Source organism: Theobroma cacao, chromosome 4, assembly GCF_000208745.1.
Source record: "Theobroma cacao cultivar B97-61/B2 chromosome 4, Criollo_cocoa_genome_V2, whole genome shotgun sequence".
Taxonomy (NCBI): Eukaryota; Viridiplantae; Streptophyta; class Magnoliopsida; order Malvales; family Malvaceae; genus Theobroma; species Theobroma cacao.
Window position 1 is genome coordinate 30,136,147 of NC_030853.1, and position 134,790 is coordinate 30,270,936.

Below are 134,790 nucleotides of genomic sequence, written 5' to 3' on the forward strand. Positions count from 1 at the left end.
TTCAATCAGTCATAGACAAACTTTCGCTCAAGGATATCGCATCTGCTCTTATCAAGGGCAATCTGCGTGAACAGCAAATCAGCTTAAATATTCTAAATATGGCTATGCTTGGAAGCCATATGTTCACAAATATTGGACGGTACCTTCTACCATTGGTGGAGGACAAGAATCTGGTGCCTAGTCTTGCGTCTCTTATTGAGCAAGGAAGTGAAGTTTTGCGGGGCAAAGCACTTGTTTTTGTGGCTCTTCTGTGTAAGAACGGTAGGAGGTGGTTACCACAATTCTTTTGCAATGCAAGGTTACTCCCCACAGTGGACAGATTGGCAAAAGAGAAGGATAACTATCTACAGCAGTGTCTAGATTCATTTCTCCATGTCGTGGCATCTACCGTGCCTGCCTTACTGGATGGTATAACTGGAGATATTCAGCAAATGATGGGAGGAAGGCGACATGGGCAGATCGCTGCCCTTACCAGTCGTGCTGCTCCAAAGAACAATATTCATTTGTTTCCCGTCATTCTTCATCTTCTTGGGAGCTCATCTTTTAGAAACAGAGTGGTGACTCATCAGGTCTTGCGGCAGTTGGCAAATCTCATCCAAGTTGTGGAGACACCGTTTCAAGTAAGTAGTTGCATCTAAGCCATCCTTTGTTGTGTATCATCTCTGATTTAAACTTTTGACAACATATCTTCGTTTTTCTTTACTGAGTCAAGATATGGTTTATGTCAGTAACTAGAAACTATCGAAACAAGTTGGGCTAGTTCTCCTAGTTGACTGTGACTTTTTTGAATGACATGTCACTATGCCAGATGCCTAAGTACCTTGTCTTGGCTAACATGAAAAAAGAAAAAAAGAAGGGTGATGGGTTGGAAAAATGTCTGTTGCAGGTAGTATTCAATGCCCATACGGCAAACGTTGTGTGAAATTTTTTGTAAAGATAGGCCTCTAAAGGAGTATGCAATTGATATGTTTTGCTAGAAGTTTCTACCCAGCTGTTTCAACAGTGAAATGCTTTTGTTACCTTGTTTGTTAAGTGCTTCAATTTCTTGGCCCGATAATTGACTTCTTACCATTTTGAGGCGGACAGAATGGGTTCTGTGCTCTCTTTTGCCAAAAAAATGTAAGATAAATAATCATCACAAATACTGATACAGGCTATCTTTTTGATTGACCAGGGGCGGGACGATTTCCAAATAACATTGTTACGAGTTCTGGAATCTATCCCTGAAGAGTCTCCGGTAATTCTTGAAAGCCCAAATGTTTTTATCCGTGGAATTCTCCCTAGCCTTGCTGTTCTTTACAAGGGCAATAAAGATGGTAATGCCAGATTTTTGTGCCTGAAAATTATGTTTGATGTGATGGTCATCTTCTTGAATGAACCTTCATTAAACGATCAAAGGTCAGAGGATCTGAAATTGATAGCTAATTCTCATTTTCTTCCTCTTTACCCCGCCTTGATTGAGGATGAAGATCCCATTCCCATGTATGCACAGAAGCTTCTAGTGATGCTCATTGAGTTTGATTATATTAAAATCTCTGACATTTTGGATCTGAAAATGGTCTCAAAATGTTTTGAATTTTTGCTTGGTGATCTGACCAATGCAAATGTAAACAATGTCAAACTGTGTCTGGCTTTGGCATCTGCTCCAGAGATGGATTCCAAGTTACTTTCGCAGCTAAAGGTAGTTAGGAAGATTGGAAATCTTTTGGAGTTCGTATACGCAAAGGATATGGAAGATTTTCTGGAACCAACCCTTTGCTTGTGTAGGGCTTTTCTTCTGCGCTCTGTAGGCAGTAGAAAAGATTTTGTTTATACAAAAGAACCCACACTTTTAGGTGATGGTTCTTCTGAGTCAAGTGGTCCAGTTGATCAGCAGCAATACATAAGAGATATAATTGATTTTGGCAGCAATGTTGGAGTGTTGCTAGAGTTAAGTGCATCTCGTGAAGCAAACGTTGCAGACATAGCCTCGGAATGCGTTGTGTTGTTGCTCAAGGCGGCTCCAAGGGAAGCCACAATTGGATTCCTAACTAATCTTCCGAAGGCAGGTTCAATCCTGGAGGCCTGGCGCAAGGGCATCTCTCACTTGCTCTTGCAGCGGATACTTCATGCTGTTGGTTATTCCTGTAGACAATACCTGTCACATGCCATGATACTATCCATTTCTAAACCTGAAATTACACGGATTGAAGGCATCGTTGCTGATCTGAAAAGCTCAAGTATACCTGGATTAGCCAATGTTGCTTCGATTGTAATCTCGGAATTGCAGCGGCTGCCGCGTTGCATCTAAAGTTCTTGAGGTTGTCCGACTTTCCTTCTTTATTTTTTTTCACGTTTACTTTCATAGAGTAATAGATTCTCAGATTTACTTATGTGCTCTTGTTACAGGCACTGTGGAGTAACTGATTTTTTCAAAAGGACATGCTCAACATGTTTATGGGGTTCTGGACTAGGGTGGTCAAAATGAACCATGTTTGAGGTGAGTTACATTTTATTATTCAGTCCTCCTCTGGGCCTGTAACTATAAAGTCCATGTATACTTCGTATCATCATTGATATATTCAATTTAAGCCTTTTTCTTTCTTTCTTTCAAGAATTTGCTTGAAAGCAACTGCTGTACATTTATGCATTTCCTTTCGTTATTTGTCAATCTTTATTTAGTTGATGCAAGTTTGATACAAAGAGGGATGGACCAATTCTATTGTCCAACCTTAGACCTATATTTCTTTGTTCAGAGCACACCCAAACCTGCCCTTTGACATCAGAATTCAGGTTCCGAAACTTGTTACGAGAATAGTTTACACTACCAGAGCCAATTTAGGTTTGTCGCGCTGTTCAACAGTGCTATGCATTTTGTTTGTGGGACACTGCCCCCTCCAACCTGTACTCATACACTTCGAAATGAATTTTAACAACTGCCCCATCTCATTTGGTTCTTCAAGGAACGTCAGGATAATTAAATTCTTTTTGTTGAAAAATTAATAATACTTATTTAGAATCCATGAATTCCTCCAGCTAATATAATCGACCTGTTCCTCTTGTGGACTATGAAGGAACAGCAAACTAACAGATATTCTTTGCCATTGAACTTGGTAATTAAAAGATTTTTCTCTTTTTATTTTGTTAGAATGGGGGGAGGGGTGGTTAGAAATCAAAAGTTCTCTTAAATCAGTTTGGTGAATGACAGTTCGCTTCAACTGCCTTGAGCATCAGAAATTTAGTTTGATCCAAAGTTTGTTGCTTTTAGTTACATTAAAAGTCGAAAAACAAAAAACCAGACGTCCTTTCACTTCCACTCCTGTGCACGAGAGGGGTTGTTCATGTTTCTAGCCTATTGTCTTCTCTTCGGTTAAACTTAAACCCCGTAATTTCCGGAAACTAAACTTTTCTGTAGAAGACCAACTTGTTTTTCTCTATTTACATCTTTGCCCCCATGATATGCTTGCTTAATCTTTCCTCAAAGTAGAAATCCCATCCCAATAAGACCTTGAGGTTCCTTCCAGGTTTTGGTAAAACTCACTCCATCAAACATAACAAACAAACAAACAAAAATTAAACACAGTAGATTGAGTTGAGATTGATTAACCGAAAAATAGGGCATTTGGCCAAATTCACGGGGTGTGAAGGAATCATCAGCTAACAAACACATCACAACAAAACTTCACTAATCTTTTGTCTCTTTTTCTACACTGCCAACCTGTATTTAATCATCACTGGCCCATTGTGGTTTGCCATGTGGCAGTTGGCCCCACTGAGATCCCCTATGGTCATACCTTTATAAGGGACTCCATGATCACTTCTACCTAAAGGCTCACACCCTTTCTCCACTTCCTTTTGCTTTTTTGCTTTGCTTTTCTTTTCTTTTCTTATTTTTTTCACTAGAAAGATTGATCATTACCAGATATATATAACGTTTTACGCTCTCCAATAAGTGTGACATTGATTTCTTTATCATTAGAATGGCCTCCTTTTGGTTTCTCTTACTACACATCATGTTTTTCATGGCCTCACCTTTGCTATCTTTAGCTTCTTCTCAGCTGAGTTCAGATATTCCTACTGTCTCAGCTTCACCAGTATCTATGTCAGATCCTCCCCTGGCCCCTTTCCAAGAATTATCACCCGACATTGCTCCCTTATTCCCATCTCCAGGTGGAGTGGTTCCTACCACCGGTTCCTCCATGCCCACCATTCCTTCCAGTCCAAGCCCGCCGAATCCCGATGACGTGATGGCGGCGGGTCCCGACTCTGCAGCATTTCCTCCATTCGGATCATTGCCGGGTTTCTCCACTTCTCATAGGATTTCAGTTGGGTCTTTAAACTTAGCAGCTTTTCCAGTTGTGGCAGCATATTGCTTAATTCAGCTCGTTAGAGTACTGTAAATTTATTTTTGTTGGTTAGAAGAAAACTCTATTTATTGTTGTAGGTTTCAGCGCCAGGCTATACCCTCTGCTCATCTTCTTCATTTCTCCTTTTTCACCTGGCACAGTACATGATGATAATGTATCTAGCTAGCTACTCCTTAATACGGTTGTTTGCTTTTGCAGCTCCTCTTAAGGAGTTGTATTAATTGAAATAAACATGGAGTTGTTGTCCGCACAGAAGTTGCATTTGATGTAATTTTGTGAACTAGTTTGACAATTTGATTGATAATCATCTGTTCTTCACAAATTGAAGCCTTCATGGCTTCTTTTAGATCCTTAATGACATTGGGGTTTTTCCCCTGCTTCAAATAGCTGATGAACAAATAAGGTGGTACATGGTATTTGTGTCTGTAAAAAAACCATGTGGGCATGTGAGACACACCAAAACGACCAGAATTTTGGTGTCTCTTTGATTATTGAAGAATCCAATCACATGTTGGTTGATCATGCTTAATATAATACTGGGCTTTAGGTGAACCTGTTTTGTCTCTTTTGACTGCCATCTTCCTTATGAGGCCTTTTTCTTTCTTTTCTTTTCTTTTATTTTTCCCCTTTCTACTTTAGAAGTCCCATGCTGCACTCAGAGACCACCTTCTCTGCTTTACCATCAGCTCATTTCCTTCTGTTCAAGGAAATGGTAAAAGAGAAAAAAGAATTAAAAAGAAAGGAGGAGATGAGAAGTAGATAAGCCTCGATGTTTGTACTACAATTTTACTAACCACCTCTTATTCCTTTTGCCTAATCTAACTTTGGGTTCTAAATTTTAAATTTTGAATTTTAATTTCTTTTGTTTTTTTTGCATGCATAAAAATGATTACTAGTACTAGGTAATGGTCCATCTGTAACATAATTACAAGGTTGTCGTTTCTTACCTCATAGCTCAATCCCTTTCCTCGAAATTTGAAAATGAAATTTCTAATTTGAAGTTTAAATCCAAAATGATTAAAATGTCTCCTTCAAAACTCTTTCCTCTTAAACAAGCAATACCGTCCAAGATCAGCAGCTTGTACCTAGATAAAATTTTATTTACCAAAGGACAAAAATAGTCTTTTGATACAAGTGGAAGGGGGTATTTAATTGTTAATTTTAAAATATTCAGATTTGAATCTGATTAAAGTTCAATTATTATATTTTATTTGAATTTAATTAAAAATTAACATTTAATATCAATATTTGTATAAAACTCGAACTTTGAAAACAAATTAAATTTAAAATAAATTTTATGTATGTTATTAATGAAAATTAAATTTATTATTTAAAATAAATTAATAAATTTAAATATTAAAAATTATAGTTTAGAAATAAATTTAAATAATAAATAATATTTTAAATCACTTTCAGAACTCGTATTCAATGTTTTAATCTTATTTAATAAAATTAAATAATGCTATAACTCTTATTTAATAAAATTAAATAATATGGAGTATCCGATTTTACCCTCCACTGTCCTACCTTCAGAAATGATTTATGTTTCTTCTTTTAAGTTCACAAATTTCTTTTTTTTTTTTACAATTGAAGAAAAAAAATTCGATTTTACTTTTTAGATAAAAAATCATACATCAACTAATGAATCAAATCGTTCTTTTATTAAATGAAATGAGCAGGAAACAACTGGCTCCTAATCGTCCTATGTGAATCATGACGAGTCATACAGGAAGTGATTTCAAATCCTAGCAATCCACCTTAAAAATGGCCGAACAGTACACACTCTGGCATGTTCATACGGCCAGACTAACTTTACTTTTACCTTAGCTGACTTTGAGAAAACTTTTGTGTCAAATTGCTAACGTTTTCTTTCTCAAGATCATGATAATGGGGGGAACAAAATGGAAATCATTTAGATGACAGGTTGTTTCTTAGGATTCAAAGGGCACCTTTTTCAAACAATCAAGCATTGCAGCTGGAAAAAAAAATTGACTTAAGGTAAATGATCTTTCTCTACTTTACTAAGCAGTTTCAGAGTTGGATCATCACCGAATGTTTGTTGGAGCTTGGAAAGGATCCCCACGTGCACCAAGTTACCTCGTCATGTCAATTAAGCAGGCTTACAGGGTTGGATTAAGCAATGTTTTTATTGTTTGTTCCCGTTCTTCTTATTAGGTTGGGAGGTGAATTCGAACTTGAACTCCAACCCAACATGAAAAAGGAAAAGAAAGGGTGTGGCCTGCTCACAGATTTCGGGTCAAGTCGGGTTTCTCGGGTTATCATCCTAAGCCCAACCCCATTTCCCTCTGTGGAAAATGAGCAATGCAAGTAAAGTAGTAAGCAGCATAATTCATAGATTTTCCAGGTGGAAACATGCTCTATGGCCTTGAGCAATGTATTTTATGATAACATAATGAAACAAATGCCTACGGACAACAGGGAAATGAGACATTGGAGTTCTACATAAGCTGTAAGGATAAAGGTAAACAGCCAAACTTCGGGTGGATTCATCAGGTAAGATACTATATTAGGTTTTAAACGTTCCATAAGCAACAAAACAAAGCCAACGGTATGCCCACATAGGAGGGGCAAAAAAGGGGTTCATAAGTGACTTGTCTTGGGCTGTTTGCAATTTAAGCACAGTTCTTATCCATGAGCTTCTCAATCAGGTCAGCTGCATCCTGAACGGTGCTAATACTCTGGGCGCTTTCTTCTTCCACACTGATTCCGAACTCCTCCTCGAGTCCCATCACAATCTCGACCTGAAACAGGAGAAATCGGAAGTATTGGATGTCAAAATTTTGATTCGAATCAAAAGCATAATAGACCTACTCATACACAAAATATAAAGACAGAATAAAGGACAGATCAGTCCATAGTCAAAGAGAGATTTTCATTATAGAACAATATCACAAGAAGATTTTGACACAAACGTCCATACTTAGAATACTATGACATAACTTGTGAAAATGTTATCCACCAAGAAACAGATAAATAACCCACATAACACTAATTCCAGGTGTTAAAACATAAAGGTTAAGAATTACAGTAAAAAAACTGATTATTTCTACATCCTAACGAAATAGGATAGTTAAAACAGGACAGATATTTGGTTACCGTGTCAAGGGAATCAGCTCCAAGTGTAGAAAACTTTGACTCCCCGGTGACGGAAGAATCATCAGGTAGTGCCAGTTGCTTCCTCACTATTTCACAAACTTTGTTCACTGTCTCTGGTTTGGCCTGAACATGTTAATATCTCATAGCTGGTTAAGCACTTTTATCATGATGGGGGAAATCAGAAATGCATGTATAGGCTTCATATCACTACAAATACAAGCAGACAAATGCAGAATGTACTTAACATGTTGTAACTAGTCAAGATTATATAAAGGGCATTGCATCTCTTCATATTGATAAATGTTCCTAGAAACATCTGTCATGGGCCATGCAGCCATGGCTAATGGTCCTTTCTTTGTACGTTTCACATATGAACATATTTTGAGTTTAGATTGTCTCAATGATCTTATTGTAGGCTCTCTTTTTTGGCACTAAATGTAACTGCATAGCTAAATGTATACCCCGTTTGATGCAGAGAGGAGACCAAGATCCAATTAATCAAGCAAAAAAACACACAGCAGATGAAAAGAAAAACATACCGCGCAGGAAACGCGGAAGCGCAATGACCCTGGTCGCATTCTAAGAGATGGGAAGCTGACTGAGTTGACATTGGAGACCCCACGAAGAGGAACCTGCTCAAACATTCAATCAAAGAACTGAATAAATCCATGAAACACTCTGTATGAAAGCATAACATTCAGACAGAACCAGTAAGTCATATGATACAAGAAAGACAGAACATGAAAACAGATGCGATTGCATGTTTGACAGGGAATCACATTGAACCACCTTCAAAAACACATTAAAAAAGAACGCAGTACTCTTTAGATCTCAAATCCAACCTTACCAAAGCCAAGTTGAGATCTTGAAGTATGCTTTTTTGAGCTTAGACTTGGGTGTCTTTACACAAAGCAGATTGACAATCAGGTCGATTGAGTTAGTTTGAGAAGAAAGCTAAGACAACTTTCATTTAAATGATAAAACAATCATGCAAAAACTGATCCATAGCATGAAGCTCTATTGTTTGAAATCTCAAGAGGCCTTTAAAGTCTATAACTTTATTAGAAAATTCATGCAACAAAAGATCAAAGATAGTATCTTTCAACTGTTCACATGATTGCATTCGTTAGCATATTTAAATTTCACCATCAAATCCCAAAACGCATCCAGGAAAATCAACTCAAAAATCAAATCAAATCAAACCCACCATAAACTCTGTTACACTACCTAAAAACAGAAAAGAAAGAAACGAAAAACAGAGCACCAACATCAACGTTTCTAACCAAACCCAACTTAAAACCATAAGAAAAAAAAAGGTCCAATAAGCTAAAGACAACAATCAGAAGACAAAAATCAGATCCTAAAACAACACAACATAAAAAGGGAGCAAGATGGGAAAGTAACCTGTGTCTGCTTGAAAGAAGATGAAAGGGAAGTGAATTTCAATGAAGCACCAGTTGTAGAAGCCATTAGAATCGATTACGATAGATTCAAGGAAAGAGGAAGAGAGATCTGAGAGAAAGACAGAAGAGGCGGAGAGCACGAAGAAGGAGGAGAACGAGGAGAGCGTGTGTTTGTTTTAAGTAAAAGAAGACCACGACGTTTTTATAGATGCTGTGTTGTTCGCTTCTTAGTGTTTAGGTTGTTGGGATTTGTTGACAGTTGCCATATTTTTTTCTCTTTCCTTGTTTTCATCGAAAAATAAAAATAAAAATAAAATAAAACGTTTCGCCCACGAGCCCCCATTTTTTTTTTATTTAATTTTTTTAAAAGAGAAATTAACATTTATTTGTGAGGGAAAATTATTCAAGTATTTTTTTTAAGTTGGTATTTTATAATGTTTTAATATGTATTCATGTGAATAACTACAAAGAAACTTATAAAAATTATTAATTAATAATATGAAATAATGCTACAAATCAAATTTAATTGAAAACATCCACCTTTCAAATGTAATAATAATTACTATTTTTTTCTCTTTTCATTGTTTTCATCAAAAAAACTTTTGGGACATTAATGTCCACGAGTTCTTTTTTTATTCCCATTTTTTCCTTTATTTATTTTTTTAAGAAAATAGCAATTATTGTAAGGGAAAAATGATTTAAGCTCTTTTAATTTGGTAATTAAATGGATAGTACAATGCATACTCATGCGAATATCATTATTAAGATAATTAAATAAATTATTTAACTAAAATTGTAATATAATACTATTATCTAATTAGATTATAATATCTAATTAAGAGTTATATTACAATATATATATATATATATATATATCATTTAATTCTGTAATAATATATTTTTTATAATACAAAATTTCTATTCATTATTAAAGTTAAGGTAATAAGGTTGCTAGCTTTTTTATTTTCTGAATTTTAATTGTTTGATGGATTAATGCTATAAATTGAATTATAATTTTACCACTTTAGGAAAGAATTTAAACAAAAATATATTATTAAATTAAATTTGAATTGTTAAGTTTATTTTGACGTAGAATAAAAAAATAATTTCAAGTAATGTTGAAGTATTTTTTAAAAGTAAAGTATAAAAAAATTTTAATATATATTTTTATAAATTTAAGTTAATAAAACGAGTTTGTTCACGCATTGAGGGCATTAAAAATGCCTATGATGAGAAGAGCTGGTCTTGACCCACACGATTGAGTTGAGAGTAACGGCTGGCAAAAGTTGCTCGTACATAGCCTAAAAGCATGAATTGCACGTTTTGCATTTTAGGCGTTTAGGTAGCTGCCCGCAACTAAACACGTTGTCTCAAATCGTGAACCATCGTCTTTGCTTTGGAATTAATTTAAAAACACCATTAATTAATTAGATTAAACAGCCATAATTTAACAGATTGTGTTCAATTTTCTTTTATTATAACAGATCATGTTCGATTTCTTTTTATTATTTTTTAATTTTTAATACGTTAATGCGACTTGAAACATGATATGCATGAGTGTAGGTCTATTTGATTCATGTCCCATTGTTTTTATTATTCAAGTGGCCAAAAAGTCAAGAGTATTTTATTCTAAGAGCCCCTCTTTCTTTAATTTTTTAATTTAACTTAATTACTTCTCTTTTTCGACTTTTTATTTGTCACTTTAATTTAACCGGTCATTTTTTTTCTCTCAACAGTCTAATTACCTTTTTATAATGTTAATTATTTTTATACAATTTAAAAAAAAGAATTTGAATTTAATTTTTTAAGTCAGATGCATATACATATGATTATTATTAAATTAAATATTCAAATATATGTAAGACTATTTATAAAAGTCTCTAATTGTGATTGAAACCCATCCTTGGTTATGAGAAAATTAGTAATTAGGTGAACAAATAATGGGTTAAACCATCACTTGGAACCTTTTTTTTTTTTTTGTGAATTCTTATAATCTTATCATACACACTATGAAAGCCTTTCTCTTTAATGTCCCAACCCCCAACTTGTTACATTGATTAGATTGCCTATCAAAATTTGTCTACTTTTTGTTAGATAGCCTAACTTATCCTCTTTATAATAATAATAATAATAATAATTACAATCAATTATAAATAAACAAATTAAAAAAAGGGTAACCCAAACTCTGCATACCCTTTGCCGCATGCATAAAATTTTATTTCCTTTTTACATTTTTTTTGGGTTGAAAAGTTTTTCTTTTATGTCATTATTATTCAACCCCAAAGGCAAAATTGACTCCAAAAAAGACATATTTTTTTGTCTTTTAATTATCTTTTATACTTTGTTTTACTATTTTATTTATTTGTTTTCTTTTATGGAGAACATGATGGAAAAAGTACTTGTAAAGGAAAATTCATTGTATTTTGGCCTTTTTCTCTTTTTACTTTCGGTGAGTATTATTTCATGGTTATCTTCCCAACCTCCAAGCTTTTAGTGGGTAAAAAAAGAAGGTTCAAATTTTAAAAAGCTGTGCACGTGATTGGCCCTTGCTTGGCTCGATTAGCCAGCTTGTCGAAATGGCTCGGGTCGTGGCTAATGTCTTACGGCCCACATTCGGATCAAAATGGGCCTAACAATATGTATTAAATGCAAAAATAAGGAAAAATATTAATTAAAAAAATTATGCACAAAAAGCCAATTACTATCATACATTCACACATAAAAAAAATTTAATCTTATAATATAAATTACAATTCAATTACATTTTATAAAAATAATAGTATTTACTTGTATATTTAAAAATGATACAAAAAAAGGGTTGGAAAAGGGCAAAGCCGGCTAAAGGTTAAACCTGAAGCTGCTAGTTGAAAAGGGGAAAGTGAAGCGAAAAGAAAGGGGAGGGAGAGCTGGTACAACCGCTACTAGGAGGGAAAGAACAAAGCACAGAAGGGAGAAAGAGAGACCCACCCACGTAACCAACGCCACACTCTCCAATGCAAACTAAAAACAAAGACATGACCTTTCTTTGCTTTCACTCTCTCTCTCTCTCTCTCATTCGGTGTGATTCAAGCCTTTTTTAGATCACCAACTGCACCTCAATCTTCCTCCTCCATTTCCATCTCCAGAATAATGTAAAGTCAAGCTTTGAAATCTTCTTAGCTTTAGAAAGATCAAGGCTTTAACGTTTGGGTTTTTGTTGTCATCTTTGCAGAGACCATGGCTGCAGAGCTTTTGGAAATTCACCCTCAAGAACTCAAATTTACTTGTATGTTTCCTTTCTTTTCTTAAATTTTTCTTCAGAGAAGTTGGTACGAGGTTTTTTTGCAGGAGTCTGTTTGATTCATTCTTTTCATTTCTCTCTTACTGAAGTTGAGTTGAAGAAGCAGAGTTCGTGCTTAATCCAATTAACCAACAAGACTGATCAATATGTAGCCTTTAAGGTAGGTACCCTTTCGTTGGATTACTTTAAAAAAATACATATCCAATTTTAATTTCTGGGTCTTTTTTATTTTCCCATTTTCTGATCTGCTTTGAATTGAATTCTCGACTTAGATTCATTCAACTTCAATTGATTTCAGGTGAAGACTACTTCTCCTAAGAAATACTGTGTCAGGCCCAACACTGGCATTGTTAAGCCCAAATCAACATCTGATTTCACAGGTACCTTAATTGTAAAGTTAGTAATCTGTTGTTCTTAAGTTATATGGAATCAGGCCTTGCTTGACTCAGCGGTGTAATCATTAATGTTTCGATTCTGGTACATTTATTTTGTTAATATTTAATTCTAGCCAATTTTTAAGCTGGTTTGTTTGTGATCGATGGGTGTTGGTTGCTTGCTATAGTTTTAGATTGAGTGGCTCTTTTTGAGGCTAAATTAGTTTGAAATTATAAGGTTTAGTTGAGATGTCCTTCTACTTATGTGTTGCCTAACATTTTTAATGAAATTAATTGTGTTTGTGTAAGTTATGGGTTTGTTATGGAATGTATGTAAATAGGTTATTACCATATCTAATATGGTTTCAACTAAGATAGGATGCCAAGCCAAAATAATAGCAATTATTATCAAATAGCTGTTTAGTTAACTGCTTACAACTATAAGTCTATATCAGATACAATGATTTTGACCTCTTTTGGCTGGTGTAGTTACTATGCAAGCTCAGCGTGTTGCTCCGCCTGACTTGATGTGCAAAGATAAGTTCCTGATTCAAAGTACAATAGTTCCTTTTGGGACAGCCGAGGAAGATATTACGTCTGACATGGTAAGAATTTACTGATGCAATGACTGTTCTTCTTGTTCCTGTGATTTCTTATTGTTTCCTATTTGCAGTTTTCTAAAGATAGTGGCAAACACATTGACGAGAAGAAGCTAAAAGTATTCCTTACTAGCCCACCACAGTCACCTGTTTTGGCTCCAATTAATGGAGAGTTGAAGCAAGATTCAGGTCATGAAACTTCATCCCCAAAAGATAGAGCATCAAGTGGAGTTGAAAACATACCTCCACCTCAGAGGGTAAGTGCATTTTCATGTTGTAGCTGTTTCTATCTTTATATATTAAATTGCCCTTCTAGCTAGGTATACCAGTTGTGATAAGGACCTTTTCTCTTGTGCCAGGTAGCTGAGGATGTGGTGGGGTTTGAGACTTCTAAGGATGCAGTTGAGTTAATAACAACTAAGGATGTTTTAAGGTTTGATACTTCCAAGGACGACACAGCTGAGCTAAGAGCAGCTGATGGTGTGCAGTCAGGTCCTGCAAAGGATGTGGAGGAATTGAAACCTGCAAAAGGCATGGTGGAATTAAAGTCGGGTGATGATTTTGAGGAGTTAAAGTCAAAGCTAAGTTTTATGGATTCAAAGCTTAAAGAGGTTAGTTTTTATTTTTTCATCTTGGATATAAGTTTGTAAAATGATGCTGTTATGTCTACAGAGGAAGTATTTCAGGGTTTATGGATGCTCTTTGAAGGACTGATTGAAAAAATACCTGAAATAATTTCTTATGCATCATCTTTGCTTGGGAGTTGGACTAAAGAGTATTCTTGTAAAAGGCTATATTTTCTAATTTAGAGTTGGTTTTATGTTAACCTTATACTTTGGTTTTTAAAATGACTACTTCTTCCTCAGAGTTTTTCAATTTCTTTGGGGGTGGGCTAAGGGAGGGGGATTCATTTAGTTTTATGAAAGATTAATAAGGCTATTATGCATGATTATGCTCTTATTTCTCAGTTGAAAAATGACAACTAAAGTTTGGTGTGTTTTCAAGACTGAGTACCTTAATTTTACATGGAATTCATCTCTAGGCTGAGCGTAGCATCATGAAGCTGACAGAAGAGAGAAGCATAGCTACTCGAGAGAAGGACAAGCTTAAGGGTGAACTAGTGAGTGACATTTCTGTTGCCTTTTCAACTGCATTTCTTATTGTTGTTGTCATCATTTTATATAAACTTCAGGGAAAAAGCTCTCAACTGTCACTAGCCTTTCAAATTGACACACGAAGACACAGTGAGAGAAAGTTGCTAAGACATAAATTTATCTAACCAGCAGAAATAGTCTTTGAAAACAAAATCAGGGAACATTATTAGTTTGACTTCTAATGTTAAATCAAGGAGGGAGGGTTGGTTCTTTTCTTAGTGAACAGCTACGAGGGGAGCATCCCGAATTCTGCAGGTAGCCACTCAGTTCACTTCTCAACTCTATTTGACTTTATGATATTTATTTTTCCTGTTTGTAGGAATTGTTGAAGAGGAAGTCTGATGTCAGAACAATTCAGGTGGGATTTCCCTTCCTCTATGTTTGTATGGTGGCTCTCGTCAGCCTGGCCGTCGGATACTTTAGCCATCTTTAGGAGGGAGTTTCTTCACATGAAACTGGATTTCTCGGGGGAGAGAGAACAAATGAGTTATATTGTGATTATTGTTTATGGAGGATCCTGTTATCTTGGTTAATATGAAGTTCTAACGCCAAAAGTATAGCCATTTTGTATGTTGTATGCAAGTAGCAACCTCTCATTGTTTTGTAAGTAAACTGAACAAATCTTATGTACGAGAATAAAGTTAGCAATCGGGAGTTGATTGTATGGAAGTATATGTCTTGCATAAAACAGCTCAATTTAATGAGAATGTTACAGTGGAACTTTTGTGAGCCATTTTATCAACTTACAATAATTCTAAGTTAGATCTTAAAACATAATGTAAAATATAAAGAACTAAAGAATTTGAAAAACAATCTCCTATTCTCATGAGGTTTAATTGAAAATACACCTACTCTCCAAAAAACATTGGTTTTACCTCAGAAAAAATATTGGTATTGGTTACTGAAGTTAACTTAAAATGTAAAGATAAATATACTTTTTATTATTTATTTATTTATTTATTACATATATTTTAATTTACTCAAAATAATTTATCAAAAACAAATCCTCACCAACAAGAATTTATGAGTTCCTCGAAAAAAAACTCAGTATTTACGAGAATTTAAAATATAAATTATTAATTACATTACAATAGTAATTAGTTACAGTTAAAATATGAATAGGATTAGGTTTAACTTATATATATGTATATATACATACACTTTATCTGTTTAATACATAAATTTTTCTCACTCTTCTTCTCGTAACACCTCAATTCCCAATATTTCATCGTTCAAAAGAATGGCCGCGGTAGTGTGCGGGAGTAAGAGATCGTTCTTTGAGGATACCTCGTCGCCAGCAGCTTCTGTCTCTAAGAAGCTCCGGCGTTGCTCGCCTTCATCTCCTTCGTCTGCTCGTTTCTCTTCGCCATCGTCTTCTCTCGCTCACCTCGAAGTCCTTTTCCCTCATATGGACCCCGAGCTTCTGGAGAGAGCACTGCTAGAATGTGGCAAAGATGTAGACATTGCCATCAAGAGGCTGCAGGAACTTTGCTTGGGAGCCGCAGGGGCTACAGAGGAAAAGGCAGGTCCTGTTGAAGAAGAGGGCTTAACTGCACAGCTGGGAACATTGACCAATGATGGGGAAGCTGCTGCCGCTGCTACTGTGGCTGTTCAGAATCCAGCAGCCCCTGAGAATGTGCCTGTTGATGGTGCAGAATGGGTGGACTTGTTTTTGAGGGAGATGACGAGTTGTACCAGTATGGATGATGCCAAAGCCCGTGCCTCTAGGCTTTTGGAGGTTGTGGAGAAGTCCATTAGTAGATCGGCAGCACAAAGTTTTGAGAAAGAAAATATCATGTTAAGAGAAGAAAATACAGTCCTCAAACGAGCGGTGGTAATGCAGCATGAGCGTCAGAAGGAGTATCAAGACAAAGTGCATGAATTGCAACATCTGAGACACCAACTGTCTCAGTATCAGGAGCAGTTGCGAAATTTAGAGGTAAATAACTACGCCTTAACCATGCATTTGAGACAGGCACAGCAAAATAGCTCCATTCCAGGGCGTTTCCACCCAGACGTCTTCTAACATAATACAAGTGTCTATTAAATTAATAATTGTTGATTTAGCTTAGATGGATGTACAGCAAACTCCAATAATAAAATGTATTTTTGTCATAATTCAGACTGATTGTGACTCCATCATTTTTTCTTTTTTCACTTAATGATTTCTGTAACTTTTTTTTTTAAAATTAGGAGAAGAGAATTCGAATTTTATTTTTTATTTTTTAAATAAAAAATTATATATTAATAAATAAATTAAATATTTAAATGTAAATAATTGCTTTTATCTTTTTACTAAAATTAATTGAAACAGCACCACCAAATTGTAACCTGCAAAACATCTCAGGCCCACTGGAAGTACAAGTCAGAATGGTTTGAAACTCATATTTGCAGTTTGAACCCAATTTGCTCATCCCATATTAGATATTAAAACGTGAGACTTTTTCGAGGTTTAGTTGAAAATAGACCCTTTTGATCTTAATAATTTGAAAAATACCTTTTCACTTCCAAACATTTCTCATATGATAAATTTGTAAATTTACAAATCTTAAAATAAATATTATGATAAAAAAAATTATGACAAAGAGGTTATACATCTTTATCATAAAATAAATACAATGTCACTAATTTCTCAACAAAATTTATTAAATAAATTCAAAAAAACTTAAAAAATTTCTGTTTTATCGGATTTAATCAATTCAAAGTTAACTTTTGAAGGGATCAATTAAGTCAATTAATGGTATTTCTTGCTTAAATTAACAGTTTTAAGTCAAATGCTCACATTTAATCTTTAGTGATCGTTGATGACCGACAAGCTTTTTAAACATCAAGAACTACCCATGAGATCGTATCCAAATAAGAGAGAATTAAATTAAACTCTTCGTTAAAACAGGTTAGCTTCATTGGTACTTAAGCAACTGCATTTATATATGGATATCAACAAATCTAAATCACTGAGAGGTGTTGACCGCCATGATACAATCGTACTTGTTAAAGCCTTAATAGCTCTGACACCATAAAAGATAAAATTAATATCTATTTGTATTTCAATGAATGATTTGTATAGTAAATGTTCAGATGCTGGGTTTATTTTATTTTTTTTTCTTTAATTTATTCATAGAGTTGACATCATGTGTATTTTACAAGATATTTATTCATAAAGTATATGTATAGCCATTTTGTATGCTGTATGCAAGTAAGAAGCTCTCATTGTTTTGTAATTGAATTGAACAAATCTTATGTACGAGAATAAAGTTAGCTACAGTTGATTGTATGGAAGTCTATGTCTTTGCACTGAACACCTCAGTTTATCAACTATGTTAATCCCAAGTTAGATCTCAAAGCCTAACGTAAAATATAAAAAAATATATTTACTCCTAAGAATTTGAAAAACAATCTCGAGGTTTAAATGAAAATACACCTACTCTCAAAAAAATTATTAATTTTATCTCGAAAAAAATATTGATGTTAATTACTGCAGTTAATATAAATATACTTTTTATTATTTTATTTACTGTATATATTTTTTTAATTTACTCAAAATAATTTACCCAAAGTAATCCTATCGACAAGAATCTCTTATTAAAATAATTATTTAATTAAAATTATTATATAATTTAGTTCGAATATGATTACGATTAGGATTAACTTTATATATATATATACCTTTATCTATTTAACCTATCCTCAATGCATTATTTGATTTAAATTTCTCTGTGAAGAATATATATTCTTGTCTGTGGCAGAGATCGTTCATTGAGGATATCTCGTCCCCATCGGCTTCTGTCTCTAAAAAGCTCCGGCGCTGCTGTTAGTTTCTCTTCGCCAGCACCGTCTTTTCTCGCTTACCCTTTTCTCTCACATGGACCCCGACCTTCTGGAGAGAGCACTGCTAGAATGTGGCAATGATGTAGACATTGCCACCAAGAGGCTGCAGGAACTTTGCTTGGGAGCTGCAGAGGCCACAGGGGAAAAGTCAGGTCCTGTTGAAGAAGTGGGCACTGCACAGCTAGGAACGTTGGCCAGTGATGGGGAAGCTGCTGCTACTGTGGCTGTTCAGAATCCAGTAGCCCCTGAGAATGTGGCTGTTGATGGTGCAGGATGGGTGGACTTGTTTTTAAGGGAGATGATGAGTTGTACCAGTATGGATGATGCCAAAGCCCGTGCCTCTAGACTTTTGGAGGTTCTGCAGAAGTCCATTAGTAGATCTGCTGCTGAAGAGGCAGCACAAAGTTTTCACAAAGAAAATATCATGTTAAAGGAACAGATTGAAGTGTTGATTCATGAAAATACAGTCCTCAAACGAGCTGTGGTAATCCAGCATGAACGTCAAAAGGATCTTGATGATAAAAACCATGAGTTGCAACATCTGAGGCAGTTGGTGTCTCAATATCAGGAGCAGTTGCGAACTTTAGAGGTAAATAACTATGGCTTGATGATGCATTTGAGACAGGCACAGCAAAACAACTCCTCCATACCAGGGTGTTTCCATCCAGACGTCTTCTAATAAAAGTATATCTCTCCATGTCAGGGAGTTTCCACTTAAACGTCTCCTAATAGAAGTGTGTCTATCTTAGTTGTGTAATTTAAGTTAATAATTGTTGATTTAACTTAGTTGGGCTGATTTTGATTCTATCCTTTTCTCTTTCTTGACTAACGGCGTGTCTCGTCTTTGTGTTGTAAAAACCTATAGAAACCAGTTGAATCTTATAAGCAAGTGCCATTGAAACAGCACCACGCATACCGTAATATGAACGCATCAATCCATAAGGCCCACGGGGAGTACAAGTCAGAATGGTTTGAAATTCATATGAAACTTTTGTGAGACACATTTTATGAACCTGCTAAACGCAAGGCTTTCCTCAGGTTTAGTTCAAAATACATTTGAAAAACACCCTTTTACTCTCTATGATTTAGTTGAAAATACACTTATTTTTTCTCAACAAATATTGATATTAATTACTGATTTTGACTTAAATTGAAAAGATAAATAAACCCTTTGTTATTTTTCTATTTGTTTTTTTGTCTTTTATTTTACCCCAGACTTTTTTTTAATAAATTTTTTTTGAGATTTTGGTTTTTTTTTTTTAAATAGCTACCTATCCATGGAGATTTAGTTATTTGTGAGGTTTAATTAATTTTTAAAATCAGGAAAAGGAGAAAAAGCAAAATAATAAATAAAATAAACTAAGCTATTTTTAATATTTAAAGCAAACTTTGAAGAAATAATAATTTCACTAATGGAATCTTAATATCAAATCAGCTATCGGGAGTTAATTGTATGGAAGCCTATATATGTCTTGCATAGAACAGCTCAATTTACTGAGTATGTTACGGTGGAACTTTAATTTTGTGGGACACATTTTTTTATCAACCTACATTAATCTCAAGTTAGATCTTAAAACATAATGTAAAATATAAAGAATATGTATACTCCTAAGAATTTGAAAAACAATCTCTTATTGTCGTGAGGTTTAATTTAGGGGCGGAGTTAGAGTATTTTCAAAGGGGACAAAAAAAAACTATAAATAGTTAAAGAGAATTTTGTATATAATTTAATTATCACTCATTTAAAAAATTAAATAAAATTCTAAAAAAATAGATATATAAAAAATATATTAATAATAATAATGACATCATTTATATATATATGACTGAATGAAACTATAAAAAGAGTTTCTCTCACTCTTTACGCACAAGAGTGGAAGAAAAAACAAATTTTCAAACTCAAATGAATTGCCTCTTTACTTTATTGTTTTAACTCTCTGCTTATTTTCTATTTATCTCTTAAATTGCTAATTAATATATTGAGTTATTGGATTGAATTATTAAAATATAATATATTATGAGAGTCTATTAGGTTATACTGTTAAAGATATAACATGTTATGATAGACTTAGATTTATATTAAAACTTAATGGGTTTGAATTAATAGACTCACTTTTATTTTTTTAAAATTTGATAGGCTTAACATATTAATTTAAAATTTATTTGTTGGGCTTAACTAGTAATATGCTAATCATAATGACTCTAATTTTATCAAACAGTTTGAAGAATAAAACTAATTATTAAATAAAAAATTATTTTGAAAGCCATTAAAAATATATAAAATAAATAAAATTGTATTGAAACTAATTATTAAACAAAAAATTATTTTGAAACCATTAAAAATATATAAAATAAATAAAATTGTATTGAAACTAATTATTAAACAAAAAATTATTTTGAAAGCCATTAAAAATATATATAATAAATAAAATTGTATTGAAAGAAATATAATTATTTCATTCTATTAATTTATATGTATATTTTTGTTACTTAAAGTTTGCAACATACATGTTAGAATGAATTGGTTATTCTGAATAAAAAATAATATATTGATGAAATTCTAAGTAACAGTGCAACACTGTAACTTATATTTGAAAATTACATAATAATTTATTTAGTTTTAAAGATTAAAATCATAAAAAATAAAATCCACATAATAGAAAAAAGAAAAATATGATAAGTAGAATATAGAATTTGCACATGACATAATAAAAAAGAAAGAAAAAAAATATGATTGATGCATGGTTCATAGAAATTTATGAAAGAAAATGTATATAGATTTAGAATATATGAATAAAGAAAATAGAAATAAATAAATATAAATAATAATAATATAAATTAAAAGAAAAAATTAAAAAAAACTTTAAAACTGAATCAAGTATATAAAATTATTTTATTATTCTTTATTTGTATTAATTATTAAATAAAAAATTATTTTGATGGGGCCATTAAGAAAATTTATAAAAAATTTAAAAAATTTGATATAATATGTAAATTTTTTTTTTAATTTTGGGGGCCATGACCCCCCATTCGGAGGCTCTGCCTCTGGTTTAATTGAAAATACACTTATTCTTGAAAAAATATCGGTTTTACCTTAAAAAAAGTATTGGTGTTAATTATTGAAGTTAACTTAAAAGCAAAAGATAAACATATTTTTTATTTTTTTATTTATTTTATATCTGTAATTTACCTAAAATTTTTAATAAAAATTTATGATATTTAGTTATTTGTTAGATTTAATTAGTTTGTAAAATCAAATTTATAGAAAATTTAATGATGAAAAAGTCCTAATCTTGACATAAATCTTTTACCATTTGAAAAAGGTAAAAGATTCATGCTAATTGCTATGTGCTCCATAGAAAGTTAGCTGATGGAAATGAGAAGGTTTCAGACTGCTATTGTCAAGCAGTAGAATGTTCTCTATGTGTTTCATAGAGAGTTAGCAAATGGAGAATAGAAGGTTCCAAACTGCCATTGTCAGCTACTACCAAAAATCTACTGTTTTGACCTTTAGCTTGGAGAAAAAGATTGTTCCAAGAGGGTTGTTTTTTGAAGATTGTTGTTGTTAAAAGGTTATGTCAAAAACTTTATTTTAGATTCTTTATTTCTAATTTTAGAGAAAGTTTTCTTTAATAGATTTGTTTACTGGTACAGGATAAAAACTTTTGAGCTACTAAAGCTGTAAAAAGAATAAATGGTTTTAGCATATTTAACAAGTTATTTGTAAAATTTGATTCTTTTGATTAATGTACAATATTTGCACGATATTAAGAAAATCTATTTTTAATTTTTTTAATTATTTATCTTTGTGCATAATTAATATCTATTTTCACAATCTTTGCCTTCCTACTCTTGACATTAAGTAATAAATTTAATTTTTAAAATAATTAAATTAGTTAATGTATTAATAATTTATATAAATAGTTTAATTGATTAAATAAAATTTAATTCAATAAATAATATTATTTAATTTTAAAAGTTTAAATTAATTAATTACTAATAAATTTATTAAATAGTGTAATTAATCAAATAAAATAATATGTTAGTCAACAATTAATTAAATAAGTAATAATATTTAATTTAAAAATAATTAAATTAGTTATGTATTAATAATTATCTAAATAATTTAATTAATTAAATAAAATTTAATTAAATAAGTAATATTATTTACTTTTAAACAATCAAATTAATTTGTGTACTAATAACTTAATTAAATAGTACAATTAATAAAATAAATTAATGTATTAATTAATAATTAATTAATTAAGTAATAATATTTAATTTAAAAAATAATTTAATTAATAAAAGTAAATACATTTATATTAAAAATGTATATAATAGTAATTTTATTCCTTTATAATATGATATGATATTTATATTATTTGAACATAATTAATAATTTAATAATTTATTTATTTATATATATATATATTAATATCATCACATTAATAATTTAATTAACTATATTTTTAATATATTTGTCAACATTTAAGAAAAAAAATTGTTTGTCAAGATGTTATAGTTTTTGGGTGCTTTCCTTCCTTACTTAGGTTCAAATCACATTAGCAACAAAGTTTATTTAAATAGGTATTATAATCCGGGTTTGAGGCAATTAAAATAATCAGATTCCGGTAACGGGTATCTAAAGAGTGATACTCGAATCCGTTTATTGAGTATCTTAATTCGGTATAACCCGGTCGAGTACCCGTGAGTACTTTATAATAGGACATCCGTTAGTTAAAAGGTTATATCAAAAATTGTATTTTATATTCTTTATTTCTAATTTTAGAGATTTACTGTTATGGGATAGAAGCTTTTGATCTATTAAAGCTGTAGAAAGAAAAAATGGTTTTAACCATTAAAGGCAAATATTAAACAAGTTATTTGTAAAATTTAATTGTTTTGATGAATGTACGATATTTGCATGATATTAAGAAAATCTATCTTCAATTTTTTTTTCTAATTATTTATCTTTGTGCATAATCAATATCTATTTGCATAATATTTGCTTTTGCTAGTCTTGACATTAAGTAATAAATTTAATTTTAAAAATAATTAAATTAGTTAATGTATTAATAATTTATATATTAGTTAATGTATTAATAATTTATTTAAATAATTTAAATAATTAAATAAAATTTAATTAAATAAGTAATACTGTTTACTTTTAAACAATTAAATTAATTTATGTACTAATAATTTAATTAAATAGTACGATTAATAAAATAAATTATTATATTAATTAATAAATAGTTAAGTAATAATATTTAATTTAAAAAATAATTTAATTATTTAATGTATTAACAACTTATTTAAATAGTTTATTACTTGAATAAAATTTAATTAAATGAGTAACATTATTTAGTTTACAAAAAATTAAACTAATAAATGTATTAATGAATTAATTAACATTAGCAACGAGATAAAGAGTATGAAGGCCTTCTAATATATTTTGCAACCTCACAACAATGAGATATTTAACATTTTCTAAAAATTCTATAGATAAAAGTAGGAGATATTTATAATCATGGTATTGAAGAAGAAATAAGTACAGATGGAAGTGAAAAAAAGTACGAGCGCTTCGTCTTGAAAATAAAAAGCAGCCCTATTATTCAACTTCAATAAAATTATAATACAACTCTCGTTGGTGCTACTGCAAACAACTTCAACCTTATGCATAAAAATGAATTTGTCCAATATTTACTACCAGATTACCCCTTTCTTCATGGCATGATGCTATGAATATAAATAAAAACTTGGTTCTTTTTATTTGATTACTTGAGCAACAATTGTTTTGTACACTTAAGGCCTCTCAGCCCTCACTAAGTAAGTAGCATCAAATGCAAGACCTTCTCATTCTTCAGATCCATCATACTGGGTTAGAGTTTTGGGCGACCTGAATTGGCCGTCGGATGGAGCTGCAAAGACATCGAAATGCCTCAATCACAATTTCGGGCCATATATATAAAAAATCAGTAACCTATAATCAAAAGTTTTTGAGAGCGAACTACTCCGACACTGTCTCATGGGTGTTGATTTGGCAAACCCTGTATATAAATAGCCACATTCAGTCAAAGAAAATCCAAAAATCCACAATTTAGTTTGAGGACCGATAAGAGAATGGCAGACCAAAATGAAAAACGACTTGAGGAACAAACCCTTTCGTCCTCTTCTTTTGTCTCGCAGTCCGGCGCTTATATAATGCAACAGTTTGGGCTAACGTCTTTTTATTTTTTTCTTTTCTTTCAAAATTTCTGTTTTCCGTGAATTAAATTAAATTTTTTTTTACAGAAGATGAAGATAAAGAATTCTGCTATTAACGAAGTAAAATAATTAAAATTTTATATTGTATTTTTATTATAAGTTACATGATTCATTTTCATATAGAATAATTACATTAAAATGGGTATTGCATTTAAGGTATTTGATTTTCTTAATCACAATGGATTTTGTATTTTTGTCATTTATTCTTGTTATTTCTTTATAGAAAAAATTATTTTATTCTTTGACCTAAAAACAAAAAGCAAGCTTTTAGAGTATCTCTTTGAACTTTCGATATATTGTTCTAAAAATTAATAGAAGAATTTATATTTTTGCATTGTCGGTGTAGATGAACTCAAACGTATTGTTCGTTACATAAGAAATGAAATTCTCAACTATTAACTAGTACTATATATATATATATATATATATATTACTTTGGTTGCAGAAATATTGTACACCATACATGAAAAATGGGGTGATGTATATTGTCTTCCTCTGCCCTTGTGGAGGAGTGGTCTCTTATGCATGTTCAAAGGTACCATTGTTCTCTCATTTTCAAGGATTTTAACTCAAAATCCATATGCTTAGAGACTGGCTTTTATTCGTCTTTAGTTCATTTTTCTCTCCCTTACGATGGGCAGGGTTAAGCCCATAATTAGGGAAATGAAAATAAATAAATCAAGTTTGGAGCCTCAGAAGGGAAGGGAAGCCATTACATCACATTATATTTAGACTTTTTTAGGATGTGGTGATACTATTTATTTCAAGTAACTTATATTATGTTATATTCAACATCTTCTTGCCGCTGATAGTTTAAATTATGCGCTGTTGTGAAAAAAAAAAATACAAGAATATAATACAATCAATATATAACCTTTTACACACAAAAAAAAAAAAAAAACCAGATAGGATGTCGGGAATACAATTTCATTGAGACAACAAGCAAAATAGGAATGAAATCAAATAAGAAGCAGCTAAAGCTGGACAAAATTGCTGTTATAATCAACCTCAATTCCCTCTCTTTTATACTATTAACAAACTTCACACTGAAAGCCCGCTTCATGCCCTACCTACAATTTCCATGCGTTACTAATGTTTAGTACTGCTACTATATCGTTGCTGCTACTTCAGTTCCTTCTCATTGCCATTGATGACCATTTTGTTCGGTGGGCGATCCGGGAACAAAGGGTACGAAACCTCTTCCACCAAACACAGGTCGCATGAAGGCATCGTCAAATTTTCTCCAATAATAGTGCACGGTGTGGGAAGGAGTGCTCAAGAGCATTCTTAAGCTTGTTGGCCGGGTTACATTTCGGTTGCTTTGGTCACCCTCTGTTTCGTGCCCATTGCCAAGAAGTGGCACAATGAATGACTTAGGAGTAGATGGTTCAGAAGAGATCATTCTCATGAGTTGTTTTGGTGAAGGAAGCAAGATTCTCACTAGCGGTTTAGTCATCAATCCGAAAACCTGCATGGTTCAAGGGAACATAATTACATAGGAATCATGTGCTTTGATCAGAAAAAGGGGGAAAAGAACTTCATTGATTGCTATGATATTTTTCATGCTGGCAAAAGGGAAACATAAACGAAAAGCGGAATGGAGTGCTGCAGTTTAAGCAGCTTTTAAGTGCTATGCTGCAATTTGAAAACAGTGATGTTTGGGTAAGATTTAAAAGTATGAGAGGAAAGGTAAAGAGACTATGATCAAGGTTCAAAGACAAAGAAAGGGATGACTTGTGTCTTACCACTGTGCTGAAAAGAACAACTGTGATTGTGCTGGTTATCATCATTGCATTCCCTCGCAACTGAGTATGACCTAAGCTGGTGAACTGCAAAAGATGAATAATTAAGCTCATGAGTACACATTCTTTTTCTTACACCAAGAAGCGAAGAAAGCAAAAGACATGCAAAGGCTATACAAGTGTTCTGCATTTCCACTGTCAAAATCTTCTTGACCTGGCATAATAAATCAAGGGAATATGCAACCCTTGATCAGAACCTTTAAATAGATATCAAAATATTAATCGGAACCTATCAATTTCAGCAGCCTGGCCATTTGCCTATGGACTTAGTAAGTTGTAACCCAGGCATTAGGTAGCTTGCAGGAGGAGCATTAACTGCTTGCATTGTTGTTCTGAGGCATGGTTAATTGGAGAACTATTGTCTCAAGCTAAAGGCTATACCACAAGTGATGCTGCTATTTTTAGCACTTTGTGTTAAGAGCGTCCAAGCATCCTACTAATCCAAAATTTATCTAGTATCAAGAAGAAACTAGTTGAATCTTATACCTGATTATAAGCAAGTGCCATTGAAACAGCACCACGCATAAGACCAGCCCACCAAATTGTAACCTGCAAAATAGATGTCCACGGAGAGGTATCAATCATCAATCCATCTCAGACTCACAAGAAGTCAAAGTCAGAATGGTTTGAAACTCATACTTGCTGTTTGAAGCCAATTTTCTCATATGATGCTTTCTTAGTCAAGTTGGATATGAAGGATAAGGGGAAAACAAAGGCTGCCCTTCCAACAAGAATCAAGCCCAAGAGAATTGCACTCACGCCAACTGATTTTCCAGGGCTGAGGAGAAAAAAGTTATACCAACCTCACATTTGATAATAGCCAAAACCGCATTTATCTGTAAGATCTGAAAACAGTTTATTATTGACCTCACCTATCTCTTATTACAACTCTCCACTTCTCAATGTCCAAAGCATCCATACCAACATAGAGGAAGATAAAGATCTCAGCAACAAATGACAGAGTGGCAAAAGCGTGCCTGCAATAATCAATTGGGAGTGATGAAATATCAGTAACATGACAGGTGGTTTTCTTCAAAGTCAAAAGCAAAAAAAGGTGGAAAATTAATTCAACTTTTCTAAGTAACAAATTTTGGATGTTGAACATACTTGGTTGTCACTCTTGAACTTTCAGTGACATTATGCCATGTGTAATGAGACATAACAATCCCACAAAAGAATACAGTGAGAATCGCACTTAAATAGAAAAGCTGTAAGACAATAGCGCCAACATGGTGATTAGACTACCTTGCAGTATAAGAAAGAAAAAAGTCACTGAGAGGTGCACTACAAGTTCTGGGAAACCTTACCTCAGCCAGCATATATGAGAGGTAAGCCATGAGCATCATAAGAGCAACCTCACGATCAGTAGAGTGCCTGTTTTGCAAGAACGGGAAAGATACAAGGACACTATCTTATAAGAACTGGAATTCCTTGTTTCATTCATTACGTAAAACTGAACTAGTGCTTAGGCAGAGATAAAATCTTATTGTGTTCAACTGAGCCTGTTGTTGGTAAAAGTTCAACTATTCTACATTTTGTATCCCATGAAATTATCTGATTACTCAATTTACCCTCACCTAGTTAAATGAGGCAAACTTATGAAAACTGAGCTTGTATACAAACCTTCCAAAATAGAGCTTTTTAATAATGTAAGCACTAAGCAGTCCAGCCTGCATGAGACAAATAACAATGATCATGAGGAATGTATAATCACAATCAAGGATATTCAAACTGAGAAGAGACCTAAAGCCTCACCAGAACCCCCAGCAAAGTACTCAAAATAAACAGATACAAAAAGTTTCCAACAAATTGCAAAGCAATGGTAGAGTTGATGTGAGAAAGGTCAAAGCTCTGGATTGCATTGAAAAGAACCACCGATGTGGCATCATTGACAACTCCCTCCCCAAAAACCAGACTGTACAATAACGGTGTCTCATCCTGATTAAGCACCTGAAACAAGGAGAGAATAAATAGGTCAGTGGAATTGCCCTTTAAAAGTTGTAACAGGAATCCAGATCTCAAGCATACATACTTGCAAAGTGCAAACAGAATCTGTTGCAGAAAATATTGCCCCAATTGCTGCAATTAAGAGATTGAGAGATTTAATAAAAGACTAAAATATAAAATAAAACAATATATTGGAAGAGAGATAGTAGCATGAATATTACCAAGATAATCCCCTATCTGGAGAGTACCAATATTCATTTTCTTGAAAAATTGTATGGCACCTAGGTCACAATAAAGGAAGAAAAAATTAACAGATAGTAGGATCAAAATTAGGACTAAGCAGTTATTAACTTAAATACCCAAAAGGGGAATATACAAGTATTTCATTATCATCTGTACAACCTTCTAACGAGAGAAAGAACATCTCACTCTCTAAGATATGGCCAATTTCATTTGTATGTATGCCTATTAATGAGCAGATGTGCATGTTTGTGAGGTCAACAGTGTGTATGATCACTCATTTAGAACCTTAAGTTAGAGCATCTTTTCTAAATTTTCACAAATAATTTAGAAAACAAAGGATTTCATAAACCGTCCACCCTCAACTATGAGGTAAAGTTGTTTATGATAACACATGCAGTGTCCAGCCTTGTAACTTCTGCACCCAATAGTAAGATGAAACATATTAAAGGTTATCAAACCATTACACATACCTAAAGATATGATGCCAAAGGATATTAAAGTACCAACTGCACCAAACAGCATGATAGTCATAAAGTTGCGGAAAAATTGCTTCTTCTTCACCTGGAATCTAGTACAAACAAAAATATTAATCATTGTCAATGTCTAGCTGCTTCCATTAAAGCAGCCCACAATTATCCCAGTATTACAATCCAAAACTAAATTGAAATTAAAAATCCACATTCAAAATAACCATAAAAATACCATCAATGCACTTTACATCAGAACAACCAAAATTAATCATGTTACTAATAAAGTAAGTGCGGTATAAAACTAAAGTTTAAATGCAAGCATCAAGAACTCACCCCGCATTAAAAATAATAGGTGGAAGCAAATAAATAAAGAACAAATCTTCACTGAAAACTAAAAGATGAGAGCTTTTTCCTCCTGTTGTAAGCAAAATTACAATTCCAGTGCACAGCCCCTGCCATTTAAGAAAAAACCAAAATTAGGAAAATCAATGGCTTCTTTTTTTTTTCAAAAGAAAGAAAGAAAGAAAGAAAGAACGATATTTGCTCTCTGCAAAACTAAAACTTACTATGGCAAGGGCAGTAATGGACTCGTTCATCCATCGGCTTTCCTCTAGCAAATGACCGATCACAATACACGCGCAAAGAAGCGCCACGAATAAGTTCATTGAAACTACTGAGCTGTGATCAGAGGCTAAAATCGTCCCTGATTTTGCTAAAAGAGAGCTCATTATCCCAATAGCCATGGTTTCAACAATAAAAAATTAAATGATTTAAATACGAATAATAACTTTAAGCCCGATTTTATAATTCAAATTTCCCTTAAATATTTGATTTTGGATCTGAAAACTCCCATTCCAGAGACTTCCAGCTGATAGCTCCGCTGAAAATCTGTTGAAAAACAAACAAGAAAAATTAATCACGGTGTTGAGGCTTGGATCAGTCAATTAAAGATAGCTCAGTTTCTTGACGTTTCTAGTTTGACTACAGAGAAACAGGAAATGAAAGTGAGAGAAAACAAGATACAGAATCCATAGTTTTCACCTTCGAACGAAAAGGAAAATGAAAATAAAAAAACCGCGGAATAATTCAAACTTAAAAAAAAAAATCAACTCAAGGGAACGAAAACCTTTTAAAAGTGAAAGTGAAAAAAAAAAAAGAAGAAAAGGTTTAAAACAGAAAATCAAGTTATCTAATTTTCCATTTATTTTTCCTCCAATTTTTCTAGCCGGCCAAACAGAGTCACGTCGACTTCAAAGCTTCAGATAATATAGAAGCAGACAGAAAGAAGTGTTTATTAAAAAAAGTCAGCAGAAGAAAAGCTGAGTCAGAATCCAGCTCACCTCGACTCGAGTTCTGCAGCTCAAAACTGTGAGCTGAGAGTAAAACGATTCGTTTTGATCACAAAAATCCAACTGGAACCTGAAACTTAAGCAAAGAAATGCTGGTTTGAATCAAAAAAGAATCAGCAGAGAAAAATAAAAGAAAAAATCTGAAGAACCTCAGAGAGAGAGAGACACAGTGTTACGGTTCAGACAGTGACAGAGAGAGGAAAGGGACGAGATGAGAAAATAAGAGTCCGCCAAAGAGATGAATTTATACACCTCTTAAGAAATGTGCGTTCAAATTGTTTAAAAACGATTTCAACCGTTGATGATAATTACTTTGAGTAAGTATGATGAGTGTATGGTTGTGATGGAGTTGTGGTAGTGGTGTCGGGTGCATGGGATGGGAGGGGAATGGGGGGAGGAAAGAAGAGAGGAAAGGAAAACGAAGGTCCACATGGTATGATTTTGTCGTCTAATGGAATCTATTGATCAAAGGAAGCTCCTTTTATAATTGTTTTTTAGACTTTTTAAAAAATTAATTCAATTTTGAGGAAATAAATATAATTTAGATATTTTTCTCTTACCTATCTCGTCCCATCAATTTAATTGGTTTATTTTTTCGAATACCATATTAGTTAAAATTTAGGATTATATTTTTAAGCTGAAGATATCGAATTCAAATCTTAAATTGATAAAGAGAACAAAATTATTTCTTATATTAGAAAGTAATATTATGTAGAAAAAACACAATTTACCTACTATATATAAAAATTGAAATATAATAAATATAAATATATTTGTAATGTTGTATATTTTGATAGACAAGTATGAATATCATGTAAGGACGAAATTAGAACATAAAACATTTAAACAAAATCTATTGAATTTTAAGGAAATAAATCTGACTTTCATATTTTTCTTTTTCGAGCTTCTTTATATCCATTTAATCGATCGAATACCATATCTATTAGAGTACAAAATTATATTTATAAATTGAATATCTCGAGTTTGAATCTTAAAATTATTAAGATAAGTAGAAATTATATTTTATTTTGTATTTAAAAAATAACTTACTTTTATACGAAAAAAGTTACTTTTTTCTTTTCCTCTATATCATGGTAAAAAAAAAATATCAATTTGAAAAATAGAACACGTGTCTTAAATATGCCGTGAGCTCATTAACACTATAGTTTTGTCACACCTTTTGTGGTCCAAAGCCCATAGCTGGAAGCCACGACAGATTCCAAATTTAGTCATCACTCCATCTCTCTAATTGAACATGATTTAATTTAAATTAAAAAATGAAAGAAATTGAAAGAATGTCCCTTCATTAGAAAATATACCATAAAAATGTCAAAAAATACCTTGAACAGTAAATTATTTTAGAAAAAAAGGAAAAGACATTATATCTAAAAAATTTAAATTATTTAAAAAATAAATATTTTTGTTAATTTTTATTATATTAAATTAAAATTTTTATATTTTTATTTTTAATATAAATTTTTATGATTAACGATTGATTAATCATCATTAATTAAAAAATTACTTATCATTTTTATTTCATCTATTGTTAATGTAGTATGTTAATATTTACAATGAATAATAACAAAAAATATTTGTAAGGTAATAAAATCATTTTGATATTTTAATTTTTTATGTATACATCACGTCAATATCATATAAATATAAAATTTATAAGTAATATTTTAACAAAAGACAAACAATCAATTGTTTAATTAAAATAAAAATTTATTTGATTAAAATAAAAATATAAAAATTTAAGTAAATATATAAAAAATAAAATTTAGTTAAATTAAAAAAAATATTTTAGGGATAAGAAAGATTGAGATTTATGTGTTTCTTTCTTCGGTCGTGGGGCTTTTTCTGTCGCTTTCCTGTCTGAAACTAACAAAGCTTGCCCGAATAGCAGATGAACTGGCGACCGAGTCGAACGTGTTTACGTATGTGCAACCGTAACCCAGTTCCTTTAACAATTTAAACCAATACCAATCCTAATCAAAGGGCGTATTTATTTTTAAACAAAAGGGACCCACGTCTGCTGCCTCCACCATATTTAAATTTGTACGGCTGTGATGGTAATCCATCGGGAGGACAATATTAATGGAACACACTTTAACGACAAACAGTACGGATGCTGGTGGCTCACTGACTCGATAGATAGTTAAAGGCAACATGGTGAGTTAAAGGCAACATGGTGATGATTCCAGGCAGAGTTAATGCCGACAAGCACTGTTTAAGAACTTTTTAATCACGATGGGGAGATCATATGATGAATCTCACGGTCCACATGATTGCCACGTGGACTCTGAACTGGCTGAGGTACTCAATTTTGGGGGTTTCTTTTGTCTGCTACGCCACTCGCTTGGGGGGCGTGGATTGAAGCGGCATGATCATGTCGATTAGGTTGACTTTTTTTTCTGATGGTTTTGATCTTGTTGATTAATTATTAATGTCGTTTCTTTGGTTTATGTCATGATGAAGTTAAAAAACAGAATGTCATGGGATTCGAAGTGGGAATTAGTTTTGCCTTGTAATTGGAACCTAGTATTGTTCCTTTTAGGACATTGTCCTAATGAGTAGACGACCAAGAATCTCCATTCCTACTGTTAAATTTTCTATGTTTTTTTTCTTTTTTTAAATTTTTTGAGAGCTCAAATTTTTGAAATTATTTTTTGCATTATACAATAAAAAATGAATATACATGCATATAAAAAATAAAAGAAGTTCTTAATATTTTATTAATGCTAATATTATCATAGTTTGGATCAAAGATAATTTTTTATTACTTATCAGCAAAATATCAACATCTCACATGCTTTATAATCTTCATTTTCATTTTCTTTCATTTTCTTTCATTGAATCAAGTTCAATGACATATAAATTTTTGATATTTGCTAGATACTTCAAAATATTTTTAACCTAACAAAGAAGAAAGTGAAATAGATAAAATTAAAATATATAAATACTTGAGTAAAGATGAAAGAACCTAAGTAGACAAGGAAATTGAAAAATAAGAATCTAATTCGAGCTTGGATTTCATTGGTTTTGTAACGGGAACTTTATATTTGAGTTGAAAGATACATATCTATTTTGACTTCCCAACATATGGTGGATTCGAGAAGGTTTGATTTGAATTGAAAGATCAAATTTTTCAAACAAGGGTTTCATGGGTTTTAATATATAAACCTGATAACTCGTAAAATTTTTTTAAAATGATACGTCAACAATGACGTGATAGGAAAAATTAAATATAATTTATATTTTAAAGTATTATTTTCCAATTTTAAAGTTTGTTAAGTTGAGAAAAATTTTTATTGTAATTTATAGATGCTCATGTTAGATTCCACTAATCTGTAAACATATATATATATATATATATATATATATTACTTATTTAAACTAATTAAATAGAATTTATAAAATATATATGAACAAGCATAGGATATGGCTAGACTATATGGATAAAAGCATATTCAGATATTCAAGAAATGATATTTGCACTCTATCTAACCTTATATGTGTTACAAACTTTGCATCTACACTTGGGCTAAATACAAATATAAAGTACTTGAACCTTGTGTAATCGAGTCAAATAAATTTCCGTATTCCAAAATCCAATACCCATTGCTAGCTTTGATTAGTAGAAGTTGGAGGAGAACAAACACCTAATGTTGAAAATTTAATGAGTATACTTTTGTTGAAATCTTCTTGAGAAAGTTCGGCAACAATTCTGATGACGTTTTGACAATGCATATGGATGAGTATTTACTCTTCTAATTGTACTATTTAGTATTACTATTACTAATCAAAGTCATGTTTTATCTCGATAGTCAATTGGTTAATAACGCAGATCTTATGCACTAATTTGACAGTTCATAGTTAACACAGTTCTTGGTTAGCCCAAAAATCTAATAGTAGTTCCAACTTCAGTTATTTGTTGCATCATATTTTCTTGTTACGGATCAAGCCAGTTGAACTTGGAAGGTGCAAAGAAACATCCTATTTTTATTTTGTTTTCCCTATAAATTTCAGTTGAATCCCAATATATGTAGGAATGAGAGAAAAAATGGTTGTGAGATATGTATCAAGTTTCACTTTCTTGCTTTTGCTAACTATCAGACTAGCATTTTCAGCTTCCATAGCCAAAAATGGTTGCAAGGACCGATGTGGAAATGTAAGTATACCCTACCCTTTTGGAATTGGAGCCAAATGTTCCTTGAATCCATGGTTTGAAGTCTCTTGCAATGACACTTCAAGCCCTCCTACAATTTCATTGACAAGCATAAAAATGGAGGTCTTGGAATTTCGTTTGGGTCGCGATGAATACCTTCGTGTCAAGAGTCCAATAATTTCAAAGAATTGTTCTGGTAGGGAAACTAGCAGACGAGTGAATATCACAGGCAGTCCTTTCTGCTTTTCAGAGAGCATGAACAAATTCATAGCTGCAGGTTGCAACAACGAAGCCTTCATGACAGGGATTGAGCCTACGATTGTTGGCTGTGAATCAGCTTGTATTGGCAACAGACTTTTTGGTCCTAATCCTAATGCCACTTGCGATGGTTCTACATGCTGTGAGACTGTGATACCGTCGCGTCTCCATGTATTTAATGCTACATTTCAGAGCAAAGAATCAGAGTCAGAAGGGTGCAAGTTAGCCTTCCTGGTAGAAGAAGAATGGTTCTACAACAATATAACAGACAAGTCCTCTGCTTTTCAGAATGTGGACTATGTTCCAGCTTTACTTGATTGGGCAATTCCGGATGAGGCTTTTGAATTACCGACGAAACGTGGAAGAGATTATTATTGCAACGGGTACCGTTATATGGATACAGAGCCTTATTACCTCAACTCCAGTCGATGTTATTGTTATGGTGGTTATGAAGGAAACGCTTATCTTCCTAATGGATGCCAAGGTGAAAAATTCTGCTCTCTGCAAAATGATGCTGCTTTCGTTTTTTAAGTTTACTAGAATTCAAGCTTATCTTCTCTTCCTGATGTATGAAATCCTATGCTACAATTACATTACTTTTTGTTTTATGTCACCCTTTATTTTGGCTCTTTTTTAAATTTGTTTAATGGTATTAGATATTGATGAATGCCTGGACGGCCCTCACAAGAGATGTGGGAATGCGACTTGTGTCAACAGACCAGGGCATTATGAATGTGAAAGGAAAAAAACCTGGATTATTATTTTAGGTAATTAAGTCCCTTTTGCCTTCAAACTTTCTTTATTCATAATGCCACATTATATTTTTATTGCCATTTTTCTTTTGCAACATGAACTACTACATGTTTCCAGGTAGCCTTGACTAGCTGATGACTCAAGAAAAATCAAGTATTAGGAATGCATCAAATAGGATAAATTAGACAGACCACAACATAAAGAGAAATTTAAATTAGAGAAATATACTTATTTTTTTATAAGATATGTAAAGAAAAAACGTTTAAATTATATTTTAATCGAATTCATTGATTTAACTCAATGTACACACTTAGAGAAAACTTTTAATTTAACATCTGATATCAGGAATTCGATAATAGTCGCCGGTATATATATAAAGTCATGAATTTTTTGATTTTCTTGTTGTTTTTGCAGGCATTAGCTTAGGCTTTGGAGTATTGTGTTTAGCCATTGCCGGATGGTGGTTGTACAAATTTTTAAAGAAGAGAAGGAATATCAAGCTCAAAAAAAAGTTTTTTAAACGAAATGGCGGCTTATTGTTACAACAACAAATGTCTTCAAGCGAAGGCAGTATAGAGAAAACCAAGATATTTACTTCCAAGGAGTTGGATAAGGCAACTGATTATTTCAACAAGAACAGAGTACTGGGCCAAGGTGGTCAAGGCACTGTTTACAAAGGAATGCTGGTTGATGGAAGGATCGTTGCAGTTAAAAAATCCAAAGTAGTGGATGCAGAGAAAGTTGAAGAGTTCATCAACGAAGTTGTCATCCTTTCTCAAATCAATCATAGAAATGTGGTTAAACTACTAGGATGTTGCTTGGAGACTGAAGTTCCATTACTGGTTTATGAATTCATACCAAATGGGACACTTTTTCAATATCTACATGATCAAAGTGAGGAATTTCCATTATCATGGGACACAAGACTGAGAATTGCCAAGGAAATTGCGGAAGCTCTTTCTTATTTGCATTCAGCTGCCTCCATTCCAATTTATCATCGAGATATAAAGTCCTCAAACATTTTGTTAGATGAAAAGTACAGGGCGAAAGTTTCAGATTTTGGAACATCTAGATCAATTTCTATTGATCAAACTCACTTAACTACACATGTGCAAGGTACATTTGGATACTTGGATCCAGAGTACTTTCAATCAAGTCAATTTACAGAAAAAAGTGATGTTTATAGCTTTGGGGTAGTCCTTGTAGAGTTACTAACAAGTGAAAAGCCAATTTCTTTAGAAAGGGCTGAAGAAGGTAGAAGTTTAGCCACACATTTCATTCTTTCGATGGAAGAGAACCAACTCTTTGACATTGTTGATGCTAGAGTTACGAAGCAGGCTAAAGATGGAGAGGTAGTTATGGTTGCTAAACTAGCCTACAGATGCTTGAGCTTGTGTGGAAGGAAAAGGCCGACAATGAAAGAAGTTGCTATGGAGTTAGAGCGGATTCTGTCGTTGCAAAACGATTCAAATGTTCAACATGATCAGGAAGAGATTGAATACGTTAGAATTGATGTAACTTGTCCTCGGGATGGCGTTTCTACTTCAACAGGTTCAGTTTGTGACAATAGAAATGCATTTTCCATAGAATCAGAGCCACTTATTTGTAGCAAAACAAAGTGACTTTAGTATGTGTGATGTTATAGCCTATATTTGCCTATTTTGTGTTTGAATTACTTTGTTCTTTTCTCTATTTGTCTTAATATCTTCTAAATTGAAGCTAAGTTTCTCCATTGATGTTATTCGATGATTTATTTATAGTAGAGAACATTTATGATCTTTAGGATTCAGATGAAACCTTGTATTTGCATTTAAATTAAATCTTTTTTATGTCTTAAATTGAATCTTTCAAAACATTATTAGCGAAATTTGAAGAACAAAACCAATAAAAAACTATTGGATACATTATTACACACCCCTGAATAAGTAAGTAGGAACTTGAGGAGCATTTTGTCCGTGAAAGAAACCAAAAAATTCGGGCACCTAGCTCACCTAAACTCAAATTATCACCTCACCTTCATGAATATCATCAGAATCCTCATTATAAGTACCATCCGTAGATGTCCAATTTTGATTAACTATTATTTTTGAACTGTTGTGTTATAAAAAAATTACATTATGGGTGTTTTAAGTGTAGAAACGACTAAGGGTGTTCCAAGCATGAAAGCTCCTAGGAGAGTTTCAAGTGCGAAAACACCCACGAACAAGTATGAAACAACTATTTGTATGGGAAAGTGAAAGTAACTCATAATAAGCAGAAGGGTTTATGAGTTACTTTCACATTTAAAATATTCTAGAGAGCTTGGCTTGGTGGTTCAAATATGAAAATAGTTAAGAAGACTTCTTCTTAACCTTTTCTTCAAATACATGTGCTTTAGCCCTTTTTTCTTTCTTAGCTCCTTAAGAATACACGTAATGTGCTATCAAGTGTCATTACTCTATTACCCAACTATATGATCATTCTTTTAATATTTTATAAACCGTTCTTTAATTACGTTTCCATGACAAACACGTTCTTCCATGATTGAATGTGTTCTCCTAATTACTCTTAAGAATGTGTTCCTATTCAGTATAAATATAAGGATCTTAAAAGCTAGGAGGTAATGAGAAATCATTAGAAACCTAATAGAGATTATCCTAAAAGCTCTCTCGAGACTCCTCAAACATTCTCTATATTCAGGCCTTCTATTCGCCATAATCCGTCGCTTCCTCCACCTTTTCATATCCTTCACCACCTATCACCAAAGTACTTACGATTCAAGGAATGCTCTAATTTTCTTCTTTATCGTCTTTAGCATATTCCAAGTCACTTATTACAACATATCCTTTTTCCCTACTAAAAAAAGCCTCTACACTACCTTCATCCTTTTTCCCTATTGATGACTGACTCATCAAATAAACCTCTTTCCTTTTTCCAATATATTAATGGAAAAATCTAAATCTAACTTAAAAATAAATAAAATAACAGTACGAATAAAATAATCAAGAAAAAGAAAACATAGAAAACTACCCAAAAGCAAAAAATAAACATACGAATAAAAAAAAACATAAATAAATAAAATCAAGAAAAAAAAAATTTTGTTTTTGCTCAATCAAATGAAATTTGTATTAAAGTCACTGAAATTGCGGTGTAAAGATCAGCTTATATATGGGGATCAAGTTAAGGACATACAATTAAGGTACAAGCTTAGTGGTACTCAGTACCATTAAACAAGATTCGCCTAATAGTGCTTAGTACTTTAAGATAATGCAAAAATCATAAGAAAAAGAAACCTACTGAACAAAAAACAAGAAATAAATATTATAATGTAAAGAATCATTAAAATCAAGAAAGTAAAGAAAAAAATGAAAATGAAAGAGAGAATTAACTCACCGCAAGATTCATTTCTGGACTTCTTTGGATAGAATAGACTTCTGTGGAAAGACTGGACTCCTATGGATGAGGTTCTCTAAGAAAATTTTTGCAACGCAAAAAACAAGAGGGAAAACAACGTCTCCTATCAGTTTCTTATATAGAGTGCTAGTAGCACTTGCCTATCGATGCATGCTTGAGCTTGAGTGGAAGGAAGAGGCCAACAATGAAAGAAGTTGGTATGGAGTTGAAGCGGATTCTTTTGTTGCAAAAGGATTCAAATGTTCAACATGATCAGGAAGAGATTGATTGTGTTAAAAATGATGTAAGCTGTCCCTTGAATGTTGCTTCTGATTCAACAAGTTTAATTTGTGACTTTGGAAATGCTTTTCCTATAGAATTGAAGCCACTTATTTTCTAGCAAAACAAAGTGATTTTCGTTTTGAGGAAACAATGTGATTTTAGTCTGTGGAATGTTATAACCTGTATTTACCTATTTTGTGTTTGAATTATTTTTTCTCCATTTGTCTGAATTTCTTCTAAATTAAAGCTAAATTTCTCTATTGATTTCATTTGATGATTTCTCCGTAGTAGAGAACACCTATGAACTTTTAGATTAGAACAAAACTTTGTTTTGTATTTAAGTAAAAACTTTCTAAACATAATTCGCGAAATTGAAGAATAAAAATAATAAAAAATTATTAGATATATCTTTGCTATTACATGAATCATTAACTTGATATATAAATTAAAATATGATCGTGCTTTAAGATTATCACCGTGATTATTTATGGATCCACTAAAATGATGAAAAAGAACTGTTTAATAGTTTTTCTAGAACAATTCAACTCTAAAAAGGAAAATTATCTGCCAACCCGATCTCAAAAAATATGAAAGATTTTACACTTGTAATATTTTTTACGTATTTGTTTCTTAATTCCCTCTTCTTTTTTGCCAATATTTTTCCCTCTAAGAAACTTCATCCAATTATTTCCTTAAATTCAATAGTAGAAATTATTTCTCTCGATTTTTTTTTTTGAAAATTAAAGCTTTATTCATCCATTGCCAAAATGCCACAACAAGTCTTTAGCTTGTTTTGCAGAAGACTTTGTTTGGCATGGGAAAGGAACCTGTACATTTACAAAATCATGATACTGCTCAAAAAGGATTGGCAGCAAGCAGGACTCTAAAGTTTGTTGATCCTACATCAAAAGCCAACAAGCAGATCATCTCAAACACCAAGTGTGGAACGGAGACCTAACAAAAGCATGTCCATTTAGAAATCCAGGCCAGATGAAAGGAGCAAACATAGCAAAATCTTAAGGAAAGCAGAAATACATCCAACCACCAAAAACAAAGGACAAACCGATGGCCAGAACCTAGGAATTCAGAAGCCGAAAGCGCTCACGGAACCTGGGTAAAGGAAGCTCCTTGCCACACACCAAATGCACCAGAATCACAAATGACACTGTTGATGCCAACCTCAAAAACAAAGAAGTAGAAGAACCGCAATCTCAGAAAGGAGGAAAACTAAGCGCAAAGCTGTAGACGCAACTCAGAGCAACACACTGTCGATGATCTCGAAAACAAAGTCACGCATAAGAGCATTCCATACAAAATCTGAAGGCATAGATCGAGGGGGGGGGGGGGGTGGTCAAGAAAAGCCCCTCCAAGGACCCTTTCAATCCACAATCTTTGGAGAAAGAACATCGGGCAACTCAAACCGTAGAACCACAGACAGGCTTCAATGGAGAACCTACAGAACTAACCAAAAAATAAAACTCTCCCTCAGCCCATAAACTCAGCCACCCCTGATTCATACAAAAAGAAAAGCAAAATGCAACCCATAACCCACACTCCACTCGAAAGCAAAAAGAGTCCCAAAGGAGCAGCACAACAAGATCCCAAAGGAGCGACTCACAAACAAGAAAACAGCAGATGACGAAACCAAAGTACCCTGGCGCGAATGGTCATAGCAGCAAATGACCGTGGAAGCCCCCTCCTACAACAAAGCCCCCCACCTGTCTGAGTCAGATCAGCAGAGGCAAGAAGCATGGAATCAAAAGGGTGAGTCACTTAAGATGGATAGTGACTCCGCTTGAACATCACTTTTTTCATATTTTTCATTTCATCTCTTTCTTTTTTTTCTTCTTCTTTATTTTTTTATTATTTTACTTCCTCATTCTTCTTATTTTTTTACTTTTTTTTCCTTTTTCTCTTTTTTTTTCTCCCTTTTCTAGTAAAAATTGTTTTCCTTCTTTAAGAGACACCACGAAGGCAAGACTTGAAGACTGGAGCACTTCAAGCCTTGAAACAGTCTGTAACAATAATCCACAAAGATCAAAATACAAATCACCCTAACTTCACAAAGACCTCACCATCCTCATAAAATCGAGAGGCAATCCCGCCTCCCTCACGAACCAAGTTACACATTCCCCACAGCTCGTTCATGATCAGCAAGAAATCACAAAAATGAACCACAACAATCTCCAAAAGTACACAAACTCAAGCATGGTCCTAACAAGGTCACAAAACCCAACCTGAATCAAAAGAGACCATACCCGGAAGAACAGATGGAAGGGAGAAGCCACAAACCAGGAATAAATTCCCCAAGCTTTTCCGCTCAACCAACCCCCACAATGAGAGTGACTCAAACAGCCCCAGTGAACACTTATAAAGCCTTAAAACTCGCAGAAAAATCCTCTTTCCATCAGGAACCCTAACCACGAGAGCAAGAACGAAAAGCTCCCTTTAATTCACCTTAATCATTTACAGTAGCCTTCTTCACATTTTCGAATTAATGTAGGTAATAGATTAATCTCTTTATGCACCCCGGAAAAGAAAAAATAGAAATGCATTGCCGCACTTGTTTTGCTGAATAATAAACGTGAAATGTGACGGAAGATTGATATGAGCTTAAGCTAGAAAATGAGATAGATCGAGTTCATTTGGTAGTTTGCAATTAAGGATTTGTTTGTTTTGACGTAAAATATTTTTTAAAATTATGTTTTCAGGATTTATACTCGTTTAAAAGATAAAAAATTTATTTTAAATATAAAATATTTTACGAATCAATGAGAAAAATAACTATTGACTACAGAAAATGTCTCTAAAGGTGTAAAACATTTTCTAAAAAACATAAAAAAAAAAACTCTCATACTAAGTTTAGGTATATAGATTTGATGAATATTAACATTTAAATTAAAATATTAAAAAATAAAAAATGTAGTAATATTTAACTTAAAACTTTTTTAACTTAAAATATTAATATTTAAATTATTCAATACTATTAAAATTAAAAAAATAATTTTTTCATGAAACCATTCAATGCAATTAAATTTTTTATTTATAAATTGAATAAATTTTACTATTAACTATAATAAAAAATATTTCAATGATTTGATGGATAGTTTTAGATGTCTTACATAATTGATAAATATTGGTATTTTTAATATTATGGTAAAAAAGTGATGTGATAGAATTTTTTTTTTGAAAATTAAAGCTTACTTTAATTATAAACTATCATTGTATAAGAGTTAAGCATCTTATGAATGATTGTATTACCCTAATTATTAAATAAAATACTCAGTTATAAGCATGCTTAATTGGTATCTATAAATACCCATAAACTGATCTAGACATAATTGTTGAAAACTATTTTTTATCCAAAGGAGGATAATTTATCCAAGGAAAGCATTGGGGTTTTATATAGAGCAGATGATGAAATTACTACTATCAATGGGGAGCAAAAATGATCCACAACCATGCAAAGCTTGTAACCCAACAAATATGGTTCATAAGTTAGAAAAAGTCAGACTGAGACAAAAGGCAAATATCTAATCCATTGTTTGAAATTTGAGGATAAGGTAACAGAATTGATGGAGATCATACTGATAAATAGATGAATTCAAAAATGAAAAGCACACGAGACTTCAAGCCCCTATGTTTAGAGCAAAAGATCAAAAACACCAAACCCATGCTTGAAAGTCTCCAAACTCAACCAACTCACATGTCCATCAATTGGAGCTCCAAACTACACAAAAATATCACTTCACGGGGCACAAAGATAAGGCACTAAAGGCTTCATTTTATATATAGTTATAGATATATAGTTAAATGTTTTGGAAAATGTTATTATTGATTTTACTAATTTTCATGGCCATTTTTTATTTTGGTTCCAAATTATTGAAAATCAAATGACATCAGTAATCAACTCCTATTTATAATTTTAACATCTAAATAGCTCCATCAGTGATAACAATAAATATTTTTTACAAGATGATCCAAACAATAGAAAATATTTTCGATAATTTATTCAAATAATAAAAAAATTTAAATTTTCCTGTAAATCATTTTACATTGAAATTTTTTTTTTTGAATTTGGTTATGTGATGGGAAGGTGACCTGATCTGAACTAAAAAATACAAATTAATCTAACTTCTCGATGAATGGTGGATTTAGAAAGATTCAATATGAACTGGAAGATAAATATTTTTTCAACTAGGGTTTCATGGATTGATAGCATCAACTCGATAACCCACTAAATTTCCGAAGAGGTCGGCCAACCACGACGTGGGGCACTTTTCTTCTTTGGCTTACGGTATTTATGGTTTTAGTTTTTGGATATTGAAGGTAACAGGTGTCCAGGTACTCAATCTCATTTTTTTTATTTAGTTATATTTTGTTAAATGGTAGGAAAAATTAAATATAATTTATATTTGTTAAAATTATTTCAAATTCTTCACGCCAACAAAAAAATTATTTCAAATTCTAATTTTGGTTGTAGTTTACAATTGTTTCATGATAGATTCTAGCAAGTCGCAAGTGCGCGCTCTCTCTCTCTCTCTCTATATATATATTAGATATTGGGTATTGGAAATTATTGGACCAAAGCATATTCGGATATTTGAGAGAATATATTCACACTGTAATTGAGACAAAGTAATAAATTTTATACCTAAATTTGTTTTAAACATAAATATAAAGTACTTGAACTTTATATAATCGAGCCAGATAGATCCAATTACAAAAATTTAATACCCATAAATACTATTATTGACTTGCTGAAGCTGGAGGTGAACAACCAACTAATGTTGAAAAATTGAAAATATACTTTCCAATTGTTCTTGAGAAAGTTCGGCAACAATACCGATGTGGCTATGCTTGTGGAGTATTGACTCTTCCATTGTATTATGATTATTATTATTCTAACCAATCAAAGTCAAGTTTTATCTGGTAATCAATTAGTCAGAATAGTTTTATACCAATAATAATATGATTTTCTCTTTTTTTCACTTTTTAATTTTTTCGTTCACTTCTTTTATCATCCAAAGTTTGAAATAACTAATCTTGAATGCAGATCTTATGCACTAATTTCTTTTTCAAAACTATTTTGAAAAAAGGGAAAAAATCAAAAATTAAATTTCATTGTTAGTCCAAGGTGTTCTTCCAAGCTTGACGTTGAAAAATCCGACTATATTTCCAACTTCAATTATTGTCTGCTTCATATTTTGTAGTTACGGGTCAAGGCAGTTAACCTTGGAACCAGCAAAGAATCATCCTACTTTTATTTTGCTTTCCCTATAAAATTCAGTTAAATCCCAATATAAAATTCATTTTCATTTTCTTCCATTTTCTTTCACTGAATTAAGTTCAATGACATATAAATTTTTAATATTTGTTAGACACTTCAAAATATTATCAACCTAACAAAAAAGAAACTGAAATAGATAAAATTAAAATATATAAATACTTGAGCAAAGATGAAAGAACCTAAGTAGACAAGAAAATTGAAAAAATAAGAATCTAATTACAGCTTGGATCTCATTTGGTTTTGTAATGGGAACTTTCAATATGAATTGACAAATACATATCTATTTTGAGTTTTGGCGGATTTGAGAAGATTGATTTCAATGCAAAGATAAAATTTTTCAAACAAGGTTTTCATCGATTTAAATGCCCAAACCCCAGAACTCGTAAAAAACTTTCTACAATGACATGTCAACAATTAGGTGATAGGAAAAATTAAAAATGATTTATATTTTATCAAATTATTTCAAGTTTTAAAGTTTTTTTAAATTGACAATTTTTTATTGCAATTTACAGTTATTCACGTTAAATTCCAACAAACTGTAAATATATATAAATTTCCTGATTAAGTATAATATATATATATATAAACAAGCATAGGATATGATTAGACTAATGGATAAAAACATATTCAGATATTCAAACCGTATATGAGTTATAAACTTTGTGTCTACGCTTGTGCTAAACACAAGTATAAAGTAATTGAGCCTTATGTAATTGAGTCAAAGAAATTCGAGTACTTGGAAATTCAATACCCATTGCTATTATTGTTGAAAAATTAATAAATATAGCTTTTGGAAATCTGCTTGAGAAAGTTGGGCAACAATCCGATGACGTTTTCACAATGCATATGGAGGAGTATTTACGCTTCTTATTGCATTATTAGTATTATTATTATTATTAATCAAAGTCAAGCTTTATCGCGATAGTCAACTGGTTAGAATAATTTTATACAATTAATACTTTGATTTTCTTTTTTTTTTCCTTTTTTAATCACTTCTTTTTCATCCAAAGTTAAAAATTTCTAATGTTGAATGAAGATCTTATGCACTAAATTCTTTTCAAAAGCTTTTTGAAAAACAAAAAGGAAAAAAAATCAAAAATTAAATTTCATTGTTAGCCCAATTGGTCTCTTTCAAGCTAGGCGTTGAAAATCCGATGGTATTTCCAACTTCAGTTATTTGCTGCATTATATTTCGTAGTTACGGGTCACGGAAGTTAACCTTGGAACTTGCAAAGAAACATCCTATTTTTAGTTTGTTTTCCCTATAAAATTCAGTTAAATCCCAATATATGTAGGAACCACAGAAAAAATGGCTGTGAGATTTGTATCAAGTTTCACTTTCCTGCTTTTGCTTACTATCAGACTAGCATTTTCAGCTTCCATAACCAAATCTAAATGTCCGGACCTATGTGGAAACGTTAGTATACCCTACCCTTTTGGAATTGGAGCCGATTGTTTCTTGAATCCATGGTTTGAAGTCTCTTGCAATGAGACTTCAAGCCCTCCTATTATTTCGTTGACAAGCATAAACATGGAGGTCTTGGATTTCCGTTTGGATCGCTATGAATACGTTCGTGTCAAGAGTCCAATAATTTCAAAGAATTGTTCTGATAGGGAAACTAGCAGAGGGGTAAATATCACAGGCAGTCCTTTCTTCTTTTCAGGGAGCATGAACAAATTCATAGCTGCAGGATGCAACAACAAAGCCTTCATGACAGGGACTGAGCCTACGATTGTTGGCTGTGAATCAGCTTGTATTGACAACAGACTTTTTGGTCCGAATAATACTTGCAATGGTGAAACATGCTGTGAGACTGTGATACCGTCGCGTCTCCGTGTATTTAATGCTAGATTTGAGAGCAAAGAATCACAGTCAGAAGGGTGCAAGTTAGCCTTCCTGGTGGAAGAAAAATGGTTCGACGTCAATATAACAGATAAGTCCTCTGCTTTACAGAATATGGACTATGTTCCAGCTCTACTTGATTGGGCAATTCCCGATGAGGCTTTAGGACTACCGAAGAAACGTGGAAGAGAATATTATTGTACCGGCTATTATTCTATGGATTTAGAGCCTTATTTCCTTAACTCAAGTCGATGTTATTGTCAATATGGCTATGAAGGAAACGCTTATCTTCTAAATGGATGCCAAGGTGAGAAGTTCTGTTCTCTCTGCTCTCTGCAAAATGAAGCTGCTTCTGTTTTTAGGTTTTAACTAAAATTCAAAAGCTTATCTTCTCTTCCTGATGTACGAAGTCCTAAGCTAAAATTACATTACTTTTTGTTTTATTTCACCCCTTATTTTTTACTATTTCTTAAATTTGTTTATTGGTATTAGATATTGATGAATGCCAGGACGACCCTCAAAACAGATGTGGGGATGCGACTTGTGTCAACATACCAGGGCATTATCAATGTGAAAGAAGAAAAACCTGGGTTATTATTTTAGGTAATTAAGTCCCTTTTGCCTTCAATCTGTCCCTATTCATAATGCCAGATTATATTTTTATTGCCATTTATCTTTTGCAGTATGAACTACTACATGTTTCCTGGTAGCCTTGACTAGCTCCTAAAGTTACTGATGACTACGGAAAAACAAGTACTTGGAATATAGCTAATGGGATAAATTAGACCGGCCACGGCATAAAGAGAATTTTAAATTAAAAATTATTATTATTATTATTTGATACATAAAGAGAACGTTAAGATTAATTTTTAAACGAATTAATGGATAACTTAATGTCCATCCTTGCAATTGCTCAAGGGCAAGCAGCTTTTTTCTATCCATGCATTGTTGCCTAAGAGGTTAGGATGTAGGATTAGTACAGCTAACTATATGTTGTGCTGTCTGTTTTGCAAGTGTAGAGGTTTTTCTGTTCAATCAAGTCAATGTGTTATGAAAAGTCTGATTTAAAATGACATATGGATCGTCGAAATTGATAAAATTATTTTTAAAAAAAAAAATCTATCTTTATAAACAACTTTTAATCTTATATCGGGAACTCGAGATTGTTGCCAATATATATACATAATCATGAATTTTCCTGATTTTCTTGTGGTTTTTGCAGGCATAAGCTTAGGCTTTGGAGTATTGTGTTTAGCCATTGGTGGATGGTGGTTGTACAAATATTTAAAGAAGAGAAGGAATATCAAGCTCAGGGAAAAGTTTTTTAAACGCAATGGTGGCTTATTGTTACAACAACAAGTTTCTTCAAGCGAAGGCAGTATAGATAAAACCAAGATATTTACTTCCAAGGAGTTGGATAAGGCAACTGATAATTTCAACAAGAACAGAGTACTCGGCCGGGGTGGTCAAGGCACTGTTTACAAAGGAATGCTGGTTGATGGAAGAATCGTTGCGGTTAAAAAATCCATAGTTGTGGATGCAGAGAAAGTTGAAGAGTTCATCAACGAAGTTGTCATCCTTTCTCAAATCAATCATAGAAATGTCGTTAAACTATTAGGATGTTGTTTGGAGACTGCAGTTCCATTACTGGTTTATGAATTCATACCGAATGGGACACTTTTCCAGTATCTTCACGATCAAAGTGAGGAATTCCCATTATCATGGGAAACACGATTGAGAATTGCCAAGGAAATTGCAGAAGCTCTTTCCTATTTGCACTCTGCCGCCTCCATTCCAATTTATCATCGAGACATTAAGTCTTCAAACATTTTGTTAGATGAAAAGTACAGGGCAAAAGTTTCAGATTTCGGGACATCAAGATCAATTTCCATTGATCAAACTCACTTAACCACACATGTGCATGGTACATTCGGATATTTGGATCCAGAATATTTTCAATCAAGTCAATTTACAGAAAAAAGTGACGTTTATAGTTTCGGAGTAGTCCTTGTCGAGTTACTAACGAGTGAAAAGCCAATTTCTTTTGAAAGGGCACAAGAAGGTAGAAGTTTAGCCACACATTTTATTCTTTCGATGGAAGAGAACCAACTCTTTGACATTGTTGATGCTCGAGTTACAAAGCAGGCTAAAGATGGAGAAGTAGTAATGGTTGCTACACTAGCCTATAGATGCTTGAGCTTGAGTGGAAGGAAGAGGCCGACAATGAAAGAAGCTGCTATGGAGTTGGAGCGGATTCTGTCATTGCAAAAGGATTCAAATGTTCAACACGATCAGGAAGAAATTGATTGCGTTAAAATTGATGTAACTTATCCTTGGGATGGCGCTTCTACTTCAACAGGTTCAGTTTGTGACTCTGCAAATGCTTTTTCCAGAGAATCGGAGCCACTTATTTCTAGCAAAACAAAGTGATTTTAGTATGGGTAATGTTATAACCTGCATTTACCTATTGTGTGTTTGAATTACTTTGTTCTTTTCTCCATTGGTCTGAATTTCTTCTATATTGAAGCTAAGTTTCTCCACTGATTTTATTCGATTATTTTTCTATAACAGAGAACATCTATGAACTTTAAGATTCGGACAGAACTTTATTTTGCATTTAAATCAAAAACTTTCATAACATAGTTAGCAAAGTTTGAAGAACAAAAATAATAAAAATTATTAGATAGATTATAATATGACATCAATCATAAACTTGATAACTTAAAATATGATATGTACTGTAAGATTATCACATTATCATTATTGGATCCACTAAAATGATGAGAAAGAACTAATCTAATAATTTTTCCAGAAAATTATTCGCCAACCCGATCTCAAACAATGATGAATGATTATATACTTGTAATCTTTTTTACCTATGCATTTTGTTTCTTAATTCCCTCTTCTTTTTTGCCAATATTTTTCCCTCGAAGAAACTTCAGCCAATTACCCCTTTAAATTCAGTAGTGGAAATTATTTCTCTCGAATTAATGTAGGCGATAGATTAATCTCTTTATGCACCCAAAAAAGAAAAAGATAGAACTGCATTGCCCCACTTGGTTTGCTGAAGAATAAACGTGAACTGTGATGGGAGATTGATATGAGCTTTGGCCACAAAATGGGATAGATCGAGTCCATTATGATGTAGCTTGCAAGTAAGAATAAATTAGAATCTTCTGTCTTGATATTTTTTCCGTAAGATACGAACTGACTTCTCAATGAATGGTGGATTTGGGAAAATATTTTGCTATCTTTTGTTAAATGGTAGGAAAAATTAAATATAATTTATATTTTGATCAAATTATTTCATATTCTAAAGTTTGTTAAATTGGAAAAACTTTTACTTGTAATTTACAGTGGTCTTATGACAGATTCTAACAAGTTGCAAGCATTTATACATATAAATGTTACTTGTTGCTCTCTCTTGGATCAACTGTGTGTAAGGGTAGAGTTAATCAATTTTTGTTGAGGGACCAAACACGAAAAAAAATGAAGACTAAAAATTTTTAAAACTAATACGTTGAATTTAACCAACAATCAAACAATTTATAATAAACACTTTATAAAACATGTAAATCAAAAAGAATAAGAAAAGAAAAACTTACAATAATTTTTTAGAAAAGTTGTGTTCAATAATGTTTTATAAATTCAAATTCATCAATTATTGATTTTATACTAAAAATACTAACAATTTTTTTTAATATAAACAACTAAATTATTTACAAGAAACTCATCATCTATTTAGTTTCAAAGTCTTCTTTTCACAATTTTCATTAAGGTTGATAGCTCAAGTGTAGCAAAATCATTTGGACGATTTGCATATTTTCTTTTAAATAATTTGTCAATTGTTTTCAACTTACTCATACTTTAATCAAACCTTAAAAAAATTGATGCAGTCAATATTTAATATTTTTATTTTATTTATATTTAAACTTAAAATATTAAATATAAAACTATAATTCATAAATATATAAGTACGATATATAGGATTTTATACAATGGTTAAATATATAAATAGTTAAATAATATAAATAAAAAAAAATAAAAGAAAACTTTTACCTCTTTTTAGTTTCATACAATAGTGGTGAGTGGTCATTGTCCAAGCTCATAAGTCTCTTTTAAAGAATAGAACGTGTTTTAATAGTGAGTTATATGAAAAAGAATAAAGTAAATACAATACTGTGTTTCAATAGTTGAAAAATAGGATAGGGTTTCTAACTTCGGTTCTTTGCTGCATCATATTTTGTAGTTACGGGTCAAGGCAGTTAATCTTGAAACGTGCAAAGAAACATCCTAGTTTTAGTTTTGTTTTCCCTAAAAAATTCAGATAAATCCCATTACACTCTAGGAATGAGATAAAAGAATGGTTGTGAGAATTGTATCAAGTTCCACTTTCTTGCTTTTGCTAACTATCAGACTAGCCTTTTCAGCTCCCATAGCCAAATCTGGCTGTAAAGACCGATGTGGAAATGTTAGTATACCATACCCTTTTGGAATTGGAGCCAATTGTTCCATAGATCCATGGTTTGAAGTCTCTTGCAATGAGACTTCAAGCCAGAGGCAGAGGGAGGGGGGGCTAGTAGGGAGCCCCGCCCCCCCCACCGACCCCCACAAAGTTCCAAAAATTATAATATTTTTCTTGTTTTTGATTTAAATATTTATAATTTTATTCTTATTTTTAACAATTTTTCTAAATTTACCTCTCCAACTATTAAATCTCTTATTTTTACCTCCCCAAGCCTAAAATCCTAGCTCCACCAGTGCTTCAAGCCCTCTTACAATTTTATTGACAAGCATGAAAACGGAGGTCTTGGATTTTCCTTTAAAACGCGATGAATACGTTCGTGTCTAGAGTAAAATAATATCAAAGAACTGTTCTGGTAGGGAAACTAGCAGGGGGATAAACATCACGGACAGTCCTTTCTACTTCTCAGCGAGCGTGAAGAAATTCATAGCTGCAGGTTGCAGCAACAGAGCCTTCATGACAGGGACTGAGCCTACGATTGTTGGCTGTGAATCAGCTTGTATTGGCAGCAGACTTTTTGGTTCTAATGTCACTTGCAATGGTGATACATGCTGTGAGATTGTGATACCGTCGCGTCTCCATGTATTTAATGCTACATTTGAGAGCAAAGAATCAGAGTCAGAAGGGTGCAAGTTAGCCTTCCTGGTAGAAGAACAATGGTTAAGCTTTGTCTGCTATTCTAGAAGATCAGTCCTCTGCTTTGCAGAATATGGACTATGTTCCAGCTTTACTTTATTGGGCAATTCCCGATCAGGCTTTTGAATTACCGGAGAGAAGTGGAACAGGAAATTTATTGTTCCTTTCCTTACGGTAACTCAAGTCGATGTTATTGTGATTCCGGTTATGAAGGAAACGCTTATCTTCTTAATGGATGCCAAGGTGAAAAATTTTGTTCTCTCTGCTCTTTGCAAAATGAAGCTGCTTTTGTTTTTAAGTTTTTACCAGAATTCAAGCAAAATTTTGTGCCGATACTCTCTCAAGATATGATAAAAGATTTTACACTTGTAATCTCTTTTTTACCAATGCATTTTGTTTTTTAATTCCCTCTTCTTTTTTAGCCAATATTTCCCCTTAAGAAATTCCAGCCAATTACCTCTTTAAATTCAATAGTAGAAATTATTTCGCTTAAATTAATGTAGGCAATAGATTAATCTCTTCATGTACTCCATAAGAAAAAAGAGAAAAATGCATTGCGACGTGTGGTTCATTGAAAATAATAGTGAATTATGATGTGCTATCAATGTGTACTTTATAATACGCGTTTAATATTATATTATAATAAAATAATTTTAAATTTTAACAACATAATCAAATAACTTAATAATAAAAATAAAATTAATATAAGAAATTTATTGAATACGTAATTTAAAATTATTGTAAAAACACTAAACAGGACATCCAATGAAGGTAAAAATTTTACTACTTTTCATATTACATAAGGATACAAATATAATTAAGGTTAAAATTTACTCATTATTGTAACAATTTTGACAAATTAATTACAATTAGAGTGTGCAAACTAGACAATTTCAAATGATATGTCAAAACGTGATTTGGGATTTGTTATAACTATATAAAACCAAAAACAATACATGGTTGAATAAAAACATTTAGTTAAAAGTAAAAAGAAAAAAAATTGAATAAAAACATGATTTGTACTTATATATATACACTATCTTATCTTTCTTTTATTCATTTATTTATAATAAATAAAGAAATAAATATGCCCAATTAGAAATGTCAAAGGATAGAACTCCCCTTATTTTTCAAATACCAAGAGACCTGGGTTCAAGTCCCGGCTCCGACACTCTCCTTTCTTTTTCTCTCGGTCCCCCACGTGCCGAACCAATGAGCCGTTTAGGGTATACGATAAACCTGCTACGGAGTTAGGGTTTATGATATTTGTGCACTAAAATAGAGAAAACCACATCTAAATTATTTGCTTCATTTGCAGTATCTGAAAATCCATACAAAAAATGGGAAAAAAGAAATTCATCGACAAGAAAAAATCTGCGACGTTCCAATTATTTGCCCGGGACTCCTCCGATCCCAATTACAGCGACGCACCCGGCAGTGATCGAGTCTTCGTCCGAGTCGACAACAACCCTGTCTCCTTCAACACCGTCTTCGACGAAGATAACCATGGCTATAACAACACTCAACACGACGACGAAGATGACTCCATATTTGCTGACGCACCCGATGACAACGACGGTGGCGGCGGCGACGAGTATGATAGAGTGTTGGGAAACTCGTATTCCACCGCCGCAAATGAGAAGGCAGCATTGCCGGAGAACGTGAGAAGGGAGATTTTGGAGCTAGGGTTTCCAGATGATGGTTACAATTATTTGATTCATATGCGAGAGATTAGAAATACTGGTGGCGGCTCTGCTTTTTATCATAACCCCAAGTTCAAGCCCGACCAGCTTCCCCGTGATGTAAAGGTTAGTTCAATTTGTCAAATGTTAAAGAATTTGGAGTAAATTGCTGATTAATTGTTTTTGTGTGTTTTGCTTAGGCCTATGATGCTTCGAGAGTACAAATATCGAAATCCAAAGAGGATTATAATGATAAGTCGATTTACAGTGTTGCGTCAAAGACACTGAGTGCCAGGATGCAGAGAGTGGTTGATCCTGAAGTGGCTGCACTGCTTGATGATAGTGATTTGTCGCGGTTTGGTTCGGATGTTGAGGATTTGGAGGAGGATTTTGTTGTTAGAGCAAACATGGCTGAAGATGGAGAAGGTGATGAGAGTGATAAGAAGTTGGATTTAGTTGAGGAATCTGAGGTTATTCATGAAGCTGTCAAGAGAGCTGATCCGGATTCTGGCAATCAAGAGATTGCAGATGGAGCAAGGAATCACCTAGTGGAAGAGAAGCCACGGGTCCGGCGTCTTTTGGATGAGCAATTTGATATTGTGAGTCTTGTTTAGAATAATCCTTTTTGATTTTCTTTATTAGTAGAAGACTTACTTTTGATTTTAAGAACTCCGTTTCATCTAAAAGAAAATAGAATTGTCCAATTTGTCTAATTTGTTTAGTGTAGCTTGTTTAATTAGAATAATGTCTGAAGATTTTACCTTTTGCGTGCTGCCTTTCTTTTAACATTGGTATTCTGTTGTATCTCATGATTATCTGGTTATCACAGCTTGAACTTCAAGAATATGGCACTGATGATGATGAACATGAGGGTTACATAGCTGAAGAAGAAGAATTTCTAGCAGACAAGCTAAAAAATGTCCTTAATGAAAATGATATGGATGATTTGGAGCTTGATGACAAGTATAAACCTCCTGCTGATTTATTGCATGGTAGTGAGAGACCAAAAAGCAAAGAGGTACTGGACTCTGCTGCTGATATCATGCGTCGATGTTCTGAATATGCTGAAAAGTATGAGAATGAAAGTGAAGATGAAAATGTGGTGGTTGTGGAGGAAAGCAGTGATGAGTCAGAGCAATTTGATTGCGAGAGCATCATTTCTACGTATTCAAACCTTGATAACCACCCTGGAAAAATCGGAGCTCCTGAGGTAGCTAGGAAAAAGAAGTTGGCTGAAACTGTTTCTGGGGCCTTAAGTGCCAAAACTCAAGTGATATCTCTTAGAGGAAAAGAGAAGCTCCCTGTGGATTTTTTACCTAATAGTAAAAAGGTTACTACAGAAAAGGTCAAGAGCACTGCAGGTAGCTTAAAAGCTGAACAGCTTAAGAGAAAGCAACATGGTCAGGAGACTAAGGAGGAAAAGAAGGAACGGAAGGTATTATTTGCATATGTGCTTGAACTTGTTTAAGCCAACTTGCTTGAAGAAGTGTTGTTTGCTTTGGAAATGAGATTTAAGTATTCACATCATGTTTTGTACTCCTTCTGACTTGATGAATTATGCTTTCAGGTTGCTGTTAAAGAGGAACGGCGTGAAGCTCGGCGAATGAAGAAGGCAATGAAGGAGCTGTACCAGAGTGAAGCCCAGCAAGCACAGAAAGTTGCTGCTGTAGCTGGTCCATCATCCATTCGATTAATGTAGGTATAGTGATTAATTAAAAATATGGATGATCATACAATTTCAAGAGTGAGAACAATGTGCTTAAGAGTTTGCCTGGAAATCCTCATATGAACATTTGGATTCTGGTGCCACTGTTAGGCATTTAGTATGGGCCATGTGCAGATTTTCCATTATGTTGTTTGCCAGTAATTTTGGAGTGGTAAATGGAAATGAGACTGTTCTGGTCTTTAAATGTGTTGATGAATTTCTGCATGGATCAAACTGGTAATTATTTGTTGCGTAAGTAGTAGTTTCAACTGGTAATTTTTCTTGCATGTCCATTGATTTGATCATATGAATACTTTGAAATCTTGAAATCTTTTGGTTGTAATGTTACAGTTGTCTAGCTTCAATAGCAGCAAGCTGCATGCATATAATGTATAAATTATATATAAACAGGTAAAGGGTACGGGTTCAGGTACTTGATACTACTTGGACAAACACATATTCGGATAGGGTATCCAAGGAATAATATTCATACCTTACTCAGGAATCGTTACTACTTGGACAAAACATTCCTAGGGATAATACCTGGACCTTATTCGGGAACTCATCTCAAATACGAATATAGGTATTTGAATCCAGTGTAAGCGGATCAATTAATTTGAGTACCTGAAAATTTAATACCCATTGCAATCCTTACCAGAGATCTAGTAGTAACATATATGACAGTTTGTCAAGAGAATTCCTTTATTTCTTATCCCTCATTGTCTGCCAATAAAAGAGCTTACTGGGTCACCAATAATTTAAAATGTTAAATTCAGAATACTGCTGTTACGTATTAGCTTATATAGGTTTCTAACAACCCTTTTCTTCGGGCTCAATGGATCAATCAGCTCTCTCCATGGCCCAAACAAACAAATCGTCCGTACATTTCGAAGCCCAATATTCAAATAGGACAACTTAAGCCCGGCCAAAAATCAATATTATTTTAATATTTCCAAATTCAAATTAAAGTGGCTGAAATAGCCAGTTATCCGATGCGCCGCGGACCACATTTATTCAATACAATCGTCGACGCATATATTAACACAACACCAAAATCCCAAAACAAACCGTCTTTCCATTAATTTTTGTCTCCTTCCCTAATTTTGCTCTGCCAAATTGCCACCTCTTCTCTTCTCTCCTCTCAGAGGAGAGAGAAGAAGAAGAAGCAAAAAAAAAAGCACCAAAAAAGGGAAAGAAGCATATTTATTTATTTTCTTTCTTTTTTTTCCGTCTCTTGTAGATAAAAAGAAAAATTAAAAAAAATACCCAATAATCGAACTCTCTTTCACTCTCTCTCCTCTTAGGGTTTCCATTTCCGCCATTGCAGCTCTTTCTTTACCGTCACTGACCTTTAGTTTCACTCACATTGCATCGGGATCGGCGCATTGTTTCGAGAACAGATTCGAGTTCTTAAATTTCTCCGTCTTTTTTTAGGGCTTTTTCGGGATTCTTTTTTGTACAGATCGAGGTGAGTTTATTTGTTTCATCATTTTCTTTATTCTATTGTCTTTGTGATTCTTTTTTGGCAGTGTGATTGCGATTATAGGGTTTTTGATTTTTGATCGAAAAATAAAATCTGCTTTTTTTTTTTTTGAATTGTATGACCGCGAAAATTTGTTGTATATGTGCAATGTATATGATTTTTCCCCTTTTTTGTGTTTAATTTTTTAATCACATTTATTGACGTTTGATTTTCATTCTCTAAAAGAAATTAATAAGAAAAAGAAAGATAATAACGTAAAACTTTACAAATATGATCGTTATCAAACTATAACTCCTCGAATTGCCAGCATTTATTAAAAAATAATTTTATACACGTGGAATTATTTACTTATTTTTAAATAAAATTTGGGCTGCTGTATGATGTTATGTGCTTTATTATTGCCATAATAATATTGTGGTGATTTTAGCTGGCATTGCTTATTGCAGTGTATAGATTCGGGGCTAACCTTCTCTCAATGGTATGCTCACTTGGAAGTGGTAGAATGGCCGTTATGGCTAGACTTCTTGAAGCAGGAAGCATCTCGTCGGCAGGTATATTGCGACTTCTTGGTTACATTGCATGGTCAAGTTGAAATGATATGCTTTATCTTTGTGAGTAATTAGTAGGTAGTGAAATACAACATATAGAATGGAGTGATACAAGAAAAATAATAAAAGAAATTTCTCAATTTTGCAACGTTCATTTCTTAGTTTTATCCCTTTTTCTTTTATGTATTGTCATGCTATATGAATATTTTAAAAGCAGATAACATACTTGTATTTGTGCCATGCAATTATTCTCTCCTTTCTTTCTGAGAAGTTCTAGGTGATTATTACAGGGAAGTTAGTGGTATGTATTAATACTCCGGTCCACTACAACAAGGAAACCCACAACTTTTGTTGCTCAATGGATATATTACACCTTTGATCCATGTATTTGATGTTCTATTTTGTCTCTCTTTCTCTCTCTCGGTCTTTATTCAAGCATGTACTTGTATATGTAAAACTCCTGATTCACTTTTAAAATAATATAGTAAAAGAAAATAAGCCTGATAGGAAATTCAGTAACCACATGCTTAAACTTGACTGTTTATATCTTTCACTAGGATGATGTAGATTAATTGAGGTTATACATTTTCAAATGAATTTGAGATGTTGGTTTAATTTGCAAACAACATGATATTGACATTGTCCCAACATTTGGCAGAGGAAGTTAGCAATAAAAAATTAGCTGCTCAATACATTTACAGAGAATTACGTGGAGCAGATGAGGCCAATTTAATTGATGAAGAAGGTGATGCTTATGTGCAGACTCATTTTCATTTTGTTGGGTATAAGGTTTAATAATGCTTCTCTTACACGAAATTATATGGTCTTATGGCAGTGATCAAAATAAATGTTCTGTTGATCTTTTATAATGGCTTGTTGATTTTTCTCTCACAGATATGCATGTATTTGGTTTGAAGCCTATGGCTGATCCTTTGCATTTGGTAAGTTTATCTGAGCTATCAATTTTCTGTTTTAGCATTTCAGTTCTCTTTGATATCATGTTACAAAACTCTTCACAGCAAGAGTTATGTCTGTTTATGCTTTCTCTCTCTCTCTCTCTCTCTCTCTCAGCCATTGCTATGCCTTTGCAAATTCAAGGTTCCTTCCATTTGGTTCAGATTTCTCATGTATAATCTTAAATCAATAAGAAATTTCATAAATATTTCCTACATGGGGTTTCGCGAATGTATGGTTAATGAAATGCGAGTAAGAGTTGTAATCTTGTCATATGAGAATACTCCACATATTGTTTGCCTTTCACTTTTGTTGTGTACCAAACTGTCTTTGCAGCATCCCGAAATGTGTTTTATTTGTTTTTACTTTTAAGGGTCATGTCTCATCAAGGTAGAAATTTGTACTTTATATTGTCAGCTTGTTTTATTTATCAGTTGTTGATGTGCACATAAAAGTTTCTTACTGTTACCTGATTTTTTTATTTAATTATGTAGGTATGTTGTAATGCTTGTAAGAAGCCGATCAAGGCAAGTCAATATGCTGCTCATGAAGGTTTGGAGGCATTTTTCTTTGTAACCAATCTTTCCTGATTTAGTCATTTATGATTTAAATCGAACACAATTAAGCACTTAAAACAATTTTGCACATACATGAATCCTGCTCTTGGAATTGAATTTAAGACTAGTTTATTGTTAGTGTCTGTAATTTTGATATCCATTTATCCATGTTTAATGTAATTTCTGTTGTCAATCAATAATTATTGGTCTCAATTATGTTTCTACAAGCTGTATAAATAAGGGATTTATGATGTTATTGTCTACATTTGGTGTTGCTCTCTAGTTGGCACCACTAGCTCTGAATTTTAAGTGGTGTTTTGGTGGTGCTTCACTGAAATTGTTTCTTTTTTTCCTTCTGATTTTCCAGAACTCTGTAGGTTATTAAAAACCACCGAAGAAACTATTTTGGAGCTTGATGGTAGTACTGGGCATAGAAAACCTCCAAGGAAGGAAAGGAAGAAGTCACTAGCTGCTTATGCTAGTATCCTTTCTTTTCACCTCTATTTTTCTTTTGTTTTTTAAATGTGTTTCAGAATTTTGTTGGTTTTGTTGTTCAGTTTAAAACCCCTATTGTTTAATTTGTTGTATTTTGGTCTTTATTTTTAACGTTAGTATTGCTTTCTTAAAAAGAAGTATCAGAAGTGCTGAAAAGAGTTTGTGATGTTTTTTCTTTAATGAAAATTCATTTTTTATTGTCTTGTGCTTTATATTAAAGTAGTGTCTTATATTTTTGGTTTGATTACAGGGAAATTATATTTCGTTGTTGTTTCATATATTCATAGTTCTTAACCTCTATTAGACCAACCTATACCAGTTGGGGAGCAGGAAAGATCTGAAATTATTGATGCTGATGATACTACAGCATCAGAATCCCACATAAATGGACAAATTGGGATGCCTTCTTCCTTAACCATGGATGCAAAAAGTAGGTGGCTAATGTTGTTGATTCCTTTTGTTTTTTGATTTTTTTTTTCTTTTAACACTATGATATTATGAGGTAATGTGTCATGCAGTCAATGTTTACTTATTATGTGCCAGTTCTCTAATTGCTGCAAGTGCTTCATTACTTGAGCTTGATGTATTATACCCTTTATCTTTTAGGAAATTCTGCTTGTGTAGATACAGCATATGTGATGGATGGCTCAGGAGTTAGTTCTGATAATACTGACCACTCGACCTCTGTAGTGGCACCCTCAACAAAACGCGTTAAACTGTATGTTTCTTTTGTTGCTTTTTGTTTTTTGCATTTTCATAATATTACATTGATCTTAATTTTGATTATCTACTTATAGTTTAGCATGATAGACGTGTCATTTCTTAAACACATTGTACCTTAGTGTACTCATAATTTCCTCTCTTAATTACTGTTGATTTTAGACCAGTTTACTCTTTCCAGAAATGTTGTTCTCTTGTCTGTTTTTTTTCCTTCTTTTAGGATGAGAAGTTTGTGTATTCTTTTGGCCGTGTAGCTTAAACATGGAGTGTTTGAATGTAAATGTTGGAGAAAGATTTTAAGTGGCTGCGCATACGAATATTAGGTTGATACATTTCTTTAGCTATCCAGTTCTCCAAGCCTGGGGATGATAGTTTTTATAAAATGCTCTATCTGTGATATGGTTTGAGGCGTTGCTGTGCCAGGCCCCTTATAACCAATCAAAAAGAGATTATAAGCTTCTGAGGGAATTTATCAGGAAATCTCTCATTATTCAATTTTTGGCATTCTTACAGTTCTTATTAATCAGTGGATAATGCAGTTTTCTTTTTTTTCCATTTTTTTAGGGTAGCTGGTGACCGCCTTCTCCTGCCAGATGGTCCAAAAACAGCTTCTGGTGTGACAAAAACTCAAAATACTCATGACCTACATGCCTGTAAGGCCAGATTTAGTTTGTTGTTTTCATTCTATTTCCTGAATTTCCTCAGCAGGACATTCTCTTATGTTAGCTAATGCAGAAGGCTTTGGTTTTTTTTAAGAATTCTGAATTTTTTTAATGAGAATTTAGGTCTGGCTATGAATCAAGATTCTGGAGTACAGATAAATGCCTCACAAAAGACTAACCTATAACAAAATGTTGATCTTTGTTACTCATGCATCAATGTTTATCATGCATGTTTGCAGCTAGAGATTCTCAAAGAGGAAGAGTTTCAGGATGTGAAACACCTAATGGTAGGCAAGCCCATAAAAACTGTCTGCTGACAAAAGGTAACATTACTGCTTTTACTTGTCTAAAATAGCTTCTGAATGTTGCATTGGACCTTCTTTTTTCATTCTTGACCTTGTTTTTTTCTTCTGGCTCTGCAATTAAATCAGATATTCCAGTTCCTCTTAGTACCAAAATCTATTACTCTCAAAGAAACAGTCGTCTTCGCTTAGCGCTTAGTCATCAGTACTTTGTCACATCAACCAAAGAACTTTGCAGTGACATGGTTAGTCCACAAGCATCACAACAAAGCATGATGCTGTTGCAGGCTTCATCTCAGGGCGTCTGTCCTCTTGATCAGGTGGATAATCTGCTTATCATGAAGGTTTGCCCTGCTAACTATGCTATTTGAGGCATTCCTCTTCCATCTGAGTTGGTTTTGAGTGGGTTGAATGTGACTTGCTTTAGGGCATAAATGAATGAAATAAATATTTCTTTTTGAATGTTGATTCTTTGTTCTTCATGCAATGGTTACCTTTTAAATCATCCAATTCTGCATGTAAAGAAAAAAAAATTTCCCTGATTTATCCTGAGTTTTCTTCTCAAATCATCATTTTAATTTTAGTCGGGCAAAAAAGAACAAAAAAGGGTCATTGATACAACTTTGACAAGATACCTAGTCATTCATTCACTCCAATCTTTAAGATCCCATCCTTGGCTTCAATAATCAGTGAAATGCTTTCATTCTAACAGAAAAATGTTTACCAAGCAAACAACAGATTGATGCTCGTTGCTTGAATCTATTAGAGTCAAACACAAAGAAAACCAGCACTGCTTTTGAAGATTGATGAAGTGCCTTGTGACATCTCCTTTGTGATTCATATGTTTCATGCATCTAGAGGAACTAAGGCCGCAAGGATTTAGAAGCTTGTATATCTCCTTTACTGCCCTGCATTTCTCCTGAATTATTTTTTGAGGACTGAATAACTTGATTAATATCTTGTTCCTTGAAATAAAGCAAGAGTCTTCTCTGCAGAAACCTGATCAAATTCTTGCTCAAAGTTCAGAAGTATGCTTGAGTAAATCAGTAGGGTGCCTACCATCCAATGACTTTTCAAATCAGCATCCAATTGATAATATTCCAAGGCCTCAGGCGGCAGCTGTTGGATTGGCAAGAAGCAAATATATTTCGAAGCCTTATTCTTTTGCAGGCAACTCAGGTAGCCTACTTACCTAGTTGTATTATTGTTCAAATTTTTAACTTGTTTCTTGTTGAATCATCTGCCCACTCTAAGCTTACAGTAGTTTGGTTTTTCTTTTTCGGTAGGCAAACTGCTGGGGCCCATGCAGCCTCCAAATGGGAGTGTTCCTGTTGTATAGGAAGTCCTGGTTGGAATTTTGCTAGGCAAAGGTGTATTTAGCGATACATGAGAAATGAGAGTTAGGATCCATTTTTGAAATCCTAGAAAGCATATATCACTTCAATTTGTTCATTCTAGCCTTCTGGATTACACTTTTGACAGCCAGCCAGCTAGCCCTTTGTTTATAGTTTTGAAGGAAATAAAGTAAATAGTAAATTATCCTTATTGTATAGCTAATGAAAGGTTGGTAGGATTGTGACAAGGTGCTCCATTTCAATGAGAAAATCATGCAGAATTTTCCAGAGAGGGTCCTGGAAAAGTTGCCACCAACAACAAATGCCACTGATGCTAATGAAGTGGTGATTGACAATGGTTTGATGGCAACAGACTTGGACAGCCCCTTGTCGTTATGCCTGGGGTATTGTTAAATGTCCCTAACTTGCATTTGTGGCAAGGAAATTTCCACTACGCTAACAAAAAGAACCAAAAAACTCTGCTTTGTTGATGATGTGGCTTGTTAGAAAGAATTTGTCTCTTTGGGAGATAATTGATTTCTGTCATTTCATAATGACATTAGCTGCAACTGGGGATTCTTCGATCAAATTACAGTGAAAATTGAGGGTGGGTCTTCCACGACATGATCGGGCTTTCCCACATTTTGTCTTCGGTGAGCAAAGGGGATGGTGTGTTTTGGTTGGCTTAGCTTTTTCTCCTTTGCAATGAGATGCTGAGACTTGGAAAACGCTATTTTAATCGTACTGTTTGGACCAAACTGGAAAGATGTGGGGGCAAAAAGAAGATAGGAAGGAAGGTGGCTTGGCAGCTTCTAAGGAGCAGCCTTTTCAAGCTTTGTCGTGTTGTTTCATGCGCGGTGGATATGGATGGTGCTCCGTGTCACGGCCTTAAAGAAGAGCCGGTGTTAAAAAAGGACGGGGAATTTTACATCGATTATGTATTAAAATATAATTAGATATTTAAATGATCGTATAATTTTTAATCTGTGAAATATTTTTTGTGAAATAAAATTATAAGAATTAATAAGTCAAAGTGACAAGATTTGCATTTGAAAAAAGAACACAGTCCATATTTCTTTTGAAGTATGTGGCATTCACATGCATTTGACTGTTACCTGCGTTGACGAAAGGGGGGTTCCAAGAACGATCGTCTTCTCTGAAAGCCTCAATTTCTTGAATAAATCCAGACTCTCCCAAACCCATGATCAAATCCTTGCTGTATGCACTTTAAACCTCATCATCATTACATTGAAGGCTCTCAGCAGTGTTTGTTGAGTTGTGACGGAAAACGACTAATGACTTCTGAACCAAACCATATTCCACGGAACCAAGGAATGAAAAGGCTTAGCTCATTTATCACAAGGCCAAATAGAAAAGAAAAAAAAGAAAGAAAAAGAGGTTTCCCTGTCCATGTTGCTTTTCAAAGCGAACCACCACGAACGGTAGTTGGATTGTATAGAATGTTCCTATAAAAGAATACTTCCCACCAATTTTCCTTCGAATCAACACCCGAAATGTGACCTTGAAGTCCTTATGCTCTCCCCCACGTTTAAGAAAATTACAGTTTAATTTAGTAAAGATTCCATATCTTCATATCGACATGTTCACCCCTGGATTTTTCTCAGTATTATCGATATATCTTCCTGCCTTATCCTGCCGGGCCTTGATTTGACAAGAAAAAGAACAACTTTACATGTATAATACTGTTAGAAAGTAGACTTAATAATTTTAGACACAATACAAGAAGATACCAGTTAAACAGGTTTTAGATTTAGTCTTAACGTGTTTCATATCTAATCGTATCTGACACGTTAAGAAATGAAAATTTTCATTTCTTAACATGTCTGACACGACAAACACGTTTAAATACATTTACTTAATCGTGTTATCGTATTTAAACATGTATACGTGACACGTTTATTAACTTATTAAAAATTAATAGTTAAAGATTATTTTAACTTTATATAAATAATATTAAATAATTATTTTAATAATTTTTTTAAATTTTATAAAGGTAATAATGTAATTATTACCATTAAAAATTATGAATGATTTTTTATATTATTAGTATTTGAAGGTTAGATGTTAATGATATATTTTATTATATTATATGATAATGAATTTTACATATGTTATTTATATTAAATTTTATTATATTTGATGATGCTATTATTTTTGTTTTATTATAATTATTTTTATAATTATAGATTTTAAATTTAAATAATTAAATCATATTTAATTATAAATATTTTTATTTAATCGTATTAAACATGTTAATCGTGTTAAATATGTTAATCGTGTTAAACGTGTTATTAATCGTGTCGTGTCGTATATTGACAAGTTTAATAAACGTGTTATTAATCGTGTCGTGTCGTGTTACACGTTTATTAAATGTATACATATACGTGTTTTAAATTTAAGATACGAATATTAAACGTATCGTGTTCGTGTTTGACCTTAAAGTGTTTCGTATCTAATCGTATCTGATACGTTTACAATACAAAAATATAAATTGTCAAATCTATTAAAAAAGACAAACGAATTCCTTCTGCCCCTTTGAAATTCTTTGTTTAGTGTAGTAGAGTTTATCTATATACTTTGTAGGAGAATGTAAATTTAGAATATCCATCCCACAAATATGATTCCCTTCATATTTATAAATTTTTTTTATTCCATAAAGGAACAAGATATATACATCAATACGTATTTATAATTAATTCAAATATTCAGATATTGTAATATAAAATTGAGATTAATATGTTATAAAAAATGAGAAAACGTTAGGCACCCATAGTGGCTTCCGCCCATAGACTGAAATTCTGAGAATCAGAAGATGGAAAGGGTGAGGAGGAGGACCCATGGTTGAGAGAAGATAAGGGGGGGATTAAGATAAATAAGAGGGGAGATATTATTGAGATGGGACCAAAGGTCACATATCACCAACTTCCCTTAGCATTTGAGATAAGGCAAGTGATTTAATTGACCATTTTCGATGAGTATTATACAAGAGATGGAGACTTATAGTCCTACCGATTACCAAACCCTTCAATGGGAACTCTTAATTGGGCAATTAGCATTCATCTTTCCACATTTTGAGTGGAAAAGCCTTAATTACATGAAAGCTATGTAGAAAAAGAATCCTAAGTCGGGGTTTATACCAAAGTTATCTCATTTAATCCTTCTTTATTGAGTACGACAAAGAACAATTAAAAAATTATATTTTTTTAAGATAATTTTGTAATTTTTTGTCTTTTTCATTAGGTTGTTAATTTTGCTTAATAAAATTACAAAAAAAAAAACCTTTAAGTGTAAATAGATAAGTTAATTTTAAATTAAAGGTAATTTGATCATTTTCATGGGTAAAATTAACAATCTAATCTCTCGTGGAAATAAAAATAATCTACAAGATGCTAAATTTAAAAAAAAAAAAAATCAAAGAGTGTCATGTGAAAAAAAAAGTTAAAATAAGAAAACATGTGGGGGGAGTTTACCCTAAATGAATTTTATTAATAAATGTTTTTAAAGGCATTTCTAAAATTATCATATTAAATAAATCTTCTCCTTTAAGAATGCATCTTATTAATTATCAATTATTATATTTTACTATAAAAATATCAACATAAATAATAATTCAACTCCTTTAAAAAATACTCTTAAGAAATTCCTTAAAAAAACCCCATATATATTAGGTGTGGGTTTATGAATTATTTTCTTTACAATCTCTAACTTTTACCATAAAGTCAAAAATTTAATACGAATAGAATCTATAAAAAAAAATAATTTAAACCGATGAGATTGATGATAGCACAATGGAATGTGGTATACTTAATTAAAACAAATACATAGTTAATCTCGTATTAGTCTTAATCCCATCTTAATACTTTTTCAATTAATGACTCTAATTCACGAGGTTTACATTACATCATTCTGAATAATATAACACCAAAATTATTAATTAAAAATAAAAAGAAGCGGACAGCTTCTACCAAAAAATTGTGTGAATCAATGTGAACATTGAATGTATAAAAAAAATACATTTTTTAATACATAAAAAAGAAAATTGCAAATTTAATATACTAACTAATAAAATTATCTTTAAAATGTATAAAAATATAAATAAATAAATTATTATAATATAAGATATTTCATTAAAAAAATGGAAGGAAAAGACAAATTGATCTTTTTCTTTACCAATACAACCAACTCCGCCTGCTTGACATGGCAGCCCTTTTTGGTCTTGGTCTTAATAAAATAAAAAATAATAAATTAATAATAGTCATAAAAATTGTCAATTACGATTGCTTTTTGAATTATTTTATTTTTGGGTGACATTGTATCCTTTGCCCAAAAGCAAAATTAGGTAGGAAACATTGAGGAATATATATTTTTCTATCCTCACTTTTTTTTTTTCATTTACCAACTACTTGTATTTATTACTATTACTTATTTGTTAAAATTGATAGGAAAAATAAGTAAAAATACAATTTTTGGTAAAGCAAACTACCTTAATACCTAAAAATAAAAATAATTGGAAATTTATGATTGGTTCTTTCTGGTTTAAATTGTTTTAAAATTATATTAAAACGTGAGAGTTTAGATGGTTTTTTAAAATAATATTATTGATATGTCTGAATATGTATTTTTAATTATATAATTTTAAAATATTACGAGGTAAGTTTGTTATTAATAAATGTTGAAATTTCATTTTTGCAATGATTTTAAAATAATTTAAACTCAAAAAATAATTGTATAAGTTTAGAAAAAAAATTAAAAAAGGTAGGTTTTGAATATTTCCAAAAAAAAACAAAACAATTTCTTTACAAAAGGGGAAGCCAGACAATTTCCTCCTCATAAGAACCGCCTCTTTCATATTAGTTCTCCCTCCCTCTGTTGAAAGTCTAAACAAACGCTAGAAAACTTCTGAACCCAATTTTCAATCCAAATCCCAAAGCCACCTCTTTAAGCAAATCCTCTAGAAAACAACAAAAACCCAACAATCTCCTAAGTTTCTTACAACCCCTTTTTTCAAGATTGCATGCGAAATATAAGGGGCTAGACATTGTCACCAACTATCTTAAGCTTTGTTGCACTTTTTTGACGTTATTCATGACAATAAAGTGCATTGCTAGGCTAAGGTCACGCCGGGTGGTTCAAGACCAACTGGATGGTTCAGACCAAGAGGCGGTTGGCGGTGGTTGCTGCTGGGCCAACCTGCCTCAGGAACTGTTAAGGGAAGTTCTGTTAAGGATTGAAGACTCTGAAAATATTTGGCCTCAAAGAAAGAACGTGGTAGCTTGTGCTGGTGTTTGCAGGAGTTGGCGGGTTATCGTTAAAGAGATCGTTAAGGTTCCTGAACTATCAGGAAAATTAACTTTTCCCATCTCAGTTAAACAGGTTTTCAATCTTTAACTTTCTTACTGTTTTCTGTCTCCCTCTGTTTTTGTCTGAAAATCACGGTTTCCAATCACTTGCTTACTTGTGAATAAAAATTGTTCTTTAATTTTTTTACGTTCATTGTTTAAAGTTTTTCAGAGCTGTGATTGAATGAAGATTGTAGCTTGAAGTTGAATTACTGTGGTTGTATCCAATCCTTTGTTTGGAAACAGGGTCATTTGATTATGGCTGCTAATGTTTTAGTTTTCTGTGTGTATTTTTCTTTGTTTAAAATCTTCATTTAAGGCTTGGAAAGATTTTCTACTGTTCTGGTTTGCCAAAGGAATGTTTTTTTAAGCATTTCAAAGTGATGATAAATCCAATTATGCTAATGTCTTCTGCATTCTGCGGGTTCTAAAAGTGCTAGAACAAATTTCCTTTTACTTTCCTGGGAGTCTTGTGCTGAGATTTGTTTCCCAATTTTTATGCCTGGTGATCTGATTTGTAGTCTAATTTCCTTGTTTGGATTGAAGATAAAAGAGATAAATTTGAATCGATGCCTTCCTTTCTCGATAAATGTACCTTCGAACTGCACAAATTAGGCAACTTCTTGGAGAATCTTATCCTATCAGTCTGCTTTTAGAGATGCAATGATAATTTGGGGAAATTTGCTTCTTCAAAGATATTTCTAGTTTTGTGCCATTTTGTCTATTGGATATTGACAACTAGACTGGGTAATTTTACAATCAATAAGTGCTAGGGGACCATCATGACGCCCTAATCATTTTGCCCTTTATGCAGTAAACTTATTCGATAAACTTCCACTAAGACTGGTTCAGGATTTGGGACCACTTTCAGCTTCAACCAGTGTGGGCTAACAGTAATCACTAGCTAGCTACCTATCTTTCTGGAGTACTGTTCTTTCTCTGCCCCCAAGTGCTACCACCCTAATTCCCAAAGCCCCAACAAAGCCTCTTTCTTTAACTGTCGTTTTGCTTTCCATTATGTATGTACTGTATTTATTGGGTTAAAGATCTTGTGTGAACCTAATTAGTCTTTTAATGGAATCATTTTGATTTTGAAATTTTCATGGTGAGCAATTCACACGCAAACTTGTGTTGGATTGTCTGCAGCCTGGTCCAAAGGATTGTCTCCTCCAGTGCTTTATAAAGCGGAATCGATCTACCCAAACATATCACCTTTACCTTGGTTTAACTAATGGTGAGCACATTTTCTGTCTTTTATTTGTTTTTGTGGTTCCTCTGCCTGTTCAATCAAAGCTGTCGATGTATTTCAAAACAACTAATCATGCTTGTTGCATTATGATTGGACAGCGATTTCATTGACAATATCTTCATATAGTTTTTCCTTCATGAGCTTGAACACTTAGTAATTTTTGTTTATATTTCTGTGACAGCACTAACCGATGATGGAAAGTTCCTTCTTGCTGCCCGTAAGTCTAGGCGTCCTACTTGCACAGATTATATCATCTCTATACGGGCTGAAGATATGTCAAAGGGGAGCAGTACTTATGTTGGGAAATTGAGGTGAGCAGTGAGCTATAACTAATGAGATGATATGGAATTAGTTCTGTTTTTTGTCTTATCTTGTGGGCTCAAATCTTATATCTTTCTTTCCTTTTGGCAAGATCAAATTTTTTAGGGACAAAGTTCACTGTCTTTGATGGACAGCCTCCTCATGCTGGTGCAAAGATGACCAAAAGTCGCTCCTCTAGGCTAGTAAATTTGAAACAAGTTTCACCAAGAGTCCCTTTCGGAAACTACCCCATCGCTCACATTTCATATGAATTGAATATGTTAGGTTCAAGGTGAGAGTTTCCCCATATTTTGCTCAAGGATTTTATAATTTCTGGTTCTCTCTGTCATGTGGGGGATCATAGAGTGCTAATTCCCCAAAGCCATGGTGGTCTTTCATTATTGATTTAGCTCAGGCATTAATTTCTCTGTGATCTTCCACATTCCAGTAGTTGATGCAAATATGTTTTATGACTTCCAGGGGTCCAAGGAAAATGCAGTGTATTATGGATTCCATCCCTGCCACTTCGATAGGACCAGGAGGAGTAGCCCCCACCCAGGCTGAGTTTTCTTTCAGCAAGGTGGATCTATTTCCATCGATCCCAATCTTTCATTCAAAATCAGCTGGCATGGAGAATTTTCTATCAGGACCTTTATCTGGCCAAAAGGATGGTGCACTGGTGTTGAGAAATAAGGCTCCAAGGTGGCATGAGCAACTCCAGTGTTGGTGCTTGAATTTCCATGGACGAGTGACAGTTGCTTCAGTGAAAAACTTTCAACTGGTGGCTTCTCCAGAAAATGGACCAGCTGGGCCAGAGCACGAGAAGATTATCCTCCAGTTTGGAAAAGTGGGGAAGGATTTATTTACCATGGATTATCGGTATCCAATCTCAGCATTCCAAGCATTTGCTATCTGCCTCAGCAGCTTTGACACTAAGATTGCTTGTGAATGAATGATGCATGATTGTCAACAGGTTTGTATTTAATTATCTGAAAAAGTAACTAGCCCCATTGCCAGCTTAACTTTTCTTCTTCTCTACCCATGTTTTTAATTCCCGAATCAACCAGCTTAAATATCTGCAATGATTTCAAGAGGGTGATTGGTGGGCATTATTTGGACCTGTAATGTTTAACAGTAACCATGACAATTGATTGCTCATCCAACTGATGATTACGAGCTCTGATGTGTCAGGCTAACTACTAAGTAGTAATACATACAAATTACCATGCACACCATAGTTATTGAAATCTATGAATAATACTAATATGTTTTCCTATTTTTCCCAGGAGCAGGGATGTAGGAAGATTGTTGCAATAAGATTGAAGGTGAAGGAGATACAAATGCTGGTGTTTTGCTGGGGTTGAAGTGGAAAGAAAGCTTCTAATCATCTCAAGGACCATTAACATGTCAACTCGGATTTTGGATTTGCTCAAATTATGCGAAAGAATTAGAAGTTACAGGGAGTTAGTACAGTGGAACTTCCTAGGTTGGCAAGTTATATTTATTTTCTTCAGTTTTGTACATAATAATTATTTTTACAAGGATCTTCCTTTGCTCTGTTTCTAGTCCGCCGATGTAGTTGAACTAATTTGCATATGTTTTGGGAAAAAAAGCACATTCATTAAGGAATACAACCCAAGTTATACTTTCTGAACTTTATCTTAATCCGATTATAAAATACTCTAATCTTAATCGGATTGGATAATGCAATTTATCCAATTACAAAATCAGATCGGATAAGGTAAGAGATTCTATTACAAGTATTCATCGACAACCACTCTCAACTTATATGTTGAACCCAATGTTAGATACTCCAGCAAGTAGTTGGGAAAAGGAGTAAAGCAAACTCTTAGAAACGGATGTCGTTAACAGTAGTAGGAAACAGAGGCGGTTACATTATTGTTAGATTATGACTTGTTTAAGCTTTGAATCGTTGCTACTTAACTTTTATGAGTACAATCACATGTTTGTTGAGAAGAGTCATGCAACTTTCACAGGCTTGAAACCCTGTTTCTAATCTTTCCGAGGAGGGGAGGACGCAGCCAGGGAAAGCGTGACCAAAACCCCCATAAGAGAACCTGAATGTTGGGGGGTCAAAACCCATGGTTGCTTGATAAATATAAACATTATACTAAACTAAACCCAAGGTTGGATTTCTTCTTTTAAAAGGGAGAATTAAAGAGAATTGGCCCATACATTCGGAAATACGGTGCTGCTGCTCTCTCTAAAAAATACAAGCTTAAAAGATAATTGCCAATATATTCTGAGCTCTTCTTGCAGAACAGAAAATATTTGCTTAGCTATGTATGTAATATACTCACAGTACAATCTTTTCCCCGTCCAATAATTTGGTTCTTATAAGAATACTATGTACACATAAATATGTCCTCTTAACTCTCACTAAGCTGCTTGCATTTGGATGTTTGCGTCTGAACTTGTATGCACAGATTCAGTGGCTTCTTCCTCTTCAGCTAGCAAATCGTCTGAATGCAATTCAGGTTGACTTAGGCTCCTGACAAACTCGGTGAATGAAGGAAAATGTTCGGGCGAGAAGAAATGAGCTCCCATCCTCTGATAAGTGAACAAGTCTAAAACATTCTCACCCAACATATTTTTCCTGATCTGCTGGAAACTACCAGGAGCTCCAGAAGCCAAGTTCTGGCCTGAAACCTGAATCTTGTGCTTTCCGCAAGCTGTTCTGATTTGTGCAAGTAATAATTCAGGGCTTGAGAGAGATTCGTGTGGCTGGTGTGCATCTGACAGATCCATCCCAGGCAAGATGATTTTGCATGAATTCCGTGCAAACATCTGTGCAACTGCTTCATAGCCATCTCTTGAGGCAGTGTTATAGAAGCCAGCTGTCAGTTCACAAGGGTGTGCCCGGGTTTTGTACCACGAGTACATCAGTGGGACTTTTCCATAGACATTCACTGCAGTATCACCAAAAATTGAAGAGGCAAGAGAGAGGAGACGATTGCCATGAGATATGAGCTCGTTTGAGTACCAGGAAAGGAAGAAGTCACCATAAGGACTTTCCCATGATCCACCGTGATCCCTAAAGAAGTTATTTGAGTTGGGTGACTGATGATAAGTGGGGGCATCATGAGGACCACCTAGTCCCCATAATGGGTTTCCATTTGCTTCAGCATGTTGCTTAAGAAGGTTAAGCATGTTTAAGTCATAACATTGGAACTCCCCAATTCCAGTAATTTTGTCACTTTTGGCAGGCTTGTGGTGAGAGGGATATCGAAGCTCACCATCAGGTCCTAGACCCATTGAGATTCCCTGAGAAACCACAATACAGAAGCCATTAGCATCAGCACACCAAGATAGGGTCTAAGATATTGGCTTATTTAATCGAGTTATTCTATAGGCAAAACTTCTTACCATGATTGTAGAACCAATGAAAGGTGAGAATGCAGACTTAAAGCTAGCACAGAAGTCGTGGTAAACTTGAATTGGACTCTTTCCATTAAGAACAGCAAGATCATCAACAGCCAGTGATAGACTTTCTCGATAATGCTGTCCAGACCGATCTCTAAAGAAGATACTAGATTGGGATTCCCCAATCTGCATTACCCACTTGGGAAGTGGGATTTTAGGTTGTCTGGATGCGTGAAAGCAGAGTGATACATGAAGCTTGAGATCTGCTTTCTGGACCATCTCTGCAACAGCAAGATAGCCTGACCAGTCATACTTTCCCATTGCTTCATTCTCAACCACTCCCCACCAGACAGGCAATTCAACACCTTCCACGCCCAAAAGCTTCAAAGCTTTTAGTCCTGCAGCAATTGCTCGGGCGTGGTTTACTGTATTGCAGTCAGAAACTGTATCTAGAGGCAGGCCAACAAATAATCTTACTTTATCAAGCTGCAAAAACCAAAATTTGCTATGATCAGCATAAACAGAAGTTTGACTCAACAACCAAATCCGGCTGATGATATTTTTTAAAGCAAGAGAGTTGGAGCAAGATCAAACTGTAACCATTAATGCTACTGGTTTTAGGTCTTTGCATCATAGGAAACATGCAATTGTTTATCCTTTCAATTGATACGAGAGGGAAAGAAGATTTCAACTTTATCAGCCAGTATTTGCAGTGAAACAACTTGTATCTAACCTTTCGATACCTTAAAGAGAATGACATTTTGCTAGCATCGCATTCTATAATGAATGAGTGCCTCTCAATTGTACTCATTCAAGAATCAAATGCACTAATGAGAATATAAATCCAAATGCCATAACTCTGTCACTAAAACAAGCTTAAAACCAAATGAACAGGAGCTATTAATATGCTAATATGGAAGTAGTGAAAGAATCAAGTACCTGTTACTAAATTTCTTCACACTTCACCATTAGAACATATATGATTTATCCACATAATTTGCATTTGGGATATGGGATTTCGTTTGATTATCTAAAATCTATAAAAATAAATAAACTCCAACATCCTTCTAACTCAGATAACAACTTCACCTTTACTATCATTAATTTAAAACAAACATCTCAATAGAATTATCCCTCTTCAACAAATAAAAAAAATAACGAAAAGCAAATACTCAAGAACAAAACCAAAAACTAAATAATTAAAACTTACAGAATTCGATCCTGTAGAAGACTTGGATTCAAGAACGGCTTCGGAGTGGACAGCTTCCAACGTAAATCTGAGCCTAGCTTTCCTAAACCTCGCAGTTTGACTCTCAAAACAAACACTGTTAGGTTTCCGGGACAAGATTTTACTTTTATCATTATTTTTCCCAAAACAAAACCTTAAGTCCCTGTATGCTAACTCGGTTTTACAGATCTTTGCCTGAGAAGAACTCCCAATCACCGACACCTCCATTTCTAACCCAAAATTCCAACCTTTTCTTTTCCCACTAAAAAGAGAAACTCAGACAGAACTACCCCAAAATCTTCAAAAAAGAAAAAGGAAAAAAAACAGTTTATTTCTAGAGCTTTGAACAATTAAACCCAAACCAACAAAAGAGAACCCAAAGCTCAAAATCAAGCCTTTTATCTAAAAAGATTAAACCCAGATCAAAATTTACACCAAAAGAACTTCTAACAAAAAACCCCAAAAAAAGTTATTTGCTCTCAGATCTAAAGCTGCAATAAAAATCCTAAAAATATGGGATGAAATGGGTTGTATGAAGAAGAATAAAGGAGGGACCTTATAACTTTGGTCTCAATCGAAATGAGAGAGTTTTAGCAATTTTCTTTTTCTTTTTTTGGACTGAAATGAAATTTTTAGAGAGAAGTCAAGAAATTTGAGCTGCTTTATGCATGGCTTGGGGTCCCTTAAATAAACGCTTTTCGCGTAAAACGAACAAAAATGGTGGGTATCTGCCACGTGTAAGCCTTATAGATTGCCAAATTTTCAGCCGCATAATAATACTTTTGTCGCCCTTTTCTCCCACCTTAATTTTATCATTATTCAATCCTTTTTAATCTGTAGCCGTAGCCTCATCCATTTTAACTATGGCAAATAATCTTACACGTAATCCATTTGATCGGTTAAAACACCCTCTTTTCTTATCTTTTCTTACTTATTAAGATTCGATTTTACAATAATATTTCACAAATAAAAATAAATTCAAAATCTTTACTTGATAAAGAATTAAAAACATGAATTTTTTTTGAAATTTTGGGTTTTACATAAAAAGATTGAAAAACATGGTGATGTGGATAAAATCTTATCCATAAATTCAATAATTTATTGATATTTCCTGGAATAGGGGAGTCTGATCTTGTCAGGGAACATTGGCTTTCTAACCAGTTGGAGAGTGGATAATACAAAGGATATTTTAAATGTTGGATACATTGTATTTAATAATAATATCATCTTTTATACAGTAATAAATCCAAAAGTACTCATAGGATTAATTTTTAAATATTAAAAATAAATAAATCCAACTGCTGAGGAAGTTGGCAAACCATGTGGCCATTATTCCAACGGTCCATTGCATTTATTAATTATAGTCACTTGAAAAGAGAGAATAAAATAATCTTGTATTCTTGTCTTCAGATTAAATTGTTCAAAAATCGAAAAATCTTAAATTAAAATATTTAATTCAATAGTAAGTGTACGTACCATTTATTTTAAAAAAAAAGAGATTCAATAATCTTATTTTATAAATAAAAAAATTACAAACTTTTTTTAGTATTAATTTTTTGGGGTGGTAGAAAGTTTGAGAAAGGTGGGGATTGGTCAACACTCAACAACAGTAAGTGATTTTGTGGATATGGTGTAGGGAACTTGGGTGACGTGGAAAGTTGGATGGACACCTCACACTTCTTTTTTTTGGTTTATTGCCAAAAATTCAATGATAGAGATTTGGATTGGGATGACACGTGGAAGCTAACAAGGGAGGCGGTGGGCAGGCTGCTGACTCAGGTCCATGCCAGATGGGACCTACCTCCCTCAGATTCTGTGGTCTTTGATTGCCCACTGCTGCAAGCCACAGCCGCTATTTTAATCATTCAAAAACAGAGATAGACAAGGACAAATTTGGAAATTTATTTTTCTTGTTTTCCCATTTCAAGTCAAGACTCTAAATTTATATGCAAATTATTTACATCCATCACCTAATTAACTCAATCAATCCTAAAAATAATTCATGTAAATAGAAATAACTAAATACCATGTTATTAACCCCTTTTTTAACTAAAAAATCATATAATTTACTTAATTTAAAAAATTAAATTTAAATTTATTATAAATATTCATATTCAACATTTTCGTTCATAAAAAAGAATTATACTTGAACTACCAAGTTAATGATTTGAAATCATACTTTCTTCCTTCGCTTCTAAGTTACAATCATTATGTTTAATTTAGACACGTCATGATAAGAAAAAGATCGAAACACAGATAATATACGTAATTAATTGAAATTAAAATGTTAAAATATTAAGAGGAATTTATAGTACAAAATTATACAAAAAAAATTTACATAAGAATCGGATGATGACAGTGGTAGGACAGCTGAGGTTGTTGGGTTATCGATTGTCCTCTCATTTCAAATTGGAAACAAAAAACATCTCAAGTTGAATGTATGTGAATGTGTAGAGAGATTTTCCCTTTACAGGTGTATTTTCGTACGTAGTGGTGTTGGTGCATTATGAGGATTCAATCAAATCAAGCACATGTTTTCCTTTTGTCTTTGATTTATCTCCAAAATTGAACTATCAATGGTCCACTTTGTTTGCTGATGAATATATTTGGAGGTTTTGATGGGTTTGGTTTCAAGCAATTTCGTGACCATCCATGCCACTTGCTTGGTGCCTTTCAAGTCTCAAGAACCAAAATAAGAGAGAGAGAGAGAGAGAGAGAGAGGATAGACTTTGTTTGGCAATGGCTAAAACCTATGATGTGTTTACTATTTAAAGTACTTCACTGGTTTTTGATAGCTCAAAACTTGGCCTAAACCCTAATTTCTTTTTTTCTTTTTTTTAAAGGAAGAAAAACTAAACCTTATCCGAAAGAATTTTAATATATTTTCATTTTTTTGGTAATTAAATCTAAAATGGATATAGTTTATCCATTCACGTTTAAAGGTATTTTTATAATTTTATTAGATAAAATTAACAATTGAAATTTTTTATAAAAATATAAATTATTCATAATGTATTAATAAAAAATAAAAATGATCCACAAGATGTTAATTGAAAGAAGAAAAAAACACGGGTACATGTAAATAAATGGGTCAATGCATATTAATCTGAACTATATAATAAAAATAAAAACTTTGGGGTGCCATGAATCATTTGGTAGGAAAGAGATGTGACAATTATTGGATAAAAAAAGAAAGAAAATAGTAAATGTCACTTGGCACAAATTGTGGCTCACTTTTGCACCAAATAAAGCATGATCCATGTGTGAAAATTGGAAAGGTAGGTAAACTCAATCCTAGAATTCTTGCTACATCGCTTTGGTATGTTTTGTTGTTTCTCCAAAATGAGAAATTGTCACTTTGAATTCCACAATCCTCATTCTGTTGTTTCATGGTGCTATAGCCTAATTAGCCCTTTAATTTATAGCTTTTTAGCTGAAAAAAAAAGGAAAAGGAATTTTAACCTTTTTTGCTTGGAAAATGCTTCCATGTGTATGACTTTGCCGACCACGAGATACCCATGTCAATGGTGAACTTTCAAAAACAGCAATGATCTCTGCCTGGCGGGATTGTATGACTTTGAATCTTAGGTATTTTTGTCTAGTTCTTGGCTGTACATTTCATTTTGAACAGAAAGTCTTGCTTCAATAGGCTGACCATACACACAAACATCTTTGGTTTGGCCTTTGATAAAGAGTTACCTGTTTGAATGAGATCATAATTAACATTATGGTTATATAATAATATATATTGATAATGTATCGAATATAAATCTTTTATTATCATGGGTATACTTAATTAAAGAATTCATGTGATGTGTTGTACACTCGAGTTTTCATGGTTGAGAGCCAAGCCATCATGGAAATGCCTCTGTTAAATATTACTTGGCAAGAGTTGAATGGGCCATGTCGAATGAATAATTGATGCTATGACCATGATTGACTGATTGTTGCTCGTGATTTTGACCATCGGGTGCATGTATCCATTTATACTATAAACCTTTCAATTTTTCATGAATGGAAATTTATGGAACAGCCTCTTGCTCCAGAGTCTCTTGGACCTGAAAACATGGAACCTTTAAACAGGGATTTAAGCTCATTCTTGCCCAGGTTTGCAGAGTTTGGTGTATGCTTGGGCTCTTGATTCTCAGGACCCATCAGCAGAGATGCAGTTAGGGGCGACAGGGCTAAAACCTGATTAAGCAATCTGTTTTGCTTGAAGATATGTCGACATAAACCTGGACGAGATTTAAACTCGAACTGCCACTTTTTGCTTTATAACTTGCTTGGACCATATTCTTGTTAAAACCGGCTAGGTCCTGAAGAAAAAAGTTATCCACATTGAATGGTTTCTTCAAGATTAATTGGAAAATTACTTTTCTCAGTTTACTTGCTGGTTGCTTGAGATTGAGAACTTAGAAAAGTTATGGGGGGAAAAGAACAACAATTTGTGGATATTAAAAGGCATATGACATGACAGAACTCACTCACACAACTCTGGTGAAGTTGTACATGTTTGTCCTAGCAGGATTGAATGATGCAGAAAGTGATTTCATCCAACAAAATACTTTTGTTTTAGTCAGAATTAGACGCTTCATGCCTGGGATAGCTAAGGAGGAGGTGGTCCTGGGGGGCCACCAGGAGGGCCTCCGGGGGGTCCTGGAGGGCCACCAGGTGGTCCTGGCGGGCCACTAAAAGGTCCAGGTGGTCCCGGCTGGCCACCAAAAGGTCCAGGCGGACCACCAGGAGGTCCAGCATAAGGTGGAGCTGGGCCTGGTAGAGATGGAGGTGGAGCAGGCGCAACGGGTGGTGGAGGAGCCGGAGCAGGAGGTCCAGGAGGTGCATCACCTGGGCCGCCAGGAGGCCCTGGTGGAGGTGGACCGCCGAAGCAGTCTTGGATCAACCAGCAACAGCATAACACATATAGACTGCCAAAAATTTGCGGGTAAAAGTTAAAAAAAAATGAAAAAAAAACAGTAAGGGGGTTTTCTTTTGGTCTAGACAATAAACAGTAAGTTCAAGGAAGAAGTTTAATACGACTATGTCTATCTTATCATTCAAAGAGGAATTATACATTTTTATCTCTTTTCTTGTCAAAATTTCCATTTTTTGTTTAGCTAGAATTGAGGCAAAAGTTTGTTTCTGTCAAGTCATGCTAATGCCTGCATACTGAAAAGAAAGAGTGATCTATAAAGAAAAATGCCAAATTCTTCTTCGTTAGAAAGAAAGCTTTAAACAGTTTAGAAAATATTACTAACCAAGAAGATACCCCACTGCACAAGCCATTGAAGAAGCCCACAATCAACCCCCCCGGCGCAGGCCAGGGAGCTCCAGGACCGCCCGGTCCTGGAGGACCAGGTCCTCCAGGTCCTGGCCCAGGCCCTCCAGGTCCAGGTGGTCTCATTTTGCCCTACGACTGCACTCGAGCAACAATGCAGCCAGTACCAGTAGAAAACTGGCAGGAGCTCGAATTCTCAGTGTCAATGGCAGTCCCCTGAAATGGTGTTAGAGTAGCTTGAATACAATCTCGAGAAATCCCCAGTAGGAGCTTGGAAACCGGTTCTTGGATTTTCTTTGACACTTTAGTATATTATATATAGATGGCGTTGAATTTTGTCCTAACTTTTTTCACCGTTCATTCTTATTGTACGGTTAGCATCGGATAGATAGCATATAGTGGTTCTACCAAGGTTCTGAACTAACAGTCAAACCTAGCGACTGCTGTTCTTCAACCTACCCTTCAGGCCAAATCTTCCAACTTGGTTTTTTGGTTTGTCGCAGGAGACAGAAGTAGAGAACGAAAGTCGAAAGCGATGAGACACAGAAAATGCAAGGGACAGAGGGAAGCTTCTGATTTGCCCAACATTGTTAGGAAGTTAGATGAGGCGTGCTACTGAGAATTTGATGGGAGTAACGCTAGCTTTGTCACATTTTGGTGGTTGCTGGTTGATGGCTTACAAGACATTATGTTCAGCTCCACTAATTCATATTCAATCTAACTCTGTTACATGTCAACTAAACGCTACAAATACTTGCATTTCAATGAAACTGATGAGTTCTTGGGAATTCAGTTTGGTCTTCTGGGTTCCATGTTTTAACATGTTATGGAAAGCAAAAACAAGGTACAAATCTAAGATGGAGTTAATGTGCAAATGGCCTTTGAAACTAATTGAAACCATGTTCAATAGCACGGGATCGGTGTTCTGCAAGTAGAATTGAGAATATTAGGAGATCCTCATCTCCTGTTACTGGATAGGACAACCTAACCACATCCAATTGTAATTCTTTAAGTCAGAGTTCTACAGTACCACACATTCTTTACGAGCAAGTTAAATCCGAAAATGGCATTTAAAGTGCAAATAGGAACAGCACAAGCTGCGATCAGACAATAATAAAAGTTCTTGGGCATTCTTTGTACGACTGAAAACATCAATATATATTACCAACCCACGCAGTTAGTTATTTAAAACTAGGAGCATTTAGGTGGCATTCAATCGACTAAGACATTAATACCAGTTCCAATCCTAAATAGAGAGCTGGAGCATACCATGTAGGGAGTGAAATTTTTACCTGGGAAGGCCTTGAGAAATACTTACAAAGCTTAAAAGCACAAGATCAAGAATTGTAGAACAGATTTTTTAGTATTATTTTTACCAACCTAATTGGAGTTTTCCAACACAACGGAAGAAATAATGACAGATATACAACATTAGAGAAGCTTCTCACCATACAAAAAAATAGAACAAGGGATAGGAAAAATGAATACAAGATGTTTTACCTCTGATGCAATTTCTGGCTTTCCCGGTTGAGAGCTAAGAAAAACTGTGTATTATCAGCAACGTTTGCGGCCTCATGAATAGTCTCACAAAATCCAGAAGTTATTTTATGCCTTCTCTTATATTCGAGCAGAATTCTTGTCTTTCTTAGATGACTTCAAATGTGCATGCCCATCACCTGACATGTGCTTCCTTCTTCTCGGAGCACCTACAGCAGCAGGATCCACCAATGGGCCAGACCATGTCTGGATTGGTGCTTTGGAATATGAGAAATTTGTAGTACTAAATGGAACATCAGATGGATCAAAACCAGGATCTATGGGATGTGAAGAACCCAGAGGATAACCAAGAGCTCCATCTTGGTGAGGAGGTGGAAATTTCTCACTTTTGCTTTTGGCATTTGCATGTGTTATTAAACGCCGCCTCTGTTTAGCAAAAAGTTCCAGTAATCAACCCACAGTTGCAGCACTAGCTCAAGGTGTAAAATCATAAACCAAGGACCACCGCAAGTGATAATAGAATCAACAACAAGGCACAACATCATTTGATATTGATTCTAGAAAACAAGGCAAGTGATATTGTGTGTGTGCGTGCGTGTGTGTGTGTGTGTGTGTGTGTGTGTGTGTGAGAGAGAGAGAGAGAGAGAGAGGAACCACAAATAAGCTCACTCAGATCAGCAGCTAGCTTTCGAAATGACTTAACAAAAAAAAAACTAAAAAGATTGTCTATTGACGGAAAAAGTTTGCTCAGCCAATATATCTTGTCAGATTAAATGAAAAGTATAAGATTTAGAGGGAAAATAGTGCATCTATGACATACATCAAGGTTGGCTTGAAGCTCAGCATTTGCTTCTGGAGCAGGAAATGCCCGCACAGCTCGATCACGTGGACGAGCTTTCTTCACCCCATCTGCATTTCTTCCAGCAGCTCGCAATCTACAATCATGGAGCTCATTTCAATTCAATTAAGAAGAGAAGGGAAAGAAACTGCTATCAGATTCATGCTCTATTGTAAACAAAACACATATACAAATGTCTTATTGTCAACATCTGATGTAGTTTATCTTCTACTTTATTTTCCTGATATGGAAATAGTCATTACTTGACGAACATATGCAGTGTAAAAAAGATTTCTGAGTAATGCAATTTAGAAACAAAAACAATGTCAAATTGGCTAGACTGTCAATCAGAACTTAGAAATATTAAATATCACATACCTTCTAGCTTCTTCATCTCGTAGTTTAGCATCCATCTCCTTGCTGGGAGGATATTTTGGAAGGGAGGAAGGATCACAAGCATAAGGCTTGGTCATGAAGAACTGCACAACAAACGAATGGTCATGATGACATATTCAACTGAATACCGAAAATGTATAAGCTCCATGCATATCAAAATTCAAACCATAAAAAATTGAGCCTCATACATGACAGAAAAGGTTTGGGCTAATCACTAGTTATCCTAGGAAAGGAAACCAACTGACTAAAAACTCAAGCATTCTTGATGAAAAGAGTGAAAGATGAAAATTGGTCTAAAAATAACTTTAGCCATGGAATGTACATTGACAGATGAGTCAATATAAAATTTATCTGATATAATGAATCACCAGAAAAGTTTTAAATTCTGCTGTCTAAGGCTACAAGAATAAGAACAAACTAGTTACACAGAAACTTTAAAAGAATCAAGAACTAAGGAGATGAGTGAGGAGACATGTGAGAAAATAAAAGCTCACTTCACTGTTTAATGCAGCTGTAGCTGTCAGACGCTCAACTGGATCAATTGCAAGAAGAGTCTCAATCAGTGGCAATGAGGATGGTGGAAAGTCTTTAAAAGTCTCTTCTATACATCGTTTATATGATTGTTGGGGCTTGAATATGGTTGCATGAGGCAACTTTGACTTCTTCCAATATTCTTCAGACGGAGAGCCACATAGTTTAAATATCTTGTGTAATTGCTCCACCTAAGTAACATTATATACAAATGTTAGCAGATACAACTGGTAGCATGCCCAAGCATTTATACTCTAGTCAGTCACTAAACAGTGAGAAAAGCTGCAAATAGATTGATTCCATTATCTTTCCTGAACAGCAGATCTACTGTATAACATAAAGTGCATTGTTGACACCACTCGCATTTCACATCAAATATACAAGATCATCATAAACAAAGATTCTTATGTGGCAAGTGTAATTGGAAAAAGATCTCAATGCTTGCTAATGGCTTTCCATTTTTCAAACCGAGGAAAGTAAATCATACTAGTATTTCTTCATCAAGCCATTATGCTGTCGTTGCAAAAGCCAATGGAACTTTTTGAGATCTGTAATAACAAAACAGCCATTATGATGCCAATAGAGTCATTGGTATAATGGAAATGGAGGGCCAAATTATGAAGTCGAATTGCTTGGGCAACTCAAAATTATAAATGGGAGGCTTTAATTTTGATGGAACTATGACTGGGCAAAAATGAAGCTAGTTGTTGCTGAACAATCAACTCCAACAGAGGTCATGCAGACAACTGGGGGAAAAAAAAGTCCATAGAGGTAGGAGAATCAAATATCATAGAAAGCTAAGAAAGGATAATTCAAATATCAACGACACTTGATTAAGATAGGCAAATGCTGACTGAGGACTTCAAGACCATGAAGTTTATCTTGTGTAATGCAATTGCAGGATCGAGAAACTCACAAAATATAGGTGAAAGGAAAGTAGGTTGGGGTAAAGTACAATTTATTGCTACTAAGCAAAATCTAAAACCAAACAATTTGATTATAGTGTATGCATCTGTAAATAAAAGCTCCAAAATTACCATTTAAGTTGCATTGTAATAAGCTTTTCACACTTGAAAAGAATTGCACAAAGAGAATACACGCTAAAAAAATTCTAAAATTCAAGAAGTAAAGCTACCTCTGTGCGACCAGGCATGATGGGCCTTCCAGCCAATAACTCAGCTAGAATGCAACCAGCACTCCAGAGATCCACACCTACGCCATAATCAGTGGCACCAAGAAGGAGCTCTGGAGGTCGATACCAAAGTGTAACCACCCTACTAGTCATTGGCTGCTTGTAATTAGGATCGAAAAATGAAGCCAAACCAAAATCAGCTATCTTAAGCACACCACCATCGTCAATAAGAAGATTTGAACCCTTAATATCACGATGCAATAAATGACGGTTGTGACAGTGTTCAAGCCCTGATAGTAATTGATGCATATAACACTTCACCTGTCCAAATCAACAGGAGTCAAACTCCATTCAAACAGACTTCAAAACCAACCTGAACAATAGCAAAGCAAAATAGTATACCTGAGACTCGGTGAACTTTATTGCTGGACTAGCAGCAAGTCCAGCCAAATCATGCTCCATATACTCAAATACAAGATACAAACTACACGACATCCTTGAAGTCGCCAACCCTTCTAATTTTACAACATTTGGATGATCCAAACGGCGTAAAATCATAATCTCCCTAGCCATGAACTTAACACTTTCCGGCTCCAAATTATCGAACCGCACCTTCTTTAATGCAACAATTTTCCCAGTTAAAGTATCCCTAGCTTTGTACACATTACTGTACGTCCCTTGACCAATCTAAACAATTAAATTGACAAAAGCGATATGCATAAGTAAATACATAAAAAAAGATTGGTAATAAATGAGTAAATAAATGAGGTTGTGAGAAGTTTAGATACCTTATCCAGCTTCTCAAAAGTATCCGCACGGCGGGGAGTCCAGCCGCTGATGGCTTCACTAGCGACGTTTGAAAGCCAAGATGGCCAACCGGCGGCGACTTGTTCGCCATGGACGTGTTTCGGAGGGTTGCTCAGGCGTGGATTCGGCCGTGAAGACCGCCTTTTCGCTCTTGCCTTAGCTGCAGCTGCTGATTCTTCCTCCGCCTTCGCTTCCTCCACCTTCCGGTTGCTACTTCCATTTCTAACAACCTCTTCTTCCTTCTCCGCTTTTCTAGTAACAACCTCCTCCGATATTCTTGCAACCCTGCCAACTTCCTCTTTCTTTCTCGCTTCCCTCCCTACCGGTCTCCCGGATGCCTCTCTCCCAAACACACACCCCATAGCTTAATCATACCTTCTTCTCCTTTCCCTCACATTCCCACATTTTCTCACACTTTCTCTGCATCCAAACACCAAACCCTAAAGGAATGCAGATTTATGACCAAGATTAATTAGGAAGAATGTTTGTCCTGTAAAATGTATGTGACCTAACCTTTTTTCTTTCTCTTTTTCTTTTTTTTTCCTGAAAGACAAAAGGAAAAGGAAAGACTAATGATTTGGAAAGAATGTTAAGGCTCAAGAGTCCCACAAATTGTGGCACAGTCAAACAATTTCAGCTACAAAAAGCTGAAAACAGTAAAATTCAACTATCTTTTTTTCTTTCTTTTTTCTCTTTTTGATTTTGAAGAATTTCAAGAGATTTAAGATTTTTTTCCTTTTTTTTTTGTTTAATTAAAGATTTTGGTTCTGTTTCTACTTTCCATTGTTTCTTTTTTTTTTCTTTTTCTTTTTTTCTTGCTCTGGTCTTTGTGTCTTTGACTCTCTTTCAGAAAGAGAGAAAATTTTTATCTTTTAAAAAGGTCTTGATTCGGTGCGGATGATTCGGTGTTGTGCAGAAAGGGAACCAATGAGAATATGCCGCGTATATAGGACACGATGGTGAATCCATCATTCGGTTTATGACGTGGGAGAAGATGGTTGGGTGAGAGGGTGGCCGAAGATGTTGTGGGTTCCACGTGACAATGGTATCTCTGATTTTGGTCCTGATTCAGGTGGAGTTCTTCGCCCAATGCTTAACTGGGATCAAAGCAATTGGCCAATAGAGGTATACCACGTGGATTACAAAGAAAATCTTTGTCCTAAAAAGAGTGTATTCCATTTTTTTCACTCTCTTTTTTGTTACCTCGCCCGTAATTGGATTTCACGTGGAAATAACGGATCCAACGAATACAATTGACAATTTAAAGTAAAAACATTATACTATTACAATTTTTTAAAAATATTTTTTTAAATTTTCACAAATATTATAATGTAGATATTTAATTTTTTAACTATATACAATTAAAAAATCATGAAAAATTAATTTGAAATGTAAAAAAATAAAGGTATTAAATGTCTACAAATATAAAAAAACATTTTGAAACATCTAAAAATAAATAAATAAATAAAGAGACAATGATAATACATAAAGATGTTATTTTATAACTTTCTTCTCAAATCATAACGCAATATTTGATGTTATAATTATATAGTAACGTCTTTAAGAAGTATTGAAATTTTTTTGAAAGATTGAACATTAAGATTCAGAATTCAAACATTTTCAATAATTAAATTTTCATGAGAAAAGAAAAAAAAAAGGAGTTGTTGAAGTAATTATTGACTAGTAATCTAAATACATTGTCTACTGAATCAACACAAGATGAACATAATAATCGAAATTTAATTTTGTTTTTACGTTTTTGTGTGATTTTAATTAACATACATGCATGCAAAATGAAAAAAAAAATATATAAATAATAAAAAAATAGACATACGTTAAGTACGTATATATTAGTACATACTATCGTTAATTGGTAAGTATTTACATTAATATGTTTTCTCTTGTGTAAATTTACCGAGATTCGGGGAAATTAGTGGAATTGTTGGGTTTTTATAATTTTGAGATTTGAGCCAACTTTATTTAATTTAAGAAAAAAAATTCACTCAACATGTGCATTTTCTAAAATCATGAAAAATAGCTAAGCTACGTAAATGAGAAGAAATCTCGGTCCCTGATACTTGCATATTTCAAGACATAGGAGAGCAAATATTCAAGCAAACCTTCACTATAATTAAAGAGACCGATATAAAAATGCACCTAATTTTGCCAACAACATTATGTTGTCTCTATGATTTACTATAAAGTTTTAAAAATAGCTTGCAATTTACTAGGCGCTTTGCTCGAAATACGTATATATATATATATATATATTAATTTAAAAGAAAAGTTTCATAAAAATATATTAATAATATAAATTTTGACAATGTACTTTAGGAAGAGGATTGGTTTAGTTGGTTAAGTGTTATACCTTACCATCAAGTTGTTTAGGAGACAAGTGGAATTTGGATAACAAGAACATACATGTAGGAACAAGTTCGTTAAGGTTAGGTGAGCGTATGTTTGAATGTTTGCATAGCAACTTTTCCTCATTCATGTTTAATTTACTTTGAAGTAGGTACAACGAGAAGAAAACAAATACCAACTAAGAGATCATTCCTTTGCCTTAACTTTATTTTTTATTTGAATATTATTAATTGGATAAATTCCACTTATACCCTCAATTTCAAAAATTTTCATACATTGTACCTTTTGTTTTTCAATTAGTCTTTTATGGATAAGTTGTGTTACTAAAATGAGTTATATAATTAATTTAGAAAAAATTATCAAAATACTCTTGATTTAAAACTTAGTCTATTTAATCATATTTAAGAGTATTTTGATAAATTTATTAAAAAAACTAACGATGTAACCCTTTTCAAGAATGAAATTTATCGACAACTAATTAATTTGAGAAAAAAAAAACACATAGTATGACATGGGAACAATGATAGAGGGAAAGGTTTCTGTTTTTAAAAGTTTTAAAATTTCATAATATATATACTTTTATAATTTTATCTTTATAATAAATTTTTTGTTTGGTGAAATGCTCCATAACGATTAACCAACAACTAATTATGATAAATTTAAAAATTAAAATAAAATTTATTGTAATAAAATTATTTCGCAAGTCTCACTATCTCAAAATCCCACAATCGATACGTATTTTGTTCATCTCAAAAAATAAAATCTTGATTTTGTCACCACATGGGAATAATTAGAATCATGAAAGGTAAAAATAGTATTTATCCTTAATGTGGACTTTGCTTGAAAAGAAAACCCAAACTAAAAAACTTTGAATTCTTCTTGTTTATAAAACTTCACTATATTATGTTATGTACTTTTATTTTCTTTCACATCTTTTGAAAATTCCAAAACCAAATCTTTCCCAAATATTAATTTCCGCATGAAGTTAACGAAATTATTATTGCAACTTAACATAAATAGGATTGTTTCTTCCAAACGACGACGTCCTTTTAGAAGTTGAAACCGGTAACCCTAACATAAGTTAGTTCTATGAAATGACAAAACAAAACCACCAATCAGAGGCTGATATAAAATCCCACCCAACCACAAATACACCACGTGTACTGAGCTTATTGGTTGTAACGAAGAACAAAATCCTCCGCCCGGGTATGTACTCGAAGTTAAGACAAAACAATCCACTTCGTGTCGTGCAAGAAAGGGAAGGGGCCAATCAATATTCATCAAAATCGACCGCAAGAGAGAGACTCCTTTTATCTCCTTCTAATTTCTTTTTTTTTTAATTTTTTGAGTAAATGGGAACCATTTCTTGCGTCAGCCATGGTCACTTCTCCAACTTCACGAGTTTCTCGAAGAACTCAATCTGTTCATCATCATCGGCGTCGCTACCCTTTTTCAAGAACCCAATTCGCATCTTCAAAAGCTTCACCTTTTCTTCATCAATGGCTGATTCTCTTCGTGTCTCAGCGTCTTCCACAATTGGTCTCTCTCTCTTTGACTATTTTCTTTTTCTTTTTTAAATTTGCTTTGACTTTATTTTTTTCATTAATCTGGGATTTTTGTTTTGTTTGAGGAAGGTGAGAGAAGTGAGCCAGTGGAGGCAATGGCATCGTCTGGAATGGTGGGAGAGAATGATCTGCTAATTGTGGGACCCGGTGTTCTTGGTCGCTTAGTGGCTGAAAAATGGAGGGAGGTAAACTCACTGTTTGATTGATTACCTTAATTCAGTCAACGCTATTTTGCGTCTGATTTTCTTGACGAAATTCCAGCTTTAATTTCATTCAATGTAGTTTCAAGGGTTGAATTTCAAAGGGTTTTCTTGGATAACCATAAGGATATGCTAGATGGGTTTTAGCCTTTTGGGTGTTATTTAGAAGGAAGGCAATTATTATATATGTTGTTGAAGCAGGAAAATCCCGGATGTCAAATTTATGGGCAATCTGTGACGACGGATCACCATCATGAGTTAATGACAATGGGTATTAATCCATTTTTGAAAGGGAATAAAACTGATCAGAAGTTTCCTTATGTGATTTTCTGTGCTCCTCCTTCAAAAACCCCAGATTACCCTGGTGATATTAGGTACTTCCAAGAACATTTTCGCTGCATGTACTGCGTCTCTGTTTTTTATATTTGTTACTAACTAGCCATATTGGTATTTTATGGCAGTAGTCACTGATTAGGAGCTGTGGGAAAAGCTTACCTTAATGAGGAATTTTAGATTTTCTGTTAATAGCAAAGCTTGAATTAGTTACTTTGTCTTACTTAACTGAAATTGTGCTATTGGTTTGGGATTTGAATGAGGCAGGATGGCTGCTTTAAGCTGGAATGGTGAAGGTTCTTTCTTATTCACATCGAGCTCTGCACCATTTGATTGCTATGACAATGGACCATGTGATGAGGTGTTACATTTAACTTAACACATTTTTCTGCTGGTAGCAGTTTCATTTTTATTCTTCTAATTTTTCATGTAAGGAAGTTTTCCCTATCTGAATAAGTATGGAAAATGCATCTTGACTTCTGAATTATAATGCCAGCTTACTTTCATGACTTGAGATGCATCACTATAGTGTTCTACCTTCTGTATTTGTCTAGTTTGGCTGTATGTTAACTTGAAAGGTTACAGATCTGATATTCTTTGCAGGACACATCAACTGTGCCAATTGGCAGAAGCCCTAGGACAGATGTCATCCTCAAGGCTGAAAAAGTGGTGTTGGACTTTGGTGGTTGTGTTGTTAGGTTGGCTGGACTTTATATATCCTTTTTTCCGACTTAAATTATGAAGAGATATGTATACATGCTTCATGGACTTGTGGATGTAATCAATGTTGCATTCATGATGACCTTAACTTTTCATACAAATTAGATAGAGGTGCACATTTCTATTGGTTACAGAAGGGGACTGTTGATTGCCGTCCAGATCACATCCTAAATCTTATACACTATGAGGTAAAAATTCACTTTTTATTACTTATATTTGCATTATATGAATGGCAGGTCTATTTTTCTGCATGTGCACATTCTCTCCAGATCTTTATTACAATATTATGAAGCATTGAAATAAAAAACTCATTCTTGTTTTATGGTTTTTCCAAATTTTTAATTCCTTGTTGTTCATAGACAGACAGTTCTTTTTTTGAGATTTGCAGTGTCATTTAGGTACTTTGACTGGTGTTGATATCTATTTGTATACTTGGTAATAGGATGCAGCTTCCCTATCAGTCACTATTCTGAAGAAGAAACTTCGTGTTCAGATTTTCTTGGGTTGTGACAATCATCCTTTGTCCAGGTTGTCTTCTTTTATATTAGGACAGATGACAACTTGTTTCAAAATATTTTTTGCAACACTATTTACTTTAATTTTTGAGAATATCCCTAATAGCTTTCATAATGAACTATATTGATAGCAGCAACTCAATCAAAATTGTTAACTTTGCTGACTTTTTCTCGCTCTGTTACTTTCTCTACAGGCAGGAAGTAATGGACTTGGTTGAAAAAAGCGGGAAATTTAGCAAAAAGTTTGAGGCCTTTACAGGTGGTTTCTTATTTACACTTGGAAAAAGTATATCATTGATGACAGATCAACTATTACATTTCTCTTTATATGGCATAAAGGTTATTGATAGTTTTGGTCCTTCGGTGTGTAAAAACCTGCATTAACCGGCATATATTGTATATTGCAGGCACTAGTGATCCTTTGGGGAAGAAGTTGAACAACACAAAAACTCGTCAGGAATTGGGATGGGAGCCAAAATATCCTAGCTTTGCTAACTTCCTTGGAGTGTCAGAATAACCCCATACCTTCATCTTCATTTCCAGGATTGAATGGATTAATGGTGGGAGAAACTCGTTTAGTTGGCATAGCTGCATAGGGAATATTTTGCTAGCATTCTCTTGTGACATTTCCATTTTCCTTTCCCAATCAATCCTGGCAGATACGTGTTCATGTGCAGTTTCTGAACATTCACACTAAAGTTTTAATAATAAAAATTCCATACTTGGCACATTTTCAGTTGGGTTGTTCTTAAAATATGCCTTTTGACTGATTTGATTTTCATTTGATGAGGATTGTGTTCAAGCTACCAATGGCCGTACTCCCTTCTAAAGCTTCCTGATTCCTCAGTGGAATAAAGATGAAATTCATTTAAAGATGCATTTCCTTGTTTGTTGCATAACAGCCAACAGCCAATCAATGGCCGAGAAAGTCAGACCAAAGTAACACAATGTTCCACATGTAGCCTCTTCATTGGTTGTTACAAAATCTCCAACCCCCCGCTATCAACTAAATCCTTTGCAGCAGCTGCTGCTCTGGTTCTGTTTTATCAGTCAAAACTCAAAAAGACTCTTCTTTATGTCTTCAGTTTTGATTTCTTAAGATCTCTAAGCAAATGGCAACTATTTCTCTGCTGTCATTTCAGCTAGACACTGTTCCGGGCACTTGTCAAATCTCTTCGTCTCTACCCTTTTTTCAAGAAACCCAATTCCATCTTGAATTTCAAGTTATCTTCCATCTGTTGGCTGCAATACTCTCAAGCATTGAATAACATACTGTTCAATCCTGTTTCTATCATTATTTTAACAAATGTTTTTTGTTCATTCATCGACAAAGACGATTTCATTAATGTAATTGGCTGATACCTACTTGTCCAGTAGGTAACAGATGCAGCTTCCCTCTCAGATGCAATCCTGAAGAAGAAACTTCGTGGCTAGCTTTTCTTGGGTTGTGACAATCATCCTTTGTTCTCTTATGTCGGGGACAGATAATGATGATGCGAATCCATATATCTTTTGGCCTCATTTCATTTGTAACTTTTGACCACATCCCGAACTTTTTCAGTATAAGATATCTTGAAACCAGCTATCAGACAATTAGATTAACCTTACAAGGTTGAGGCCTTTGCAGTTGGCTTCTTGTTTACACTTGGAAAAGTATACAATCTATGTCACTAATCATTAAGGATCAAGACATAATCCTTTTGTTTATTACAGGCAAGCATTCTATATTTGATTCTTCTTTTCTTTTCCCATTTTGGGTTTTCCTAGGAACCTTTCCCCCTCCCCCCTATTTTTCTTGTTTTTGTTGTCCTTGTATATGGTTCTGGTTCTATGGTATTGGAAGCTTCCATCAACTGCACATGTCTTGGTGTTTTGCAGGTCCTAGTGGTCCTTTCGGAAAGAAGTTAAAACAACGCAAGAAGTCGTGAAGAATTAGGATTGGAGCCGATATACCCTAATTCCTAGCTTGGCTAATTTCCTTGGAGTGTCAGAGTAAATATTGCCTTTATCTTTCATTGCAGGGATATCTTTGAATTATGGGGGAAGAAACGGGAATTATGCTGCGTGCTGAATTCTTGACCATGGAGCTGCCATCAACCATCATGCCTTTCTTCATCAGTGTCGCAAATACTCATTTATGTGTCTGAACTTGCGAAACATAATGATTAAAGTAATAATACCTTGGCACATATTTAGTTTGGAGGAGTAGTGTCTTGTACTTAAAACATGTTTTTAGTGGTTTGAATTATAGAGTAATGCACGAAATAATCAACAAACGAGGACAGTGTCTGTTCTGATAGTGCTAAAGCTTTAAAACGATATCCAATTTAAATTCGAAAAGCTTTATCACTCCATGCATAAAGCCATGATGGAGAATTATGCTTTGACTCAACATGCTTACCAACAAGTTTGCAGGGTTCTTGATGAATTTGATCAAGGAACAAATCCAACAGAAATGTAGTTGAACAGCCAATCTATTTTAGTCAACTGTCATAAGCTCGAGATGAGGAGGAACCTTCAGCACCACACCTAACAGAAATATCATATTAAATTTATACCATCGTGGTTTGTCAGACTAAGTTAATTATTAGTGTTTGAGTTATCTAATCGATCTTGTCTCAAGGCCAACTGTTAAGAAAGTTACCTCAGCTACAGTACATAAAATTAACAATTATAAAAGCAGTTGGCGTGTGATCTTCCACGTAAAATGGGGTCCAATCTGTTCGGTTATTGCCTTCATCCTTGAGTTGCAAGCAGGAACCGGATAATGTGTCATCCTGTCATTGGCATCATCAATACTCATTTCGTATGCTAGGGCATCATTAATGTTAGTAGAAAAAGATAGATCTAAGTACCTAACATTAAGAGATGTTAGAGACAGGTTGTTTCAGGATTTTAAATGATCTTTGTTTGTTGTCTAGATTCCAGGTTTATCCCTTCCTTTAAGGGAGAAAATGAAGGAGTAGAACAACGAAGTTAGTCATTTCATTTAGTTTCCTATACATGCTTTTCTTTCCCATTGTTTTTCTCTTTGCCTTTTCACAAGGATTATCCCTTTGAATTGATGCGTTAGTTCTTCAATCATTAATGAATTTTAAGAGGTTGGCAGCTAGTCACCTCTGGTTTAATTGTAGTAGTTAGGAAAGAAAAGCAATTTCTGTAAATCATTTTCCTTTATGCAGCTTCACATCAGATCTCAGATTTTAACTTTTCTAAGCTCCAGATTCCCAACTGTCTACAATTGAAAAACAGTACTTTCTTCTGAACCAAAATAAGATTTACAACCCCAAGAGTAATGATTATTTAATCCAAGAGGCCAAATTTTATATTGTTATTAGTACCAAGTCACATTTAACTACATTGGAAATTAGACTTCTGATAGCAATGTTCACAGAAACCAACTCCACAATAAACTATTCCAAGTCAACTTGACTTGTAGCCTGAGGTTTCTACTTCTATTTCCTTAACATCTCTCATTTCATCATATGTTACCACAGGAAGCAAAGAAGAAACCAGGAAGATTTTGAGGCAGCAAGGGTTTTACAATGGGGAAGTTTTGTTGCATGGACTCTGATGATGGTGATGGTGGCTTTGATTACAACAAAATTTTCATGGTGTTAATCATAGCTCTAGTGCTCATGGCTTTCTGCATCCCACAACCACGACGTACCGTTTATGCTGTCCGCCGTTGCCGTTGAAAGCTTTGATTCATTTCATGTTTTCTTTAATCTCTTTCAAGTGTCTCATTACTGCAGCAAATAAGATACGATGACAGCTTTTGTAACTTGTAAGAATCTGGAAGCTCTTACTTTGTTATGTTTCAATTGAAAGCTGCTGTTAGTTCATTTGCAGCATGGAGATGGATACATTTTTCCATTCTGGATAGTTGTTGAACATGTTTGTATAATCTGATTCATTGTTGTTTCCTCTTCTTCTTGCCTTTATGCTATCTTCTGTCAAAATATGGAACTGATTTCCAGCTTCGCTTGCAAATTCCGGCTATTTCTCGTTTAACATGTCATTCAGATGAACTCTGGTAATTGCCAGGTTCAAAGAACGAAGTTAGGAAGCCTAGAATGAGTTTGTGGACTTTCCACCTTAAGGAAGCCGTCAACTTTAACAGTGTCAAGCAATCCGAAGGCCTTGACACACTTACCCTTCACAGTTGACCCACTTTCCATATGCTTTTTCCATTAGTCTTCCCTCAATTTCGGTGGAAACTGATGCAATGGTTCATCTATTTCTGTTTGCAATTTTTTTTTTTAAAATAGCCATTTCATTTCAACACAACAGGGACTTAAATCAAATTCCCGTAAGAGTACAAGGACAGCACCAGATTTTAAATTGTTAATAGACCCATATCAACTTAAAATCCAAGCTTTGCAAGAAAATCCACACAGCAAAAGTATCCCTTTCGTTCTCTATACAAAATACCCTTTCCATCCAAGGCAGGAATCAAGACAGAACCTACACACCACTTCAGTCAAAAATCACCCATCCTATCACATCTATACAAAAACCTGATTCACTCAAAATAAGCATATAAACATTACCACGCAACTTCATCAGCATCATAGCAAGAAACATATCCCAAAACCTCAGCCAAACCAAGCCCAATCCAGAGGGCCCTCCACCAAAGTCAGAAGAAAGAGACATACCTGTTGAGAGGGACCAACAGCTTACCAAACCACCAGCTCTCCAACATTCAGGTGTAGCACGCAAGAGAGTGGTGAACCATCAAACCTCCTTCACAACAAGCTTTGGGTTATCCTTATCGAACAAAACAAGAACACAGCCTGAACCTTTGACAACAGCTCCCTGGATGATCTTCACCTGACCTTCCTATCATAAGAGCATTCTCCTACATAAAGCATGGACATTCAATCAAAAACGAGAACACAGTCCTCATGTCTCCTTACACCTTCTTTAGCCATGTTGTCAGCAAGTTGAGGCAGAACTAAATAAACTCCCTATTGTTTGATCCTATGTTCTCTGGAGAACAAATTTTTGAATGATGAAACCAGTAAATGGAGAAACTGCCAGGAAGCAAAGGGTTTCAGTCAATTTATACTACTGAATTCCTAATTGTTACAACTTACAAAGATCACAGAATCACAAATATAATAACATTTTCTATTTAAAAAATTTGAAAAAAGTTAAATAGTATGCAGTAGATCTACACACACATCAACTTACATACCCACTAGTATAGATCATAAAATGACGAGTCATTAACACTATGTATATCTGCTTATCATTATCCAATTATCTAACCCAATCATTGAGGGCTTTGATTAGACCAGAGATTGCTTGTGGAATCAGCAATGGATAACTGAACTTGTAAAACCTCATGAATGGCTCCTCGTTCAAGTACTCCCAGCACCTCCTCTTCTTTCGCTGTTGCAAGATCTTGTAGAGAGATGCAACGAGAATGAGATTCATCTCGCATGCGGAAACCATAGAACCGTCTGCCAAACTTCCACCATTTGACACACACTTGACAATCAGAAATCTTGCTACTCTGAAGTGCTTCCGTGACATGCGAAGCCTGCCCATTATGATGTTGAAACATCATTAAGCACAAAATTATGATGAAGCATGCGGCATAACAAAGGCTACAAGAAGCATGCTAAAGTAAGTGTCAATTGATGGGCGGATTGCTCAATCGAGGTATTCATTTTATGTCTCCTAACACCCAAGGCAGACAGAAGGCCCATTACCTCTACTGCAAGAGTGTGATATGGAAGGCAGGAAGGGTGAAGACATTGATTGCAAAACATATAGAAAAATATAATTTTAAAATTTATAGAGAACATCATTATCTAAAAAAGTAGCAGACCAGTTTAGGTTTTGGATGCATGCCTACATATGGGAAATCATGTAATGTTCTGTCGTCATCACCCAAAAAAACAAGTTTCCTATCACTAACTGTTAGAGAACTGAATTCTTCAGAGCTTACTACAGTCAGTCTCCACTGTAAGCATAATTTCTATGACAGATAAACAACCAATACTGATGGACTATCCATCACTAATTATGTTCTGGTCTATCCCAATTCCTCTCCTCCTTTCTCCAAGCTGGTTTTATTGAGTTGTGTAGTCAACCTAGCCTTTGCAGTAGCGTAACTTAAACCACAGGTTTCAAAAGAATATTGTTTTCACAGTTTTAACATTTAACAGAGACAGCAAAAACATATATTTCAATCTAAATAAAACAAACAGAAGAGAACTGCAAAAAGGAAAAGTTACCGGCACTTGGAGGCAATTAAGGCAGTAGTGTAGTCCAACCAGGTTAAGCAACACATTCAGCTTTGGTTTGAACAGGACCATTTGAACATCTTTAAATCCGAACTGCATTGACCTCAGGCATTCAATTGCTTTCAGATAGTTACTAACCTCGAGTGACTCAGATAGTGAGCATTGTTCCACAAATTTAACAACAGATGCAGCCCTACAGGCCACCTCCTTGTGCTGCTTTTTGTAAAATCCTCTCCACCCCTACCATCATTTTCAAAATCTTCAAACCAATACAAAGAATTGAATTACCTAATTAGCACTACCCCCTAAAAACTCATAACTTCACTTGAATGACATTACAAAAGGAAAATGAAAACCCCACTTCAAAGCTATGATACAAAAGCAATTAGACCAAATCAACCGATATGAGAAACAGAAAATCAAGCTTTAATCAACAAGTCCACAGCTAAATCGCCATAATTACATATAATTAATCATAAAAACTTAACAAAAAAAGAAAGAAAAAGAGTAAAAGTACAACCTTGAAGTTAGGGTCTTGCAAGGCAGCTTCATTCAAAAGAGGCCATCTTTCTCTGACAAGTGACTTCCATAAACAATCCGACCCACATAAATCCCGCCAAACCCGAGAGCAACAACCCAACGAGGAAAGATCCGGCACCTAAAAACCAGACGGCCCAACAAAACCAAAACGGAAATCTCTTTCACATTCCAAAAACACCCAGAAAGAAGAAAAAGAACAAGGAAAACTGAAACCTTGTGGGAAAAAAAATGAGTGAAATGAGAGCAAACCTCAAGGGAAGAAGCAATCTTGAGAGCTACATCGTTTGGAAGTGAGCTGTATGTGTAATCTGATTGCTTCATGCCTTTGGGTGGCGATTGAATTTTTGGAATGGGAAGATATGATGATGAAATCAATCACTCAATAACATACTATTCCTTCTGAAGGTGGGATTTAATAAAAAAAAATCAGATTTTTGAGTTTGTCAGAAAAACTGGGAAGTCAGAAGATCAGTTGCTTGTTAATGTTGGATATTGTTATGACACGCAAGCAAACCGTCTTGATTCTTGCAACGTGGGCCGTTTGCTGTCCGCTTTGAGATCCTGAGCTTGGGAGTTAAAGTTGAAAACGCCGTCGTTTGAACGACATCACTTGTCCATAGTCCAAATGGGCAGTCTTGGGCCAAGAATTCCATGTTCTTCGGCCTCTTTTTCCTTTCCTTTTTCTAGGGGAAGGAAATGGGAAAATGGGTAATGTTTACCATGAGGTTTAGTCTTCATTTTTATCTATTTATCCCATGATCAAGGCTTGAGAGGCAGCTTCTTTAGGCTTAATGTTAGCCATTGGTAAGTTAAATCAATAAGCCACATTGGAAATCAAGAAAGCCCTAAAGCATGATCAAACCGACACCACGAAGCATTTCGTTTGTTTTAGCTGGTTTAAATCTAAATTCCCATGGTGATACAATGTTCCCAACCAGGGAAGCAATGATACATTATGGTACATCAAATAGCAAAAGCATCTGTTAAGTTTCATGCAAGCAGTAGTTTCTCCTTAATGTCAGAAGACAGCTGAGTTTACTTCGGCAGAAGTAACAAAAAATAGAGCCCTTTTATTTCTGTGATTCTTTTATTTCGTTTCTTTTCTTTATATATTATACCGATTTGACTTGTAAAATTCTCTCAGCAATTGCCTGTAACTAAAGGATGCACAAAAAGAAAAGAAGAAAAACTAGCACTGCTCACATACGAAGTTTTCCATAATCCATACTTTGAGCCGAAATTTCTCCTGTTGGTTCAACTTTTTTCGACTAAACACCAGGAAACAATCTCTCTTGGATGGGACCAGGAGTTTTTTTGGCAGAAGGAGCTGAACAGACTGGCACAACTGATCTAATATGAACTGCTGGTGCAATGAAACTAGCTGACGGCATCACTGCAGCATTCTTCATACCTTCCAGCCAGGGCCTTCTGGAACATGTAGAAGCAGTAATTCTTCTTGGTGGTGGAGTAGGCATACGAGGGTTTAAATTTTCAGGTCTGAGAGTAACAGGACATGAAGTACCAGCTGTTCTGACCATCACAGGGGCTGCAAATGATCCTGGTAAACAACCCCTTGTTGAAGTTGCAGAACTAACAACAGGGAAATCTTGGGGCCTAGCATTAGATTGCAAGTAGTCTAAGGCATGTGGATTTCGTAATGGCAAGTTTGGCTTATCTGTGCTTGTTGCCTGTGGTCTAAGCCCGGAATCTGTGAACGCAGAGGAAACCCAATATTGTTCAATTTGGTTACTTTCTAGTTGATTTGAGCATCCAGCGTTTGGCATTGTCCTGCCACTCCTCTCTTCATCCTTCCCCTCCAGCCTCTCCAGAAGTCTTTGCTCAGAGTAACTATTGAGAGAACCCAAAATATTTATAGCAGTATTTGGAGAAGGCGTTGATGCAACTGATAGATAATTTTTTTCCCAGTGATTGGAATCCCTATCACCACTAAACCACTCCTCTTCCACTTGCGGTTTTTCCTCTATCTCTTGTATCGTGACTTGGGATATACTCTTAACTGGGACAGGCACTGGATGCATTGAAAAGTATAGAACTGGGCTGATTCCTGGAACAAGGGAAATGGGGTCTGGCTCCTGTGATAGGAAATACTGTCTATGATCTGGTTGGAATACAGAATGAATATATGGAACTATCTGAGGCCTATGTGGAGAGGTAGGTAGAGAAGAAAGCGCCAAGAGGTGGTTCTGATTGTGGTATGCTCTTTCTTCAAGCCATGCTTGGTACATAGATACTTCTGGGGAGATTTGAGAACGCGCACAATTTCTATGCTGTAAGGAAAACAATGATCTATTACCACCATATTGGCTTACGTCCCTCTGGATGGGAGCTGAACCTTGTCCATGATGCTGGAATCTCCGTGATGACTTGTTTGTCTCTGGTGGTTTGAGGGAGGCAAGATAACAGGCAACAGTTAGCTGTTCCTGCTCATCATTACTCCCAGATTCTGATGGAGGAGAAGGGGGTGAAGCACCTGACTTTGACACTGCATCAGCAACACAAGGAACAGAATAATAAATGAGAAAGGTATATATATATATATATATATACATATGTATGTGTGTAAGGACTTACTTCTTCAGTAAGCCTAGTGTGTTCATTTCTATTTATTTCTTTTCATTATGGCTAGCCACCGCAACAGTACCCTCTAGTTGTGAAAAACAGCCCAAAGAACCAGGAGGAAAATATACATACACTTTTTCAGAGTACTCCAAGCAGTCATTGCTGCATTTTTTTGAGCTTGCTTCTTGGTTTTAGCAGTCTCCCCAGTGAAGCTCATTCCAGCAAGCTCCACAGTACAAGAGAAAACAGGGACATGGCCTGGTCCAGATCGAACAGTTGTATAAACTGGAAGTTTTAATCCAGCTCTATGAGCTGTTTCCTGAAGCAGATTCTTGTAAACTCCAGTTTCATCCTGCATTGTTGAAATAATTAAACATGTGTAGCACTTGAAGTAATGTTTCTCAAACAATATCTAAAAGGAAAAGAGAATGGTAATAATTACAACCAATGTAGAAAAATAAAACAAACCAAGGAAAACAAATCTTTACTTGTCCTGGAGTCAAACACTATAGGAAGCCTCCTACTTTGTTTCTTACATAGCAAAGCAGTTAGAATAGACATGAAATAAAAAAAAAAAACTTAATTCAAATATTTTCTGTGATTATTTATCAAGTACTATTTTCCTTCTTCTTTTGTCATTTGAACTGTGCACTTTCATATTTTCCAGCACAGCATCTATATAACAGTCAAATACAAGCTCATAATCATTAAGTAATAATGCATGCGAGTTTGGATTAGTTAACATTCCATTGCATAAACATTATTGATAACAACTTTCTCATGAAAGAAACATTATTGATAACAACTTTCTCATGAAAGAATACAGGCATTTTTGTCATCAGCCATGTTTTGAATCTTCCATAAAGTTACCTTATGATGTGTTTTGTGTTATGTTGACATCCATGAATATATCCACATTTAAAAACCATAATACTGGAAATTCATTATATTTTCTCCAAAATGTGTCTTGCCCACCACTTTTTTTTGCCAATTTCTTCGCACCTATGGAGGTGGTAAAAATGTACTGCAAAGGGCAACTATTCATATATGATATTATAAAATAATGCATGGGAAGGTAAGAGGCAAAAGCCAAAACATTTCAACCTAATTTATGATCATAGTAAGTTTCTACTTAAATAAGGAGCTTGAGGAGATTTCTTATATCATCTAGCATGAAGAAAACTATGATATAAATATCTATCTTCAAGCTTATAAACCCATTTGAATTCAGTGGACATAGATGTTAGAAGGAATGCCAAATCTGAAACAATTGAAAAACTTAGAGCTAGTAGGTAAGAAACTAATTAAAGAAAAAGGAAGCAATAAGTTAAGCACATACCAATACTCTTGCAGCCAATGCTTTAGAAGGACCTTTCTTTGAAAGCACATTAAGTGCAACCTCAGCAGCTGCATGCTCTGCTTGTCTGAGGGTACTGCAAAAAGTTGGGCTCTCAAAGATTTCCCCGTTGAAGTTGACAGTGGCTTTAAAGCGAGGAGCATGGTCCGGTCCCTCCCGAATACACGCATAAGCTGGTAAGTTGAAGCAGCTTCTTTGAGCTAGCTCTTGCAGCTGGTTCTTATACATCCTTGTGATTCAAACAGCCACAATGTGCTCTACAAAACGAAGAAAGAAGTCAGCCATACAGTGCGCTTCAATAATTTCAAGAAGAATAATTATCTAAAATAACCTGCTAAGACCTCAAAACACCCCCCCTCTCTGGTTTTTTTTAACCCCTTCCTCGGAGAGATCATCCTCAAAAGTGAAGAAGCTTCAACAAGACATATGCTACGATAGTAACACAATTAAAATTTATACTTCAAGCTCTAATTTCCCAAGGAACATAACCCAGACCGAAACCAAGTGAAGAAACTAAAAAAACCACAAATTTGAGAAGCTAGCTTGGCCTTAAAATTGAACAAGATCACACTAAGTAGGAAAGCAAAACCACTCTTGATTACTTTATGATAATGAAAGGGAAAAGCTTCGGTCCTGTGGAGTTCATGAACTATCCCCGAGCTAAGCATCTGAGCAGCAGATGGATTGGACAACAAAAAAGAGACATACCCTTACATGGCTACACAACATTTCTTCCTAAACGATAAACTTGTCAATTCAAAACTAGCCTATAATCCTGATAAGAAGGAGAAAACTTGAGAAAGTAAATGAAGGTATGAATCATATGACAGTCTTTAAATCAGACCATTTTATCAAGCTAACCAACCACCCAGTGAATTGAACCGACAGAGTATTTACTGTTCTTTGAATTGAATTCAATGTTAAATGCTAATTAAAGAACCACCACCTTTAAAATATTCAAAAAAAATAAATCCCACCTCGATCAGATCACTCTCCAATACAGAAAACTCAAAAACTCAGATCAAGAAAACCCCATCGAACAAAACATCAAAAGAAGCAAAAAAAAAAAAAAACTAACCTTTTCCCTCAAAAGTGTGTCAAGTTTGCAACTTTAATGACCCACTTGGAAGGTGGATCACCGGAAAGCAACAGCATGGTTTGGTTACCAGAACCCTTGGAGGAATCTAAACCAAACCAACAAATGAAAAACTCAAACCCTTTTGTTTACTCTCTGTCTGGTTTGTGTTCTGTTGGACTTTGTTTCTGTTGCGTACTGTTGTTACCAAGAGCAGCATGGGAGTGCTGACTCGGTTATGTTCCACATACTAACTTTGAAAAACACTTTTTTTCAAGTATTAGTTTACTGCTACAAAACAAAGTACAGCTTAGAAAGAAAGTGCCTGCCTAGGATGAATATGATTAAAGAGAGAGAGAGAGAGAGAGGAAATAAAACTAGGGGAGGCGGGGAGCTTTCAACTTGAGCCATTAAATGTTGTTATCAAAGTTTATGGGGTTCGTTTTGGGCTAATTTGTACCTACCGCACTAAATATAGTATTTTAAATTAATATGCATTTATTTATCTTCTTGGAATGTTGATATTTTCCCATAAACTCTTTATGGCCATTTTTAAATTCTCCTTTTCTTCACATGAAAAATTGGATCTTTTTGCAAGGAAAGAATAGAAAAGTTTGAAATTTTCAAGGGAAAATGTTATGGTGGTATTTCCTGGGAAAAAAATTATGTTTTGGATTGGAAAGTAGACCTATGAAATAAACCCAAAAGTTCTAAATTTTCAATATACGTGAAATAAAAGTCAATTACTAGTTCAAAATTTATTCATTTGATCTAATTATATAGTTTTAAAGCTTGTTATATTGTTTTTTGGATCAACAATTTTAGTAGGTAGTACTCTTTTAACAATTGATCAAAAAAAAATTTGCTTGCATATCCTCCTTCTATATAAGGAAAGATAACTTGTTTTTCTCTAATTTTTCAGGTAAGAGTATGGGTATATCTGCTATTTTATGAAAGAAATAGGTTCTCTGTCCCTCAGGTGGTCCTAAAGAGGTTATGATTGAAAGTGAAACATGAACTGTAAATTGATTTTGTCTACTTGGTTCCCTGTTAGAACAATACCAATATTTACATTGGGTAATATAGTGAAAATATTCTTTGGTTATCATTTTGGGTTAAGAAAACCAATAACAAAACTTGAAGCAAAAAAGTAAAAATGAAAAATTAACCACCAATAGTACCTAATGATTAGCAAATCCTTAATCCTCAATTATGAAGCAACATCACTTTCAATTACATGCACAAATCTAACAATAATGACATTTATCAATTATTTTATCTTCTATTTTCATCCATTTTTATCTTCCAATTTCCATCACCATAACCTTGATCATAATTGACAGCCATTTGTAATTATCATAATGGTAACAAATTACAAATGGGGAGTTGTCTGTGAAATTATGTAAGCACTTGGTGCATATTATTAATATATTAGTGAAAATTATTGTTGCCAATGACTTGGGATTTGCGTATACAGAGCCTATATTTATTTTATGTTTTAATGATAATCCAAAAAAATAAAAGGCAAAACCAAGAATCTTCAGTTACCATAAGTAGATTAACATAATGAAATCCAACTGCCCAAGGGAGATCAATGAAATAATGAAAAGTTCAGGGGTGACACTGATATTTATCATATCTTTGGGGCAAAATGAACAATTCTGATTCTTTCTTCCAGCTTGGCTATCAGCTATGTTATCCACCACCTATCTGCATTAGATTTTTAGCTTTCTCTTTTTAGCTTTCTCTTATGATGGGGCAACTCTGCTGACTATGGAAAAGCCCAATCTTGCTCATCATTCACCTCACATTTTCCTTCCTTTCTTTTTTATTTTTGTGTGACAAAGACAAGTTTCCCAGATTTCACTTCTTTGGAATTATAGAAGAAGAAAGGAGAAAGAATGTCTCTTTGTTTCTCTATCAATGCCTTCACTCTTCAGTCACCAAAGTCTCAGAGTTACAAAACTCGATTCTTTTCTCAATTCATCAAACAAATCCAGGTAAAGTCTGCTCCTTTTACTTTACCTTCAAGACCCTTTAAGTGTAGTGGAGAAAGATTTGAACTGGTTAGAGCTTTAGCAACAAAGCCTGTTGAAACAGCTGTTTCAGCTTCATATAGAAGCAAAATCCCAAAAGGCATCAATGTCTTGGTGATGGGTTCGACTGGGTATATTGGAAAGTTTGTGGTTAAAGAGTTGGTTAATAGAGGGTTTAATGTTATAGCTATTGCTAGAGAGAGGAGTGGGATTAGAGGTAAAAACAGTAAGGAAGATTCTTTGAATGATTTACAAGGAGCCAGTGTATGTTTCTCTGATGTGACAAATTTAGATACTTTGGAGAAATCTTTGCAAAATTTAGGATTTCCTATTGATGTAGTTGTGTCTTGTCTTGCTAGCCGTACTGGTGGTGTTAAAGATTCATGGAAAATTGATTATAAGGCAACGAAAAACAGTCTTGTTGCTGGTAAGAAATTTGGGGCTTCACATTTTGTACTGCTTTCTGCCATTTGCGTGCAAAAACCCCTCCTTGAATTTCAGCGAGCGAAGCTGAAATTTGAGGCTGAATTGATGAAAGAAGCGGAAGAGGATGGTGGAGTTACCTTTAGCATTGTAAGGCCAACTGCATTCTTCAAGAGCTTGGGGGGTCAAGTTGAGTTAGTGAAAGATGGAAAGCCTTATGTGATGTTTGGTGATGGCAAGTTATGTGCTTGTAAGCCAATTAGTGAGCAAGATTTAGCTTCATTTATTGCAGATTGCGTTTTGAGCGAGGATAAGATTAACCAGGTATTGCCTATAGGTGGTCCAGGGAAGGCTTTGACACCATTAGAGCAGGGAGAGATTTTGTTTAAACTTTTGGGGAAGGAACCAAAGTTCTTGAAAGTGCCAATTGGGATAATGGATTTTGCCATTGGGATTCTTGATTTCCTTGTTAAGATATTCCCTTCGATGGAAGATGCAGCTGAGTTTGGGAAAATCGGAAGGTACTATGCTGCTGAGAGCATGTTGGTTTTGGATCCTGAGACTGGAGAGTATAGTGCTGAGAAAACACCAAGTTATGGTAAGGAGACATTGGAAGAATTCTTTGCGAGAGTGCTAAGGGAGGGGATGGCTGGTCAGGAATTAGGAGAACAGTCCATCTTCTGAAAGTTATTATCTTACATTAGTTTGTAAATTTTGGTGATCCATTAAGTAAACCAGTTTTTTGATACGTCCTGATTTGAGGTATGTAGTTTCCCAATCTAAAAGGAATCCAACTGCTGTATGAGTTGCAACCCACACTTTCTTGTAAAGACTTTACCTTGACAACTACCAATGTTATGAATATAAAGAATTGTGTCTGTTTCATGAATTGTGATGAATTGTGCCTGATTTGTGCTGCATAATCCTTCAATTCTGTCTTGTTATGTACCAGGTTCTGTATGTAGAACCATAGACCTTCTGGCTTGTACATGGCTATTCTTGATTGAAGCATGTTTTAAACTCATTATTTTTTATAATTTCCAAATCTCTTAGGAATTCTGAAGACTCTACACTTATTATACTATGATTGTCCCTATCGAAGAAGCTAAAACGTAAAACACTAAAGGTATGGGTTCGGTTGAGGGGACAAAACAAACATACTTCAAAACTTCCATTGGAGTGTTCTTTCTTGAGTCAGAGTTATTGTTAAGAAGTAACTTTTGCATTCTTCCAAGATGTTGTTTATTGTCTCTTCCTCGTGATTGAACTTGCTTTTGCTTATTTTCTGTCCACCCATTTTGACTTTGCCTATTCTTATCTGAAATCCACTTAAGGTGGTCTGCTTTTCTGTTGAATTCTGCTACTCTTTTCTTTCTGAAGGATGAATTCTGCTTTCTGTTAACATCTCTATAGGCTAGGCTACATGCGTGGGCTCATCTGCTTTCCTTGTTCGGAACTTGGTCTTTGATCCCTGCAAAGGCTAAGGCTCAGCATATCGTGACAATGTAGTCTTGAGCTGCGCCGGTATTTGGACCTCTTTCCAAAGTCATTTATAAAGTTTTCGTTTGTTTCTGTCCGGGTTTGTTTAAGAAAAAACATAAATCACGCGAAGCAGCTGAAGTAATTGCTTCAATATTCACATAATAACACCATCCCACTGCAACATCAAGTATGAGAAGATTAAATGTCATTCATCAATTCAATTACAATACGTAACAGGAATGAACTTACGAACAATTTGGGAACAGATTGCAACATAAAGATGATAACAAATACAAACTAGACATCATTTACAGACAAACAACCTGGAAGATGTACACAGGCAAACACACCACTTAGTTCAAGCTAAAAACACACAAATATTCTCAAATGTTTGGTGCTGAAATTTGGACACGAATCTTAGTCACGGATCTTTTTGTAAAGGGTGAAGGTGGACATCATGGAAAGCAACACCAGCAGAATGGCTGCAAACAATGAGACTGCAACCGAGCTTCCGACATGTCGACAGAACTTGTCGTAAGCATTGCAGATTTTGTTCCAACCGACGTGATTGTTACCCTTTAATCCGATATACGCAACACCCCCTGCTGCACCTGTTGCTGAGGCCACAATCCCCACGAACACCTGCATCATATCATTAACATTTGGAAATAAAATTGTTAGCACTGATCTTGGTCTTTGATAATATCAGAGAGGTACATGGCGATTTGCCAATTTCTCTCTTGGTGGGTTCAATTACTAGGTAGGAACTCACCACATCCAAGAATGCAAAGACGAGCAAGAAGCTTTTGGAATATGCAGGCGTCAAGGCGACTGAGATTGATGCCAGTGTGGTGATGATGCTGTATAAGCCTGTCACAGATAATGCTGCTACAAAGTATCTGCACAATAATATGCATGGATTACATCAAAACCAGACTTCCTTAGGGATTATTCCTTTCATTCTTTAAAAAGATGTCAAAGGTTTTGAGATGAATTAACAGATATCATCCCCCTCAGTCAAGTATAGCAAATAATGCCTTGGCAGCATTTGTTGGTTTACCTACCTATTTCTTTTATAAAAGAAAAAAAGAAGTCACTTTCTGTATAGTATCTAGACTCCCATGGTTTACACAAGAAAAAGTGACAGAAAATTTGTCGGATATGAGAAATGATTTCACCACTAAAGGAAGCAATTATTGTGGTTTGTGAGCTTTGCTATACCACATTATCTTTTAATTAGCCAGGTCACTGTTCATGTCTTTATTTTTTGGTTTCTTTCTTCCGCAGCCGCCATGGATAAGCTCAGTAACCCCTGACTTGTGGCAGGAAAACTACCGGTGTCACATGTTGACATGAGATGCTATGAGGCAGAAGAATCGTCTTTGGTTTTTGCCTTTGTCTTTGTCTACACCATTGAAATTTCAACTAGAAATTCCAATCACTATTGATCCTCAGGGAACAAAATCTTTGAAAAGTCTTGGTTATGTTACATTTTGATGAAAAAAAAAATTTACTCTCCTCGAAAGAAAGGAGAGGAATATTAGGAGGAAGATAATGTTTTCTCCATTGAAATGCAGATTCCGGGAAAAAACAAATTGAAGGACCCTTGTACCATAAAGGGTAAAGAGAAGAATTACTATCAGCTTTCTCTTCAATCATGCGCTTAGAGCTGGGATAAACCAGCAAAACAATAGCAAAAACTAGCTTAAACTGACATTATCTTTTCACCAGAATCATGTAGTTTACCATCCCACAAATAAGATGATTTAGCACGTTCACTTCACGTAAAGAACTCTAGCCATGTTTGCACAAGACATAAGCCTCTTTTGCAAAACATGCAAACTATATAACAACTTAAGAAGAGAATCATGGGGGAAGTTTACTTACATTAAGGCAGGTGAATGACTGAACTTGGCTGGAAGAGGCAACCTAACTGTAGGCATAGTTGGCAAAGGAACCACCTCAGTTTGCTTGCTACTAACCATGACCACCACAGAAGTCACCGTGGCTGCAAACAGCAAGACCCTGAGTGTAACATCAACAACAGAATAATTGAAAGGACACTTAGAAGCAGGTAGTGGAGCTTCAGGCTTTGGTGGTGAGGCAGGTTTATCAGTAGATGCCATGGTTCTTTTAACTTTGGGAATGATCCTTGTCAATATTCTCCGCCCTGAAATGGCAACTCTCCTGGTTTGTAGCTATCTAGCTAGCAGGCGCTGGAGGGTAATGAAAAGCTGGAGAAATGGCCTGTACATATGTGTATATATCTAGATATGAAGTCTGAGAATAGGCCAGAAGGGGCCTGGAAAAAAAATTTGGTTGGAATTCCCCGCACGCCAAGGGAATTTTTCAATGTTGAAACTTGAATACTATGTTAGCTGTTCGGGGACCTTTCTGCTTTCTCACTGAGTTGGGGACATTTGACAAGAGTTTTTCTTTTGATTCTATGCTTTATTCAATCATTTTCTCACCAGGAAACTTGTGTTCATACGTATGATACAGATTTTGTTCGATTCAGAAGAAAAGATTGAAAAAATTATCTACCTGGCATGTACACTTGCCCACATGATTGTTGCAACTTGTCTCGATTTTATATTGTTAATATTTGTTGCTTGTCAAACTCCTTTGTAATACACAGGGACTAAAATTTTGGCTGCTTGCCCCTTTGGTAGGGTTGGGTGTAACTTTCAAACCATATATATGACATGTATTTGAACATTAAAAATAGGCTTTCATAAATTAGAAGAAAAGAAAAGGTTTCAAGAAACAAAGCAGGCATCACTGGATTGCATTCATACAATGAAAAGATTGACCTACAAATTGCAATTCAATTCATCACGATAAAATAAAACTCTATCCATTTTATATCAATTACGATATCGAAAGTATCATTTTCAACGTATCAAATATTTTTATAAAGCTCACGACCCTAATCTTTAATAAAATAATTTCTTTTGTATATTAAAAGTATCATTTTCAAATATTATTTAATAAAATAATTTTTTTTGTATATTAAAAGAAAAATAAAAGACGACCCTAATCTTTTTATAAAATATATTAGGATTTAAAATCTTGTTCAATTTAAGTCACAAAAAGTTTGGCAAGAATATGGGATCAAATTTTCCCTTTCATTCCGGTGGCTGGGATGCATAAAAATATGATTAATTTGGAAATCTAATTAAATTGGAGATCAAATAAAAATAGTGTCTGGCCAGCTTCCTTCCATTCTGTACTTACAGCTTGTTTTACATGCATATTGAATTAATATATGATTTCTTTCCTATTTGAATTAATATTAAGATAATTAAAATTGGGCATTCTTTGCTGGTGATATACCTACCATTCCTTTTTCCTTCTTCCTTCCTTTTCCCTCTTCGATTTCTCCCTTCTAGGTGACTTACCTACCATTCATTGTAGCTAATGATCAGCTGATCATTATTCTATGCTAGCCTATCATATTAATTAAAATAAACTCACGTTACCTTCAAGAAAATCACATTATATTAATTTGTAAGCAGATGGGAAATGGGGGTATTAACCAAGAAAAATATATAAAAAAAATTTACACATCAATGTGAAAGAGAGAGAGAGCATAGTTTTCTTTATATATATATATATATATATAAACCATATATTTAAATTACTTGGTCTTAATTATTTGAATAAAAATCATATATTCTTCTTTCAATTGCATTAAAATCACTAGGTTCGTATTCAGATGTGACCAACTGACCAAGTCCCATGTCCAATTAAAAATTTTAATAGTCTTTGGTTTTAATTTTTACTGATAATAATTAGTAGATTATTTTTTTTCTTTTTTTTCTTAAATGTTAGTGTCAAAAAATTAGATGATTGCAGAGCAAGAAAAAATCTTCTTTGAAAGTGGGATTGTAAGCACCTTATCCTATCTTAATTTCTCCTTTGCTCATAGTCAAAACCTAATCACTTCCTCCCTATTTAAGTGAAGAATAATCTAATTAATCAAAAACCCAATTAGGAACTGACAAAGTTTTCTTTCTAGAAGGTTTTAACCTTAAATAGTTTTGTTGACCTATAAGTGAACAATTAGTTAAACCAACCACAAAAAATGAGTCATTTTTCATTTTATTCAGCCTATTTTGAGCCTTAATTTTAGCTCTTTCCCCACCCTTTAACAGAAAATTTTTCTTAAAGCCCAATCAACCTCTATCAGATTAAATGTAAAATATATGAAGAGAGAGAGAAAGAGAGAGAGAGAAGAAAAAAAAAAAAAAGAAGACAGAAAGAAGGGTGAAGAAAAAGAGAAAGAGAGAGAAGATAGAGACAAAAGAAAAAGGTTTAAGATGTTAATTTGTAAGGTCACAAGAATGGGTTTTATTTAATCTTTAAAATGGGCTTTAGTCTCAAGCCTATTGGGCTAAATATATATATATAGTTCTATCAAAAATCTTATACATCATATTAAAAATGAATAATGAATTTTTAATAAAATTAAACAATTAATTTAATAAAACCAAAAAATAAGTATAAATTATATATAATTCCTAATGAGTTAAAAAATGTGTTTTTAATAAATTTTGATTTTAATTACATGTTTTTAAATAATATATCTTTTTTATATTGTTATTTAAACTTGTAATTACATTTTTTTCACATTTAATAACAATATTAAAAGTGCAGTGTTTATTAATTTTATGTGATTTTTATCACTATATTTTATTTATAATGCTATTAAAAATTTGTCTAGAGTAGTCAAATGAGCCTACTTTAAAAAGTATACAAAATAATATTAAAAATACTTTAATAAATACGTTTTAAAAATAAAAGGTTTTAAGTAAAAGTTGTTGTAGTAATGTATTAAAAAGTACATGTTGTAAACTTGGTTTGATGTTATCAAGGTGCATGTGTAACATATCTCACAACAATAAGAAATATGATGGATTTTGGGTTTATGAATAAAGATTTTTCTCAATTTAATAGCATACTTTTTGAGTTAAAAATGTGAGTCCTTGATAAGTGATATTAGAGTTTACCTAACTTTTCATTGATGGGAGACTCCGTGAGAGAGATCAAATTCGAATCAAGGTGGATCTCTCTCTTCTATGGATGAAAAAATTAGTGCAAAGCATTGCATAATTGAGTGAGATCTCACATGTATAAGTAAAAATATTTCACATCAAATAAATATATCTTTTAAATTGAAAATATGATATTATAACACATGTTCCAAGCTTAATATGGCTGAAAACCAAAATAGATTACTAGTACTCTTTAATTTCCTTTCTGTGGGCAAAGCAAAATCAATCATATGATTGGAAATTGGTTTACCTAAAGTTTAAACAGTTGGTCACGCTAGTGCTTTTACGGCAAACACGTCTTCCATGATTGATTGTGCCGCAATGCATTCAAAAATATAATACTAATTAGGCATTGCGGTTGATGAAGCACCACATCAAAGCCCAATCAAAACAAGATTTCGTGTTTCATTTTTTCTTCTTTTTTAAATAAATTTGCATAAAATTTAATGTTTCCAAAAGGCTTTACCTTGTTTTTATGAATAAAATACATTTGATCTTATCCATGCATGGTGGGGGTGCTTCCTTCAATTCCAATATTCTTTTGTTTGCTTTGAAAACTTCCCAAAAGATTTTTCTCCTTTTGCAGCAGTGGACTTCAAATAGTTCTGACCATATAGTTTTTATTCTTTTGTGGGTTTCCATTCAACAACTTCGTTCACACCTTTCCTGCCCTGCAAACGTCAACCCTGTATACCTATGTTTATACAAATTGAATGATGTATTGGAGTTTTCGTTCATTTCCCGTAACTTAAAATTAATTACTTCTTAATTACTCAAAATGTTAAGATAATTAAGATATAGTAGAAGGGAAGAAAGTTATGGCAAGTTTCTTCCTTAATCAAGTCTGGTGGCTAGATTAATTGTTGGGTTTATTACAATGTAATCCAAAGAAAAAAGCAAAAAAGGAAATATAAAGCTTGGGTTGTGAGATAGGGAAGAGGAAGTGCTAGTAGTGGGGGAGGGGGGGTGAGGGTGACCACCAACCAATTCAAAAGCATTCAATGGAACAATTTTGTCCAGTTAGACGAAAGGGAAATTAAATGCTTCTGTACATCATTTCTTTGTCAAAGCTTTTGACAAAGAAATTGAGGAATCAGATTGCCATCGAAACTAAAACAGTAGCTGGGAGAGCTATGCAATTATTGCTTATTTTTAGTTTTCTTCCATCCTTAATCATTCATCAATCTTTGCCACAGAAATATCCAAAGTTCTCCCATATTTATCAGATGGAATTGGGTTAAAAATAACTCGACAAAATTTTTTATATCAATTGACAATAAGTGAATAGATGACAGTAGAAATTTTTTTTTTTGTCACCATTAATAATATAAATATGATTAGGTCAACGTAAAGCAAGTTAGGAATACAACATCTAATTTTAATACCTTAATTGTATAAAGTCGGATCAACTTATAATTTTATATATATATATATATATATATATACTTGTTTGTTTGTCGTATAATTAACATTTGCTCAGAATAAAACCATTCACACTAAAACTTAAAACAATTTTTTCCGTAAAATAGAGGGTTACCCATGAGCTCAAAAAAGAGCTTTTAGAGGTCTACCATTGGGGGGGGGGGCGGTGGGGAGTATCAAAACCTAGCTAGAGGAGATTATGTACGTATTCCAAAAAAAAAAATTTGGGGAATATTTAATGTGGTGCATGTTAGGTAATATATATAATACTAAAATTTAATGATTTACCTATATTTGCTGGCGTTTAATGCTCTAAAAAATGAATTTTAGGCACACTACTTATAATAATCTGACATAATATATAAAAAAAAGTCTCTAAATTATTTAAAAAAATTTAAATAAGTTCTCATATTTTTATTACGTTCAATCAAGTTTTGATATTTTTATTTTGAGTTAAATAAGTTTTTATATTTTTATTTTAAATCAAATAAGCTTTTATAACTAATAATTGACTTAATTAAAACATTATAATAAATTTGACTTGAGACAACATATTTTTAAAATGTGCTGCAAAAGATATTTTTAATAACACTTTTTTTTATGTTTTTTAAAACATTTTTGCTAATCTAACTTCACTATATAAATTTTTAAATGCATTATGAATAAAATGTAATGATAGAAATTACATACATTAGTAAATGTTACACTTTTTTATATTACTACTAAATATAAATAAAGTGAACCTAAAAGTTTAAATAGTTGCACTTTTTAAAATTTTACTATATAAAAAAATATGTCACCCAAAGATGTATGATTAAAACTCAATTTTTTTTTTTTGTAATGAAATGTCATTTGTTATTTTATTTTATGTGGTGCTAACATGTAACGTTAATATCTTATAATTGATAATAATGTGACATGTTGATATACATAATTGATGATGATGTGACATGTTGATATAATATTTTTTCACTCTTTACATCAACTTTATGTTAATATCATGAAGATATAAAATGATAATAGGTATTTTGATTAATAATAATTAATTAATTATTAATTATAAAAATTTATTTGATTCAAAATAACAGAGATTTAATTAAATATAATAAAAACTTATTTAAACATTGTACCTAATAATGTTAATACTTATTTATAGTTATGATTTGATGATTTTTATAATAAGATTGTATGTGCAAATAAAAACTAGAATTTCAGTCAAACCATATTCTTAACATATACTATATCTAATTGTATATTTTATAAAATAATAGAATAACCAAATCAATACCATATATTTAATTCGTAATTAATTTTAATTTATAGTTAAAAAGGTTTATCAATCTGTCCGAATATTTCGAATCTTTCTCTTCCTCTTGACTCAAGTTAACAAATGGCAGCAAACATGGAACTATAATCGACCCAATGAAGATATGACTAAACATCATAATGAAATGAAAGAGGATTTGAGGTTTAGACTTGGCCACCTGTGCTGTTGTTTCACGTTTAGGGAAGCTGGTTCACATGGTTGGGGTGCAGGTCCCGTCATGGACATTTTGTAATTAAATGATGCCAGCTATACCTACATATAGATATGTTTTATATATAATAATAATCTTAAGAAACATTGATGCACGTCAATGCAAGTCGAGGCCCCTTCGCACATGCCTTGACCAAGAAAACATGGACGAAATTTTGCTGTAATTCCAACTATAAATATTAAATGAAAAAATTGACTTAAAATGTAAAAATATGATTGACTCCTCCTACCTAGTTGGAATCCAACTCATCTTTTACTATATATTTGATGGATTTTATTTTATTTTATTTTAAAAAAAGAAATTCAAATTCATTAATTAATGAGTTAAATGTTAATGTGGATTTAATCTTTTAAGACAATAAATAAAAAAGTTAAAAATGTCCTTTTCCTTGTCTTTATTAACAATGGGTGCATGATTCATGATGAACAATCTACCATTTGATTAGAGGAAATAACATAATCTTAGTTATTAGAGAGTTAATAGATATAGAATTTGAGCTATCTTGATAAACTTGAAAGATGGTACTCTTATTTGGTTTAATAGAATCTCATCTATATGCCAAACATATACCGTCACATCTTTTAAGAATTTTCTAAATTTTGAAAAGTTAATAGATATAGAATTTGATATATATTTTAATGAATTTGAAAGATATTATTATCCTATTTAATAGAATCTTTATATATATATATATATATATATATATATATATATATATATATATATANTAATGAATTTGAAAGATATTATTATCCTATTTAATAGAATCTTTTATATATATATATATATATATATATATATATATATATATATATATATATATATATATATGCGCTGCCGTCACATCATTTTAAAAAATTTTTAAGTTTTGAAAAATCATCTTTTGTCTAAATATATAATAAGATCATTGAAATTGATGGAGACGGTCAGACTGCGTTATTCAATGTTTACCTAAATATTTGCTACGGAATGCTCTAAGAGAACTTTTTTTAAAAAAATTAAATAATATATTATATATTGTATTATTTTTGTGTTAAATGCAATAGTTGATCATTAATGCAATAACGTCAACACGTAGTTGGAGGATAGTTACTTAATAAGAAAATTTGAAAAAAAAAAAAACTTTAAAGACACTTATTAATGAAATCTTTATCCAGAACTTAAAACAAATTAACTCAAGATTAAGTCTAAAAAAATTATCATAGTAACCACTATAATTAATAATTAATTAGGAGATTTTCAAGAGTTCTAATATACACAAAATATGAAAAAAAAATAAATAAAGAGCTATGCTATTGGTGATGCCATCTTCTCATATGATTGAAGATATTTGTATAATATTTTAACAATAATTTCAGAATTTTCGTGTGATAAGCTTTGCCTCTTTTAACTTTGACAGCAGCAATTTCCCGAGATGAAGCCTTGAGTTTCAACTGTTACCAACACATGTCCACTGTCCACCACCTTGCCATAAATGTTGTAGAGTTTCCCCTTGAGAACTCGTCACTTTCAATTAGAAAATCGTTGGCTCTTTCTTTCCACCAACTGTTCCCTCCCAAATTCTCATTTTCCACCATTTTTCTTTCTCTCTATTTAAAGCTTGTCTCTCTTCTCCCAATTACTCTAATTGTTCTTCTCCACAGTCTGATCTATCTTTTCTTTGTAAATATGGAGAGCCAAAACAACGGCAAGGTGAGTGCAGTCGATGGAGTGGGGAGCAAGAGGGAAGTGGCCACGCCAAGAAAAGTGAATAGCTGTGACTTGATTCTGAGGGTTTTGGCTCTGCTGCTGACACTTGTAGCTGCCATAGTTCTCGGGGTGAATAAGCAGACTAAGGTTGTTCCAATTCAGATCGCACCAACCTTGCCTCCTCTAAACATTGAAGCCCAAGCTAGGTGGCATTACTTGTCTGCCTTCGTGTAAGTCATCTATTCATACACTTGCAATGATGTTTCTTTCAATGAAATGTTCATGCACTTCAAAAAAAAAAAAAAAAAACAGTTGCAATTCAAGTAAGGTTCCACAAATGATGGTCTGTACGTTAGATATTAATGTAATTATTTAAATTTATATTTTTATTAAAAATATATATAAATGTGTCTATTTCACATTGAAATGATTATTTTACTTCTCAAAATTATAATTTCTTTGTTCTCTTTTTTTTCTTTATACCCAATTTTAATTAGCTTTACTAAGTTGTTTTAATAATTTTTTTTCCTTTTAACAAAAGAAAAGCGTAGAGATTTCCCACCCATTGGAACCACTTGAGTTAATTAGTCGAAATTACTTTCTTTCCATACAAAATTCTTTTAAGTACTTACCAAGGTCAACTGGGGGACCTGGAACTCAAGAACATGGCCCCTTTATTGAAATCATAAATATACAGAGGCGGAGCCTCCTTAAGGGATGGGTCCTCCAAAATTTTTTAATGTTTTTTTATATTATATAAAATTTTTAAATTTTTTAAAATTCTTTTAATGATTTTCAAAATAATTTTATTTAATAATTAATATAAATAAAAACTAATAAAATAATTCTATATATTTGACTTAATTTTAATTTTTTTTATTTTTTTAAATTTATATTTAAATTTAAATTTATATTTATATTTTATTTACTCATATATTCAAATCTCTATAGATTTTCTTCTACAAATTTTTACGAACCATAAACTATATATATTTTTTTATTATGTCATATATAAATTCTATATTCTACTTGTCATATGTGAGTTTTATATTCTACTTATCATATTCTTCTTTTTTCTGTTATGTGAATTTATTTTTTATGATTTTAATATTTAAAAATTAATAAATTATTATGTAATTTTCAAATATAAGTTGTAGTGTTTCACTTTTACTTAGAATTTCATTAATGTATTATTTTTTATTCAAAATAACCAATGCGTTCTGACATATATGTTGCCCTCAAAATAATTTTTTATTTAATAATTATTTTTATTCCTCAAATCGTTTGATAAAATTAAAATCATTATGATCAACATATTGCTAGTTAAACCTTAGAAATAAATTGTAACTTAATATGTTAAGCCTATCAAATTTTAAAAAATAAAATAAAAGTGAGTCTACTAACCCAAACGTACTAAGTTTTAATATAAATTTAAGTCAATTTAATATATTATATCTTAACAGTCCAACTCAATAACTTATCATAACATATTCTATTTTAATAGTTCAACCTAATAACCCTATATATTAATTAGCAATTTAAGAGGTAAATACAAAATAAGAGGAAAGCTTCCTCAAAAAGCTATCCATTTCATGTAGAACACACAGAGTAAAAAGATAATTTATTTGAGTTGAAAAATTGTTTTCTCTTTCACTCTTGCGCATAGAGAATGAGAGACTCATTTCATAGTTCGATTTAGTTATATATATATATATATGTGGCACCATCATTATTGTTAATGTGTTTTTTTTATATGTCTAATATCTTTTGAATTTTGTTTAATTTTATAAATAAGTGAAAATTGAATTATATATAAAATTACTATTTAGTGTATTATCTGTTTAGCTCCTTGAAAAATGTTCTAACTCCACCCTTGTATATATATATATATATAATTACTCTAGATATGATCAATGGATAAAATAAATAACTCCAATATGACAACTCTTGTTTCGTACATAATCCATTTCTTTCTCTCCTTTCTTTTTTGAACTTGAAAATATCTTAAAGCCATGTGTGTGTGCATTAGGATTCTTACATAAACAAAATTTGCACCATCCTGCCATGAGAGAGGCTATCCGGAAGACAGCAAGAACAATTAAGGGATTTATTTTCTTCAAATCCTTAAACCCATGTCCTGTCCCTCATCTTAATTATGTATTCATGATGATAAAACAGGGTTACTCAAAGATAATTATTTTTTTATCTCATTTGCTAGGTACGCCATGGTGTCAAACATCATAGCATGCTCCTATGCTGCAATATCTATACTCATGGTGATGGGAACCCGAAATGCAAAGAAAGGACTGGCACAAACCGTCATCCTCCTCCTCGACCTGGTCATGGTGGCATTGCTATTCTCCGCCAACGGAGCTGCCTTCGCCATCGGCCTGATGGGCTACAAAGGCAACTCCCACGTCAGATGGAACAAAGTCTGCAACGTTTTCGACAAATTCTGTAACCAGGTTGCTGTCTTCGTTGTTCTGTCTATGCTTGGTTCGGTAGCCTTCATGCTTTTGGTAGCCCTCGCTGCTGTTACCCTCCATAAGAGATGCAAGTAAAAATGGAATGAATGTTTTTATGTAGAATTAAAATAAAATTATGTGAAGAAAATCCTGTTCTAATTTATATTTATATTTACTGTTATGGGGATTTCCTTCTCTTCTTATATTTCGGATGAATTTCCAATTATATATAAACAAATACAATAAAAAATAATGAAATTTCCAGTGGAGGGTGACCTGTGAGCCTAAGCTGGCAGGTGTGACCTCTGGGAAGGCAAAAAGGGACCAACAAAGCTGCAAGTCTACAACAGAAATTTTTTATTTTTTAAATTAAATTTTCATTTGTTTTCCCTTTTTTTTTTCCAAATCCAAAGTCCAAAATGTTTACATTTATGATTGGAGGGTTCAAACTATTTAAACCAAGTTTGGTTTTCCAAATGTATTTCTTCCTACGAAATGTGGATTTGTTGCTTCAATTTTATAGAATCAAAGCAGAGTATGAGTAGTTGCTGAACGTACACTGTCACCTGCAACAAAAGCAAAATCTGTCCCCCTGCACTGTTCAGAGCAATATTCTGAGAAACAGTTTCCTTAACAAATCAGATATCGGCTTTTCCTTCATCACATGCAAAAGCAGAGAAAAAAAGAGAGAGAGAGAAAGATGGAAGACCAACAGAATTGGAAAGGGGAAGAAGAGGAAGAGAGTGAAATAAATGAGCTGCTATGTAGTATTATGGAAGGTTATAATGACAAACTGATACCTCCATTGTCACAATTCTCACCGTCGCGACAGGCTGCTGCCGCCATTGTTGAGGAAAAGGGTTCGAGCTCGAGGGAACGTGGCAGGGCAAAAGAAGCTAAAGAAGTGACTGAGAGCTTGAAGAAGGAAAGAGATAGGAGGGAGAAGATGGCTGAGAATTATGATCTTCTTCAGTCTATGGTCCCTAATCTCTTCCCTAAGGTTACATTCCATGCCCTTTGCTTCAGGTTCTAATGATTGAATTTTGTTGTCTCCTTTTCATAACTAGCTATCTCCATGTTCTTGATTTCTGCAGCCATTTTCTTAGCTTCATTCATGAAAATATGTTCCCTTACAGTGTTACCATGTTGAAGATCTGTTTGCCAAGAATGAAGGGTTTTTCTTTAAATTTTCAGATAAATCCAAATGCCCTTCACTTTAAACAACTGGTTTTCTGTTCTTCATTTAACAGTCTTATCATTCTGCTTGCATTGATCAACCAGAGCTAATCCTGTATTTGACCTTCTTTTAATGCAGGCCACAAGAGAGATGATTGTTGGTGAAACGATTGCATATATCCAATCTCTTGAGAAAGAGATAACAAGGATGGAAGAGCTGAAGAATTCATCTGAGTCATCGAAAGGGAAGATGCATCTGTATTCCAACAGGAATTCCTCAATCGATGTCACTGTCTCCAGCAACGTCGTCTTCTTTGGGATTCAATCAATGGTACGACCAAGACTTGTGACAGACATTTTCATGGTACTCCATAAGCACAAGGCCGAGGTTTTGGGTGCAAATGTTGCGGTTAATCATAGGCAATTAACATTAACTGTGACAGCAGTTGTCAATGGGAACAGAGACAGAACGATTGAGAAGATTAAGGGAGACATACTGATTTTATAGGTTTGAAACCAGGAGTTTAAGAAATTTTATTACTCATATAAAAACCATATAATTAAAAAAAACTTAAAATAATTATTCATTTGTTATTTAAAGGGTCTCAGAAATTTAATTTTATATTGTTATTAAAGCCATGAATTTATTGTTTAAGGAAGTCTCGACATTACATTTTAGAATCCTAATTTGTTTGAATAGAAAAAAATTGAAATTTATATTAGCTGACAACTGAAGAAATACAACATTCTTGATCAAAGTAACCCTTTGTCATTTACTTAGAAACCAAAAATACAACATTAATTGATTAGCTGAGAACTGAAATTAAGCAAATAAGAGTCTGATTAACCCAAATGAATGGAATCTCCAAAAGAGTAATTGACAAAATTTTGGTTACAACTAGATGCTGCTTGCAAGCCCTCTAGCATTGGAATGTGAAGCCAGTGATCATGAAGCGTTCACTTTGTGGCAACACTTTCTGGAAATGTCAAAAATAGTTGCAGCTCTGTTCATTGGAAGTGCCGATGTAGCTTCAGTTCATCAAGTCCAAAGTTCCTTGCTCTACGATGGGATTTCCTTTTTGGTTAGATCTTCCAAATTTATGCTCATTGTGAAGCCTGTGTTTAGTAGACTAGCAACCATGGCTGGAATATCAGATTTCAAAGAAGCAGCCAATGCCTGACCAATTGATTGAATGAAGGACAACAAATTAGCTTAGATTCTTGGAGAGACGACTTTTGAAACAAACACACAACAATTTCATTTTTGTTTCCAGAAAGATAAAGAATTAAACAGTATACCTTCCTATCCTCCTCTTTTTGATGCTTAATAACATCTGAAGGCCACTCATTTACCAGCTTCTCAACTTCAACAGCAATACCAGGCTTCTTTGCATCGGATAAAGTCTGGCATGCATAGAGTAAAAGTTTGATTTCACAGACATTATAGAATCAAAAAGCATTCAAGGTCACATAAAAGATACATTTGAAATCTCAAATACTAGCTCCAGCTAACAGATTAAAATGTCACTTAAGCAATGAAAAGCTGAATGTCAAGATGGAATGCAAGTGACAGTGATATCCATCAGGACGTTCAGTCTAAAACAAATTAACTCACAACTTAATGAGTCAAGGTAAAAAAACTTCCCCTACCTACTAGAGTATTGCTTGATATGATCTGCATCACCCCGTAAATGGTAATAAATATTCAGATTTCTCATAGCCATTTCTCTGGGGTAGAATTAGGAGCAAGTAGAAGGTATTAAAATTTGATACTTTCCTTCACAGACTAACTCACTATTAAAACTTTTTGTACATTTATCTTCTTTTTTTTATTTTAATTTCATTTTGTTCTTTTCCCTCCCCCAGCATGCTCAAGAAGGGTGGAGACTCAGGAGGAGGATAACCTAAATATCAAAACATAAAAGGGCACAAATTGATATGACACCTAATTTACCTGATTAAGGACTTGAATAAGAGCAGCAGCATCCTCTGGCTTCCCTTCTAGTAGTAAACCCTGCAAAAACAGAAATAATTAAAATTAAATAAACTGTTTATCAAATAAACAGAAACTAAACAGGTCTGTATAGGTTACCGAATGATCATATCATTCTTTTACTATATTGAATAAATTTTCATATGCAGGCTAGAATGAAAATAAATAATAGTATTTGTTACCTTGGCACATGAAAAACCAGTGGTGAGAGTGTGCTGCTTCATTGTCCCAGATCTCAAATACTCAATATTCCATAATGACTCAGTGTCTCCTACAAACAAGAAATGATAGATAAAACCCATGTACAAGGAAAGAGAACTTCTAGGAATAACTCATTCATCTTCTCTCATAGTGGCCCTAATTTTCAGGCCCCACACTGCACACAGAAACATGAGAAATTGAAAGGGCAGAAATTCAAGGCTGAAGACTATCACAGCAGTATATCTGAAAAGTTTAGTTGCTTTGTAGATAACAAACTAGTATATACTCTTACCAACCACTATCACTTAGAGAGAGAGAGAGAGAGAGAGTTAAAAGATCTGAAGAGATGCAGAACATAAAAAGTGGGAGCTCAGAGATTAAAGACCTCTTTGGGCAGCAAATTTCATCCACATGTCAAATGTAGTCTGTCGTAGTTTTACTCCAGCCTTAATAAATTTTTTTGAGTACTTAGAGATCAACTCCCAATTATTTGTATTGTAACAAATGCTGCAAATGTTAAATCCAAAAAAATATTAAACAAACATAGAGAAAGAACGAAATAAATATAAGAATCCTAGCAAACAATTCTTAAGTTTGTAACACAGAAGTTTGGGGCAGTTATGGAATAAAGATTCGATATTGAAGAAAGCTATTCAGGATTCAGGGCAAGCATAACAGATCATCTGCACATATGCTGATATATAACTTGTTCACTCAAAGAACTATCCAACAATGGGAAAACTATATAGGCATACATCACATTTAAACGTCTCAGATTCGAATGTCCATGAGTGTACTAGCCCAGGAAATTGGACAAAGATTAGACTTGAACGGAATTAAATACATTTAAAAGAGAATAGGCTATCATGTCCAGTCAATCATTTCACATTGACTTCAAATTTTATTGGGAAAAGGAAAATAAGTGTTGTTGAGACAGGAATTCTTAGAGCATATAGCAAAGAAAAAGAGAAACATGTGGCTTAACTAAACAACAATTCACCTGAAAAAGATATCTGCAGTGCCAGCTTGTAGCGGTAAGTTATTCCTTTTCAAAAGTTGCATCACCTCCACCATGAGTTTAGCATCATTTCGACCCTTAGCATTCAACTGCACCCCAACATTTAGTTTAATGTACATAAATAAAAGGCCAAATGAACGAAATTGAACAATTTGATAGATGAGTCAACTATACCAATAAATGATGAGCAGATGCAATACTAGGAGTCAATCCATACACATTGTGCTTCCACAAAGCCTTCTTTCCTGCATAAGCATTCAAGCTAAATCATATTCATATGGTTACATTAGATACATTACATGGTAAATTGAAATATTTTAGATGAGCTACAAAGTTCAAAGTTCTACAAACCAAGAATTCAAAACTAGCAGTCAAACTACAGAAAATTGTTCAGGGTCTACAAAAATCTAAAGAGCAGAACAGAAGGCATACCAAAATCAATGGCCCCTACACGAGCACATGCCCTGGTAACTTCTTGGCAGAGATTGCAATTAAAATTGGAATGAATTCGGAGGTTTGACAATCGCTGCAACCAAAACCAGAAAGTACATCTATCCACAACCAACATTTCAGGAAAAAAGAAAACAAACTAACAAAACAAGGCTGCAAAGAAAAGGAACTTACAAATCTTCGAAGATTCTGCAGAACATCAAACAGAAGTTTAATGTCCTCATGATTTTTGCAGTTTTCAATCATTGACCACAGAGAAGCATTTGGAGGCATCGTTCTTTTAACATTTACAGATTGAAGCATGTTATCATAGAGTTCCTTAACAGCCTCTGTATTCGACAACACAAACCAAACATTTTTTTTAAAAAAAAGAAAGCTTTGAAAACAATCTGAAACTAAACTAATATGGAACAAATCAAGTACCGGTTGGATTGCTATTCGCTGTTCCTGCTTCGGTGGAAAAACATGTCCTTGATATAATCGAATAAACCAGATGCTGTGGCATTGGAAAATAACTGCCTCGGCACAACCCTATCAAATTTAACAATCGTAATTTCAAAAAATTAAAAAACAAAAATTCATTTCTCTATTTCTCTCAGTAACCAAACGAGGAATGAACTTAAAAACCGTCTTAAAAAATGAAAATCGGACGGTACCTGAGGAAGCCTCGGTGAGGACATGGCATTGAAGGGAAGAGAGAGGAGATGAGTTGATTCGAGTCAAAGAAGAGAGTAACCGGTGATTAGAATTGAGAAGAATTGTTCGGGAACCTAAACCCCCGGCGAAATTGCGCGCATTCGAAAGTACTTGCATTTTTTTTTTTCGAGTTGGGGATCAAGCGGGAGCTGAGTCAAGTAACAGAGCGGGTTAACTCGGCGGGTTTTAGGGGAGAAAGCTCGTTGGTTTCTTTCAGGAAGGGGCTGATCAGGGTTTTAGGGGAAGGAGGAAGGATGGACTCCCGTGGAGTGGCGGCCCATGGTTCTTCTTAGGACCTCGACCTTGTTTAGTTTTTATTTTGTAATTTCTTTATATTATTATTATGCAAAATGAGAAAAATCCCATCCCATCCCACTCCCAATTTAATTTTATTTATGATATAAAATTTAAAAATTATTCAAAAAGATTTAAATAAATCTTAATTTTTTATTATGTTTTATATTTTTATTTTGAGTTAAATACACTCTTATACATTTTAATATAAAAAAATAAAAAAAATCATGAAAATAAAATTTATAATATAAAAATGAAACAATATTAAGTAACTAAAAAAAGAAAAAAGATGAACCAAAAATTAAAAAAAAAGAAAAGAAAAGGGAGTATTATACTTTCCATTTATTTTGCATAATCTCTGTCACAATAAGGGAAACTTGAAACCTTAGCAGCAAAGTAATCAAGAACTCAAACTTCAATTAACCTTGCACATTCATCTTTCAAGAATACACAACTGTATTTTTATCCCAAAGTTAAAATATGCTTAAACAAGAAAATCTTCCTATCCGACTGACAATTAGGATGATGCCAGTGACTAAGAACTCCATCCCCTTATTGGCTCGGTAACTGCTGCATTAGACAGATAGTTCTGTTTTCGAGATAAGAATGCCATCGCTATCAGCATACAGCCATTCCCCATCATGGATCAAGGTTCCTGCAATGCGAATCAGGACATGCTTGTCACCAACAGCCTTCTTGTTTGATTTCGAGGGATTAGATCCCAGTGCTCGAACCCCTATATCACATGCATTAATCTCATCCACGTCTCTCACACAGCCATTCACAACAATACCAGCCCACCCCATGTTTTGAGCTGACTGTACCAAATTCCCTCCGACCAAAGCACATCTTGTGCTTCCCCCGCCATCTATAACCAACACTCTTCCTTCACCTCTGGTTTCAAGAGGCTGCCTGACCAACACATTGTCCTCAAAAACCTTAAGGGTTACAATGGGTCCTGAGAATGCGCGACACTGGCCATAGATCTTGAAGATTGGTTCTAGAGCACGCAGGCTACCACTCAACAAAAGTGCTGCATTTGAATCACAAGCATCAGCAGTGGAAATGGCAGCCATACGTCTTCCTGCAGGGACAGCTATCCAACAGTAATCAAGATTTCTGGCCATAAATGAAAGTCATAAAGATGTCAGCATAAATAAGAACTGCACAAGAAGTAACTCATCTAGATTTTTCTGCACTTATATTTTCATTAAACACATATTTCATAGCATTTTCAGTTTGTTTGCAGGCTAAAACAAACATAAAAAATGCAGGCTGATAAGAATCATAAATGCTACATAGATTACCTACATAAGAATTCCTTTAAATTCTTTTACCATGCTGTGACTAAGCAATTGCAAAACTAAACTACTAAAGGGCCTAGAATGGTATCAATTCACCAGGCATAGTTTCACCGATCAACCAATGTTCCAATCTACCATTATGGAAAAGTTGCGACATATAAGTTATAATGGCTCAAAATTCAAAAAAACCAAGAATGGTTAAGTCCTAATTTGCATACTCTGTCCTAGATACAGTAATTTGCAACCTCCATGATCAACATTACTAGAACGGAAGACAAGCTGCAAAGACATTACACACCCGTGCGCAAATCTTCAAGCAAAAACAAAATTACTTTAATTAATGAGGTATAGTATATCATCAAGATTTTATGAGTTTCAGTAATCAGAAACCCAGGTTTCCAGATAAATCCAGTTTCAGATGCAAGCCTCAAACAAAGTGTACTCCATTATTGAAACCAGTTTGAAAATGTGTTCTGCTCATTTGACCTCTTACTTTCCGGTTCCTCCCTATGCAAGATACCCTTAAGGAGTGCATATACATCTGTTTTACTATATTGTAAGTACAACCCACATGAGGAATTCATTAAAAGTTATCAAATTATCCCAGGATAGCCCTCAAACTAAGCTAATATACAGAGCAAAAACCCAGTACCGGCATGATTGGCATTCGGAGTTCCCGCTTCCGTAGGAAAATATGTCCTTGACATCGTCGATTGAACAAGATGCTGTTGCATTGGAAAATTACTGCCTCTCCACATCCCTATGAAATTTAACAATCATCAATTCAGAGGAAAAGAAAATAAATTCATACAAAATCACTAATTTTCTTCTTCCTAGGCGAGGACTAAAGATTTTTCATTTCTCCTTCTTAGCTAATAATCTAAATTATTATTAAAATTAAAATGCAACAAAAAAATCATTTCCCTATGTCTCTCTCAGTAACCAAACAAGGAATTAACTAAAGAACCGTTATAAAAAAAAAAAAAACTAGAAACTTGACGGTACCTGAGGAAGCGTCGGTGTGAAGTTGGCATTGAAGAGAAGAGAGGGGAGATGAGTTGATTTGAGTGAAGGAGGAGAGGAATCGGTGATATGAATTGAGAAGAACTGTTCGGGTTCCTAAAACCATAGCGAGTTTGCCAGCGTTTTGCATTTTTCCTTTTTGTTTGAATTGGGGACCGAGTCAGAGCTGAATCAGGTAACGGAGCAGGTTAAATCGGCGAGTTTTAGAGAGGAAAGCTCGATGTCTCGTTTTATCTTGGCTAGCAATGGTAAAACACGAGCCTTTTCAGGAATTCCGTACCGATCTGTCCAGCACGGGGTGGTCTTTCTTCCGTTTGATAGGCGGGACGAGATGTTATACGGTTGCTCCATCCCCTCCGCCCCGCCCTGCTTATATTATTATTTTTTAATTTTTAAACATATATTTAAAGATGTTTAACTGGTTAAATTTGAATACTTATATTGAATTTGAAAAGTTGAAAATTATTAAAGTTGGATTTATTACTTTATTTCATAAATTCTTTGAAAATTATATTAAATATAGTATATCAAAATTGCATTAGATTTTCTTTTCATTTATAATTATCATCGTTATATATTGTTATTATGTAAAACGATGAGTAAGATTTATAAAAAATATATGTATCTTATTACACTTGATAAAATTATATTTTTAAATTTAATATTTCAAAATTGAAAGCTTAAAATATTTCATTTCCAATTCCACTCTTCTTGAAAGTAGAATTTGTAAAATTCTTGATTTTTTTAACATTTGTTATGTTTTCTTTTAATTCTAATTAAAAAAAATTATTTTTGTTTTTAAGAATTACCAAAAGTTTGATGCTTCTTCTCTTTCATTTAGAGGTTTAAATATGAGAAGGATGCTTGATGTCATAAAAACACTTTTAAATTAGAATCCATATAAACTTGTAAATTATTATCTCATAGAAGAATTTTATAAATTAAAAATAATATGAATATTTAAATTCCCAATCGTACTCTCGTACACAATCGATGTGAATCGTGAGATTCAATTAAGATTCACGATTCTCCTCTCTAAAATCAAGACAATTAGCATCATCAGCAAGTGATAAAGGAAAGAGAAAAAACAAAAAGGGTTCAGCCAAATTATAAGTGTCATTAACATCTTGGCACACTTTCATAGTCTCATAACTGGGGAAAAAGTATTCCCTTTCAGTTGCAGTATACGTAACGTTTACATCAACCGAAAGAACCATTTACAGTTCTTTCTTTTTAACTCCGACACATGGGAGAAAGAATAACCTGACAAAAGTTTAAGAGAAAGACATAACAAACGCTAGAGTCATAGAATCATAATATAATGATTCAGAATCAATCCAACGATGTGAACATCCAATGAAGAATTCCTCTTCCGCTTTATGCTTAGCGTGCAAACCTTAGATGCCTTTTGACCTCACTGTATATGTTCCTCGACCGTGGTCTTGTCATTGAGGGAGAACTGGAGGGGCAATCGTGCGGGTATTATATGATTTACAATGACTACATTTCTGTCCGATTATGTGGAAGTAAACTTCTGTTGTGTCATTGCAGTCGTTACATAGGATCCAAACCTGCATTCGATAGTTAAGTCAATTAAGACCAACAAAACTCAAATGTACAGCAACAGGTTATTAGACATGAACAAGGATCAAAACTAAGCACCTTCTTATACCGGTAGTCCTCAGGCATTACAGTTGCTTCAATCTGAGAACATAGAAGATAATTGTGTTATGAATCAGCTCGAACCAAAAAAAAAAAAAAGGACTTAAATAGAAGAAAGGGTGACAACAACAACCATTTATGGTTTGATGAGCTTAAAATTAACAAAGCATACCTCTTCATCTATCCTCTTCCAGATTCTAGACATATCAATTACTGACTTGGAGCATATGGGACAACAATATCTGAGCCACAACATCATTTAAATTAGGAATGAAATCCAGATTTTTACTTGCGAAAAACTACAACAAAATTAAACTTATACAAACAAAAATTCAGTCACTCACTTGTCACGCTTTATCATCTCATGGTAACATTCACAGTGCATTGTGTGACCACATTTCATCACGGTGGTATCTTTCAACGAATCAAAAAGGTACTAGAGAAACCGAATGATGCACCATTAGCAGATGAGAATACTTCTTGAGACAATTGAAGAAAGTAGAAGACCAACCTCGTAGCATATGGGGCAGTGATGCCGCATTGAGTTCTCCACACACGAATGATTATCTCGCAGAGCAATGGAATAGCAAGACCCTATGCATTTGCAAAATATACTGTTACTGTACAATGAATAAGATGCACCACAGAATAGAACAGATAAGCTGCAAACTTGTTAGGTGTGAAGAAAAGCAAGGGATGGAATTCAAATGTTTATGGGCCCCTTCTCAAACTCACTTAACCACCCAGTTTAAGGAAGTTCTCATGGAAACAGCATAGAGCTAGAGAAAAGTATTAGAAACAAAACATGAAACAGTTTTAATTAAAGAAAACGTATTGGACAAGAACAGAATATGGCTTAAAAATAAGAATGATACTGAAAGAGGATAACAGGGAAAGTCAGAATAGCTCAATACAGCCCAGGGTTCAGAAACTCAAAGTATCGGACAAGACTACATTTGTATTAGACTAACAGGACCAGCCATGAAAAAATAAGTGCAAAAATTGAAGGAGACAACATGGGAAGTCAGAAACATTGCATCATCAATTCAATTACAGTGACCTTCACCCACCCACCCACCCACCAGTAACAACTTAACTCATTTTTACCTATCATGTATCACATTATTAATGCTCCACTAATACAGGGCATAGACATAATATCAGCATTCAAGATGAAAATTCTGTTGAATAGACTTCAATTTCCAAAAGATGGAAACTTATTGTCAACAATTCAAAATTTAACATGTAAGCATCATAGCCAACTGATGTTTAAAAGGAAACAAAATGAGCTTTGGGTTTTGGAGGAGAGGGAAAGATTAGATCGGTGCTTGGTGGGAGCATGACTGTTTCGCGCTGTAGGTGACTTTGAGAAGATAGAAGTAAATCAATTATCCCCCACCGACCTTTTGGCACACAGGCCACCTCAAATAGCACCATAAAGTAAGAAAGGGGAATGAATCTGAGAACTTTGAACTAAGCATAACACAAATAAAATAAAATAAGGGGACAAATCTGAAATGAAAGATGGTAAGTACATACCACACTTCTTGCAGTGAAAAAAGTTCTCTCTGCCACCAACTCTGTTTCCAAAAATATTCTATTAGGTCCCATCGATCACATTGGAATAATCAAGAGAAGAATCATACTTAAACTTGGCCCCTAACCTGCAGATCCCACAATCATGACAATGAAACTGCCCTTTCTCGGTCTGCATAGTACAGAAACACAAGTTAAACATCAAGGAAACGCAAGAAACAGTAGAAAGAGCGAGCAAGGATCAAACATCTATCGATTCTCTACATCTCAACATAATGATTTACAAATCAACAGCTGTAATGAACTAAACTTTATCAGTTATTCCAAGCTTTTCTTTGTATCGCTAGCTAAATCTTCGCAAGTGTATGCTTACATCATCATCAAAGAACTTGCAAATTTCACAGAAATATTCTCCCATATTGACGCCACAATTTGAACAAAGTTTAGCAACCTAGAAAAACATAAAACAAAACCAAATTTGAGTACATGAAAGAAAACAAGAAAAAAAAAAGTTTATTTGTATCTAGAAAGTTGCAAATCTGGAAACACACATACCGGCTGCTCTGTGTCACAAACGGAGCAAATAACCTTAAAAAAAGAAAAAATTAAAAGAAAATAAAACATATAATTAATATTATTAAGTCAGGAAAAAATTAACACTAAAATAAAAGAGCAGGATTTTTAATGTCATACTTGTTTCACATCTTGTCGAACAAGGTCGTGCCTGTCAAAGGGGTTCCGTAACATGCTCTGGAGAAGCCATAAGTAAACCCAAAACAACAATACCCAGATCAAGAAACTGCATATGGAGTCAAAATAAATGGAAACATATTAAAGTAAAAACAGGGGAATGCAAAAAAAAAAAAAATACCGCAGCCTCGTTATGGCAATGGCGACAAGAGAAAACCTCGTTGCAACAAGGAGCTCGAATCTCACATCGCCTCCGATAATGTTGGCACCTTAAAAAAACAAAAAAAAACCCAACAAATCATAGGTGGAAAAGTAGCCCAAGATGAATTAGGAAAGGAAGATGAAAAAAAAGAAGAAAGAAGAGATACCCATAACCCATCTTCCCAAAATGAAGGCGTTCATTGGCTGAAGAGGCTTCCATCTCCATGAGTATTCGAAAAAAAAAAAACCCCTTTTTTTGGGTTTTTTTTTTAGGGGCTTTTCCAGAGAAATCCCTGAAAGAGGAGTAGTTTCCTGATTTGGGAAAATGGGGTTAGTTTTGGTGGTTTGTCGTTATCCTCAAAGAGGGAGTACTGATGACGAGAAATGAAGGTTCCCCGCGTTCAAGAAAAGCCATTGCTTTATATATATTATTTGTTACAAAAATATTAGAAAGTAATGATATTAAATTGGGGGGCCACAGAGAGAGAGAGAGAGAGAGGATAAGGTAGCTGGTCGAGTGTGGTGACTTTGAGCAAAAGGGTCCAGGCGCCGCAATGTCAGCGAATCATGTTTCAGTCTGTAAACTACCGTTTTTTTGGCAATTTAACAAACACGTGCAAGACACATAAATGATTTCATTCCACTCCCCCAACTTGACCTTGAAGGTGAAATTGGTGGTAATAGCAGTAAATCAATGTTTAATGAATGAACTTACTTTAAGAGGAAAAGCATTGAGTGGATAATGTTCTCAATTTTTTACAAAAAATGATGTCAAGAATTGTTGGTTACCTTTTCAATAATGTTCACATCTCTAACCTAAAACTTGTTCATGGCTGGTAGAGCACATGGAGCCACAACAATAATTAACTTGAAAACATGGCCTGCTGAGAACAATGTCGCCTATGATAGATCAAAGAAGGAATAAAGACAGACATTTATTGCTTTTGGATAGGGTTGTTTTTCAAACTCAATCTGATCAACAGAAATTTGTTAATGGCTTTGGATTCCCAGGGGCAACAATGAGTCTGCCCGTGTTCTTGCCTACCACGCAACTTGCTTCCTAACCTTAGGTATCAATCAAAACCCACACCTTTTTTCCACACGAATTCTTAACACTTTCAATCAAAATCCATTTCTTACATGATAATCCATTGTCATAAACAGCTATGATGCCAAATGTGTAGTTTTAAATATACCCAAGATAATAATTTTCAATGAAATATAAAATTCATTATCCTGGTGGATAATTTGGATAATGGAAGATCAGATCTGGAGGTGTCCTTGTCAAGAGTTCCTTTCTTGTACATTTTTCCAACTTGTACATGAACTACTTTTGTGCGTCAAACTCTTTAAAATAAAAAGAAAAAAAAAGCTAAGTTCTAGAGTTCTGTGCATAGTTTGCTGTGCCAGGTGAATTGGATCCTGAACGAATTGAGATGCATACAAAGCTCAACTTGCACTTCTCTTAATATTCCTTTGTATCAAACTAAAAGTAAATTGTCTTACATGGGTTGCATGGAAGAGAAAGTTTACCACAAGTTGCAGCAAATACAACTGATAATAGCCAGTATGATTTTCAATCATTGTCTGTATGTGAGACTTTTACAGTTTCTGAATGCATTAATTGAGATGGAATTCATCTTAAAGAGTTAAATTCTTGTTGCTTATGTGCCGGTCAAGCAAAATTTTATCAGTATTAGCTGTAGAATCTGTCTGTGGATGTTATGATATTGCATTGAAGAGTATGTTTAAGAGAAATGCAAACATTTTTCAAGCAAGTTTCATTCCCTTCAATGCTCGTGTGAGTGTGAGGCAATGGAGATAAAGGGTCTGCAAGTTGGTTTTGGTTGGACCCTTTTGCCTTTGGTCAAGAAAAGCAACCAAAGTCTAGGTTCAGACTTAAGGGTATTTGGGACTTGGGGTGAGTAACACACCAGATACTTTTAGTACTTTTCTTTGTTTTCTTTTACCTTTACAAGATTAAGTGGCTTGAATTATCAGGATAAGATCATAACTCAGTTTGCTGATTCTCCTTGTGCCTTGAAATGAAACTTACTCTTCTGTATGAAATACTTTCATGTGCATACATTATTACTCTCAATGGCAAAGATCAAGGTTGGCAAAAGAACTTGTCAGGTTTTTTATTCCAAGCCGCAGGCTGCCTGTCTTTAGCAAAAAGCAGCGGATGAAAACCAGATTACAGGGATCCCAATCAGTACTTATGTAACATACTAGGTTGTTATAATTAGTTCCAACCATGTCACACATTGTTTTATGATAATCTCAACCCTTTGAAATTTACATGTAAAGCAAGTAATAAAATTGGAAAATCTTGAATATGCGTGTCGCAAATGGTATAAATTTAAGCTAATATGGATTCCCCATTGCCAGCATGAAACCTTTCTGGACTGCTGTTTTGCAATTCTAAAAATACACTTTCTTCTATAAATGATTTGCCAAAGAGGCCAACCTCAGCCTCAGAAAATCAACAGAAAAAACCGTTTGTTATTAGGGAAAAACTGTAGGCACCAAATTACACCCATGCAAAAGCTATGTATCCAACCCAAACTAGAACATACAGAACCAACAAACAAGATTTTTTCCCATTTGCAACTCTCTCTCTTCCAGATTAAAAGGGGGCAGGGAATTCCTCCTCTCTGCACTAGTCAGAATCTGCAGAAATGGGTTGTGGTGAATCCAAGCACGTAGCAACCGGAAACACCATTAGCCGGAAGAATTCAAGAGCTGAGTCCAAGAGGGGCAAAACCTCGGAAACCATTGCAGAAACAAGCAAACAGGGTAGCAGCACAAGCTCAATATTGGTGCAAGAGGAAGGCAAGAATGTCAATCAGGACTCTTTTAATTCCAGGGCTGTGGCTGATGAGGGGAAGGACATAATTGAGAGCACAGAATTGAAGAAAGAAGAGAATGTAGAGACAGATAAGGAGAAGAAAAGTGGGGTTGTGGGAGAGAATGAGGAACCTATTCAGGGAATTGCTTTGGAGGGAATGTCTGGAAGGTCGGAGTATTACTCTCCACGAGAAGAGGCTGGGCAAGAGAGCTTGTTCAATGAGAATGTGAATCTGGCTGAAGAGACAAAAGAAAAAGCTGTAGACGAAAAAGAATCGGCTCAAGAGACAAAAATACAAGCCAGAGAAGAAATTGTGGAGGATAAAAAATTGGCTGAAGAGACCAAAGAAGAAACAGTGCAGGAAATAATACTTGCTGAAGAGACAAAAGAAGAAGCTAAAGAAGATATCGTGGAGGGTAAAAACCTGGCTGAAGATGCAAAAGAACAAACTGTGGAGGGTGAAAAACTGGCTGAAAAGAAAACAGAAGAAACTGCAAATGGTGTGTGACACTAACCATGGATGGCAGTTTCTTGTTAATGATGCATGATTCTTATTCATTCCATAATTTGATTTCTTAATGTACGTTCAGGAGAACGTGAAGCTGTGAAGGAAGAGAACTTGGTAAAAGAAACAGAAACAGCAGAAACTACTGAACCTGAAGCTTCAACCCCAGTTGAGAAAGAGGTATTAAATATCAAAACCATTTTGGGTCCTAATTAAATTATGACAAGTTTATTTGAATGCAGAAAGGAATTTGGAAGTACTCAAAAAGTTTTTTCTTTGGTGCAGGAAGAAACAGCAGTTGCTGCACCAGCCGAGGATTTGAAGACAGAGTGAAACCTTTGAAGCTGTTTTATCTGGGTTTATCAGACTCTTTGTACACTTCAATTTCATGTATTAATACCATACTCCTCCTCAAAACCCTGATCAAAGAAACATGTAAAAGTGTTAAGAATTTAACATGGAACTCAAAAAGTTTGTCTAAATATGTGTTTCTTTATGGAATATTGTGGCTTGCATTGATATTCTGAGATTGGTCATTGATCTCTCATCCCGACTTTTTCTGGCAATGGGGACAATTATTTGGAACTAAAAATGCTTTAAGCTATGAAAACTATGATGATCTCCGAATCACAGAGTCGCATATTGGTCATCTTGGGGCAGTTTATTGCCATAACTAATAAAGTCTGTGTTTCCCTACCTACCAATTAAGATGGAAATGGAATGAAACTGTATTCATTTGATCAGTCTCCTCTTTGGGTCAAAATCCATAAATCAAGCTTTTACTTGTTTACTGACAATTAAGGATCTGATACTCAACCATAAGGGAGAGAGCTTCGTTCCTGTGATTGGTATTGTTCTAAAGATCATGGTGATTCAGAGGCGAATCGTTCAGCACAATATTGCATGGCACTGTTTCATTCCACTCCGGCTTGGCCCGATTGTTTTCACAGAGCCAGCGCTAGAAAGAGACTCAACAGATTTGAAATTAACAAGTGTTAGAGTTAATGACTATAATTAACAAATTCACAAAATATAAAAATCCAAATTATACAAATTATTGTATAAAAACTAAATTTATTCTTTTTGTAGAGTATAATAACTAAATTGTAGAATATACATAATCCAGGTAGGCCAATTACAAGAGTATAATCTAATTTCAACTCTTAAACTTGATTATATATATCTGAATTAAATTAAAATTTTATTTAAATATTATCTATCTAAATTAAATTCTTTTAATATTAATTTTATCTTATAATTCTATTTAGATAAGACTTAAATACAATATAAATAAATCCTCACTACATATATAAATACACACTCAAATACTCAAATAAACAAACCTAAAACTAACAGACCAACTACAAGAGTATAATTTGATTTAGTCTTTACAATAGTATAATTTGATTTGAACTCTTAAACTTTATTATGTATATTTAAATTAGATTAGATTAAGATTAAAATTTTGTTTAAATATTTTTCAGCTAAATTTAAATTAGATTAGATTAATATTAAATTTTTATTTAAATTAAATTCTTTTAGTATTATTTTTTATTTTATAAATTCTATTTAAACAAGACTTAAATAAATTATAAATAAATTCTGACTTTATTTATAAATATACACTCAAATAAACCTTACCCAACCCTAAATCTTTCTCACTTGATAAACCTAAACCCTAACCTAGTTCTTCCTCACTTGTCGAGCGTAAACCTTAACCTAGTCCTTACCCAATGTTTAATCTTCTTGCAAAACTGTTCTCTGCAAAACTTCACTTGTCAAACCTAAACCTTACCCAATGTTTAATTTTCTTTGCAAAACTGTTTCCCA

At 33.9% G+C, this 134,790-nt stretch overlaps 25 protein-coding genes and 1 long non-coding RNA gene across 37 annotated transcripts in view; 15 read left to right on the plus strand and 11 right to left on the minus strand.

Moving 5' to 3' along the window:
• LOC18603422 (serine/threonine-protein kinase RUNKEL) overlaps positions 1–2,642 on the plus strand; it is a 6,282-nt gene extending 3,640 nt beyond the window's left edge. Inside the window, exons 9-11 of the mRNA XM_007035396.2 lie at positions 1–620; positions 1,175–2,300; positions 2,389–2,642. The exon at positions 1–620 is cut by the window's left edge and continues 250 nt beyond it. Of these exons, the coding sequence (XP_007035458.2) occupies positions 1–620; positions 1,175–2,290 (1,736 nt within the window). The 3' untranslated portion in view covers positions 2,291–2,300; positions 2,389–2,642. The remainder of the gene's footprint in view (positions 621–1,174; positions 2,301–2,388) is intronic.
• On the plus strand, positions 3,832–4,650 carry LOC18603423 (classical arabinogalactan protein 25). The gene has a single exon (XM_007035398.2). The coding sequence runs from the start codon at positions 3,960–3,962 to the stop codon at positions 4,377–4,379; it is 420 nt and encodes a 139-aa protein (XP_007035460.1). The 5' UTR covers positions 3,832–3,959; the 3' UTR covers positions 4,380–4,650.
• On the minus strand, positions 6,676–9,062 carry LOC18603424 (acyl carrier protein 1, chloroplastic). The gene is made up of 4 exons (XM_007035399.2): positions 8,868–9,062; positions 8,003–8,095; positions 7,464–7,586; positions 6,676–7,108 (listed from the first exon to the last, which is right to left on the minus strand). Exons 1-4 carry the CDS (start codon positions 8,931–8,933, stop codon positions 6,980–6,982), a joined length of 411 nt encoding a protein of 136 aa, XP_007035461.2. The 5' UTR covers positions 8,934–9,062; the 3' UTR covers positions 6,676–6,979.
• Positions 11,796–14,945, plus strand: LOC18603425 (vesicle-associated protein 2-2). Of its 2 annotated transcripts, XR_001927317.1 has the most exons (10): positions 11,796–11,997; positions 12,078–12,131; positions 12,236–12,306; positions 12,445–12,526; positions 13,010–13,125; positions 13,194–13,376; positions 13,479–13,730; positions 14,162–14,239; positions 14,312–14,528; positions 14,593–14,687. XR_001927317.1 is itself a non-coding variant. In XM_007035400.2 (9 exons), exons 2-9 carry the CDS (start codon positions 12,083–12,085, stop codon positions 14,704–14,706), a joined length of 945 nt encoding a protein of 314 aa, XP_007035462.1. In that variant the 5' UTR covers positions 11,801–11,997; positions 12,078–12,082; the 3' UTR covers positions 14,707–14,945. The 2 variants fall into 2 exon arrangements, 1 of the variants encoding a protein (XP_007035462.1); XM_007035400.2 differs by lacking the exon at positions 14,312–14,528 and having other exon boundaries at positions 11,801–11,997; positions 14,593–14,945.
• On the plus strand, positions 15,514–16,299 carry LOC18603426. The gene has a single exon (XM_007035402.2). It carries the CDS (start codon positions 15,514–15,516, stop codon positions 16,297–16,299), a length of 786 nt encoding a protein of 261 aa, XP_007035464.2.
• LOC18603427 lies at positions 18,136–18,780 on the plus strand. The gene has a single exon (XM_018119138.1). It carries the CDS (start codon positions 18,136–18,138, stop codon positions 18,778–18,780), a length of 645 nt encoding a protein of 214 aa, XP_017974627.1.
• LOC18603428 (sodium/hydrogen exchanger 2) lies at positions 25,210–30,410 on the minus strand. Of its 4 annotated transcripts, none has more exons than XM_018120168.1 (16): positions 30,345–30,410; positions 30,168–30,246; positions 29,394–29,715; positions 29,161–29,279; positions 28,828–28,925; positions 28,336–28,395; positions 28,200–28,246; positions 27,923–28,117; positions 27,791–27,837; positions 27,475–27,541; positions 27,275–27,375; positions 27,040–27,144; positions 26,807–26,945; positions 26,654–26,716; positions 26,111–26,194; positions 25,210–25,833 (listed from the first exon to the last, which is right to left on the minus strand). In XM_018120168.1, exons 3-16 carry the CDS (start codon positions 29,568–29,570, stop codon positions 25,504–25,506), a joined length of 1,632 nt encoding a protein of 543 aa, XP_017975657.1. In that variant the 5' UTR covers positions 29,571–29,715; positions 30,168–30,246; positions 30,345–30,410; the 3' UTR covers positions 25,210–25,503. The 4 variants fall into 4 exon arrangements, with proteins under 4 accessions (XP_017975657.1, XP_007035466.1, XP_017975658.1 ...); XM_007035404.2 differs by having other exon boundaries at positions 30,326–30,395; XM_018120169.1 differs by having other exon boundaries at positions 30,168–30,252; positions 30,345–30,380.
• Positions 34,240–36,977, plus strand: LOC18603429 (wall-associated receptor kinase-like 8). The gene is made up of 3 exons (XM_018118784.1): positions 34,240–35,086; positions 35,259–35,369; positions 35,770–36,977. The coding sequence occupies exons 1-3, from the start codon at positions 34,240–34,242 to the stop codon at positions 36,975–36,977; spliced, it is 2,166 nt and encodes a 721-aa protein (XP_017974273.1).
• On the plus strand, positions 45,609–48,682 carry LOC18603430 (wall-associated receptor kinase-like 8). The gene is made up of 3 exons (XM_018118782.1): positions 45,609–46,449; positions 46,635–46,745; positions 47,365–48,682. The coding sequence occupies exons 1-3, from the start codon at positions 45,609–45,611 to the stop codon at positions 48,570–48,572; spliced, it is 2,160 nt and encodes a 719-aa protein (XP_017974271.1). The 3' UTR covers positions 48,573–48,682.
• LOC18603432 (protein LTV1 homolog) lies at positions 52,465–54,977 on the plus strand. The gene is made up of 4 exons (XM_007035408.2): positions 52,465–53,111; positions 53,186–53,584; positions 53,815–54,420; positions 54,553–54,977. Exons 1-4 carry the CDS (start codon positions 52,644–52,646, stop codon positions 54,682–54,684), a joined length of 1,605 nt encoding a protein of 534 aa, XP_007035470.2. The 5' UTR covers positions 52,465–52,643; the 3' UTR covers positions 54,685–54,977.
• LOC18603433 lies at positions 55,765–61,963 on the plus strand. 3 transcript variants are annotated; one of them, XR_001927697.1, is made up of 14 exons: positions 55,765–56,158; positions 56,620–56,724; positions 57,380–57,466; positions 57,616–57,662; positions 58,170–58,227; positions 58,600–58,713; positions 59,032–59,157; positions 59,334–59,445; positions 60,012–60,100; positions 60,349–60,432; positions 60,541–60,755; positions 61,124–61,300; positions 61,389–61,590; positions 61,698–61,963. XR_001927697.1 is itself a non-coding variant. In XM_007035409.2 (13 exons), the coding sequence occupies exons 2-13, from the start codon at positions 56,649–56,651 to the stop codon at positions 61,748–61,750; spliced, it is 1,263 nt and encodes a 420-aa protein (XP_007035471.1). In that variant the 5' UTR covers positions 55,765–56,158; positions 56,620–56,648; the 3' UTR covers positions 61,751–61,963. The 3 variants fall into 3 exon arrangements, 2 of the variants coding, with proteins under 2 accessions (XP_007035471.1, XP_017975771.1); XM_007035409.2 differs by lacking the exon at positions 61,124–61,300; XM_018120282.1 differs by lacking the exon at positions 61,124–61,300 and having other exon boundaries at positions 60,541–60,731.
• LOC18603434 (tubby-like F-box protein 3) lies at positions 66,565–70,313 on the plus strand. The gene is made up of 6 exons (XM_018119542.1): positions 66,565–67,139; positions 68,252–68,339; positions 68,536–68,665; positions 68,767–68,946; positions 69,135–69,627; positions 69,941–70,313. The coding sequence occupies exons 1-5, from the start codon at positions 66,852–66,854 to the stop codon at positions 69,604–69,606; spliced, it is 1,158 nt and encodes a 385-aa protein (XP_017975031.1). The 5' UTR covers positions 66,565–66,851; the 3' UTR covers positions 69,607–69,627; positions 69,941–70,313.
• LOC18603435 (inactive beta-amylase 9) lies at positions 70,787–73,909 on the minus strand. Its single transcript, XM_007035414.2, has 3 exons — positions 73,249–73,909; positions 72,042–72,524; positions 70,787–71,939 (listed from the first exon to the last, which is right to left on the minus strand). Exons 1-3 carry the CDS (start codon positions 73,492–73,494, stop codon positions 71,055–71,057), a joined length of 1,614 nt encoding a protein of 537 aa, XP_007035476.2. The 5' UTR covers positions 73,495–73,909; the 3' UTR covers positions 70,787–71,054.
• On the minus strand, positions 77,628–78,847 carry LOC108661819 (basic proline-rich protein-like). Its single transcript, XM_018120479.1, has 2 exons — positions 78,522–78,847; positions 77,628–78,191 (listed from the first exon to the last, which is right to left on the minus strand). The coding sequence occupies exons 1-2, from the start codon at positions 78,665–78,667 to the stop codon at positions 77,873–77,875; spliced, it is 465 nt and encodes a 154-aa protein (XP_017975968.1). The 5' UTR covers positions 78,668–78,847; the 3' UTR covers positions 77,628–77,872.
• LOC18603436 (probable serine/threonine-protein kinase At1g54610) lies at positions 79,879–84,104 on the minus strand. The gene is made up of 7 exons (XM_018120033.1): positions 83,724–84,104; positions 83,338–83,622; positions 82,939–83,256; positions 81,767–81,994; positions 81,255–81,355; positions 80,859–80,973; positions 79,879–80,464 (listed from the first exon to the last, which is right to left on the minus strand). Exons 1-7 carry the CDS (start codon positions 84,102–84,104, stop codon positions 80,159–80,161), a joined length of 1,734 nt encoding a protein of 577 aa, XP_017975522.1. The 3' UTR covers positions 79,879–80,158.
• Positions 87,353–90,175, plus strand: LOC18603437. Its single transcript, XM_007035417.2, has 9 exons — positions 87,353–87,645; positions 87,741–87,856; positions 88,073–88,245; positions 88,472–88,565; positions 88,808–88,918; positions 89,023–89,112; positions 89,367–89,452; positions 89,634–89,698; positions 89,847–90,175. Exons 1-9 carry the CDS (start codon positions 87,459–87,461, stop codon positions 89,954–89,956), a joined length of 1,032 nt encoding a protein of 343 aa, XP_007035479.2. The 5' UTR covers positions 87,353–87,458; the 3' UTR covers positions 89,957–90,175.
• Positions 91,172–93,370, plus strand: LOC108661775. The gene is made up of 2 exons (XR_001927569.1): positions 91,172–92,266; positions 92,937–93,370. It is a non-coding gene; the product is annotated as an uncharacterized LOC108661775 (long non-coding RNA).
• LOC18603438 lies at positions 93,801–96,773 on the minus strand. Its single transcript, XM_007035422.2, has 4 exons — positions 96,486–96,773; positions 96,217–96,354; positions 95,688–95,936; positions 93,801–94,987 (listed from the first exon to the last, which is right to left on the minus strand). The coding sequence occupies exons 1-4, from the start codon at positions 96,555–96,557 to the stop codon at positions 94,718–94,720; spliced, it is 729 nt and encodes a 242-aa protein (XP_007035484.2). The 5' UTR covers positions 96,558–96,773; the 3' UTR covers positions 93,801–94,717.
• On the minus strand, positions 97,216–101,638 carry LOC18603439 (double-stranded RNA-binding protein 2). Of its 3 annotated transcripts, none has more exons than XM_007035423.2 (4): positions 101,252–101,638; positions 100,156–100,430; positions 98,949–99,168; positions 97,216–98,739 (listed from the first exon to the last, which is right to left on the minus strand). In XM_007035423.2, the coding sequence occupies exons 2-4, from the start codon at positions 100,399–100,401 to the stop codon at positions 97,505–97,507; spliced, it is 1,701 nt and encodes a 566-aa protein (XP_007035485.2). In that variant the 5' UTR covers positions 100,402–100,430; positions 101,252–101,638; the 3' UTR covers positions 97,216–97,504. The 3 variants fall into 3 exon arrangements, with proteins under 3 accessions (XP_007035485.2, XP_007035486.2, XP_017975878.1); XM_007035424.2 differs by lacking the exon at positions 101,252–101,638 and adding an exon at positions 100,776–100,943; XM_018120389.1 differs by lacking the exon at positions 101,252–101,638 and adding an exon at positions 100,505–100,525.
• On the plus strand, positions 102,964–104,616 carry LOC18603440 (divinyl chlorophyllide a 8-vinyl-reductase, chloroplastic). The gene has a single exon (XM_007035425.2). The coding sequence runs from the start codon at positions 103,150–103,152 to the stop codon at positions 104,389–104,391; it is 1,242 nt and encodes a 413-aa protein (XP_007035487.2). The 5' UTR covers positions 102,964–103,149; the 3' UTR covers positions 104,392–104,616.
• On the minus strand, positions 105,366–107,665 carry LOC18603441 (CASP-like protein 1D1). The gene is made up of 3 exons (XM_007035427.2): positions 107,077–107,665; positions 105,962–106,088; positions 105,366–105,831 (listed from the first exon to the last, which is right to left on the minus strand). The coding sequence occupies exons 1-3, from the start codon at positions 107,313–107,315 to the stop codon at positions 105,607–105,609; spliced, it is 591 nt and encodes a 196-aa protein (XP_007035489.1). The 5' UTR covers positions 107,316–107,665; the 3' UTR covers positions 105,366–105,606.
• LOC18603443 (CASP-like protein 1E1) lies at positions 114,690–119,160 on the plus strand. 2 transcript variants are annotated; one of them, XM_007035429.2, is made up of 3 exons: positions 114,690–115,125; positions 117,114–118,360; positions 118,676–119,160. In XM_007035429.2, the coding sequence occupies exons 2-3, from the start codon at positions 118,025–118,027 to the stop codon at positions 119,042–119,044; spliced, it is 705 nt and encodes a 234-aa protein (XP_007035491.1). In that variant the 5' UTR covers positions 114,690–115,125; positions 117,114–118,024; the 3' UTR covers positions 119,045–119,160. The 2 variants fall into 2 exon arrangements, with proteins under 2 accessions (XP_007035491.1, XP_007035490.2); XM_007035428.2 differs by lacking the exon at positions 118,676–119,160 and having other exon boundaries at positions 114,691–115,125; positions 117,114–117,613.
• Positions 119,236–123,188, minus strand: LOC18603444. Its single transcript, XM_007035430.2, has 11 exons — positions 122,855–123,188; positions 122,622–122,729; positions 122,373–122,527; positions 122,181–122,274; positions 121,923–121,993; positions 121,731–121,837; positions 121,116–121,237; positions 120,712–120,800; positions 120,491–120,550; positions 119,836–119,940; positions 119,236–119,713 (listed from the first exon to the last, which is right to left on the minus strand). The coding sequence occupies exons 1-11, from the start codon at positions 123,009–123,011 to the stop codon at positions 119,597–119,599; spliced, it is 1,185 nt and encodes a 394-aa protein (XP_007035492.2). The 5' UTR covers positions 123,012–123,188; the 3' UTR covers positions 119,236–119,596.
• On the minus strand, positions 123,501–125,887 carry LOC18603445 (putative 4-hydroxy-4-methyl-2-oxoglutarate aldolase 3). Of its 3 annotated transcripts, none has more exons than XM_007035433.2 (3): positions 125,498–125,887; positions 125,145–125,252; positions 123,501–124,272 (listed from the first exon to the last, which is right to left on the minus strand). In XM_007035433.2, the coding sequence occupies exons 1-3, from the start codon at positions 125,643–125,645 to the stop codon at positions 123,764–123,766; spliced, it is 765 nt and encodes a 254-aa protein (XP_007035495.2). In that variant the 5' UTR covers positions 125,646–125,887; the 3' UTR covers positions 123,501–123,763. The 3 variants fall into 3 exon arrangements, with proteins under 3 accessions (XP_007035495.2, XP_017974263.1, XP_017974264.1); XM_018118774.1 differs by having other exon boundaries at positions 123,501–124,284; XM_018118775.1 differs by having other exon boundaries at positions 123,501–124,307.
• LOC18603446 (E3 ubiquitin-protein ligase MIEL1) lies at positions 126,613–130,009 on the minus strand. Its single transcript, XM_018120243.1, has 12 exons — positions 129,772–130,009; positions 129,585–129,672; positions 129,407–129,463; positions 129,269–129,301; positions 129,087–129,164; positions 128,842–128,885; positions 128,717–128,757; positions 127,689–127,771; positions 127,522–127,613; positions 127,350–127,419; positions 127,178–127,219; positions 126,613–127,086 (listed from the first exon to the last, which is right to left on the minus strand). The coding sequence occupies exons 1-12, from the start codon at positions 129,828–129,830 to the stop codon at positions 126,961–126,963; spliced, it is 813 nt and encodes a 270-aa protein (XP_017975732.1). The 5' UTR covers positions 129,831–130,009; the 3' UTR covers positions 126,613–126,960.
• On the plus strand, positions 132,113–133,481 carry LOC18603447 (gelsolin-related protein of 125 kDa). Its single transcript, XM_007035437.2, has 3 exons — positions 132,113–132,955; positions 133,046–133,140; positions 133,246–133,481. The coding sequence occupies exons 1-3, from the start codon at positions 132,286–132,288 to the stop codon at positions 133,291–133,293; spliced, it is 813 nt and encodes a 270-aa protein (XP_007035499.2). The 5' UTR covers positions 132,113–132,285; the 3' UTR covers positions 133,294–133,481.

Excerpts from the sequence above, each read along its gene's own strand:
- LOC18603425 (XM_007035400.2), top strand. The coding sequence starts at position 12,083 with ATGGCTGCAGAGCTTTTGGAAATTCACCCTCAAGAACTCAAATTTACT. Across the intron at positions 12,307-12,444 it reads ATCAATATGTAGCCTTTAAG|GTGAAGACTACTTCTCCTAA; the intron begins GTAGGTACCCTT and ends AATTGATTTCAG. Across the intron at positions 13,377-13,478 it reads ACATACCTCCACCTCAGAGG|GTAGCTGAGGATGTGGTGGG; the intron begins GTAAGTGCATTT and ends CTCTTGTGCCAG.
- LOC18603443 (XM_007035429.2), top strand. The coding sequence starts at position 118,025 with ATGCAAAAGCAGAGAAAAAAAGAGAGAGAGAGAAAGATGGAAGACCAA. Across the intron at positions 118,361-118,675 it reads TCCCTAATCTCTTCCCTAAG|GCCACAAGAGAGATGATTGT; the intron begins GTTACATTCCAT and ends CTTTTAATGCAG.
- LOC18603429 (XM_018118784.1), top strand. The coding sequence starts at position 34,240 with ATGGTTGTGAGATATGTATCAAGTTTCACTTTCTTGCTTTTGCTAACT. Across the intron at positions 35,087-35,258 it reads TCTTCCTAATGGATGCCAAG|ATATTGATGAATGCCTGGAC; the intron begins GTGAAAAATTCT and ends TAATGGTATTAG. Across the intron at positions 35,370-35,769 it reads AACCTGGATTATTATTTTAG|GCATTAGCTTAGGCTTTGGA; the intron begins GTAATTAAGTCC and ends TTGTTTTTGCAG.
- LOC18603423 (XM_007035398.2), top strand. The coding sequence starts at position 3,960 with ATGGCCTCCTTTTGGTTTCTCTTACTACACATCATGTTTTTCATGGCC.
- LOC18603445 (XM_018118774.1), bottom strand. The coding sequence starts at position 125,645 with ATGCAAAACGCTGGCAAACTCGCTATGGTTTTAGGAACCCGAACAGTT. Across the intron at positions 125,253-125,497 it reads TCACACCGACGCTTCCTCAG|GGATGTGGAGAGGCAGTAAT; the intron begins GTACCGTCAAGT and ends TAAATTTCATAG. Across the intron at positions 124,285-125,144 it reads TCCGAATGCCAATCATGCCG|CTGTCCCTGCAGGAAGACGT; the intron begins GTACTGGGTTTT and ends ACTGTTGGATAG.
- LOC18603432 (XM_007035408.2), top strand. The coding sequence starts at position 52,644 with ATGGGAAAAAAGAAATTCATCGACAAGAAAAAATCTGCGACGTTCCAA. Across the intron at positions 53,112-53,185 it reads AGCTTCCCCGTGATGTAAAG|GCCTATGATGCTTCGAGAGT; the intron begins GTTAGTTCAATT and ends TGTTTTGCTTAG. Across the intron at positions 53,585-53,814 it reads TGGATGAGCAATTTGATATT|CTTGAACTTCAAGAATATGG; the intron begins GTGAGTCTTGTT and ends TGGTTATCACAG.
- LOC18603447 (XM_007035437.2), top strand. The coding sequence starts at position 132,286 with ATGGGTTGTGGTGAATCCAAGCACGTAGCAACCGGAAACACCATTAGC. Across the intron at positions 132,956-133,045 it reads AACAGAAGAAACTGCAAATG|GAGAACGTGAAGCTGTGAAG; the intron begins GTGTGTGACACT and ends ATGTACGTTCAG. Across the intron at positions 133,141-133,245 it reads CAACCCCAGTTGAGAAAGAG|GAAGAAACAGCAGTTGCTGC; the intron begins GTATTAAATATC and ends TCTTTGGTGCAG.
- LOC18603438 (XM_007035422.2), bottom strand. The coding sequence starts at position 96,557 with ATGAAGCAATCAGATTACACATACAGCTCACTTCCAAACGATGTAGCT. Across the intron at positions 96,355-96,485 it reads AGATTGCTTCTTCCCTTGAG|GTGCCGGATCTTTCCTCGTT; the intron begins GTTTGCTCTCAT and ends TCTGGTTTTTAG. Across the intron at positions 94,988-95,687 it reads TTAATTGCCTCCAAGTGCCG|GCTTCGCATGTCACGGAAGC; the intron begins GTAACTTTTCCT and ends CATAATGGGCAG.
- LOC18603430 (XM_018118782.1), top strand. The coding sequence starts at position 45,609 with ATGGCTGTGAGATTTGTATCAAGTTTCACTTTCCTGCTTTTGCTTACT. Across the intron at positions 46,450-46,634 it reads TCTTCTAAATGGATGCCAAG|ATATTGATGAATGCCAGGAC; the intron begins GTGAGAAGTTCT and ends TATTGGTATTAG. Across the intron at positions 46,746-47,364 it reads AACCTGGGTTATTATTTTAG|GCATAAGCTTAGGCTTTGGA; the intron begins GTAATTAAGTCC and ends TGGTTTTTGCAG.
- LOC18603437 (XM_007035417.2), top strand. The coding sequence starts at position 87,459 with ATGGGAACCATTTCTTGCGTCAGCCATGGTCACTTCTCCAACTTCACG. Across the intron at positions 88,919-89,022 it reads TTAGGTTGGCTGGACTTTAT|AAATTAGATAGAGGTGCACA; the intron begins ATATCCTTTTTT and ends AACTTTTCATAC. Across the intron at positions 89,113-89,366 it reads TAAATCTTATACACTATGAG|GATGCAGCTTCCCTATCAGT; the intron begins GTAAAAATTCAC and ends ACTTGGTAATAG.
- LOC18603426 (XM_007035402.2), top strand. The coding sequence starts at position 15,514 with ATGGCCGCGGTAGTGTGCGGGAGTAAGAGATCGTTCTTTGAGGATACC.
- LOC18603424 (XM_007035399.2), bottom strand. The coding sequence starts at position 8,933 with ATGGCTTCTACAACTGGTGCTTCATTGAAATTCACTTCCCTTTCATCT. Across the intron at positions 8,096-8,867 it reads CTTCTTTCAAGCAGACACAG|GTTCCTCTTCGTGGGGTCTC; the intron begins GTTACTTTCCCA and ends ATGTTTGAGCAG. Across the intron at positions 7,109-7,463 it reads GAGCTGATTCCCTTGACACG|GTCGAGATTGTGATGGGACT; the intron begins GTAACCAAATAT and ends CTCCTGTTTCAG.
- LOC18603435 (XM_007035414.2), bottom strand. The coding sequence starts at position 73,494 with ATGGAGGTGTCGGTGATTGGGAGTTCTTCTCAGGCAAAGATCTGTAAA. Across the intron at positions 72,525-73,248 it reads CTTCTACAGGATCGAATTCT|CTTGATAAAGTAAGATTATT; the intron begins GTAAGTTTTAAT and ends TGGTTTTTGCAG. Across the intron at positions 71,940-72,041 it reads TCATTGGTTCTACAATCATG|GGAATCTCAATGGGTCTAGG; the intron begins GTAAGAAGTTTT and ends GTGGTTTCTCAG.
- LOC18603434 (XM_018119542.1), top strand. The coding sequence starts at position 66,852 with ATGACAATAAAGTGCATTGCTAGGCTAAGGTCACGCCGGGTGGTTCAA. Across the intron at positions 67,140-68,251 it reads TTCCCATCTCAGTTAAACAG|CCTGGTCCAAAGGATTGTCT; the intron begins GTTTTCAATCTT and ends GATTGTCTGCAG. Across the intron at positions 68,666-68,766 it reads ACTTATGTTGGGAAATTGAG|ATCAAATTTTTTAGGGACAA; the intron begins GTGAGCAGTGAG and ends CCTTTTGGCAAG.
- LOC18603439 (XM_007035423.2), bottom strand. The coding sequence starts at position 100,401 with ATGTATAAGAACCAGCTGCAAGAGCTAGCTCAAAGAAGCTGCTTCAAC. Across the intron at positions 99,169-100,155 it reads CATTGGCTGCAAGAGTATTG|GATGAAACTGGAGTTTACAA; the intron begins GTATGTGCTTAA and ends TCAACAATGCAG. Across the intron at positions 98,740-98,948 it reads TTGGAGTACTCTGAAAAAGT|TGTCAAAGTCAGGTGCTTCA; the intron begins GTATGTATATTT and ends TTGCTGATGCAG.
- LOC18603446 (XM_018120243.1), bottom strand. The coding sequence starts at position 129,830 with ATGGAGATGGAAGCCTCTTCAGCCAATGAACGCCTTCATTTTGGGAAG. Across the intron at positions 129,464-129,584 it reads ATTGCCATAACGAGGCTGCG|AGCATGTTACGGAACCCCTT; the intron begins GTATTTTTTTTT and ends TGGCTTCTCCAG. Across the intron at positions 127,220-127,349 it reads GGAAGAGGATAGATGAAGAG|ATTGAAGCAACTGTAATGCC; the intron begins GTATGCTTTGTT and ends CTATGTTCTCAG.
- LOC18603428 (XM_018120168.1), bottom strand. The coding sequence starts at position 29,570 with ATGGCTATTGGGATAATGAGCTCTCTTTTAGCAAAATCAGGGACGATT. Across the intron at positions 29,280-29,393 it reads CCATTACTGCCCTTGCCATA|GGGCTGTGCACTGGAATTGT; the intron begins GTAAGTTTTAGT and ends CTTAAATGGCAG. Across the intron at positions 28,118-28,199 it reads ATTCTGTTTGCACTTTGCAA|GTGCTTAATCAGGATGAGAC; the intron begins GTATGTATGCTT and ends TCCTTGTTTCAG.
- LOC18603436 (XM_018120033.1), bottom strand. The coding sequence starts at position 84,104 with ATGGGGTGTGTGTTTGGGAGAGAGGCATCCGGGAGACCGGTAGGGAGG. Across the intron at positions 83,257-83,337 it reads TAAAGTTCACCGAGTCTCAG|GTGAAGTGTTATATGCATCA; the intron begins GTATACTATTTT and ends TGATTTGGACAG. Across the intron at positions 81,356-81,766 it reads CAGCTGCATTAAACAGTGAA|TTCTTCATGACCAAGCCTTA; the intron begins GTGAGCTTTTAT and ends TTTGTTGTGCAG.
- LOC18603444 (XM_007035430.2), bottom strand. The coding sequence starts at position 123,011 with ATGCAAGTACTTTCGAATGCGCGCAATTTCGCCGGGGGTTTAGGTTCC. Across the intron at positions 121,238-121,730 it reads ACTGCAGATATCTTTTTCAG|CATTTGTTACAATACAAATA; the intron begins GTGAATTGTTGT and ends TAACATTTGCAG. Across the intron at positions 119,941-120,490 it reads TTATTCAAGTCCTTAATCAG|ACTTTATCCGATGCAAAGAA; the intron begins GTAAATTAGGTG and ends TATGCATGCCAG.
- LOC18603441 (XM_007035427.2), bottom strand. The coding sequence starts at position 107,315 with ATGGCATCTACTGATAAACCTGCCTCACCACCAAAGCCTGAAGCTCCA. Across the intron at positions 106,089-107,076 it reads AGTCATTCACCTGCCTTAAT|ATACTTTGTAGCAGCATTAT; the intron begins GTAAGTAAACTT and ends ATTATTGTGCAG. Across the intron at positions 105,832-105,961 it reads TCTTTGCATTCTTGGATGTG|GTGTTCGTGGGGATTGTGGC; the intron begins GTGAGTTCCTAC and ends GATATGATGCAG.
- LOC108661819 (XM_018120479.1), bottom strand. The coding sequence starts at position 78,667 with ATGAGACCACCTGGACCTGGAGGGCCTGGGCCAGGACCTGGAGGACCT. Across the intron at positions 78,192-78,521 it reads TGCAGTGGGGTATCTTCTTG|TCTATATGTGTTATGCTGTT; the intron begins GTTAGTAATATT and ends AATTTTTGGCAG.
- LOC18603433 (XM_007035409.2), top strand. The coding sequence starts at position 56,649 with ATGGTATGCTCACTTGGAAGTGGTAGAATGGCCGTTATGGCTAGACTT. Across the intron at positions 57,663-58,169 it reads TGGCTGATCCTTTGCATTTG|GTATGTTGTAATGCTTGTAA; the intron begins GTAAGTTTATCT and ends TTAATTATGTAG. Across the intron at positions 60,756-61,388 it reads ATAATCTGCTTATCATGAAG|CAAGAGTCTTCTCTGCAGAA; the intron begins GTTTGCCCTGCT and ends CTTGAAATAAAG.
- LOC18603440 (XM_007035425.2), top strand. The coding sequence starts at position 103,150 with ATGTCTCTTTGTTTCTCTATCAATGCCTTCACTCTTCAGTCACCAAAG.
- LOC18603427 (XM_018119138.1), top strand. The coding sequence starts at position 18,136 with ATGGACCCCGACCTTCTGGAGAGAGCACTGCTAGAATGTGGCAATGAT.